Below are 144179 nucleotides of genomic sequence, written 5' to 3' on the forward strand. Positions count from 1 at the left end.
ACATTTCATAAAACTCTCCAGTTGGTCTCCATGTGTGGTGAAAGTTTAGGACAACAGATGGTTTACAGATTATTATAACATATGTGTTTTCACTGAAACCCATGCAACACTACCTTAAAGACTTTGTCTTTTTTGTATTTTTACTATTTAGTGGTGTGTTATAATTATACATAAATGTGAGATTCATTTATTATATTTGTACATAAACATAATTATTTTGGTTGATTTTATTCCCTAGTACCACTCTTTTCCCTGTTTTTGTTGTATTTATTGATGGGTAATTAGTCGTAAGGAGTTATGTTGATCTGGTTGACGATTTGATGACAATTTATTTGAAGAGAGGATTTTAGCTCAGGAGAACTCAGAGAAAAATTACCATAAAGTCAGACACAATATAAACTATCACTGAAAAATCTGATGTGACCTTTATTTATGCCTTTCTTTATATGATACTTTGGCCTTAGACTAGGAAATTGTCCAAATGCACAAAGTCCTGTCTTATTATAACTTGTTGTGGTAAATAAAACTACACATTAAAACTGTAAAAATGTTCATTTTTCATATTTTGTCTACAGCCTTTGATAATCTTCAGGTGTTTATGATGTAGATCTATAATCTTTCAAAGGAATAACTATAATACAGACACACTAACAAATGCTCATTGATGAACATACAAATTGGAATTATGGCTGGAGTAAAACTTTCCCCAAAGATGCAATCATTCAGTCTTCAAATGTACTTAAAAACCTTCACTGCAGTTAATCTATTTGAGTATTTTCTGCTGATTTGGAAGACAAATTCCTTCAGCTTCTGTTTATCATGGAAGATTTTTATTTCCCCGTCTAATTTGAGAGATAGTTTTTCTGGGTAGGAAATTTGGGGCTGGGAAAGAATTATTTGCTAGGAAATAAATAGGGGTTCTCATTTGGGGCAAAATAATAATATCTACATATAAGCACTAAGTATCAGACAATAAAAATAATAATTATATTAATATGATAGGTTAGGGGATAAAATATGCTATATTAAAGAGAAAAAGTAGAGAGGAACAGTATGGGCAACTAACCTAAAAGAGAAAGAGGGGCTTAAAAATGTGGTCAGAACAGGCCACATCAAAGATAGAACATTTAATCAAAACCTTAGAGTAGTCATTTTGTCTACTGCATTTCCACTTGAGAGTATTTTTTTAATTTCCTCAGCTAGCCATCATTGAAATGATCAAATAAGGTATGTGTGTGTGCGCGCGTGTGCACGTGTGCGTGCTACGAGGAATTGAACCCAGGGGAATGTTACCTCTGAGCTATACTCCCAGCCCTTTTTTGTTTGTTTGTTTGCTTGCTTGTTCTGAAACAGGGTTTCACTGAGTCCTGAGGTCCTATGATGCTGAAGCTGGTTTTGAACCTGCCATCCTCCTTTCTCAACTTTCCAAGTACTGGGATTACAGCAGTGTGCCATCACACGCAGCTCAGATAAGATCTTAATTATTATACATTTAATTTCTAAAATTGAATACCCAAAGTCATCCTCCTCAGAGGCTTTTTTTTTAATAAAAAAGCATCTAGAATAAAGATTTAAAAAAGAAAGTTTAATGAAGACAGCACCCATCAATAAACAGTTTTGATTATTGAGACATTTTTTAATCCCATTTTTCCTTCAACAATATGTCATACAGATTTTCCGTTAATTTAAAATCATTGAATATCAATCTATCATGTATATGTATCCTAATGTACTTAACTAATCTACTTCTGCTAGACATGCAAGTTCTTTTTCTTAAACAATATTATCAACAGTGGCCTTCATAGACTCACGTACTAATGGAATCTGATTTGGGAATAGGATTCTTAAACTATAGTCTTCATCTTTAACAGCTTTCAAAATATTTTCATTCTCTTTTAAATTCCACGGATGCAAATGAGAATTTTAATGCCTACATAATTTTGTAACTTTATTAAAAGTGAAATTGTTATTACTTATAAAATTTTATATGATTTTAAATTACATATCTTAAAATAGGCCTATAGGACATGTATACATGCATGCCTATTTTTTTAAAAATTGTAACTCAGTATTTTAAATATAAACAATTCAAATCTTATTAAAGCTCAGAATTTAAAAAATACTCTGATGCTTCTTCATTGTTTAATTTTAAAACTGCTTGCATTTTATTTCCATATTTGGTCACTTCTATATGTCTTTATGTTTTCTTTTCTGGTTTCTATTTATTTGTATTGTTTTCTCTATGTTATGAAATACATTCTCTATTAAAATATAAAAACATCAAGCTGGGCATAGTGGTGCATACCTGTAATTCCAGTACTTTAGAGGGTGCGACATTAGCTTTCGGCCAACCACAGGCTCAAGGCCGAACACAGGTTCCAGGACAACCTCAGTAACTTAGTGAGAACTTCAGCAACTTAGTAAGTCCATGGACTAGATAAAAACTAAAGCAGGGCTCAAGGTATAGCTTAGAAGTAGAATACCCTTGGATTCAATCCACAGTAACACACACACACACACACACACACACACACACACACACTCAAACATTTTAATTTCTAGAAACTCTTTTATGCCCTCTAAGGTGTGTGTGTGTGTGTGTGTGTGTGTGTGTGTGTATTTTATATATGAAGTAAATATATATGCTATATATATATGCACACATATTTTTTCTTTCTTTAGCCTTCAAGTCCTTTCTTTAAACAACCACATATCCTTAAATGGCTTGATATTTTTCTTTGCCTCAGGTATACAATCCCTGTAACTTGGCTATAGATTGGATGTTGGGAATGAGAGTAAAGGAGTAATTGATAAGTCTTCTTTTGGACCAGGTGGATAGTGAGATTTTTATCAAGGCATAAAATATAGTAGGGAGCCTAGGGTACCTTTATTTGAAGATGAAATGGCCTCCCCTCCTCTTACAGTCTTATAGCCTATGTTTATGGGGGAAAACTCTTGGAGAACTGACAAAAGTGCACATACACTTAAAATTTTGACATATATGTCCTCATCGCTCTCCTTAAAAGTTATTGTATTTTGGTTTGTTGATTTTATATATGAAAAATGAAGTCTCAGTCCATTGGATTTCTATTTTTCTTTTAGAAATAAGGATCTTACACGCATATTTAAGAAAATGTCTATTAATAACTTTGTTCAGTCTTTCATTTATTGTTGTTTTTCTTATTGATGTTTTAGCTCCTTAAATAGTACAAGATTAGGCCTATTTGTCCAATTCATTACAAATATTCTTACCATTTAAATGCTTAACACGTTATATATAGAAATTTTAATTCATGTTTAATCAAATTGGCCAATATTTTCTTTTATGATTTCTGAGTTTTTGTATTGCTTAGAAAAGCTTTTCCTGTTACATAATTATATTAATATTTTCTCATTCCTTTATCTAATATTTTTATAATTACACTTTTAAGTGGAAACATTTAATTTAAATGGAATTGATTTTGAAGGAAGAAGATAAGGCTCCATGGATACATAGTCCCAATATAATTCATTGAGCTTTAGATTTAATTCCTTTTGATTTTCCACATTTACAAGCATCTCAGTCGCTAATCATTTTGCTTCCCATTTTTATGAAAATATTTTTTCTTTCTCTTATCTAATTGCATAGTCCAGTAACTCCAGAACAGCATCAAACAATGATCGGTGGCAGTGTCCATCCTTGTTTTGTTTTCCCTGTTTTTACTGGAAATGCGTCAACTATTTAATAAATACAAACATTTTATCAGCTGCCAGCAGAGACACCCTAGACACCTAGATAGTCCAATTCTGTACTATCAATTCTCCTGAGCTTCCTTCACTGTGATTCTTTTTTGTCCAATTAGCTTCAACCCTGAAAATTCTCTCCATTTGTTTAAAGATTAAAAAAAAAAAAAAAAAAAAAAGCAACGCTTGTCATCCATTGCTCAGAAAGGGGGGGAAAATTGCAGCCAAGGAGAATGGGGCAAAAGGGCGCGGATTACACCCCATAGCCACAGCCAAGGTAGAGAGAGGGCCAGGGAAAAGTTCCTGGAGGGCAAAGCTCCGTCCCGGCCACTCTGTGGAAGGAGGTGCATCCTCGTGGGGAGGAGTCGCGCCACCCCGCCCCCTGCCCCGGGTGCCACCGGCGGAGATGAAATGTGAGCCTGGGTGGCCGAGGACCCGGAGCTGCCGCCTCCGCGTGCCCGAGCGCGGCGAGGACAGACAAAGGGGCCGGCGCTCCGCTGTACCCGACTCCGCCGAGCCCCGCCGGCACCGCGGGCACCTGGGCCATGGCCAGGTCCCCGGCTCCCGAGAGCGCCGCCCGCTCCCTCTGACCGCCCGCCATCCTCCCCATCCCTCCGCGCCGCGCCCGCTCTGCCTTCGCTCCAGCTCTGCCCAGTCTGTCCGTCTGTCCTGGCGTGCAAGCTTGGGCCACCCGCGTGGATGGATGCGCCTAGGCTACCCCGGCGCCCAGGGGTCTTGCTTCCGAAGTTGGTCCTGCTCTTTGTCTACACAGGTCAGTGACAGGGCGGCGGGAGAGGGGCAGGGGGCTTGGGGCTGCATTCGGGTCACTGTCTGGGCCAGCGCGGGCTGGGCTGGGCAGGACAGAATAAGAGGGCAGAGATTGTGCGGTCCCCGGAGGCAGAGTTTGAACCCTCATCTCATCCTCTGGGGCATTTTATTTTGTTCTTTCCTTCAACTTTTCCTGTTTGTTCCCCCCACCCAATTTTCTTTTACTTTGCAAAGCAACTTGGAAAACCCAGCTCTGCATTTTAGGGCATTTTATTCTAGGTAGCAGAACTGAGCAGAACTCAGGAGGAACTTAGGGGCTGAAAGCAGGCACTCCGGGTAGCAGGAAAGCACTTTTAAAAAGCCGGGCATGGTGGCACAGGCTTGTAATCCCAGCATTCAGTAGACTGAGACAGGAGGGTCGCAGTTCGCGGACAGCCTCAGCTACTTAGTAAGGCCCTCTGCAACTTAGTGAGACCCTGTTTCAAAATAAAGAATACAAAATAGGGCAGGGGGTGTAGCTTGGAGGTCAAATGCTTCTGGGTTCCATCTCCAGACCCAGAAAAAAGAAAAGAAAAAAGCACCTGAAGCCTAGAGGTACTGCAGAAGGTTTAAAATAAAAATAAAAATATGGTGAATTTTCCGCTTTGCTACAGTATGGATACTCATATCCTCACACCCACCTCCCACTTTCTGAATATTCCAGATTTCCTTCCCCTTTTAGAAACAAAAAGCCACAGGTCTTTGCTTTAGTTCCTGAAAGGATTCACAAGTACGGAGGGTGGTCATTTGGATAGACTGAGTTAAAAGGTTTCCAGAGGCACAAATTCAACCTGAGTGTAGTCTATTTATTTATTTATTTATTTATTTATTTTATTTATTTTATGTAGTTCAACACTTGTTTGTGAAGGGCCTCTCTTCTCCCTCCTTCCAATTAGTCTTAGTGAGAATTACTAATATTAAGGAAGTGACATGGGTTTTTTTGTCTGGCGATTGATAAAGAGCCCTAAGTGGTCCTCCACTGGCCATTCAGGGGGTCATTGCATCTAGCCACAGAACTGTGCCAGCTAAAAGCCGAGTTCTTTGGGAAAGTTTTCATGTCTCTAATTTCCTATCACCCTGCCAGGCTAAGTGTATGAATAGCATTGTGATTTGCCTTTTGATACAAAGATACCTCAACTGAAATGAAGATGGGCTTCTACTCTGTTTCCTGGGCATGAAGAGAACTGAATTTCTCATCCATCCTTGCCAGTAAGGAGTCAGCCTAACTGCTAAGAGAAAAGTTTGTTCTATTTAAATATAATATATAACATATAATACTAATTATATATTATATTATTAGATATTATACATTATATAAACTTAAATATAATACTAATATAAATTAGTAGTTATCTAAAAGCTATCATTTTAAAGATATTTTATTGTTGGGAAAGAGCTACATTTCTAATACAGAAATTCATAAAATCAGGGAAAGTACCTCCTATTTAATGGGGAGAATCTATATTTTATTCTCACGCAACATTTCTTTCACTTTCATCATGTAAGGTTTTCCACATTTGTGAAACTAAGTATCAATTGCATTAATGTTAGAAGATTTATATGAAAAGCTTTCTAGTAGTTCTTTTGAAACAATGGTGACCCTGCTTCCTCTACTTCTCAAAAGAAAATAAAAATAAAACAAGAGAAAAATGAAACGCTTAATATCCTCGCTTGCCCTTACCCAAGCACTCTACTACACTACCATTTTTCTTGTTCTTGTATCTATTTTATTCCCTGTAAATTCGACCTTGTTTCCCTGTCCTTCTTCCTGTTCTCTCAGTGCTGGGGACATAAACCCCCAGGACTCAGGAAACCGGCACAGCTAGGCAGCAGGAAAGTTGGTTCCTATGGATGGCTTCCACTTCGTCTGATTCTCTCCAAATCCCTACCTAGTAAACTACCAAGTCACTGCAAGCCAGTATCTGAATGACTTGGTGTCTTTCATAAAGGTTTAGCAAGTAAGTCCTTCAGTGGTAATTCCTGAGCCTTTTATTTCCAAGGCCTTTTTAAGCTGTCCATATTCACTAGAGAATAAGCAGAGACCATGCTCTGAGTTTTCTCTGAGAGATAAGGTGTGCCTATAAATAACTTTAATGTGTAAAATGTTGTGTCCTAGGAGAGATATTATCATGGCCTGCAGGTTTTCAAAGAAGGGAACCTTATTGCTAACTTGTCAGTTTCTTGAAGACAGTGTCTGTTGATCCACAAAATAGCCTCAGAGAGCCGGGTGTTGTGTGTTGTGATCCCAGCGTTTGGAAAGCTGAGACAGGAGAATCTCGGTTCGCAGACAGCCTCAGCTACTAAGTGAAGTGCTTTGCAACTCAGTGAGAACCTGTTTAAAAATAAAGAATAAAAAATAAGACTGGGGGTATAGCTCAGAGGTAGAATGTTCCTGGGTTCCATCGCCAGTACAGAAAACAAAAAAAACAAACAAACAAAAAAAAAAAAAACTCAGAGATGAGTAAAATTTCTGTCCCAGAAAGGAGATCAGTAAACATTTGCTCAGGAAAATTGAATTGAAGAGCACTTGGGGGAACAAGATCTTTGAAGAGTAGGGAAGTCCTGGACAAACAGAGATAGGGTATGGTAGGATGTAGTATGAACAAAAATCATCATGAGATGAGTATATGCAATGATGGATAATTCAGTTTGCTTGGAACTAAGAAATTTAATTGGAAGAGTCAGTTGGGGTTAATGCCAGAACATTACAGAAATAAAATAGTTCAGACATTCTGGTAAGTGGGATGAGAGTCCTATGGTACACAAACCTAAGTAGATGTACTGTCCTTAAATATGAATTATTATTTCCCAAATCCTACGTATCAAATTCACATTCCAGACTTTACATAATAGAGGAGAAACCCCAATAGAGCCAGGGAGGTAGCCTCGGGGAGGAGAATTAACAAGGGAGGCATCTCCATGGACATTGTCTACCTTTTGGGAATACCATGAATGGGCAAGGAGTGGTGTGGGAGCCGTGGGGAGCGCCCTAAGTACTGTGTTCATGAATGTCACAATCACGCTGAACCACATTATGAGGTGAGACTACAATGCACCAATAAAAATATTTTAAAAATTCACACTCCATTTGCTCTAGCCAATAAGAGTAAGGTCTCTCCACCTGGAGTGTCATGCTTTATTGTGGACTCAATATTGGAAAGAGACCCAATATAGTGTTTATATTATGGTTCCTCTCCAACTGCAGGCTACAAAGACAGGATTTGGCCAAGGTTTTGCCTTCCGGGCCTCAGCTAGTGCCTTCTGTCCCCTCCCTTTCCTTCCTTTCTTATCCTTAGCTATAGTTTGCAAAAGTCATTTACAAGCAAGTGCTGTAAGCCAGATCTGCTTTTCCTGCATAACACATTCCTTAAAGTAGAATGTGGCTCTGCATTGGGGAAACTTTTTCCATGTCATGACATGAATTAAAAACCTATTGAAGAAAATTAGAGCTGGCTTCTGTTCAGGAATATTAAGTCAGATATTAAAAAATAATATTATTTATCTTCCAACGGGTAATTGGAATGTTCCACTATTTCACAAGCAAGAAAATGACCCTGCACAATCTACACTTTGGTCTTCATAAATTATTCTCCAATAAGCCAGAAAAAGCAACATAATAGCAAAATATATTTTGGGGTATAATTGAAACCTCCGTTTGGAAAGGTCATGATTGTGAGTGTATACTATTAAATTTGCCCTTTTCTGGTAGTTCAATTCTGAGAAGTAGAGAAAAGTACTGGAAAATGCAAAAAAAAAAAAAAAAAATCATGGACAGTGTGTGACATGAACTAGATGTTTACCGCAGGTAGAATCCAGTTTCTTGGCTACGCAATTCTGGGCTTGGTTTCCTGTAATGCTGGCTCAAAATATTTTCATAACACCATGTTCTTATGATAGTAGTAATTGGAGTGCATTAGTAGTAAGTGAATCTTTGATATTCATGGAAAGTTTAATAGGCTGTTCTGGACATCATTCAAAAAGCACCTGTGAAAGTACTTACACATCGATTGTCTTACTCTGATAGAATAATGGGCCAGTAGGTCTCAAGATCTTATTAGCTTTTAAGAACATGAAGCTACACATCCCTGGTTAGTGCTATAGATAATTTAGCAGTGTAAATATCTGAATAAATTGAACAACACTAAAACTGAAAGCTGTAGAGAACTCATTGAAAAAACCATAAATTAAGAATCTTTTAAAATGTGACATTCTTTGAACAAAGCACTTAACTCTCAAGCATTAGCTTCCCACCTGGATTATAATTTGATTGTATTTCTTCAAAACTTCAGAGTGGATTTAAGTAGCTACCAAAATTCTTAAACTTCACATTTATTCACCTAAAATGTAGAAATAAAAGTAAGAGGAAGAAAATATGAACTTTATCACTCATTCTACAAGTCATGCATTACTGATAAGGCAGATGAACCTTGCTCCTTTTTGAAAAATATATTTTTATTGGTGCATTGTAATGATGTTTCACATTAATGCTTAGTTTACTACCTTTTAAATATATCCCTTTATAAAGAATCACGTCAGCCAAGAGGAGATTTAAAAACACACTAAATTTTATTTTCTTGGTAAATCAATACACAGACATGTTTATACAAATATAATGTTGTGTACTCTTAGTATTGTAACTTTGATAGGAAAACAAAAGCCTTATATAATTTAGATAATAGTCACTATTTCCTTAAGGGATTGAGTTGAAAATAAGTTATTTCTGTAGTTCTTAAACCTATAGCTTAAATTATCAGGTTCTACTTAATATTTTCCTTATCATTACCCCAAACTCACAAAGCCATCATAACTTCTACTACTGATTATGACTCAGTGATTACCTGAGCTTGTTAAACACAAATTATTTAGGTGGAATAAAAAAATTTTAAATGCTAGAGTAAGTTTTTATTCAACATTTTTGGTATAGGTTTTTTTTTGTTGTTAAACCTATCAAATTTTATTTTAACAGAAAAATTTTATTTTTGTTGACTTCAATATATTTTCATAATCAGAAAATACCCTTTCCCCTTCACTCTGTAGTATTTAATAGCTTTTTGATTTTTCAATATGACATTAATGAAAACATTAATTGTTCACACCTTAATTAGATAAGTGCATTTTTCCATAACCAACTCAATGATCTTCCAAGTTTACCATACTGACAGCAAGATCATTTGTGTTGCCATATGTATACAAACTGTAATTATGAAGGCAAAAAATGATGTAAAATGAAAAGCATATAACGTATTGTCATGGCAAATATGCATTAGCTTTAATTCGTCACTGGTATTACCCATTTCCTAATGGTTTTCATTAATTGAGGTTAATTGAGAATATAACACCCTAACATCAGACAGCTTCATCATTTCCAAACTATTATAAGAACCCTATTGACAGATTGGAAGGTGAATTGGTTGACTCATTCATTCTTTCTTCCCTTAATTGTCTCATGCAGCCAGTGATAACCACCAATTACTGTGCTTCATGCAGGAGACTCAAGAATGGCCTTTCCCCTTTGCCAGCCTAGAGTGTAACTGGGAAGAAAGGCTAGTTTAGACCCTTACAGATATTTTCTAATTTTTTTTTTTTTTTTTTTTTTTTGGTGATACTGGTGGTGGAACCTAGGGCCTCTAGGCTACACTTCCAGCCCTACTTTACATTTTATTTGGAAACAGGGTCTCACTAAGTTGCTGAGAGCCCCACTAAGAAGCTGAGGCTGGCTTCAAACCTGTGCGATCCTCCTGTCTCAGCCTCCCAAGAGCAGGGATTACAAGTGTGTGCCACGATGCTCGGCTAGATGTTTTCTAATTCTGACTATGAAAATGAAGATCTAAATGTACTAAAGAATGGTTATTGACCTGTCAGGATATGAATAGAATGTTTTTTCCTGAAGTTTGGTTTCACGACTGTTAACTGCTTCCACGGATTTTATTTTGTAGATGATTGCCTGGCTCAGTGTGGCAAAGACTGCAGATCCTACTGCTGTGATGGGACCACGCCCTACTGTTGCTCCTACTATGCCTACATTGGAAATATTCTCTCGTGAGTCTTGGTCAAATTTGGCAATATTGATGTTTTCCAGTTATGTTTCCAAGAAATACTAAGTTGCAGATATGGGCAAGAGAAGCTAAGATTTCTTACTAAAACAAAATCTTTACTGGAAATATTATACTCGTATCATTGTATTATTTGACAAAATGTACAAGTTAATGTAAATTAGCTTTATTAGGAAAGAGTTGAAAGTATTGTCTTATTGCTTAGTTCTGTGTACCCCAGTAGTATTATAAGTAGACATAACACTGTCGATATTTTTCTAATATTGTCAATGATATGTTTTGTCTGCTGTGATGGGTTTGTTGGTTAATGTTTATTATTTAATTATGGCCTGTTGATTTTTCCATGTACACATGAGTTTGTCTAACTCTTCCATTAGAAATCAGGAGGAAAGAGACATTATGAATAAAAGTGGTTGCAATACAAAATATCAGTTCTTTACATAATACACATAAAGCAACTTCAGGAAAGAAGTTTACAAGCCAATGAAAGATAGGAATAAAATGTAAAATAATAAACTACTCATACATAGTATGGAAATAGTTTATGTCAAGTGAACTAAGAACTTTCCCAAAACAAATTAAGAACTTTTTAGAACTGCTTTTGAGCAAAGGGGATTCTGCCTTTAGAACTGAATGTCTAGTAAAGTGTGCAGCTGTCAATTGCTGAATATATATTCAGTTGAGAAATAAAAAGCAAAGAAGTAGGAATTTAAAAGTTTCCTGAGTCAAAATTCCTCCATGGTTTTCAGATAGCAGCAGTCTAGCCTCTATAATATTCTGATTTTGTTTTTCCAGTGACGATTAGGATTATCTGGGAGCTATCTTGCTATGATAGTCTTCCCAAAAAGTTTTGTTTAACTTGTACCTTCTGAAGCACCAAGTGGAAACAGGAAATGTTATTTGATAAGTCATTGTCCAGCTATTTTAGGAATGAATCAATTGAAACAGCTTGTAACATATCCTCCATTTCCCAGGAATAGAAAACTTGGCATCACAGAAACCTAGAATCAGCACTGGAGCTGCTACTGGAAATCATGTAATTCTGAATATGGCCCCTCAAATATCATATTTTGGCATACTATTGAAGACTATCATAGCTATTAAAGAAATATCAGGCTGAAATTTAAAATGCTACATGGAATATAAGCGATCTTTAAAATGCAAATAAAATCCAAGTTAAGCATTTGAATGTTCTCTCATGGAAGGTTTGGTAGAAAGGAGAGTAAGTCCACTTCTCATACTCAAGAACTATCAGCTGATATGTAAATATATAATGATGATGTTTACAATTGTGAATCATCACAATGTTTGAAATAATTTAAAAACTTTATTAATAAACTGGAAATGTATCTCTAAATGATTTCCACATGTTAGATGGTACTGTTCCAGGTAAATGTGTGGGTGCAATCAGCAGGCGATACACATTGGGGAACATGGGAGTCAGAGTGAATCTGAGACAATTTGATCCTCTCTATCCTGACCCATTTCTCTGTCCACTAACTACATTGTGGTGTGCATTGTGCCCCTATTTTCCACCTTGCTGTTCTTTCCACTCTAGCAAATAGGGAAAGAGCAAATAATTACTTATTAACCAGAATATTTTTAAAAATTAAACTTACAAATGTGCTTTTTCAATTTCATTTACAATCAAATTCACACTTTTATGACACATGTTCTAGATCGCTGATTTCACAATTTAATTAAAGTAAATCATTAGTTGCATTGGTATATGTATATATATATGTCAATGAATTATTTATATGATATTTATCAATGTAACTGATATACATATATCATTAGTTATATATATGTTATATGTAGATGTCATGTTATATGTATTTATATATCTATATTTATAAGATAATATATATGGCTTATTAGAACCATGTACTTTTTATGTTTGGGGGAAAATAATTACATTTTGGGGAGGAAAAGAAACACAGATGTCATTATATTTTAGGCAGCCAAAACCACACTTTCTGTTCAAAATAGAAACCATTGACTGAATCTCCTACTAAACAATTCTTAGCCAAGAGAGAAAAAAAAAGACTTTAAAGTGTTTTCCCGATGGATAAAGAAGAATGCATATTCAGGATTTCCAGTTATTGTTGAGCATTTGAAAGAGTTCTTAACTCCACCCAAAGCCTGTGTGTGTGTGTGTGTGTGTGTGTGTGTGTGTGTGTGTGTGTGTGTGTTTTAAGTTGTAGAGGGTGGGTGAGGTACAGTTGGTAGAAAATAATTCATCCTAAGAATGCTTACAAGTGTTATTTTATGCACATGTTTTCAAATATTCCTGTTTTGGAACCCATAAAGTATTCTCCTCTTGCAGACATCTGGGCACATTCTTGGTAAAATAATTTTCATAATCTTAAAACAGAAAGTTAAATTTCTATGGTTATCTGAAGACTAATAAAGTAAAAAGCAATAACTAAAATAAAATGTTATGTATTTTAAATGATTACTTTTATATTTTGGGTTATATTATGGTTTTTCTTCAAAGTAAAAATAACATTGGCTCAGTGAAAAATGAGCTAAAAAGGAGTAGAGAATATAATTTGGGGCGTTCTGAGCTGTTCCTAAGTTGTAAAATTAGGTCCACGTGATCTAGCCCTTAACTTTATTTCAACTGCCCTTCCTCTTTTGCAAGTAAATCATTAAGTTTCATTTTTAGAGGAATCACAGGAACTGCCTTTCCATTCTTCTTTAGTTCAGAATCTCGTTTTACGCAGCTTTCCCATTCCTTTCAGATATTTTTTTTCTACTAAGTATGAGTTATTTTTGGCAAATAAATGCATTCTTATTTCAGCTACGAATTTTAAGAGTTGCTTGTGTCTATCGAAAAATTTCTGAAATTAAATATAAAAATAGTATATATACTTTTCATCATTATGGTTGCAGGTTCTGACTTCCATGTAGAAGAATCCCATTATCATCCAGAATTGAAGAATAATTTTTACACTGACATCTATAATTCAATCAATTAGTTATTTATAAATGTGCATAGATGCCCACTGTGCTGGAGCTGGGCCAGGTCCTGGGATTCAAAGATGAATCAACAATATGTCCCAATTTCTAAGGCCTCAAAATCTAATAAGAGAAGAGAGTGCAGGCATATAATTCTAATTTGATGAGGTAGTCTATGACTTGTTAAATGGAGAAAGATAATTGTGTGTGTGTGTGTGTGTGTGTGTGTGTGTGTGTGTTGAATTAGGTATTTACAAAAAGCTTCACAAAGAGCATTGAAACAGAATTTTGAAGGAAGCATAGATATTTACATAAATGCACAGTAAAAAAAAAAAAGGAAGTGTATTCCAGACAGAGAGACTCCTGCATACAAAGGCAGAGATATAAGAAAGGAAATGATCAGTTTAGAAATACCCCTGTTCAGTGTAGCTAGAAGGGGAAGAATAAACTATGATTTTAGCATAGGGATAACTGAGTCAGATAAAAGACTCTTACCAACACACTTTCTTTGGCCATGCCTACCAAAACTAAAGTAAAAATAATTCAGTAGTTTTCTGGTAAAAACTAAACTATTGGTTTTATATAAATAGGACAAATTCTTAGACATTCTAAGACAACAGGCAAAGGTGAGAAGACCTTTGCCAACGAAGATTGTTTTTATTTATTCCATACGTGAGAGAATCAGAGTACATACCTAAAGATATTACATTATTGGGGACATTTTATGATAGAATATGTGCTATGTCATTATTTCTCCATTTAAGACATTTTTTACTATGAGGGAAACTAGCTGAACAGTAGAAGCCTCAATATGCTTAAAAGTGAGAATTTGGGCTAATCTGAGAGAAAATAAAAACAATTTGCCACCAGATTGCTCGTAAGACATTTCATTCAGTAGCTCTTCTTCCCCGAAGATGAAATACTCCGTGATGAATATGGAAAGAGATATTTACATATTTGCCGCTGCTGAAATTGAATTGACATTCCCTAGAGAGTGGGCCCAATGTAATGATGTAGTTTCTAGAGCACTCTTGAAAATTGGTAGAATGCGAGGGAATACGGGTGAAATTGAGTGGCTAATTACTGTTATCCAGTGGAACAAAATCAAAACAGGACTTCAACTGGAAATGAAGAATGCCACGACGCTCAGAGAATAGCTGTACGGTATGAGATATGGGCTAAATATTGACTGTTCGGAGACAGCTAGACGAAGAGATAGAAGATTTCATTCCATAACTGGAAAAGAGATTTTCGCCTTTCCAGTTTGCCACTGTAAAATGCTGATCTGTCTAAGGACTCTTCGGAGCACCATCTGGCCAACATAAAAGTCCCCACAGGGGAAAAAATCAAGAGGAAGAACTAATAATAGAGATCCTGGTGGGATGAAGTTTCTTTTCTTCTCAATGAAATGTGAAAGATGTATTACCCGCGGTTTTGCAAAGACAGCTAATAAATATCACAACTGTGATTTTTAGAGCCACGCTATGCATGAAAGCAACACTGAGTTAAAAGATAAAGACTTCATATTTTGAAATGGCACTTGAGGTCCTCTGATCATTAAGTAGTTGAATGCACTCAGGCACATGAGAGCATTCAAACACTGTCAGAAACAAGGCAGTGGAAAGGCCTCTGAGTACTGATTAAAGACATCATTTAAGAAATATTGAGGGAGAAAATGAGATATGTGAATTCACTCCTGAAAAATGAAAATAAAGGAGCGCTTGACTTTAAAAAAAATAAATCAATTGAAATAATTTTAGTCCTGGACAATGGAAAAATACTCTGAAAATTACTTACTGAGTAAATTATAAAATTTCTGGGAGTCTAATTTTTGTTTTACTAATGACACAAATAAATATAGCTAATAAGCCAGGCCTGGTGGCACATACCTGTAATTCCAGTTCATGGGAGGCTGAGACAGGAAGATTATGGGTTCTAGACCAGCCATATCAACTTAAAGAGATACCTCAGCAATTTAAAGAGAATGAGTTTCAAAACAAAAAATAAAAAGGGCTGGTATGTAGCCCAAAGGTAGAATGCTCCTGGATTCAATCTCCAGGACCAAACACACACAAGAAAAGGAAGGAAGGAAGGAAGGCAGGCAGGCAGGCTGGCTAATATAATGTTAAAAATGTGAGCTTGATTTAAAATGTAACAATAATATTTGATATAAGAAGGTCTGGTTCTCAGAAGACATAGAATTACATCTTATAAATTATTTTACTAAATATAAATATGTATATTTCTGAAACTTTCCTCAGTCAAACACACACACACATACACACACACACACACACACACACACACACACACACATATATATATATATATATATATATACACTTTTTTTTTCTTGGTGGTACTGGGGACGGACCCCTTCTACCTCCGGGCTACACTCCCAGACCTATTTTATATTTTATTTGGAAACAGGGTCTCTTAAACCAGCGAGGCTGGCTTCAAACCTGCATAATCCTCATGTCTCTGCCTCCCAAGCATGGGGATTACAAGCGTGCGCCACCATGCCCGGCCAGTCAAATTTATATTTTATCCTAATGACCTTTGTAATTTAGCTTAACTATCAGAAATATTATGTATTTTAAAAAGGAATAAATGTGGTTTCTAGAACATCTTTTCAAGAATTTTTTTCTGCAAATATACACAGAGATGTTCAGTGCTCTATACCAGCTACTGAGAAATATAGTCATGATTCAAACCTGTCATTGTGTTTCTTAAAATCTACTTGGAAGTGCACACTTGTAAACCTAGTACTTGGGAGGCAGAGACAAGAGGATCATAGTTTTGAAGCAAGCCTCAGAAATTTAGTGAGGCTCTCTGTGCTTAGTGAGACATGGTTTGAACATAAAAAATAAAATAGTGCTGGGGGTGTAGCTCAAAGGTAGAATCCTAGATCCAATCCCCAGCACCAAAAGAAAAAGAAAAAACATTTAGTGCTTTTAAGATTAAAATAAAAGAAGAGAAGCAGGACATGGTGGCACATGCTTGTAATCCCAGCGCTTGGGAGGCGGAGACAAGAGGATCGCGTAGGTTTGAAGCCAGCCGTGCTGGCTTAAGAGACCCTGTTTCCAAATAAAAATAAAAAAATAGGTCTGGGAGTGTAGCCTGGAGGTAGAAGGGCTTCCAGGAACTCCAGTACCACCAAAAAACATTTTTTTAAATTAAAAGAAAGAAGAGATGTACTAAAATCACTTGGCTTTACACTTTAAAGTGGTGAGTTTTAAGCTTCATAAATTGTATCTCCATTTTTCACACAATGTTAAGTATACAGGACAACAGAATTCCTAGATAAAAGCGTAAGGAAAATCTACCACTTGGAGAAGATACTTGTGTTCATAAGATTCACAAACAATATTAGCATTCCTCAATAGGAAAATGGAAAATTTATGTGCACCAAACAGGTAATAGGGCAAAAACCCAAAAGGCCATAAAATATGGAAAGGGTCCGCCCGGCAGCTCAACCAGGAAAAGCAATTTAACACAATGAAATACTTCTCACATCTCTTAGTCTGGCAGCACTCCAAGTCTGATGGTAACAAGCAATATGGACATAAAGAAGGGTTCCCACCTTGCCAGCAGGAGAGAGAAATTCTTCAAACCACTCAGAGAGCAATTTGACCCCATCTTGTACAGCTAAAGATGGGCATACTTTAGGACTTAACAGTGCATCTTCAAGATATATTCTCTAGAAAATTCCCAAACATACACAAGGAGACATTTGTGATATTGACTGATTATTTAAAATAACAAAATATCGCTGGGTTTGGTGGTATACACTTGTAATACCAATGCATGGGAGGCTGAGACAGGAGAATCACAGGTTTGTGGCCAGCTTCAGCTACTTAGTGAAGCCCTCCACAACTTAGTGAGATCCTGTTTCAAAATAAAGAATAAAAATCGAGCTAGGGTGTAGCTCAAGGGTAAAATGCCCCTGGGTTAAATCTCTAGTAACACACACACACACACACACACACACACACACAGACACACACACACACACACACAATATTGACAGCAACCTATATAGCTATCAGAAGACTGTAGGTAAATAAATTAGAGTTTAGTTTTTTCCACAGAATAAAGTTCAGAAATTAAAATAACTCAGTGCTCATTATGTGTATCGTTATAGTAAATCTCAAAACCCTGTAATGCCGAGTGAAAGTAAGTTAACGGAATGAGAATAGGCAATATGTATTTTATGTAAAGGTAAGTATGTAAAATAATTATGTAATATTTATGAAATCGTGCACATGGCAAATGTATAAATACATGAGAGAGAGACAGGTACAGATGAGTTTTAAACTGCTCAGGGCTGAGAGGGTTCCAGGGGTGCAGGACTTTTAGAGCTGTGATAGGGTCAGTCTCAGGTAAACTAAAACAAGTTGATCACCATCAGAAGAAGCAGAAGACAGCAGCAGCCTTCAACTCTTACAATGTATTATTACTTAAAAATTAAACATTCGAAGAAAATATTATGTTATTAATAAATCTGGGTGGGGGTTAGATGAGTATTTATACGATCCCTCACTTACAAACTTCTACTGACAATTTTTTGACTTTACAATAGTGTGAATGCAATATGCATTCAGCAGAGATAGTACTTTATGCCAGGTATGGTGATACACAACTATTATCCCATGTCTCAGGAGACTGAGGCAGGAGGATTGCGAGTTGGTGGCAGCCTGGGTAACTTACGGAGATCCTACCTCAAAATCAAAAGGGCTGGGATGTAGCTTAGTGGTAGAATGACCCCGGGTTCAATCCCCAGTAACACACATACAAACACACAAGCATACACACAAGCATACACACACACACACACACACACACACACACACACTTGCACATGCACATGTTGTAGTACTTCAAATTTTTATCTTTTTGCAAGCTGATGATATGTGATACAGATATGTGATACAAAACTTTCCCAGGAAGCAAGCAGAAACTACAGATACCCGCAGAGTACCATATTACCAGCGCGCTTCGATATTTTATTTTGTCTTCTCACCTCCTGTCATGTCTACAAAACTCCCATCTGTGTGTGTACATGAGATATTCAGCACTTTATTATAAAATACATTTGGAGTTAGATGAGGTTTGTCCAACTCCAAGCTAATGGAAATGTTTTGAGCATGTGTAAGGCAGGCTTCTTTAAGCTTTCATGTTCTGAAGGTTAGGTGCATAAAAGGTATTTTCACTTTATACTATTTCCACTTTCCTATGGGTCTAACAGGACATTTTTACCCTATTGTTAGTGGTGGAGCATCTATGTTTGCAATTTTATATGTTCAAAAATCTTTGTAATTAAAAAGGGAAGAAAGAAAGGGGAAAACTTGATGGTGATTGCAATGGAGTCACCTGGGCACCTGTTTAGCAGACAGATTGGGGTGGGATCTAAAATTTTATGTGGCTCCTCTTGGTGGTATTTGACAATGTCTCATGCTACAGGATGAAATGCTAGATGAGATTAGGACTTGTATACACAGGAAATATGGGGCTAGGGTTGGGGATAAATAAGAAGAGCAAATTCACACAATTTCTGTATTTTTCTTTTTCTTTTTTTTTTTTTTTTTGTGGTACTGGGGATGGAGCCCAGAGACCTCCGGGCTATACTCCCAGACCTATATTATATTTTATTTGGAAACAGGGTCTCACTAAGTTGCTGAGAGCCTAAGTAGCTGAGGTTGGCTTCAAACCTATGCGATCCTCCTGTTTCAGCCTCCCAAGCACAGGGATTACAAGTGTGCGTCACCACGCCCAGCTAAATTCACACAATTTCTGAAGTTTCTGTTTTGAGTGGGTGATATGCTGGGAACTAATGGCGATTATTCAGGAAAGTTCAAAGAAAGGAATGCATATTTATTTATTTATTTATTTATTTATTTATTTATTTATTTTTGCGGGTCTGGGGATGGAACCCAGGGGCATTCAACCTCCGAGCTACACCCCCTGCCCTATTTTTTATTCTTTATTTTGAAACCGGGTCTCACTGAGTTGCAGAGGGCCTCACTAAGTAGCTGAGGCTGTCCACAAACCACGATCCTCTGGTCTCAGCCTCTCAAATGCTGGTATTATAAGCATGTGCCACCACGCCGGGCTCAAGGGAATGCATTTTGTTTTAAATATATTGAATGAGAGGATGTTGATAGGCTATAAACCAAATTCTGTGAGTCTTCCTTGGTGGACTGTATCAATCTGAAGCTAAGTGGAGAACACAGAGTATCATATTCACACTTGGAAGAAAAAAACCTAGGCTGCTGGTAGGAAAAGTGTGAGGCAATGAATGAAATGCTCTGAAGAGAAATATAAGAAACAAAACAGCCCAGCGGACATTCAGGAATACCTTGTGATTTTTCCTGTTTGATGTCTGGATGCCATTCCACCCTCTGATTTGTTCTTCACTGTTCACCCGAATACATTTCCCATGGAGGTGGGAATGAATGTTTTTATTTTCTTTTTGTGTTTTACATTACATAAAATGTAGATTTCAGTTCATCCTGAATTGCATATGGCATCATAGCAAAGCAATTATGTAATGACCTATCTTTATTTACTCTGTGCCCAATGCAGATCAACTTATATCTGGCCATGTATTCCAGCTCTCAGGAGCTACCTTAATTAGACTCAAGTCACATTTTATTATAAGAGAACATGTGTTTGGTGATGGCAGGGATTATTAGAGTGGAGGGAGCTACTATTTTTTTAATGTTTTCTCCATCCCAGATGCTTACGATATATTAGTTTATTCTTCAAAATAGCACTTATGGCCCAAGTATTATCATTTCTATCTGTCTAGATGGGGATGTTGAGACTCTGAGTTAAGCAAGTTACTGAATTTCACAAAGCAACTGTGTAATTAGCTGGCATTTAAAACCAGATGTGCTTGACTTCTTTTAGCTACTGCCCACTGGCTTCTGAAGATGAGAAGAGTCCAATATGGAATATGAGATGAATGGGGACAATTCATTGCTATCCTTTGAAAGACCTCAACACCACATTTCGAAAAGCCTTTTCTTGCTCTCAATCTCTATAAATGCCCCTCTGTGTGCTGCCATAACATTATTCCTTTATTGCCCTGTTATTATTCATCAGTTGAAGTCCCTAAGTTATCTATCTGCCCAATCTCCAGATGGGAGAGGACAAGATTCCATTCTGCCTACTCACCATTGAAGCCACAGTACCTATGGGTCCATTCACAGGTCATTTAAATGCAGGGTAATCCTCTGTTTCAACATGAGCCACCTGCGATTAAGTGGGTTGTAAATTAATATCCACCATCTGGATGAATATTTGCCTAGAAAAATTAGGCCATAATTTGATTATTTTATTGTTTCAGAGACTATGGTTTCATGGACTACAGATCGGGTAAAAGGTATAAGTAAAAGGTGAGATAGTCTGTTGTCCTGTCCCTATCCCACTGTTAAGGATAACTGATAATCAGTTGAGAGGGACTAGAAGTGTAACAGGATTCCACCCAAAAGGACCACAGGGGAAAGCCTCAGCTATTTAACCCACAGTATCTCACCGTGAATCCAAGGCAAGCAGAATTTCTAGTGTCTGGATCATTGTCATGGAAAAAGAAGAAACAAGACCTCACAGGTAATGAGAAGAATTTAATTTGTTTACACCTTAGCACAAATCAGATGAAAGGAGAAATAAAAACATAAATTACTTCAAGATATTTCTGTATGAATTCACACTGACAAAAAGATGTGCAAATCTATCTATCTATCTATATCTATCTATCTATCTATCTATCTATCATATATCTTTTTCTGCTGCACTTTGCAGAAAATGAGTGCTTCCTGTGGTTGCAAATAACCAATCTATGGTGTTAATACACTTTTTCTCTACAAACACCAGGACTAATAAAAGATCAGGCTCCAAAATATTACACATAGAAACATATTATAATTGAAAGTTTTTTAATTTTATTTTTTACTAACATGTACTAGCTGTACACAGTAACAGTGTTCAGTGTGACTTCTCAGGGTCAAATATAACCTCTCTTTATCTATACCCCTACTACTTCCCAACCTCTAGTAAACACAATTCTACATTCAGGTCAAATTTGTTTAACTTCCGTATTTGAAAGAGAATGTATAGTACTTGTTTTCTTGAATCTGGCTTATTTTACTTAACATATGTCCTCTGGTTCCACTCATTTTGCTACAGATAACAGGATTTCATTCTTCTTTATGGATGAATAATATTCCGTGTATATATACTGCATTTTCCTTATCCATACATTCATTGATGGGCATTTAAGTGAATTCCATGTATTAGCTATCGAGAATAGTTTGAATATAAGTTTTTCAAATAAATGCTGAACACTGTTTTGAGGTTACAGTTTCAGGTAGTACCTATCCGTATGTGAAGTAGATAGACCTGACCCTTTGCCAGGTGGAACTGAACAGGAAATAAATCTTTGCAATCCTATTATTAATAGTAATTCTAGCAACAAGAGGTTGTAAAAGTAAGACCACCATGGTTTGGGTTCAGAAAAATTGAATCTGGGTTTCTCTTCTCTAATTCTGTGCAAGTGGAGTGTTTCTTTAATCACTTGGTTTATTAATGGGTAAAGAGGGAGTCATAGGGATAGCTTGCTCCAATCCATAATCGGACTGAAGAATAGATTTGTACATAAAAGCACCTGGCAGGGATTCGCAGATTTTTCCAGTCATTAGTGAAAACATTGGGCTTTGAGCATACCTGGGTTTGGGGAAAAAAGGAAACATATGAGGACCGAAGTGATTTCTTTGAGGTCATTTGGGAAGTGTGTGACTGTGCAGAGGGCCACCTCTGTAAGAGGCTCTATTTCTGGCTTCTAAGCTTTACTAACAAAAGAGTGCTATCTGCTGAAATCTGGACATCTCACCAGAGAGCAATTGGCCATGAGTGAATCGAATGGCCCTCTTAATCAAACATGATTGCAGTCTGATAACTGCAAAGGCAGCCAATTAAGAACTGCTGCCCAGCAGTCACATAAAAATATGAAAACAGCCCAAGAAATCATGTGCATTATTATACACATCTGCAGTGCTATCCTCACTGACCTGTGAGTTAGACACAGAAACCATCTCAGAAACAGGAGCAAGTCTAAATAAAAGTATATCAACTCATATGGAAAAAAAATCACAATGCAATGCAAAAATAAGTGTTATGATTTGCTTTACAAAGAGATTCATTATGAAATCCCATTAATTCATTATTAATTCCCTTTTCAAACCTTATTCATGACTTTCCAGAAATGAATATTTTGCATATGCCCAGCTCATCTCCCCAGTGAATATGTGACTCATTGATGCCCACCACAGTGTTCTAACTGCTGGCCATTTGAGCAGAGTGATCATGGTGCTCTGTAAACATGAGTGTGCCTTTGCATGTATGAGTTTGGAACTGCCCATTAGGCTCTTAATAAACTCTGTTAATCAGCAGTTCTCTCGATAGCAGTCAGTGCTTAAAAAACTTACAGGATTAAAAGAGCAACGGTATGCCTCTCGTCATATCATACATAAGCTATATCCGCAACCACCTCCAGATTGTTCAATGGTAGCAAATAAATGCCAGATGGCATGCCAAATAAGAGGTCCTTGATCATAGCAGAAATTAATGGGGATCTATGAGTTCTAAAATGAGGGTTTTAAAAAACTTTATTTACCTTGAGCCGAGTGTGGTGGCTCACAGTTGTAATCCCAGCATTTGGGAGGCAGAGAAAAATAGGGCTGGGGGTGTAGCTCGGAAGTAGAATATCCTTGGGTTCCATCCCCAGTATCACAAAAAAAAATTATTTAGCTTGTTATCTTATAGCCAGCATTTTATACATGTTTTGCATTTTGCTTGGTGTTTATGATAGTTTTTTTTTTTAACTATACTCAAAGCTCTAGTAATTTATTCAGGAATATCAAGACTGCACTGGCAGTGATGCACATGAAATAAGTTTCCTCATGAAGCTTATTTTGCATTCTGACTCACTTTCTAAGGAGTTTCTTATAGGGCTGATGCTACTGTTTGCCTTCTCATAGCAGATTATAAGAGATGTTCATGCTTAAAAATGCTATAAAATGTAGAACGTGTTTTGAATTAAGAAATGTTTTATTTGCTTTTCCTTTTTTTTTTTTCATCCCACAACATCAATATAGTTGTAGTTTGGGTCTCATTACTTTTAACCGGAAGGGTTGGTTCCAGCTCTGAATAAATGGACAGAATACCCTTCACCCTGTGCCTTCACTAAATGGAGCTGTGGAACCTCAGCAAGATGCATGGGAAAGCTCTTTCAGGACTATGCAAAGTAAATAGAAGGTAGATTTGGAAGCAAAATTCAGAGTACCTCCTAACCAGCTATGACTACCACAAATTTTCTCCTTGGTTTACCCCACTCTAGACTAAACATAACACAAAATGCATAAGTAGGCCTCAGGGCCAAAGGGAGCAGTGAGTGGCGCTCTCTAACTGTGGCTAAGTAAGCAAGGTCCTTAGTTGCTCAAAGACACTGGGAGACGTTCTCTGATATTTTTCTTTTCTCTGTTCTTTTGTGCCCAATTCTCAAGTGATCTTTTGTTTGTTGTAATAGCAGGAGCAATGATAGCAACAGGACCCACGGCACCCTAAAATTCTGTAAATGGGGAAACTTTCTTTCTGATTAGAATAATGTAGTACTAGGAAATAAGTGAATCCTCCATTACTTTTTATCTCCCTCTTTCTCTGTCCTCCAACCACTTGACTCTGGATGTGAGCTCATTTCTGGACATATGCAAAGAATGGGGTAAATGAGCTCATCTTTATGACCAGAGAGAGAATCAAAGACGGTTTCCAGGGACCAGCAAGTGCTGGAGAGATCTTAAAGATGGAGAAACTCATAGGGAACCTTGATAGTTGTTCATGAATTCCTGGATTCTTGGATTCACCTCAAGATACACACACATTGATCTGACCCTGAGCAGCCTGTCATTGACCTTGAAGACTGAACATCAGAGAGACAACCACACGGGCTCACACTGGCTATTGAGAAATGTACTCATAGGATCAGTCTGAACATGGAGCCTTTGAGATGGGGTATACAATGAAACCAGAAGTCCGGTTGGAATGTATGTCTCAACTGAATCTAATTGATTGCTTTCTAAAACAAAAATGTAAAAATTATTAATAAGCTTAAACAAAGCCCAACTCTTGAGTTCCTTATAATTCATTTGACTGCTGAATACATAACTGTAACACTGTATTATAGTACTTTCGATGAATATAGATGCAATAATTAATACAGCTACAGCAAAAAGGGTGAAGGGTTAAAAGTTATATAAAGTATCTATATTCCCAAAAAGGTGATGTAAAATCGGTTCTAAATGATGATACATTAAGCTATATGATATGATATATCCCATAACTATTCAATCAACTACTAAAAACAATTAAAAACCTACAAATAATATAGTCAAAATCACAATAGATAAATTAAAATATAATATTAATATATGTTCATGCTGCCAAAACAAAGGCAGGAAAGAGAAATCAAAGGAATGTAAAAACATAACAAACAGAAAGCAAATAACAAAGTAAGTGGTAGGCTTTTTTTTTTTTTTTTTTTTTTTGGTGGTACTGGGGTTCCTGCAAACCCTTTTACCTCCGGGCTACACTCCCAGACCTATTTTTATACTTTTTTATTTGGAAACAGGGTCTCTTAAGCCAGCGCGGCTGGCTTCGAACCTGCACGATCCTCCTGTCTCCGCCTCCCAAGTGCAGGGATCATAAGCATGCGCCACCACGCCCGACAAAGTGGTAGGCTTCAATCCAAATGTATCAATAATTATGATAATGGTCTGAACACACCAAATAAAGAACAAAGAGTATAGCCTTTGAAAATTGACCCAAATATATGCTACATTGGTGAAAGTCACTAACCTGCCATGATGTAGGTGAATTCAAAGTCAAAGGACTGAAAGACATATGCCATGTAGTCATGAGTTGAAAGAAGGCTAGAGTGGTTACATGAATACATGGTAATAGAAAATTTGGAGCAAAGAATGTTACCAGAGGTAATGAATGATACTGCATAGTGATACAGGATCAATTCATCAAGAAGAAATTTCAGTTCTGAATGTGTATACACCCAACATTAATGTGTGAACAATAATAAAGCAGAAACTGGGAAACTTGAAAAGAATAATAAGTAAGCCCATAATTATAGTAGATGTCTCTCTAGAAAGATATTCAGCCAAGATCTAGAAGCCCTAAGCAATCCCATCAATTTAATGCATCTAGTTGAAATGTTTAGGACACTCACCATAGGCAGAAGGTCTGATTTTTCAAATACCTTCATGGAACATTCATTAAGATAGTTTGAAGATATTTTTGTTATTATTTAAAATATTTTAAGATGTTTAAAGTTTGTTTTGGGTCACAAAACAACCTTAAAACTTGAAAGTAATGGACCATGTTTTTTTGACAATAATGGAATTATGCTAGAAATCAGTAATAGAAAGATAAGAGGAAAATTCACAAACACTTGAAAATTAAACAATACATAAAAATAACCCACGGGTTAAGAGGAAACCACAAGGCACTCTTTATTTTAGGCTGAAATAAAGTGAAAATAAAACATAAGAAATAAGGAATAAAGAAAATTAGTGACTGAAGAGAAATTTATAGCATTAAATGCTTATATTAGGGGAAAAGTTTTAAATAAGTAATCTGTTTCCATTTTTAGACACTAGAAAAGAAAATCAAAATAAACTCAAAGCATAGATCAATAAAACTGGAAACAGACAAAAAAAGAACAGTAGAAAAAAATGAAACCAAAAGCTTATTCTTTGTAAATATCAATAAAATTGACAAAACTCTAGTAAGACTGACAAAGAGATAAAACGAGAGAGAGAGAAGACATAAATTACCAGTGTTAGGAATGACTAAACTAACGTATCTTTTATAATATGCTATCACTACAGTATGGCACATAGATAGTCATAAAATACAGGGCAATACAAAGTAGCATATCAATTCTTAGAGTTAGGAAAGTATATATAAATCTCTTCTTACTAATCCATTTTTGCCTATCCAAACAGTAAATAATCGCTTACTTCCTTTTTCTAGTTTCCTATAGCAACTTATTCTTACAATTCTTGCAGTATTTTTTCTTTGTTTGTGTATTTGTCATCTCCCTGTGTACATTCCTGTGGGAAAACGCATGTTGTGTTCATTTTTAATAGCTCTCTCCTTCCCTGTATGATAGCTAATCCCATGAAAGTTCAGTCTGATAAACAGTGCATGTAGCAGACACTTACAAACTGTTAAGTAAACAAGCAGTCGGTTATATAATCCAGAAAGAAAAAGATATGGAGAGCAGAGATCCCGGGTTTCCTCCCATCTTTATATCTAATGAACCTGGAAAATAAAAATAAAGTCTAAATAAAAGCAGTGCCTAAGTTTACATCTGTATTAGAGCATATGCCTAGAATTATTGAATATTTTAACCCAAGCTGCTTTTATCTTGTTAAACAGCATAGAAATACATCTTTGAAAAGTGGTGGCCAAATCCTTGTTACCAGGGTGTATAAAGATGACCCACTAGGGTGTCATCTGGAAATGATAAAATTAACATTTATCCTTATCTCATTTTAAAATCTACCACGGCTCTGTATTGTAATGCATATGCATATCATAGTAATGCAGAATTGTGTGCATATAATGTATAAATAAATATACATATTTTGAAGTTGTCTACAAGGATATTTTCAAGGTGTAGTGAACGATCATGAAAGTCTGCAGACATGAAAAGAAGGGAAAAAATAGTTCATTTAGTGTACTTTGGGTAAGACAAGATGTATCTGCTTCATCTGAAATCAGAACCATAAAATATTTAATCAGGTCACCATGGACTAAAGAAAATCAAAAAAATCTGGTTCTCAACCAGCAGTGATTTATGTCTTGAGATGTAGGTGAGGGTGGAGTGCTCCTGGCAACTAGTGGGTAGAGGACTCAGGTGCTGCTAAACATCCTATAATGCACAGGACAGTCCTCAATGACAAAAAAATCATCTGCTTTCAAATGTCAGAGGTGACAAGGTTGAGAGGCCCTGACTTAGAAAATCAAGTAGTGGAGGTTCAAACTAGCTCTGCTAAGGCATTTGAGAGAAATCCTTTAAATTCTTCTATAGACATTTTAACCTATGTAAAAGAATATTTAACAACAGTCTCTTGCTCTTGGAAAAAACTGTCACTCTCAGGTGGCACTGAAATACTTATCCTATGGATGGTCTCTTAAAATATAAAGTGCATAGCGTCCTGTGTTAGTATATGAGGACAAATAGGTGGCACTAGAACAACTGTCAAGGAGGAAAAAAAAACTATGTTTTGATACATTAAAACAAAAGAGATAGAACACCTGCTGTATTGGCACACATCTGTAATCCCAACTCTTGGATGACTGAGACGGGAGACTCACAGGTTCAAGGCCAGCCTGTACAACTCAAAACAAGAGCAAAGTTATGGCTGAGCTGACCATTGCTCATAGAGGAAGCCAAATCTCTCTCTATGCATTATTATGGGAAAATGTCCAGTGATAAAATCATGACTAACTTATTCAGTCAAAGAACAAATCAGAAGGAGAAAGTCAGAGTCTTGACATATGATTTTATAGACAATAAATAAATAAACTTATTTATCAAAACTCACTTTCCATGGGGGGGGGACCCAGTATGGGTATGTTGACTTAAATATAGATCTAAATTAAATAATTTGCACTTCTTTTTTCTTCTTTAACTTTAGTTGTAAGTCATACAAGTGGATTGCAAATTATACCATGAAAGCTTAGACTTACTTTCTTCTAATTGTCAACCAGTATAAAAGTTAACAATCCCTGACATTTTGCGTATGTGTGGACACCTCATTGAGATCTTTAATAAGACAGCCTACTCTTCAATACTTGCCATAGTATACCAAAACCCAACGCAGTAATGGTAGAAATATTAATTTTGCATACTATACAGTGAGCAATTCCCATAGAAGACACTGAATAAAGACACAGAAAAAAAATTAAGGATGTCTATAATTAAATTTGGTCATGAAAATGACTAAAATATTTCATCTCAACTTGGGTTTATTAAGAGAAAAATATTGTTTCATGAAATTTATAAGAAATTTTGGAAAGGAAAGGAAGGTAATATTAAAACCAAGTCTTCTTAATCACTGGCAGGCTTCCCCAACTATGTTCATACATTTTTAAAAATTCATTAAACTTTTTAAAAGAATGATCCTGGCTTTTTTTCTTCTAATCTAAATATTTATGAGAAGGGAGAGCTCACACAGAACTGCAGAAACCCAAAAATTCATTTCTTTCAGTGTGCAGGAAGAAAGCAGTTCAAAGGGAAAGGAGCTTATCCTAAAATGATTTATCCAACGCCAGAAAAATCTGTTCTGCTTTTCAGATTATGCTATTAGGAAGACCAACACCCCCCCCCCAATGGTGTTCCAATTAATCAATGGTCTGATTTAAAGATCTGAAAAACCTTGCAGGTTATTTTTTATTCTTGTACTGTATCTATTTGTTTCAAAAAACATTTTTAAACTTGTATATTCATGCAAGAAACAAAAACACATTTATCATATTTATTTATTAAACCACATTCAAGCTTTTAAATGTCTCCCTACATTTGTAAAGATCAAGCCTTAATTATGTCTATTCCGCAGAAAGTGGGGAGACTTCACAGCATTTAAATGAGCTTACAGGTTCCCAAATGTTACTATGCATGAGAATCACCTACAAGTGCTTACTAAAAATACACGTTTCCCAGGATTTTATCTCAAAATTCAGATTTAGTAGGTACAAAATTAGAACAGAAAACCTCTTTCCACCCCCTATTAGAGAATTCTTGAACAAATAGTCCTTTTCCCACACCAGGCTAAAGAAACCAGGCCAGAAAGCATTTCATTTTGGATTCCTATTATCCTATTTAGTTATAAAATTATATATAGTTATATATACTGAAAAAAAATATATATATATTCCTATGTACATATAGCAGTACTGGAAATGGGAATGAAACCCAGGGGCATTCTACCTCAAGCTACAACCCAGCCCTACTTTTTTTTTTTTTTTATGGTCTGGGAATGAAACCCAGAGACATTCGACCTCTGAGCTACAACCCCTGCTCTATTTTTATTCTTTATTTTTTAAACAGAGTCTCACTAAATTACAGAGTGCCTCACTAAGTAGCTGGGGCTGTCCACGAACCAGGATCCTCTGGTCTCAACTTCTGGAATACTGGGATTACAAGCGTGTACCACCACGCCTGCCTCCTATTTTTTTAATCTTTAGTTTGAAACAAGGTCTCACTAAGTTGCAGAGGGCCTCGCTAAATAGCTGAGACTGGCCACGAATCTGGAATCCTCCTATTTCAGCCTCCCAAATGCTGGGATTGTAAGTGTTTGCCACCATGCCAGGCTTCAAATTAAGATATATAGTCATTTTATGAATTATGATTTTTTTCATTGTTATGGATTTGATATAGAATTTTCCTTGAAAGAGTTCGTGTACTGACAATTCAAAATATTCTGAGGTGATATAATTGAGGGTTCTAATTTCATCAGAGATAAACCCATGGAGAGATTAATGAATTTATTGGGTGGTAAAGTGGGCAGTTAGGGTGTAGCTGAAGAAGGTAGTTCACTGGAGTTGTGGCCTTGGAGATTATACATGGCCCTTGTTCCTCCTCCTCCTCCTCCTCCTCCTCCTCCTCCTCCTCCTCCTCCTCCTCCCCTCCTCCTCCTTCTCCTCCTCCTCTTCCTCCTCCTCCTCCTTCTCTTCTTCTTCTTCTCCTTCTCCTCCTCCTTCTCCTTCTCCTTCTCCTTCTCCTTCTTCTTCTCCTCCTCCTCCTCCTCCTCCTCCTCCTCCTCCTTCTTCTTCTTCTTCTTTTCTCTCTCTCTCTCTTTCTCTCTCTCTCTCTCTCTCTCTCTCTCTCTCTCTCTCTCTCTCTCTCTCTCTCTCTCTCTCCTTTCTATCACCATCTATCACCATGCAGACATGGCCAGGCCAAACACGGGCTGAAATCCCTGAGACTTCCAGAACTGTAAACAAATAAACTTTTCTTCCTTTAAGTTGTAGATGTCAGGTACTTTGGGTCACAACAGAGAAACTGACTAAAACATTCACCCTTATATAGTCCTACAAAAAGGGTTATTTTAAATTACTTTGGTAAATATTTTCAGAAGTATTGAAAATAAAACACTAACAAGATTCACTTAAATGTTTGGTCAAAATAATTGAATAAAGAGAGGAAACCAATGGGCTCAGTAAGTCTACAAACAGTAAAATTTACAATTTTTAAAAACAAATTGTAAAATAAAGTTGTAAATTAAAAAAATGCAATTGTTTTTTCTACTAATAGGATTATAAAATCATGATAACATTAAGATATCTCCCACCAAATGCTACAAAGATTAAATGAATAAATGCCAATGAACTATTTAGAATAACACCTGTTGCTCAGTAGATTACCTAACATTTATTCTTCTCCAAAGTTTGTTTACATTATAACAATTAATTCATATATGATGATTAAGCCAATAATGGATATCAGTATAAAAGATAAATTATGTTTGTTTAAACATGATTTTTTTTCTTAATAAAAAATTATACATTGTTTTATAATATAAATGTATATATTTGTATATTAATTTAAAATATAAATAGATTACTTTATATTAATATATAAACATAAATTTATGTATTTTATACATATTCCCATATGTATATGGAACTATAACTTCAAACTTCTGTACAAAAGAATAAAAACCTTTCATCTGGATGTTCTAGAGACTAGTCCCTAATTATTTTGTCTTTAACTGGGGATTGAATCCAGGGGCACCCTATCACTGAGCTACATCCCCAGCCCTTTTTATTTTTCATTTGGAGACAGGGTCTTGCTAACTCACAGTGGATGGCCTTGAACTTGCAATCCCCCTGCCTCAGTCTCCAGAGTCATTGGTGATCCCAAATTTGATAACACTTACAATGAGTGCTGGTCCCAGGGCTTCCTGACCAGAAAAATACACCTCATCTGTGCTCAACTCTTGACTTCTAGCCATTGTACTCCCCCTAATGCGCCAGGGCCACTTCCATCTTCAAATTGCATTAGATTGTTTTCATGCCTTTTTAAAGTCCTCTGAGACAGGCTTCCTACCTGAGCCCAGAATATCCTTTTCCAAGTTATCCATCATGGTTGCTGTGGCAATCCAAGCAGGGTAGAATCTACTGTGACACTGATGAAGCTTTCTCTTTGGATCTCCCATCTGCCGTCATAGGCCCTGTGTGTTTCTGCAACAAAATCCTACCTAATCCAGTCTGTGAGTCCTAACTCATTCCCAGTGAGAGAAGCATTAATCTAATCTCTTAAAAACCTAATCATCATCTTTTAAAGACCCCATCACCTCAATATGGTCATGTTGGGAACCAAGCTTCTAGGACTTAAGGCTTTGGGGAACAAACCAAAGGGAGACTGTAGCAGGCTCCTTTTCTTGGATCTAAGTGAGTGTATTTCCGTGGTCATACATTTTTACAGCACTTGAGAAACTCAGACATTTTAACTTTCTCTTTCAAGACCAGTGTCTCTTTCCACTCTAATTTCCTCTTCCTAAAAGGTCTTGTAATGGCTGTACCAGTTTGGGGGTGCATCTGAGGGAAGGGAATTGTGGATGCATTTAGTGTGAGTTTCGTCCAGGATGTATGTATGTGGATCATAGTCATTGCCATGGATACTTAGTGTTTGGCCACTCCAGTATAGGACAAGCTCCCAAGGATAATTAAACAGCTCGTTGCACTGATTCATCCAGCATTCTGATGAAAAGGGAAACTTGACTATGTGGTTGAAATGTGTCCTGCAGAATATAAGTTTATGGATAGCGATGAAGAAACACAGTTTAGGGTCTATGGAAGAGTCTTCCAAACACAGTATTGCCAGTTTATATGAAAGAAACCCAATAAAACTTTCCTCAAATTTGATAACAGTCTTAATATTTATACTTTGCCACTAAGAAGCTGTGAGGCAAAAAAAAAAAAAATCTTTAAGCCAGTCATAGTCAACAGCAAGCAACAATCCATCATCTGGGAAAATACTGTATTTGTTTTCTTTTCCCAGTTTGGAGAAAAGATGCAAAGTCGATGGCGTGTGAAGAGTCGCTCAAAAATTCAGCAGCCAAGAAATGTAATAAAACATTCAGAAATTTGTGCTGTGTTGTGTCAGACAGTTGATCTAATGTATTATTTCTCTTAAAAAGAGTCCCCACATTTCATAAACTTCATACTTGAGGAAATAGATGTATAGCTGGCTTTCGTTAGCAAGTTTCATAGATTGTAGCTGTTCTGCCTTAAATATGTTTTTTCTATGAGTCCTTTTTTATGTTTTATGTTGTACAACTTGAGTTTTTTGTTATGTTAATTTTTTAGGAATGCATATACCATATTAAAACAGAATCACCTTTTCTTATTGATACTAAAAATATTGGATATTTGTCTGAATAATTAGGGATATAAACACACACGCACACACACACACACACACACACACACACACACATGCACATGCATTATATAACAAAATTAGTTTAATAATAGAAGGAATTTTTAAAAAGTATTACCATGCTTATTTCATTTTCTAAACACTGAATTTTAGGAATTACCAGTATAATTAAAGTTCACAGAAATATTACCCCAACTCTCTGAAAATTAAAAACTAAACAGATCACTGATTTCCTGAAACATTTATTGAAATTATATCTTATTTTTCCCTTTTCTTCACTTTACTTTCTTTTATTTTTACTGGTGCATTGTAATTACACATCATCGTAAGTTTCAAAGTGATAAACCATTTTATGTTTTTTTTTTTTGTCTTGTGTTTCAGGAATCTCTGGTAAGTAGCTTGGATAGTAAAATCCATATCGTACGCAAGAAAACATCTAGTTGATGTGCTCATCTAAATTAGGCTATTTGTTTAAACTTTTATTATTGAGAAAGAATAATATAAACCAACTTTAGTTATTAGGAATAGATTTATTAACTAGAAGATAAAATCCGTTCCACACTGCATCTGTTTCACTGTACAGTCACTCATCAAATGTTGTATCTTGGAATTAAATTTTCACACTGTTTATTAGCATCTTTCTCTGAAGAAAAAAGAAGACAGAGAGGTAGAAAAGTAGGAAGGAGGGCAGGAAAGGAAAGGAGAAGAAGAAAGGAAGATCAAAATATAGAGAATTGTAATGTGTACTTTATAATAAATAGTCAGGACTGAAAACATAAGAGGTGAACTAAACACAAGGTGAGGTTTGAGCACAGAACGGAATGCAGTGAGGGAGTCAGCCATGTGAATCTTTTGAACACCATTTTACCAGGTAGGAAGCCAATCCAGAGTCTCTAAACCACATGAGAAATGAGAAAACAGAATCTGAAAAATAAAGTGGCTCAAAATAGTTTAAATGCTTTATAATAAAATATGTTTAATATAAAATTAAGTATATTTGCCAATTTAGGAAGAAAACAGTTTAGGAACAAAAATTAGAATATACAAGTAGAGATGTTTTATCTCTTAATACCTTCTAAAACATTTAACCTGCTCTAAAATGTCTTTGGTTAGTTAGCTCATTATGTATATGTCATTTCATGCTCAAATAGTAATTCATTTTAATATTTAAATATTTAAGCCCATATCTCCATAATGTAAATATATAGATATTACTTTTGTTATAAATTATCCTTTAAAATTTATACAAGTAATACCAAATAATGTGAACAAGATGATCTTTTATTAATATGAAGTCATGTATCCCAACAGTCACAAGGATGCACCACAATATATATCCATCAAAGCTGGCATTAGAGATGAATACTGACTCCCAATAGTTTATAAAATTTAGTTTTTTAGGCCCAAATAAATATTTATAAACATGATTTTTTTTTTTTGGTGGTGGTACTGGGGGTGGAACTCAAGGGCTTTTCTACCTCCGGGCTATACTCCCAGACCTATTTTATATTTTATTTGGAAACAGGGACTCACCAAGTTGCTGAGAGCCTCACTAAGTAGCTGAGGCTGGTTCTGAACCTACGTGATCCTTCTGTCTCGGCCTCCCAAGTGCTGGGATTACTTGCGTGCACCACCACGCCTGGCTTAATTGTAATATTCTTATTATAGATATTCAACCAATAAATCCTAAATATGTTTTAATTTATATATCATTTTGTTGGCCTTGAGATTCAAGTGACTGAAATCTATTATTTGGGCATAAATCTTGTTCTGTGATTTCTGTTTCAATGTGTGATTCACAAATTCTGGTCACTGTTAAGTTTTTAGTTTCTGAGTTGTTCTGCATTTAGCAGTGAGCTTCATAAGTTTATATTTGAGAATCTTGATCAAGAGAAATGATTATTTGCCTGTAATTCCATTTAAAAAAAAGCAGCCAAGTAGAACTCTTTCTCTATTCTAGTGGGTGGGTTAGTAGCAGTGATCTTTAAACTCATAAATGACTTCAAGGAGTTGTAGCTTTAAGAAGTGAAAAATATTGCAATTAAAATTCTTTCTGACTGCAAATGACAGACAGTGAGAGCTGGTATTGATTATTTGTCTTATACTGTCCAATATTCTTTATTAAAAATTATAATTTAATAGGCTCTAAAGGCTTCCAAGGATGAGCACTCTACTTCCCAGTTTTTGTTGTAGGTCTGTGTGACTGTTTGACTAACTTTCGGCCAGTGGTGTGTGAGCAAAGATGATTATGTATACATCAGTATATATTCTTGCTGGAGTTCAAAATTAGCTCAGGTTCAAGTGCAGAAAGGAAGGAGCATAATTACCTGATCCCTGGTGGAATCATGCCTGGACGAGAGCACGAGAAAGAAAATTTCTGATTTCCTAACACCAATTATAATCTCTTTTATAGCAAATAAACATTCCTCCAGATATGTCAGATATGCTGCTACTCATTTCGAATACAAAAGTAAAAGTACTTGCTTTTGTTAATTTATCCTAAATAGTACTTTTGTTCTTTGGTAACACTGTATGTATGTATGTATGTATGTATGTATGTATGTATGTATGTATGTGTTTGGTTATTTATTTGTCTATTTTTAAGGTACTAGGGATTGAACTGAGGGACATTCTACCTCTGAGCTTCACCCCCATTCCTATTTTTTATTCTTTATTTTGAATCAGGGTCTCACTAAGTTGCAGAAGGCCTTAATAAGTAGCTGAAGCTGACTATGAATCTGCAATCCTCCTGTCTTAGCCTCCCAAGTACTGGGATTACAAGTATGCACCACCATGCCTATCTAAACTTTATTTATTCTAATTAAAATTAAATTTTAATGAACAAGCAAAAGGATAAAATTTGCCTATTAATGGATGCAGTTGTTTCCTAATACACTAAAAACAGAGAATTTTTAAATTTTTTTTCTAATCACTTGCTGCTGGAGTATAAAAATACATTTGGTGTTCATTTATTGATTATGTATACAGGAACCTTGTTAACTGTACTTAGTACTTCTAGTAACTATTTATACACTGCCTAGGATCATCTACATATATATCTGAAAATAGAGTTTTATTTCTTTCTGATATATCTTTTTATTTACTTAACTTACTTCCCTAGAAATATTGAATAGAAGTTCTTAGATAAGACACCTTTGCTTTGTTATAGAACTTAGGGGTGAATGCTTGATTAAGTAAAATATTAACTGTAATTTTTTTCCACTAGTGCTTTTATCAGATTGGGGAAATTACCTTCTGTTCTTAATTTGTTCAAAATTTCATAAAAATGGAGGTTGAATTTTACCAGATATTTCTCACATCTGTTGAAATGATCACATGCGTATTTCCCTTAAAAAGTGATTCAAGAGATTAATTTTTTAATTTTAAATCATCCTTACATTCCTGGAAAAATACCACACACACACACACACACACACACACACACACACACACACACACATACACACACACACTTATGCCAATTTTACTGCAGGACGTAATAATAAATCTTTCCAGTATTTGATTCTCTGGATTCAAAGTGTATGTGCCTGAATTTTTGTATTCAAAGTACCTCTCATTTGGACAGCAAATAATTTGTGCTTTTAAAGTCTTTCTGACAATCACTGCCTCTTAATTAAAGTACTTAATTTCCGATCAATGCAATTATTGACGTGCTTGGGTTTAAGTCTGTTTCCTCTCTGTTAATCTTATCCGTTTGATGTTCCCTTGTTACTTCTCTCCTACCACTTCAGAGTTCACTGAAATTGCTTTTAGAGTACCATTTTTATTTATCTATTGAGGTTTTCTTTTGCTTACCTCTTTGTATTATTATTCCAGTGGCTCTCTACTGATTACAATATGTACCTTTGATTTTTGAAGATTTTGAAAGTTAATGTAACATTTCTCATAAAACTTTATAATCAGTGATAACTTCCCTATCCTCTGGGTCTTTTATCTCCTGTAATTTATGTTATGGTTTTCGTGTTTATTACATACACATACATTTATCACACTTAGTTTAGATTCATACTGTCATTTTTATTTCAAACAGCCATAAGTATTTTAAAGAGAGGGAAGATCTAAACGTTTATCTGACATCATTTCCCTTCTGCCTGAAAAACTTTTAGCTTTGCTTTTAGAGACGGTCTACTAGAGAAGAATTATCTTAGTCCTTACTTTACCTTTACTTCTGAATTTTTTTTTCCATATGAAATTCTAGGTTAGTGTTTTGTTACTTTCATTAAACACTTTAGAGATATCATCCCACTATATTCTGGCCTCTGTTGTTTCTGCTGAAATTTAGTGGTAATTTATATTTTTGGTATTATATATTTTTTTTTTTTGCAGTGCTGGGGATTGAATTCAGGGTCATTCTACTTCCAAGCTACATGCCCAAAGTTCTTTTATTCTTTATTTTGAAACACCATCTCTGCAGGGGGCCTCACTAAGTAAGTGAGGTTGGGCATGAACCCATGATTCTCCTGTCTCAGCCTCCCAAGTACTGGGATTACAAGCATGCACCACCACGCCCAGCTTTCCACGTTTTTTTTTTTTTGTTGTTGTTTTTTTTATCATTTGTTTTCACCAAGTTAACTATAACATTTTCCAAGTTATTTTTTTCTTCAATACTACATAGAATACCTGAGATTTAGGGGTCCACAAAAATGTAGAAATATATTTTTTCTAATTCTTTTCTTTAAATGTTTTATTTCCTCTTGACCATTATATTCTGGACATTGTAGAACACACACACACACACACACACACACACACACACACACACACACGCAGAGATTGGATATTTTTTATTTCTCTGAGTTTTTTGTTTGTGTGTATTACCAGATAATTAGCTTGACAGGACTCAACTCATTTATGTCACTACTACAGTAAAATCGAAAATCTCTGCTCAGCCCTCTTATCCTCAGATGGGCTGCTGGGAGTTTGCCCTTGCAAGCACAGTTCTGAGATCATCCTGATATTCTCCTCAGAATTTATAAGCAAAATCTGTCACCTCACCTGTTGTATTTTTCTCTCATTTCTCTTCACTATGCATCGATTTCATTAGCCCTAAACTTTGTCCTCTGGTCCTTAAAATCACTACACTGTGGGGGGTTTTATCCAAGATAGAGCAAACTTGTTTTTCGGAGCATACCCTTGGGTAAAATGTCTCATCAATAGGAAACTCACTTAATTTCATTTACTTTTTCACAGTTTTGACTCACTTCCATTTTGTGCCTGATTTGTTTACCTCTCCAGCGACTTCAAGGAGTTGTTTATATACTTTTTCAAGAATATGTAGCTGTTATCTGTGGTAGAGTGAGACCATGTCCACCATTTTAGCAGAAAAAGATACTGCCACATTCTTGATTGTTGCATTTGAAGGACTCAGTTTAATGTCCTACACAGAGATGCTAAAAGCATCTAGAAAGAGGCTGAGGAAAGTTCTTTTAAGAAATGATTTTTTAATACAAAAGACATGCCTTCCTCGAAGTGACATTATATATCGACCTTGTTATTCCACTTGTTTTTATATTAAATCATAGAAAAAGAGACATACCACTATGAGGGGGTATAGAAGATGTGAATCTCAGACATATTAAAATGATACTTTTGAATGCACAAGCACTTCTGTTTAAGTGGTGTAGATTAAAATCAAATGCCTACCTGTAATTCCTCCTGAATCTTCACAAAGCAATGACAAAAAAAAAAAAAAAAAAAGCTCACAAGGACAAATAAAAAAAGACAGACAAAAATGATATAATTTTGAAATCTGGAAAATAATTTAAGCACTGTTAACTGCTGTAGTCTGGAGAATGTAGAAATCTAAATACACTAAGGCAGAAAGCCAAAAAGCAAGTCATTTCCACACAAAACTACAGAAATCCTTCGTGATTGGAGACAACTGGTTCCTAAAGGCAGGTGTGCAAAAAAAAAAAAAAAAAAAAAAAGAGAGAGACTGAAAATTGGAGTATGGTTGGAACATTTTTAAAAGAGAAGTTAGACTGTCCACGTTCCTTGTCCAACTCAGCAGGATCAAGAGAAACTCTGAAATCTATTATTGGAGATGTTTCATCACACAGACCCTTAATTTGGAGACAGCAAGTATATTTGAGATGGGAAAGCGAGTTACTGTGCTGAGATCCAAGAGCTATGGGGAAATCATCTTAGTGAAGAAAGATGTGTCCTCTGAATGTCTTTAAAAAGGCTGGCAGCTAGGTTTCCAAACCCAAGGTTGAAAATTGGTGAATTGCTCTCAAGAAAGATTAATCCACCCAAAAGTAAAGGCGTGCAGCAGTAATTTTTAACTCCAGAGGGTCTGCGAGCTTGAATGAGAATAATTCATCTCTATTTTCACTAACCACTCAAAGTTAACATTTCTGTCAATTCTGAATGTGGGCGCAAACCCTTATGGTATACTCATATCTGGGACTCTGTGACCAGTAGGAATCACAGTTATTTTCTTATCGCATGACTCATTGCAAAGATCTCAAAATAGCATTTACACTCATCATTATTTCAGAATTTCAGCAACCTGAAGACATAAGTTTGAAACAGATTCTAGAATTTAAGAGCCTCTGAACTATGGACACAGGAATTTGGAGTTTCCCCAACAAAACCACAATAGCACAATGGGACCACTCTCATAGCCTCACACTCCAAAGGTTATCTCAGTTTCTCCACCAGTCTTAAGCCTAGAGTGAACTGTGAGGCTTCCACAGAAGGAGGTTCACAGCATCCCTACCAAAAGGGATCAGTGAGTTTGTACGCCTCCTTTGTCACAGTGAGGTTCACATTGGCAAGCCATACTAAGACTCCCAAAATCAAGGGTTTTTTCAGTCTTACTTTAAAATATAATTTGAAATTGAAGGAAGCCCTGACATTTGAGGAAAGCCTCAATTTATTTGTTTGTTTGTTTGTTTGTTTGTTTTTGTGGTACTGGTGATAGAACCCAGGAGCATTCTTCCTCTTCACCTTATACTGATTTCTTCAATCCTTAACTGCAACTTTCTTTCTTTCTTTCTTTCTTTCTTTCTTTCTTTCTTTCTTTCTTTCTTTCTTTCCTTCCTTCCTCTCTCTCTCTCTTTCTTTCTTTCTTTCTTTCTTTCTTTCTTTCTTTCTTTCTTTCTTTCTTTTATTCGGTACTGGTGATAGAACCCAGGGGCATTCTACCTTCTAGCTAAACCACCAGCCCTATTTTTTATTCTTTTTATTTTTGAAGTAGGATTCACTGAGTTACAAAGGGCCTCACTAAGTAGCTGAGGCTGGCTGTGAACTTTGACCCTCCTGTCTCAGCCTCCCGAATGCTCGGATTACAAGCTATATTTATTTATTTATTTGCTTACTTATTTATGTATGTATTTATTGGTACCAGGGATTGAACCCAGGGACATACCGCCTGCTATTACCCTCAGCACTTTTTAATTTTGAAATAAAGCATCCCTAAATTGCAAAGGCCGTCCTTGAATCTGCAATCTTCCTGTCTCAGGATACCAAGTACTGGGAACACAGGCATTCCCCACTGCCTGGCAGACTGAAGCTTTATAAGTTTATTTTATTAAACTCTTCAGTTTCTATACTGAGCGTGTGTATTTGATGGCACTAGCTAGGTACCCAAACAGTGGTTCAAACAGGTTTATAGAATGAGTTTTATTCTGTGCACCTGCAAGGCAAAGATGGCACTTCTCATTTTCCAGAATGACTGTGCGTCCTCACCTAGAATGCATACTTTATTTTACTCTGTTTATTTATTTATTTATTTATTTATTTATTTATTTAAATCATGCATTTTTTTTGTTTCCCATGTTATTGGAAATTTGTCTTCCTCAACTGCTAGAGCAGGGCAGTAAAGGGCAGCCTGGCCCGACGTGAGTGCATCTGCTAGATCAAAGAACGAGTGAGATGAAGAGGGCTCTTTGTTGAATGGGGGGAGAAAGGGAGGAGGGGGTTATCACAGGAGAAATGAAAGAACTTGGATCAGAATAGTTTTGATGTAATAAAGAACTGTAGTACTGATGGGTACAATGGCATATGCTCATCATCCCCATACTTGGAGATTTAGACAGGAATATTGCAGGTTAGAGGCTAGCCTAGGCAATTTAGCAAGACCCACGGCAACCTAGGAAGACGTTGTTTCAAAATTTAAAAAAATAAAGAAAAAAGAGGTGGGGTGTGGCTCAGAGGTGGACTGCCCCTGGGTTCCATCTCTAGCAACACAAAAAGTAAAACAACAAACAAAAAAGCTGTACTACTGAAGTTTTGTTCATTCTGTTTATTTGGATGGAGGAATGAAGGCTTGGGACAGATGTTTACTAGTGCCTGGCCCAGGAACTATGGAGTGGGCAGCATGATTTCTAAGACAAGTTGTACTCCAGCACCCTTGAAAACCCAGGGGATTCTCATTTCATTTGCTGTCTCCTCAGTGTCACCATTCTGAGGTCTTTTCTCTGCCTGTGCTACCAGAGCACATAGGTGGCTGCTCTCAGAGCCCCACAGTCCAAGGGCTATCTCGGTTTCTCCACCAGTCTCAAGCCTGGAGTGAACTGTGAGGCCTCCAGAGGAGGAGATTCCTAGCATCCCTACCCAAAAAGGATCAGTGAATTTATAAGCCTCCTTTGTCACTTAAGCATTAAGTCACCAGAGAAACATTAAAAAAGAGGGCAGCCAGCTGTAACGCATTGCAGAAAGCCAGATGCAGGTGCTAAGCTCTGCCTCTCCCCATGAGATGCCTTATTATGCTTTTAACAAATGGGTATATGTATAGTCTGTGAATGCATATTATCAAAGGCAGGCAATGTCAAATGATAATGTTTCAAAGGCAGATATGGCGGCAACTTAAGAATTTTTTTTTAGAAGGTGTAAGTCAGTCACTTCAGTCCATTTTAAACACCATTTCCTCCAAACTTCAGAGGTTTTCCTGTTACAAAAGCGTGGCGGGAGTCACTCTAATGTGATTATAAAGGGCCTGAAGCTTTGCTTTTAAGATTCAATACTTAGGTAGAAGGAAAATGATAACGCTTTCCTTTTGATTTATTTTTATAACACGAGCTGCCCTGAGACACCAGAATAAAAATATATATGCTTCGTGAGGTTGGGCACCACTCCATCACAGTCCTCCAAGTGGGTCTGCTTTCATCCATGCCTTGATCAGTATTCTGCCGTCTCCCCTAACTACGTCATTTCTGTATTCGCTGACGTATTCTCAGCATTCTCGATGCTCTTTTTCTTTTCATTCATTCCGTAAATTATCATTGAGCACCTACCGTGTGCCAGCCCAGACAGTGGTTCTGCACTCAAAAAAAGATTTCAGTCAAGCAAAAGAGACAAGAATGTGTTACTGTAAACCCTGATGAGTTTGAAGGAAAAGGATACTGTAGGGACCTAACGCAAGGATGCTGCCCTAGTGTGCAAGTGCAGGGGGGCTCCCCATGGAAATGATGCGGGAGGAGAGTTGTGACTGATGAATATAAGTCAATTAACTAGTGGAAGGGGACATGAGAGGCTGAAGGAACAGTTTGTCAGAGAAAGGATGATGTCTGCAGGGACTTAGAGACTGTGTGATGCTGCAGTTGGGTATGGATATATGCAGTATTTGACTTAAAAAAAAACACTGGATTTCAACTAACACATGAATCTGGTTAAGTCTCAGGCATTAAGAGATTTCAATTGTCTTTCTCTGGCCTATTCTTTTGTGTAGCAAATAGCTTTGGTTCATGCCATAGTCTACCGTTGTTGCTATAACAAAATACCTAAAGCCATGGAATTTATAAAAGTTAGAGAGTTTATTTTGCCCATTGTCCTGGAAGCTTGGAAATTTAAGATGGCACTGGCACCTGCTTCTCATCTGATGCACGCATTATAACTTAACAAGGACTTCACATGTTGAGATCGAACAAGCAGGGAGAAGAGAATTCAGTTCTCTTATTTTTCAAAAGCCACTAATGTCATTATGGAAGCCCCACCCTTTGACCTCATATAATCCTAATTATCTCCAAAAGACCATCTCTAAAAACCACTAACATATGAATTTGGGGATTAAGTTTCCAACACATGAACTTTTGGGGGACTCATTCAAACCATAGCAGTTCATAGTTTAGAATACATAAAGAGCAGATCCAGAGATTCTTGTGTTAACACAAACAACCTCAAGCTGTTGCAGAAAGGATGCCCTTTTCCTTTACTGGTATTCAGTAATTCGGGCTGGTAAAGGCTTTGGCATGACAGAGAAGAGCATGTGTCAGATTGTGAGCCGGGTCTAAAGGCTTCTCTCTAGCCTTTATATTTTTCTGGCCAAAGCGATTCCTGGTGAACACTACAGCTGGGTGGAGCAATCGTACCATGAGGCTGGCAAGTGGAAAGCTAGAAATACTTGGTGAATCTACAGCTTAAGTCTGTATGTTGAATCTTAGTCCCTGGTGTGATGATGTTAGAAGGTAAGGTCTTTTAAAAGGTAATTATATCTTGAGAGATGAACCTTAAAGAATGTGACTGGTAGCCAGGTGCAGTGACACATGCCTGTAATCTCAGTACTTGGGAGGCTGAGACAGGAGGATCATAGGTTCTAGGACAGCCTCAGCAATTTAGTGAGGCCCTGAACAATTTAGTGAAACTCTGTTTCAAATATTCACAACAAGTAGGGCTGAAGGTATAGCTCAGAGGTAGAACATCCCTGGGTTCAATCCCCAGCACCATACACACACACACACACACACACACACACACACACACACAACACACACGCACATGTGATTGGTGCCCAGTTAAAGAGACCTTAGAGAGCTTCCTTGCTTCTCTCACAATGTAAGAACAGAGCAAAAAGTTATCAGCAATGAGAAAGCAAGCACTTTCTCCATACTGAATCTGCCAGTGACTTAAGAATGGCTTTTCAAGCTTTCAGAACTGTGAGAAATACAATTCCATTGCTTATAAGCTACACAATCTACAGTATGTGTGTGTGTGTGTGCGCGAGCGCGCGCGTGCGTGCGTGCACACCCAGTTTTGGTAATGGAACCCAGGGCATTCTACTTCCAAGCGACACCCCCAGCCCTATTTTTTATTCATTATTTTGAAACAGGGTCTCATTGAGTTGCAAAGGGCCTCACTAAGTAGCTGAGGCTGGCTGCAAACTGCGAACCTCCTATCTAAGCCTCCCAAATGCTGGGATGACAAGCGTGGGCCACCATGCCTGGATCCTATGGTCTTTTTTATAGCAGCTTATATAGACCAATGAGCAACAGTGATGACCACCACAGAGAAGGGCCTTCTTTATCAGATATTTTCAGTCTATGCACCAAGAAAATTACTGGTGTCCTACCGGCAACAAATCCAGTTTTGAATCTTCCCTTGTTTTCAATGATCTTTTTCTGACTGTAGATGAGCAGGAGTGAGTAGGTGCATTGTGGAGTGGTGGTGTGCAAAAGTGGAAGTCAGAATTTGATTACTAAGATTCACAATATTTTGTAAGTGGGAAATAAGTGTAATGGATAAAATACCGCTTCCATCTCTAAGTTTTTCCTTTATTTTCTAGAAGGTCAAGAACAATTTTCTCTTGAATATTATTTTCCTATTGTCTATTTATTTTTATTTTTATTTTCTTGGTACTGGGAATTGAGTCTATGGACATTCTACTTCTGAGCAATAACACCAAGCATTTTTATTTTTGATCTTGAAACAGAGTCTCACTAAGTTGCTAAGGGGGCTCTAATCTGCTATTCTATCTCAACCTCCCTGGTACTTTACAGTTGTGCATCACCAATACCCAGCTTGTCTCCTGATTTTTTTTTTTGTTTCATTAAAAATTTTTTTTTTATTGAACATAAATGGTATAAATTTAAACTATACTTGGTGCCCTCCCCTCACCCTTTTTTTCCCTTCCCCCCTCCCACCAATGAATGTCCAGGGTAATCATGCCATATTCATAATTTTACACATATTCGGATGTAGACCCTCATTAAACAAGTTCAGCCTTCCTCCTCCCCTATCTTTCCATTCAAGCTTTGCTGGTATTTCTCCTCCATTATCTGGAGTCCTACTGGTATCCTTTGTGTTTCCTAGTTTGGGCATATTAGAGGAAACATATGTACCTTCTCCTTCTGTGCTTGGCTGTCCTGATTTTTTTTTAACTGAAACTATCTATCTTTTTAATTTCCATAGGCTCGTCTAGCTCTTTGTTCTTTTGTTTGTATTCTACTGGTCTTGTTTTATGGATGCACTGCTGTCTTTTATTTCTCTTAGAATATGACTCATAATCTTTCTTTCACATTTTTACTTTTCCACTTCGTTTATCTCCCCTCTTTGTTCTTTATCTTTTTCTGTCTCTACTTTTCATGGAGACCTGAGTGAGCAGCTACCCCTTCATTAATCCACGCACTTAACCTTCATGCTGTATTAAGCCCTTATTATGTAAAGAAACCACCAGTTCCTAGCAGACTTTAACATCATTTCTGTCCTCAAAGTGTTGTAATGGAGAAATTAGACGGGTAAATAGGCCAATGAGAAATACAGTGTAGTCATTTTAGTGAAATATCAACAAAGTGATTCTGCAATTCTGGTTTTAAGATCCTGGTTGAAAAATTCCTTAAATCAATTTGAAATAAAGACTGACACCATAGTATGGTGGTGAGGGGCACATAGGGGCATGCCACAGGCCTGGAGCTCCCTCTCTGTGCTGCGGCTAGATGTGATACTGAATTTTAGATCGTTTGAACCAGTCTTATCAATATCTGAATTCCAAAACTTTTTTGCTTTAAAATATTTTATTTGATGAGACTATAATGCATCAATAAAAGCACAAAATATTTTGTTCTAATCTTTTTAATAAAAGCAGGTATTTATATAAAACAAAGAAATAGAATCATAATATAAACAGTCTCTATATATACATACATACATACATACACACATATACACATACACATACACACACATATATATATATATATATATATATATATATATATATATATATATATATATATATAGTGGTACTGTGGTTCCTGGAATCCCTTCTCCCTCCGGGCTACACTCCCAGACCTTTTTTTATTTATTTGGAAACAGCGTCTCTTAAGCCAGCTAGGCTGACTACGAAACTGCGCGATCCTCCTGTCTCCGCCTCCCAAGTGCTGGGATTACAAGCGTGCGCCACCATGCCCGGCAGTCTCTACTTCATATTTAAGTGTCCCAAAGTTTCTAGCCAGCTTTATGCCTATTAAGTTGACAACTATTCTTACAGTTTAACACAGAAAAGATACAATTTCTTAGGATCTACCCAACATCAAATAGAGTATTCCTTTGTGTCAGCAAAATCCAGAGCCACCAGGGAGAAATGACTCGATTTCCCTCTTGTCACAGTTTGAAGGTGAATTAGCAGGAACCCCTAGGCCTCGGCATCCCAGCAGTCTCTGAGGAGTGGATTCCAAACTTTGGGCATACAGTGCACAGGTTAGTGCAGAATCTCAGTGAAGGGGCACTGCTCCTGCCTGGACTTCCAGAGCTCCCAAGCTTTATTTATGGCTAACCCACTGATGCATATCATTGTCGCATCCCTAGGGCTCCGGCCCGCAGAGCCCCAGGAAAGAAGACACAAATGCCGAGTCTGTTGACGATCTTCCCTTTAATGCTTCCCCGGCGTTCCCCTGCATTCCCCTGTGTTCCCCCTCAATGCGCACAGCAGGCAAATATATCAGTCTCATAACCCCTCCCTCATCACTCCACCAAGCCTCCTCGCTTCCCCGCTAGGGCATGCGCATTTTCAACCTTCTCCTGGGCGGGCAGGTGGTAGCACGAGGCGCTGCGTCACTAATCATCCGTAAGACACCTGATAGGGCTCACTGCGCAGGCTCAGGGCACCGCCAGCATCGTGAGCCTCATGATTTGGCAACATGCCTAGGCGCCATCTTGAGTCCACGCTGGCAACAAGCCTGGGTGTCATCTCGGTCCAGCCGAGTGGGCCCCGACATATCTCCCTTTTTGTTTTATTAAAATAAGGCTCGGGATCGTGCCTGTCTTAGGTTGTCGACCCTCAAGGACCATTCTTACCCGTCATTGGGAGAACAATAGCATGATTGTTTCCCTGTCTTAGGTTGATATGGTCCCGGGGACGATCTTACCCGTCACTGACTACCGATCCAGCATACTGAGCCATACGTGGGGAGATGAGCCAGCTTCAAGGGCTGCCAGAGCTTGCACCAATATGCGCTGTTGTTGCAGTGTGCATTGTCGAGTTTGCCTGATATATCCAACCATGAAACATCATGCTACCACCAGCAAGAATGCCCAGAATGCCATGCAACCCCAGTCTTTTAAAAAACCCAATGTTCCATGTATCAAGTCCATCCATTGTTGTACTGCAGCGACCTCTACACGGGTAGAGCGATGGATGCTCGAAGCTCAATCATGGTGTGTTCAAATTCAGGGCTCCAAGTCCCCAGAAGCATCTTGCTTAGTTGACAAGACAAATTGCCTGCATGGGAGAAATTTACTGCACATACGTTATATATAGTCCAGATAATTGAGCTTGCTGAGCCATGGCAGCAGCCACATGTGAGGATAGGGCATTCATAGTGGCTGCAGTATTTATAGATGTCGCCAAAGCGGCAGCAGCTGTAACTGCCACGGCCACAGAGGCCACAATTACAGCAATAAGAGCAGAAATTCCAAAGTCTCCAAGGGTGCATAGAAGCATTCTAGCAGAAAGTCAGAAAACAGGTATCAATAAAACAACCTAGACTATAAAAATCTCTACTGCCTGTGCTGATGAATGGGGAAAAAGAAAAGTTTGTGGATCTGAGCCTTCTTTGAATATCACCCCCATACCTCCTTTGGATCCATCTGTAAAAATATTTGGCGCTCCAGCAATCGGTGCAGATCGAGTGATTTTAGGAAAAATAATAGGATGAGCCAAAACAAACCTGAGCCATGGATGTTGTGGATCTTTCCGCCCACGGACTAACCTCAGGTGTCTTCCATCTAAATCTGCGCCAAGATTCTAACAGAGCTTCTTCCTTCTTATCTCTTTCTGGTAAAACAGGCCATATCTCCTCCTCAGGGGAGTTAGAGGAGTCGTTTTCAAAGGACTCCTCATCCCTCTGAGAGACTGCCTGTTGACCATTCCCTGAAATCTCCTCTTTCGCTTTCAAATTTACCCCATGATAAGTTTTACTTTGTTACAAACTCCTACACCCCTATCGTCGCAACACCTGCGAGCCTATAGTCGCAACTACCTGCGAACCTACACAGCGCTGTCCCTCGCTTATCCGCGAGCCCTATCTTATTTTGTTGCTCCTACAAACCTATCGTCGCAAATTCCTGCGAACCTATCAGTCTCAAATTCCTGCGAACCTTCACAGCGCTGTCCCTCCCTCGCTTATCCGCGAGCCTTATCTTATTTTGTCGCTTACCTGCGAATTTTTGCTACGTTGTTTTTCCTGGCATCTCGGCGCCACTTATCCCTATGTCGCTTACCTGCGAACCTTTTTCCACAGCGTTCCCGGGTTTCGGCACCACTTGTTGTGTCCCTAGGGCTCCGGCCCGCAGAGCCCCAGGAAAGAAGACACAAACGCCGAGTCTGTTGACAATCTTCCCTTTAATGCTTCCCCAGCGTTCCCCTGCGTTCCCCCTCAATGCGCACAGCAGGCAAATATATCAGTCTCATAACCCCTCCCTCATCACTCTACCAAGCCTCCTCGCTTCCCCGCTAGGGCATGCGCATTTTCAACATTCTCCTGGGTGGGCAGGTGGTAGCACGAGGCGCTGCGTCACTAATCATCCGTAAGACACCTGATAGGGCTCACTGCGCAGGATCAGGGCACCGCCAGCCTCGTGAGCCTCGTGACTTGGCAACATGCCTAGGCACCATCTTGAGTCCACGCTGGCAACAAGCCTGGGTGCCATCTCAGTCCAGCTGAGTGGGCCCCGACATATCATAAAACCCCTAACTGGAGAAATGTGACACAAAAGTAAAAGATTAGTGAGGGTTCCCAGTCACCAAATTCCCTGAGCCCAGGGTCTAAGGACTGCACAGGAGGGGCCATCAGCCCACTGAAAGGATGTTGTCAATGAGATACTCCTCAAGGTTAGACACTTAGAGTTCCCTGGAGTCATCATGGCCCTGAATTCTAATTTTTTTTTTTTTTTTTTTATGGTACTGGGGTTCCTGGAAACCCTTCTACTTCCAGGCTTCACTCCCAGACTTTCTTTTTTTTAATTTGGAATCAGGGTCTCTTAAGCAATCCTCCTGTCTCTGCCTCCCAAGAGCGGGGATTACATACATGTGCCACCACGCCCGGCTGAATTCTAAATTTTTAACTAAAGCTTCTAGGGTTTTCACCATGAAATAATAAGTGGGTGTAGTTGTTTCTTCTGTTAACTATTGTTTTTGTCATTCGCTTTTTAGTCTTCTCACTCTCAAAACCAGGATCAAGTACTCAACACATGTCCACAGATACTAACAACAAAAATAGCAATCGTAAAAACCTAGGTGATGGTTATTATTATTTTTTTTTTGCATGAACTTGATGAGACTAAGGGATACTCAGATATCCTGATTTAAAAAAAAAAAACTATGTCTGAGTGTGTTGAAGAGGTGGTTTCTGAAAGAGATTAGTATTTGAATCCTTATGCTGAATAAAGATCCCTCTCACCACCTTGGGTGGGGCATACAATCCATTTAGGGTTCATTATAACAAAAAGGCAGAGGAAAGGAAAATTCATTCTCTACTTGAGTTTGTTCATTCCTCTTCTGCCTCTACTGTGGGACTTTGGGATTCCTTGTTCTCAGGATTTCAGACTCAGGAAGTTACACCCACCTTCAGAACCCCCATCCATAGCTGCCTGGCCCCACCTCTGGTCCTCAGACCTTCTGAGTCAGACTGAATTACACTGCTGGCTTCCCTCATACTCTACTTTGCAGATGGAAGATTATAGAACATCTTGAACTCCATAATTCTGTGGGACAGTTTTTATAATTTATGTTCTATTGTACTAAAATGTACCTCGCCAGAGGTTATGTTCCTCTGGAGAACTCTGACTAATGCATGAGTGGATGTTCTTTTCATGAACAGTTTTTGAATGTGTGCCTGTAAGTACGGCCAAAATAACAGGATACTCAACTTCTGGATACCAGTAAAATTTCCCCCATTAATTTTTTTATTGTTATTATGGGAAAAAACAGCCATGTAGGCTACTTGTGAGCAGCTTGAATTCCATAAGCAGTTTCTCGGCTCCAGAGGTTTTCATAATACACAAATACAAGCAAATAGACTGACAAACCAGAGCTTCACATTATCATATAATTTGGTTTTGTTATGGTCTGCAATGTAAGAATGGTTTGTTTATTTATGATTGTCATTGAGATGCTTACCAACAAATAATGTATGTCAACATATGTCACTAACCCGGTGGATGTATCTTAGCATTTCAACATGCTTCATCATTGTCACCAAAAAAAAGGCAATGGGTATAACACTGTTAAGAAAGGATCTTTTGGCCGGGCGTGGTGGCGCACGCTTGTAATCCCCGTGCTTGGGAGGCGGAGACAGGAGGATCGCGCAGGTTCGAAGCCAGCCGCGCGCGCTGGCTTAGGAGAGCCTGTTTCTAAATAAAAAATATAAAATAGGTCTGGGAGTGTAGCCCGGAGGTAGAAGGGCTTCCAGGAACCCCAGTACCACCAAAAAAAAAAAAAAAGAAAGGATCTTTTGAAGACCAACCATTTATTATTACCAAAGGTCTAAGGGCTAACTCCTTAAACTCTGAGTATATCACTGCTCCTCGATCACTCTCGCAAACAACTAAGTGCTTAATAAGATGAACTCCAATAGCAGTAAAACACACTGATTTCTGTCAAACACAACACTACCTGCAGCTCTTTTTTAAATAAAATGAAGTGGGGACTGATGACATTATCCTTGGCTGTTCCAAGCGTGCTTTTCTGTGTATCATGATCCATTTGTATGAGCTGTGCCACTGGCTCAGCCAGCTTCCAATCTGCAATAGGGCACTTCTTCCTAAACCATGCTAGTGGCTGCTGCTAGATCCAGCCAAAACTCTGCTTTATAGAGATTTAATCCACTTTAGGCAAAATCAAGAATGTTCATTTATATCTAAAAGTTAAGTCAAAATTGTGGATATTTGTTTTCTTGATAAACTGAAAACAATGGAATTACTAAGTTTCTAATATATGTTAATGTGGGATTCAATTTTCAAAAAAGTTATATCTACTTTATCATTAGCTCAATTATTTCATAATACTCTGCGTACCTTTCTAAAAATTGCAAAGGGAACATATGTAAGAAAGTCTTGTGTGATAGACATAAAATGGACTTTGAACTAGTTGTATTGGCAAGATTGAAAATGCCTTATAGGAATTTCAAGGAATAAATCACAGCAATGCTATAAATAAAAAGAGACATACTACTATTGAACTAGACATACTACTCTTCAAATTGCTACCTCTCCCACTTACTAACTAGGTAACCTTAGGCAAGTTATTAAGTCCCTCTGAGTTTTACGTCATTCTAAGTTAGATGGCTATTGTTACAATGCAAAATTGCATTGTTGTGAGAAACAAGGACTGTATATAAAGTCCCAGTGTAAGAGCTGTGGAGAGGCACTTATAATTATTGAGAAGAAAGATTCAAAATTATTATAAAGCCTTTAAAAATAAAATAGTTTAATCTTACGTGTGACCCTTTGCTTGTTGCTAATAATGGACTATATTTTTGTGAAATAGATGCTAAACCAAGAAAACATCATAGTGTTAGCCCTAAAGAAAAAAAAAACTGTGTTAAAAAGGCTTATAGAAGATTTATCTGAATGTTTCGCTTTCTCTCGTGGATTTTATTTTTAATGGCCATATAAAATCAGTAGCCAATCTTTTCTGTAAAAGTAGGTCAAACTGTTTTCTGATCAGGAAATTGCTTTTCTCTGAGTATAAATAATGGTACTATCCCACTAGATTGAGCAGAATCTTAGGTTTTATTTTCACTTTTTTCTCTACTTTCAACTCTTTCCAAAGTACAAGCTTCTGGGAAATATTTTAAGCAGAAATTTCTAAAAGAAGCCAAAAGGTCTTAAATGCAAACCTTTGAACTAAAAGAAGAAACTTAATTGCAAAAATAATATACATATAATATCCTGGCATAAAATAAATAATTCTATTTATATCCTGTTAAAATGTGCTTTTTGTAATATTATTTGGTTCTTTTGGATTGATAGTTGACCAGATTTCTACCAAAAGATTCCTGGATTTGTATTCATTTTAAGTCTTCTAGAATTTTTGTATTTACTTTATAGAATTGCTATGGTTTATTTCTTAAAATTTCTAATTGATATTTCTATAAAACAGCTAATTACTTTGCCTAAGATTTAAATAAAAGGTAATCATGATGCTGTAACCTTCATTATCTCTGGCTTTGTAAAATGTTATATTTCCAAGACCGAACAAGTGAAAATATATACTGATTACTGAGCTGTTGTATTTGAACAGAATATTCTCCTGGATAAGATTCGGATAGCTCAAACCTGCACTTAACTTTACATTTGGCAGCAGTACTATTATAAAATAGCATGCTTCTGGGGGAGCTGAGCTTTCTTTTGTGTGATTCATCTGGTCATTTTCATGCAAAATAAAAGAGATGTTAAAAGCCACAATAAAATGGAACACGTTCTTGCCAACATAGGCCATTTTTACTCGATGATAATAAACAGATCTATTCAACAATCAGTAATTAGCTATATAATGACAGATATTCAAATTCAGAGACAAAATATAAAGCTACCTCTTGGACATTCTTTTCTGGTTGGCTTTCTAACCTTTGGGGTTTCTAAGACATTACTTGAGTAAAAATAAAATATGGTCTGACTTTATTTGGTGGTGTAGATTGCATTATTTTACATAATTCATCCAACCTCATGCCTGCCAAAAGGGAAAGGGGTGGGGGGTGCGGGGAAATCATGATACTTTAGAAATTGTGCTTGGTTAGTTCTGAATTCCAAGCGCTTGTTTATTGACAAAACAACCAATTTCCATAATATTTTGGCCTTTGAAGGAAAAAGAGGGAAACTGGTGATGCTTTTAGTTTTGCTCTGGTTCCAATTTGCTCCAAATGACTTTTTATGCATGTTTACTGTGCAGAGTTACATTAATGTAGCCACTCCCTGATCACTCATGCTACCAGTGCATTAGTATATTTAGAGTTCTGGTCACCTTTGGGGTCAACTTATTTTATTTTCTAATTCATTACAAGTGATTGACATAAACTCTTGGCTTCTTTTATTATGCAGGAAGAGAAATGTCTTTTCTCAGGCAGAAAGTGAGAATTAACAAGGCCAGTAGATCTTAGAGGACACGTGATGTATTCCTAAGCGGGGTTTCTGAATTTTAAAATGCTTTTAACTTTCTTATTTCCTTTGATACCGAGGGCCCTGAAGCAAGGACAGGAATTATTATACAACTTTAAAGATGAAATAAAAAGTAAGCTAAGAATTAAAATGGTGAGGAGGCACATACAGCACTAGTCAATAGTTGATCTGAGATTGAAATTTGGATTTTCTGACTTTTCCAAGGTGGAAAAATGTGTTTCTGGAATTCTTTAGTTTGCATAAGAATTACTATTTTTTTACTTGAAACACTTAAAAATTATTTTAAGTGCAATTGAAACTATAATGTTAATCAGGTAATTCAAAAGACTGTCATGATTGTAACATGGAAACAGCCTCTAATTTATAAGAAGTTTAATATGTAAGTTTTATAAAACAATTCATTCATAAACAAGTAATTGCCTACAAGGAGGCTAAAATGAAAAAGGAGAACTCTTTAATCATTTGGAATGACCTACAGAGTTAACAGAGTAGAATGATTTATACATAAGCAATCATTATAGTGGTTCTGAAGGTCAGATGGCCTAACATAATTCTAATAAATTAATCCCTTCAGAAAACAGATAAGCTTCCACTTAACATAGCGCTATAAATTCACTCATTGAGAATCCCAAATATGCATAAGAATAACATCTTTTTAAATTAAAAATGTGTAGGTAAGGGTTAAATGAGCAATGTGTGCATGCATACCTCTACTACCTTGTACTCCATTAAGATGCATGACCACAAGGCACCAATAAAAAATTTAAAAAATAATTTTTAAAAATTAGGGTATTTGCAACTCCTCAAAGGTTGAGGCTATCTAACAAATAAAAAAATGCATAGGGCTCAATAATAACATAAATAATTCTATGAACCAAAAAATAAAAAAGAGAAAGGGAGGAGAGAATGGAAACACATAAGTCAGTGCCTAGGCTTCTGGGAAAAGAGCTTTGCAGGGCAGCCCACTGTGAGAATCTGTGAGCTCTTGAGGGGCTGAGATCAGCTCACCCACTGTCAGAGATGTCAAAATTGCTGTGATGAATTAATATGATAGAATTTTCCATGATAAGTTCAAAGAAAATATTTTTAATATTCTTAAAGACATAAAGGAAAAAGACCACTAAAAAGATGTGAAAGTACAATGAAGAAAAATGAAAAGCTAACAGAAATGGTAGATTAATAAAAATTAGCAGGATGAGGATAATGAAATTAGAAATCCTGAAAGTAAAAAAAAAATGTGGCATTAATATTTTTTGTTTAATTGCAATAGAATAAGATTTGTAGAGATTTAGTGAACTGGAAGATGGTACGGGGAAAATTATATAGGGCGTTGGAAAAGGGATAACAGAATGTTCTAAAGTTTCCAGGCCAGTTACTTACCTCCGAGCTCCAAATTGACCCATCCATATATGCTCTGTGAGAATAGACAGAATTTATAAAGTGAGCATGCTGTTACATATTCTTGGTTGAGGGTGCTAGTAGTACCTGGGGCAGGGAGAGGCATCCAGGGGAGCGCTGGTCTAGCCAACAGCCCAGCAGTTAAGATTCTTCCTCAGCCTTGCAGCTTTAGCCTGATATCTTTTTACTGGCCCTGTAATCATGGAAACCAAATCCCCAAAGGCTTCCTGACCACACTCGCACCTAGACTCTGCTATATGCCTTGCCACTGGTTGTTGGTATCTGCTCCAGCCTGGTCTCCAAAGAGCTGCTTCCTGCTTGCCTAGTGACTGCAGACCACCTCAGCCAAACCTGGAAGCCTCCTGTAATCTCCAGTAGCTGAACCATACATGTAGCCTTCCTTAGCAGTCTTTCCATGGATATTCTCCTCCTGCCCAAGGCATAAACCTCATGATGGCAGCATGGCACAGTGGAGACAAGATGCTCAACCCATGGCAGCTGGAAGCAGAGAGAAGGGAGGAGGGGACGAAGGACACAGGTTGCCCCAAGGTCACACCCCTTGACGGACCTCTTCCAGCCATGCACTGGGGACTATGCTTTCAACACATGAACTTTCAGGGAGGCACTCTAAACCTAAGCCAAAATAGATTCCATATAGAATTTAATTTCTTCATATCTTATCTTATTCTTTTATCAAATTTAGCAATTTTTAAGTGCTTTATACAATTTCCCTGTTTAAGCCACTATGTGGTTTCTATCTCCTGATACAATCTCTGCATTATTTGGAATGTGGATGGAGACACAAATGACTGTAGACTTCTTGTGCAATCTCCACATGGTGAAAAGTTAAAAACGGAATGCATTAGTTCTAAAGACACACCACAGAAAAGAAAATGTATTTATTAATTTAACAACCTAGTGGAAAGATGGGGGAACAAGCAAGTGGAAAGCAGTTTAAAATACACACACACACACACACACACACATACACACACACACACACACACACACATGCAGAGTCTAAAATTAGCATAATTATAATGATAATGTCCCCAAATAACAATGGGAGACTTTTAACACTTCTCTCAGAAACTAAAAGACATTTTAGGCAAATAATTCATAAGAATCTACTGGATTAGAATATAGGTAAGAATGTCAGTCAAAACTTTGCACCAAAAAGCAGAAAATTTGCATTTATTTTAAGAACACATGAGATATTTAATAAGTATTACTGCAATAAAATTAAACAGATACCAAGAAGTAGTGTCATACAGATCACCTAATCATAATTAAGTTAAGCATCAAACACATAAAGGTGGTTTAAATACAATAACCTAAATTTAGAAACTAAAAAGAAAAGAAAAAGAAGAAAAAAGCATTCCTAAGCAAATTGTGAATTAAAGGGATAATCTTAGTAGGAATTACAAAGTGACTTGAACTCAGCTATCTTTTATATAACATTAAAGTGCTATGCCGGGCGTGGTGGCGCACGCTTGTAATCCCTGCGCTTGGGAAGCAGAGACAGGAGGATCACACAGGTTTGAAGCCAGCCGCGCTGGCTTAAGAGACCCTGTCTCCAAAAATAAAAAATATAAAATAGGTCTGGGAGTCTAGCCCGAAGGTAGAAGGGCTTCTAGGAACCCCAGTACCACCAAAAACAAAAACAAACAAACAAACAAATAAATAAATAAAGTACTATATAAAGTTTTTTTAAAAAAAAATACAAAGTAAACTACTTAGAGGAAAATCCATAGCCTTAAAAAACTTTTAAAAATCAAGTTAAGCATTTATCTCAGGAGGCCTGAACACAGAAATTGAATTCCAAGAAAAGTAGAAGGAAGAAAATTATAAAACATCATTTTTGCATATATTACAAATAGGAATGCAAATTAGTGGAATTTTTGAGACATAGTGAAGAAGGCATATTCAAAGATATTTTTTGAGTGTTGTTATTATAAGCAGGAAAATATATAAATCCAAAATACTCCTCAAGGAGGAAAGCATAAATTAGTTGTAGATTATTGGGCAGTGAAATAGAGCATATTGACTAAGAAGAAAGTGGTACTGAGTAAAATAGAAATTTGTGGGAATAGATACATATTTTGATACAAATTTTGGTAACAAAATTCTATGCTATTTATAAATAAATTTTCTTTAGAAGAATATAAAATATGGCCCAACTAGAGTCCATGTTCATAACAAGCGTTATTTTGGGAGAAACATAGAAGGTAATAGGACCATAGGGGATATGGTAGACATCTTCCTTATCTGTAATAATTTGAAAAAAAGAAAACATCTGAGGCAAAGTGACAAAGTACTCATGATAGTTTATTCTGGTTGATGAGTACATGATTGTTTGCTAAGTGAGCCTTTGTTTTATGATGCAAAGTATTAAATTGTGAAATTTTAAGAATTTCAGGCCAGGCAAGGTGGTACATGCTTGTAATCTCAGCTACTCAGAAGGTTGAGGTACGACGATCACAAATTTGAGGTTAGCCTGAGCAATTTGAGATATCCAGTCTCAAAATAAAAACCTAAACAGGCTGGGTTTGTGGCTCAGTGGTAGAGCACCCCTGGGTTCAATCTCCAATACTGAAAGAGAGAGTGAAAGAGAGAGAGGGAGAGAGAATATGATGAGGGAGGGAGGGAAAGAGGCAGAGAGAGAGAGAGAGAGAGAGAGAGAGAGAGAGAGAGAGAGAGAGAGAGAGAGAGAGAGAGAGAGAGGGAGAGAGAAGGGAGAGAATGAGAATATGATGAGAGAGAGGGGCGTGGGAGAGAGAACAAGAGGAGAGGGAGAGGGGAGGATAGAGAAGAGAGCTATGACATCAAGTTGAGGACTCAGTATTCCCTCTTTATTGGCATCAGAATCCGCCAGAACTGGCCAAGTTAGGTTAAGCCTTTATTTCTCCACTACAAAGGGGAAATAGGTATTATTTTAGAATGTCCCATAGAGTTAGTTGCTGAGGAAAGGGGATTAGGATTTCATATGTACTGACAAAAAATATTTCCATGCTTTCTACATCTATTTTGATTGAAATAGCCAAAACATTCAGGTTAAGCTGAAATCACTGAGTTAAATTCAGGAGTATCAAATTTGGATACTTTAGTGGATTCAAGTTGAAAGCAAGCACTTTTTATATATAGAAAATTATGTTTAATGTCAGAGTAAGAATTTTAAGAAATAAAATGCTTGAAAATAAGAATTACAAATGGCATATGCACATGAACATACATTGTTTGAACTCTAATACCCCAAACACAAAACAATCCAGCATATGAAATGTTTAACAAAATGATAACAGAATTGATAACAAATTTAACAATAGAATGTTCATAATTTTATGGTTTAATTAATTAGCTTTTGTGAGATAGCTGGCATCCTAATGACTAGGAATTATATAATATCATTAGACAATATGTTCTAAGGTCTATATTTGACACTAAGACAAATACATGTATTTCTTTTGTAAGTTAAGGAATGTTTATTATACCTATATACATATATACATAAATATATGTTATAAACATATGTAATCAAATATATGTTTTGGTATTGAGTATTGAACGCAGGGTCATTCTACATTTGGGCTATACCCCCAGCCATGTTTTATTTTTTATTTTGAAACATAAGTTACTGAGTGCCGGTCTCCAAAATGCCATCCTCCTATCTCAGTCTCCAAAGTCCTGGGATTACAGGCATGTGCCACCATGCCAAACTGTTTATGTTTTTCTATATTTAAACATTCCCTATCAGAACAAGTAACTCCTAATTTTTATGCAGAGTAAGAACCAAAATCCTTAAGTGGTCTACAAGTTATTCAGTGGTTTGAACCCTTAACCTCTCTCCTCATCTCCTGCCATTATTCCCTTTATGGACTTTGCTTGGGCCACACTTTCCTCCTTGATTAAATATCAGACAGTCCACATGCCCAGGTCTAACAATGCCATCCGCCTTGAATGCTCTGGAACAAGTCTTCATGGCCAACCACATCACCACCTGCGTGTCTGTTTTTCAACTCATCTCCTTCTCCTGCCCACTTATTTTTATTGCTCATAGAATTTAATACCTTTTGACAATATTTATACTTTCAATATTTATACTTTATTTGTTTCATGACTGTTTTCCTACCTGCTTCAGAATGTAATCTCTTCAAGGACAGATATTGTCCTCAATAATACATTTCAAACATCCAAAATAGTATGTGGCTCATTGCAGGCTCTCAGTAAATAAATGAATCAGGTGAATGGATTGGCTGTATAGCACAAGGGTTTTATCAATTCGTCTGAGGATAAAAAATTTAAAAGGATTTGATCTTGTCTTCCAAAACCTAACTGGTTATACCTCTAACTTTATGCAAACAAACCTGAATGAAGGAGCTAGGATGATTTACAAAAGCTGTTAGACTCTGTGAGAAAAGACGTTTTTTGCAAGGGTTTCAGTGGCACTCAAAAAATGTATATTACTGCCTACTTTTTGAACTCAGAGTGACACTGTGATCCTGGACCATCTTCCTTTCTTAAGATATGCAATTGGAGAGGAGAAGACTTAGGAGCAAAATTAATTGAATGTTTTGTGGGTGTTTCAGAAAGTTTAACTGCAGAACAATAAAAATCTGGGAGTATCATAAATTATGAGGAATTATGGAGCTATCAAGAACAAAGTGGCATAATTTCTACATTTCCCAAATGAGAGATTAAAGCAGCAGGTTGGAGAAGATGGTGTCCTGGACAAGCATGTCAGGGGTTTGTTTATGTTTGGAATTTCAGATTATCAAAAATGAGTAGCCTGTGATTTCTGCTCCCATACCCCAGTCAAATTTGCTGTGTTGCTTTCCCCAAGGCTGAGGGATGGCCCTGTCCACATCGGAAATAAATTTTCTCCCTTTATGAATATCCATCATCTTCACTGTGGCTGAGTCCAGTTATCAGACACAAAGTTTCATTGATGTTATAGGTAACTAGGCAGAGCCCTGACAGAGAAACACTAATGTACCTTCAGGTCACAAGCAAATACTGGGATAGCCCCCAAAATCCTCTTTGTGCCTAGTAGCAATTTTTCTGCAGTCTCTTAGAGGTTTAATGAAGATATGTCTGCGTATTTCAAATTCTTGTATTTCCTTCCCTCCTCCAAGAAGGTTTAATACATCTGATTCCCTACTTGAGTCTTTTCATTTGAGATAAGAGAATATATTGGGGAAAATCTATACAAATTAAGTACATGTAGATGGCTGAATAAGTTTTTTGTTCTATATTTATTTAAGTTTAAAGCCACTTCTGGGAAATAATTAGGATACTTAAAAGATTAGAAGTAATACCATATCAAAATATATATATATATATATATATATATATATATATATATATATATATTAACAAGAAAAGTAAAAAGAGATCCTAGAAGGAACAGGCTTGGGTATTCTGATTAGTATAAGCCATTTCGATTTTTTCCACATCAATTCAATAGTTGTACTTGGATAGATTGTCCTAGTGAATTCCTAAATCCTGGCTAAACATTATTCTATGATTCTCTAGAATCCTTTCATTCCTTACTAACATGTATATAAATTTTAGCATTAAATTAAAGAATTTTGAAGCATATATTTCTAAAATTACATAGCACATCCTAGAGGGAAATATCAGTGACTTTAAGTTTGACCGTTATCATGCATAATATATTGTTGCTACTGCCTAGTTAATCAGATAATTAAAAATTGATTATATTTTGGGAGGCTTCTGTAAATCTATCAAAACTAGGGGAACTTATTAGCAGAATCTTCTAGTTTGATATTCTGCCATCAACGTTTTTAGGTGCAATTTCCAGAAGAATGTATTTAAATTTTTAACTTTAATGGAGGTAAATATTCTTGTAATCACTGAAAACTGCATAATTTAGTACCCATTGGTCACCCACTAATAAAGGCATTAATATTTATGAAATGAGAAAGGAAGCCTCTTTTAATATTCTTTAAAGTGTCCTAAATATGTTTTGCCCTCCAGTTCAGATTGGCTTTTAAGAGACCCTCGTAAACTCTCAGACTGTCACAACAATGTAAATTACGTAGTAAAAGAAGTTATGCAGTGATTTGAATGGAACCTCTTAGAAAAATGCATGAGCCTTGAATGCAAATCAGTGTAGTATTTCATTAAACACTTTGAAAATAAGGTTCTATGCCAACAACCCAACACATGCTATTGGTAATAAAAATGCTTTTTGACTCAATCTTTGAATTAGCTTTGCAAGTGATATATGGATAAGAGCCATGGACTGCCTTAATTGTTCCAGTTTCTTCTGTGTCTTATGACTGCTTTATTCTAAATTATCCTTGTGACCAGAAAGACTTAGATTATTTAGAAAGAAACAAGTCAGGGAAAATAAAGAAGTGAGTGTATAAGTAAACTTTTAAGAAGAAAAATTATATTTTCCATTTAAAGGAATCTAAGGACTTGAAATTTCATTTTTATATTATTCTGTAGTACTTATCACATATTTTTAAACACTGCTGTGTTACCTTTTTTTTCACTATGACCATAATACCTGACAAGATCAATTTAAGAGCAGGAAAAGTTTACTTTGGCTCAAAGTTTCAGAGGTTCACTTCCTGGTGAGCTGGCTCTAAAGCAGAAATGTTATGGTTGCACAGCATGGAAGAAGAAATCCCTAACTCATGCAGCCAGTAAACAGAAGGAGGGAGAGGAAGAGTTCAAGAATACGTATAGTCCCCAAAGACACACCCCTAGTGATCTTCTACCCCAGCCACAACCACCTGAACACAGTTGCCACCCAATAAATCCAAATCATTAGCTCATCAAATGAGTTTATCCATTGAGGAGGTTACAGCCCTCATAATCCAGTCAGTTCATCTCTGATCATTTCTGCATTGTCAACACATGAGCTTTGGGGGGCCACTCTAGACCTAAACCATAGCAACCACTTTTGTGTAAATGACACTGTAAGGCATCTGGAGAAATAATGAGATGAGTACATTCTCCTAGACATTTCTAGTATAGTTTTTGAAGTTTATAGTACATGCACAAGTATTATTTCAGACCATGTATAAACCCATATAAATTCTATAAAGAAAAAATTGTATAAAAATAGGAAAAGAAGAAGATAATATTTGAATGCAGGATTAGGGAGGATTGTATAGAAGAGATAGCATTGAACATGAAATGGGCAATATATACAAGGTTCATTAGGAAAAGTAGCTCAAGGAAACTGAAAATAAAATAAAATAAAATAAATAAAAAAATTTTTCTGGACTCCTTTGTTGAGGGCTTTGATGGCCAGAGAACTAAAGCAATTCTCTCAAGTGAGCAAGTAGTGTGTTCTTTATTTACTTCATGTGCATTTTGACCCCCAGGACACAGAGTACATATGAGTTGTAAGTTCAACAGGCTGGTAATGGAAGAGACAGAGTTATCTAACTTACAAAAAAAACTAAAAAAAAAAAAGTTTTGCATTATCATGCATACCATTTTGAAGGGCAAAAAGCCTACTCATTTTATAATTTATCTTTGTTATTCATTTAATAACATTTATTGGAGAAACATGTATTGGTAGAGGACATGCAGGAAAAGTTGTTGGGGTCTTTTTGAGCTTAACATCAGATCTTAGTTCCCTCAATTACTTCTTCTCTCAAAGCCTCAATTTTCTGATCTGCAAAATAGGGATCATGTGGCTTCCTTGAAAAGCTATCTTGCATGTTAAGCCAGAAATGGCAACAGCCTTATCACATGTAGAAGAACTAAAGCTCAAGATGAATCAGTTCCCTCTTGCTCAGACCCTCTTCACACTCAGCTCCTCTCTTCCTCTGTGTCTTTTCTCTTCTCCTACATATAGGGGCACACTACATATAGGACACTATACTCTGCAGACCCTGAATTACAGGAAAGCCTAAACAGGACTAGTTTAAGGAGCCTCCACCTAGTATTTAGGACTCAGTTCAGATCACTCCTCTTTAGTAGTTCCTCCCTGATCTTGGGCAAATTACTCATCTTTGGAGTAAGCAGAACTGGGTATAAGATCTGGTTGAACAAATCACTTCCCTTGTTACTTTCAATAAATAAGGTGTCTGCTTTGGCACTGTGTTTGCAAACTCATAAAATGGGGGAACTAACACACATCCTGTCTAGATCAGAGCGGTCTGCAGGTCACAAATATAAAAGTCTTTAAACAGGATTTTGAAATGAAGGCAAGCATTCAAATGCAAGTATATGAATAATGCAGTATGATGCATTGAAAACTTGACCGGAAAAGATAAAATGAATTATGCTTCGATTTTACATCAAATTATTACTATTATTATTATTATTATTATTATTATGATTATTTTGCGGTACTGGGGCGGAACTCAGGGGCATTTTACCTCCAAGAGCTCCAGCACTATTTTTCATTTTTTATCCTGAAATAGAGTCTCACCGAGTTGCAAAGGGCCTCATTGAGTAGCTGAAGCTGGCCATGAACCCAGATCCTTTTTTCTCATTCTCCTAAATGCTAGGATTACAAGCACGTACCACCATGCCAGGCTATTTTACATCAATATTGATGTAGTTACACCATCATCAGAGTCAGGGAGAATGTTTGATTTTCAGACCTGCTGGCTTAAAAGCTGTGAGAAGTAAGCAGTGAAGTAAAGAGCTGATCTTGAGTCCAGCTCTTGTGCCCAGGTACCTCCTTCCATCCCCAGCCACTCCATTCTCCTCACCAAACTCCACTGCCCCAGCTTTGTTCTCTTTTGTGTTGGCTTTGTTGCCCTGGACACTGGTCTGGTTAATGAGATCTTAAACCTCACTGATATTCAAGGCCCAACTAGTCTATTTCTGGATTGGGTCCTGGAATTGTGACTTCCAAAACTCTTGTTTGTTTTTTATGGAACTGAGCCCTGCCACAGCAGCTTTATTAGGGCACTAACTTGGGTCTTTTGCCACACCTCTGGAATTTCCTCTGGACTCTGCAACTAAGTTTGGGATTGTGTGTGTATGTACACTGAGGGTTGGTGTGGCTTCCTGTCCTGGTCTCACTCCATCTAAAGGGATTTGTACCAGGCCTGCCCATAGCTGCAGTATTCTTAAAGGTTCAGAGATTACTAGGACCAGCCTTAAGGTTAGTAGAACCTATTAGGGGATATGAAATGAGTGCATGACTAAGGACAGTCAGTGTAAGGCTGGATATGAAAATATGTCAAAGAAGTATAAAGCACTGTGTGAATTTGTAGAAGCAAGACATCACACTAGCTTGATACATTTATGAGCTGCCATGTTGAAAGTGACATATGAGCCTGGATTTCAATGTTAGATGAGATCTCAGCAGACAAAGAAAGCAGAGCTGGGTCAGGGAAGCTACCTGAACAAGAGACGCAGGGGTGGCTAGGTGGAAGAGGAAGGAAAGAGCAAGTGGCACTTTCACCAAGGGAAGTATAAGTAGTAGGTAGGAGGATGTTAAGAATTGAGTCTGGGTCCTGATCACAGAAAGTATTGACTGTGTGGGAGGAGGAAAGCACTCAATATGATAGACTGAGTAAGTGGGAAGGCTGTGGTTTAGAGCCACACGGCTTGTACACAGCCAGCTCCAGAGGGAATTCCATTCATGTACACTGGGGGCTGGCAAACTTTTTGTATTTGCCAAATAGTAAAGACCTTTGGATTTGGAGGTCATGTGATAGATGTCGCAACTACTCAACTCTTTGTGGCTCAAAATAAATTATAGACAAAATGTGAACAAATGAATTTGTAGCCTCGAAGCATAAAAACAAATGTTCTTAGCTAACAGGGTATTCAAAAGCAGATAATAGGCCAGATTTGACCTTCAGGTTCTATTTTGTTGGCCTCCAATACAGACACATTGTAGATGATAGATCTGGAGTTGTAAGACACTAGTGCTTTGTGGACAGTCATTGATGGTGCTCATTAAAGGTAAACATAATACTGTTTAATCTGGACATAAAATAGACCAGTGTATTCATCAGCATTTTCTTAGCTATAATCTAAAGACTTGATCATGTATCTTAGAGAAGGAAGATTAGCTCATGGTTTTCCTTGGAGATATTGGAGTTCAGTCTATGTGCAGCCAGGAACCCTGGATCTTAGGACCTAGAAGGAGAAAGAAACAGAAAGACAGAGAAAACATGGATTGTGCTTCTCACACAATGTAGGCCAGAAGCAAGAGACTGATGAGGGAAAGAGGGACCAAGACTCGTTCCCAGGGACCTGCCTTCTCCATCCAGACCTAACCAGCCTAGACCTTCTCTGTAATGGGTTTACAAAATCCACTGCTGGGATTACAACTTTTCATGACTCCGTTACTTCAACTCCAAATACCAATTTATGAGTTCTTCAAGGTGTTGTTTTGTATATAAATGTCACAACTAGCCAAAAAAAGAGACATGAGAAAATTCTAAGGCCATTACTCTAGTTCAAGCAGTGTGTGTGTGTGTGTGTGTGTGTGTGTGTGTGTGTGTATGATATTTTGATACATTTTTGAACTGTCATATAGAAAGTGACACTTGAGATGATCTTTCTGTTTTTATTCAGCTATTTTTCTGTACTTTTTTGCTCCAGATTGCCTATTAAATATACTTTCACCTTGGCACTATGACCAGCTCTCTGAGTATCATCCATAAAAGAGAACAGTACAAGTGTCTAAAGAGAATAAAAGGAGAAAAGCATTCATTCTCAAGGTTATGATCTGTGGGGGGAAGAGTAACTCAAATTATTGTGTGAAGGGAGAAGTATAAGTTGTCAGCAAAATGTAACACGAAGCAGTCGCTTTGCAAAAACCTGGTCCTAATTTATCATAACATCAAATAAAACATAAAATCACTGTGCTCTGTTTTACCCTCCATTTTAAAAGTCCAGTACTTGAGCATGTTTGAGAATGCTGGTTCAGTGAACTCCTGAGGTAAGAAGCTTTGTCTCATAGGTAAGCTGTCTGCCTTCTAGCATGTGGCTGTGGGTGTCTATTTGTGTCTGGACTGGCTAGACCCATTTTCTTTTGTCCAATACAGTAGAGCTATGTAGGCCAACAAAAAGGTAGAAAAAATTCACAGAGTGCAACTAGAATAGTCACACCTGGATTCTCATGTGTTGGCTACTCTAATACTAACTGACCAATGGTCTCTAATACCTTAATCTTAATCTGAGACTTTCAACTTGCTGTAAAATGTCCCCAGTGCTTTGTATATGTGTAGATAAGATAGTCACCAGCAGCAAGAAACATCTTCTGTTCCAGCATTGGGTAGAATTTCTACAAATGGAAACAGTTGCTTATACTTTCTATTAGGTCTAAACACACACAAATGCAACGAACTTTCTCCTAGTTAATAAATGACATACAATTATAAATTGATGAAAAATTCTTTATAGGGATAATTTGTTCATTTTATCGGTAATTGGAATAGATAACTTGAGCTTCTTCTACCCTGTTATTATAAAACAGCACTCAGTTTTCAAGATTAAAGTAATATTTAAAGATTAATTTATAGTAATTGAGTATATGGCATTAAACATATTTTCAAATTAGGTTTTCTACTTATAAGACCTTTTCAAATAGGGAAAACTGATAAAAATGTATCAATATTATAATTGTTATTAACAGTTTAGCATCATAATCAACCTTGAGATGATTAATAAAATGATGACATATTCAATATCTTTTTTGAGGTTTGACAAGAAATGTACTCAATTATCTAAATCAGCAAAAACTAATGTTATTAAAAGATTTTGATGTATCCTTAAATACATTCTAGCAAGAATTTTTAAATAGTGATATTTCATCAATAGCACACCTTGTGCTAAGCATACACAAGTCCTTGGAACAATGGTCCTACACAATAATCAATCCAGGAGAATCTTCCAAACCACAGAGCACAAGATTCCCCTCAAGTTGGCAATAGCAAATTCATGGGCTTTATAATGAAACAGTGAGAAAACTGTCCTCATAGTCTTTAAACATGTGTTTTTAGTACAAAATCTTCAATTTCTGTTATATATCTGAATTTTTTTGGCATTTTCTTCATGCTCCATACATAGAAAATAAGCTGATACTGATAGATAAGCAGGTTTTTATTTTACTGCTTAGGTATCACAGCTGTTATGCCAGCAGCTGCAAAAATGGTACATTCTTATCAATATTGATGTAAAAATAGGAGAATAATTCATTTTATCTCACCTTATCTTTTCCATAAATAATATTGCATTATTCATTTACTAGCATTTGCACGGCTGCCTACATTTGGAAAAGAAAACTGTTGATAGACTTTTATATCTGTGGCTTGCAATCCTCTCTGATGTAAGTGGGATATGTGTTGCTTCCCTTCTCTTGTGAGTTTTGAAAAAAGAGTCTCAGAACAAATACCTGACTTTCTAAGCTCCAAACTGGTAGTGATTGGCACAACCAGATCTTATGGCTGGTCCTGTTATATCCTACCTCTGCACCCTCTTCATTGCATCACATTACAGCTTAAGATCATCCCAGTACAAATCTAAGGTGCAATGGCACATAATCTCATCCCAGTTAGAATGGCTGCTGTTGAAAAGGTAACAAACAAACATGACAAGGATATAAAGAACTCTCATGCACTTTGGGTGAAAATGTAAATTTTTAAAGCCACTGTGGAAAACAGTATGAAGGTTCCTTAAACAACTGAAAATAAAACTTTTATATGATTCAGAGATCCTACTACTGGATATACATCAAAAGGAAATGAAGTCAGAATGTCAGTGAGATACCTGAATTCTCATGTTTATTGTAGCTTTAGTCACAACAGCCAAGAAATAAAATCAATCTAGGTATCTATCAATGCAAAAATGGTTAAAGAAAATAATGCTCAATACTAGTGAGAATTATTCATCTGTAAAAAGAAGGAAATTCTATAATATGTAGCAAAATATATGGAACCAGAAGACAATACATTAAGTAAGATAAATCAGCTACAGAAAGGCAAATACTAGAACCAGGCATGGTGGTGCATGCTTGTAATCCCAGTACTTGGAAGGCTGAGACAGGAGAATCACAGTTAGCAGCCAACTTCAGCATCAATTAGGTGAGATGCTGTTTCAAAATAAAGAATAAAAAAATTGGGCTTGGGGTGTACATCAGAGGTAGGCTGCTCCTGGGGTTTCATCCCCAATACCAAAAAAAAAAAGAAAAAGAAAGAAATACTACATATTCTCACTTATATGAGGAGGCAAAAACGAATCACAGACATAGCATAGAGTGCAGAATAGTGGTTACTAGAGATTAGGAAGTGCATGGGGAGAGATGATGAGCAGAGGAGAGTTGATGGGTAAATAGGAGAAATAATTCTAATACTATATAACATGATAGGATAACAATTAATTGAATGTTTCAAAATAGCTAGTAGAAAGGCTTTTGAATGTTCACAATACAGAGAAATAATAAACATATCAGATGGATAGGCCAATTACCCTGATCTGATCACTTATATATTGTTGTGTATACATATTTAATGTTAAATATGTGTGCATATTTAATATGTCACACAGTCAAGCATAGACAAGGGGGATCGTGGCTCATGGACAGCCTGAGCTACTTAGTGAGGCCCTTTGCAACTCAGTGAGACCCTGTTTCAAAATGAAAAAATAGGGCTGGGGTGTAGTTCAGGTTTCATCCCCCATACCGGTAAAAAACCCATACTCTCTAGCTTTCACATATTAAGGAGAGCATTCAATTTCCCATTTTTTTGTGACTGACCAATCTCACTTAGCATAACATTCTCCAGTTCCATCCATTTCCCTGTCAATTATGTTCTTCTTTATGGCTGAGTAAAATTCCATTGTGTACGTATCCCATAGTTTTGTAGTCCATTCATCTGCTGATGGACATCTTGGCTGGTTCCATACTTTTTGCAATTGTGAATTGTGCTACAGCTACTTCCTGTATACTATTATTATTTCTCAGTGTACTATTATGTCAGGTTAGAGTATTTAAAGAAAGTATAGAAACTGGTCTTTGATGCGATGGAGAAAATAAAGCAGAAGAAAATAACAGGGAGTAGATATAGTTTATGTCACACAATTTTAAACCAGGAGGACAGGAAGAAATTACTTAAAAGGCAATGTTTGGTCAATGATTTAAAGCTATGCAGACATCTGCAAGAAGTGTATTCTAGGCAAAAAGGAACTGTTGAGCATCCGATGCTTTAGAAGCAGCAAAGAGGCCGTGAGTCTGGAATACTTGTGATTGAGAGGGAGGAGAGTAAAGATAACCGAGGTCAGAAAAACAAGGAGAATGGGACCTACCATGGATGACCTCTTGAGCTATCTAACAACTTTGCTCTTTTCCTGAGAAAATTTGGAACCCATTGAAATTTATGTTGAGATGTAGTGACATGAATTGTAGCTTTTATATGGTTTTAAAGGGTTGTTTTCTGAGAGCATACATATGGCCCTGAAAATTATTTGCAATGGATAGTGTTGTTGCAACATAATTCTAGCTTTGATCGTGTGTCGTTTCGATCTGAGTAATTTTCAGCAAATCAGTGCTGGTGTTAGTTCACAGTGCACATTATATTGATTCTAAGTTCCTAAGGTCCTTAATACCCTAGGTTGCAATTCCATAGTTTGAAACTTGCCATAAAGCTTTCAAAGATATATTTGCAAGAGTTTTTATTCTCAGAAACCACCACCGTAAATCAAAAAGAGTTGTATGTAATTTCATGGCATATGAAACTATCACTTGGAGTGTCCTAGGCAACAGATGGAGTGAATTCATTGATCTCATAAATGGTTTACTTTGTCATTTCCACCAAAATACCCAAAAGACACCTTTGGCTCTGAATCTTCAAAACATAAAATCATTTTCACCCCTATTTACTCACTCCAGAATTTGTGCCCATTATAATTATACTCCTTTTTCAGTTCAGAAAATACCTCTTATCATAACAGCTAAAGTCAGATGGTCCATAAACTTATAAAAGTTTTCTCTTATATATCTCTCAAATCCACCTTTTCTCCAACCCAACACATCAACTTCAGTGCTAATTTCCTCCCCTGGTATTAAAGGGAAAGCCTCTCAGAAGCTTCTCTGGCCTCATATTCTCTCATTGCTCAGTGCTAGAGAAATCATCTTTCTAAAACTCAAATCTGATGTGACGCCCTTCCCCCCTTGTTGGGCTTAAAGCTTCTGTCATAATCAAGTTCCTGGCTGCATTTTTAGGCCTATCTCTTGCAACCTCTAAATTACCACTGTTGCTGCAACCTAACAAAGCCACTTGCTGTTTTCTAACCATCACGAGCTGCTTGACTTTGCAAAGGCCAGGCCCTCCACTGGGATATTTTCTTCACCTCTTCTAACTGACAAATTCATTTTGCTTTCAGCCTCTGTTTCTGTGTCATTTATGAAGTGTTCACTGACCTCACCTTCAAGGCCCCTCATAGATAGCTTTGCTTCACAAGTTCAGTAAGAAAAGACAACTCTCTGAATGCCAAACTCCTGAAACAAAGGAAGATATACAGAGGTATTCAAGGCATATGGAACTCTGAACGCCTTTCTGGCTCCATTGCTTGGGGTTAAATTAGGAGGACTCTGTAACCATATCTCAACAACCAATCTGTGATGTTGAGTGAGTTGAAAAGGTATTGTATTATCATCTCTTTCGAGAAGGAATATGTAAGCCAGGCATAGTGGCACATGCTTGTAATCCCAGTACCCGGGAGGCTAAAACAGGAGGATCTCAGGTTCGAAGCCAGCCTCACCTACTTAGTGAGCCTCCCCACAACTTAGTGAGATCCTGTTTCAAAATAAAGAATAAAAATTAGGGCTGAGGGTGTAACTTGGAGGTAGAATATCCCTGGTTTAAATCCCCCGTACCACAAAAAAGAATGAATATGTAATTATATCTTTCATCAATTTTCTTAATAAATTGAAAATAAACAAGATTTTAATTTCAAACTTGATCTTACTCAAGGTGGGTTTTTTGTTTTGTTTTTTCAAGGTGGGGTTTTCAATTATTTATTTGTCTTGGCATTTTATTGCTCAAGGCTGGGATATCTTTGTAGTTCATCTTTAGCTTCCAGACATCATTCTGAGGGCTCACTTCATTTCCTTGTGTATTGGATGCTTGGCTACAAAGAAGAAACTGGTTCATAAAAACCAGGCCCAGTTTTCTTGGTTTATCTGGATATTCTATTCCTAAAATTTGTGGAAATCTATATTTTACTTAAGAGATGTAGCTGGTCTGAAGTTAATGATCAAAATGAGAAACACAAAGATACCCACTTTAAATTTTTTTTTTTTATTGGTGCATTGTAGTCATACATCTTAATGGAGTGCAAGATGGTACAGAAATACATGAACATATCACTCATTTAGCCCTTCCACAATTTCCACTCCATTTCTCCCTTCTTTCCTCATTCTCATGTTTGGCTTAGTTATTGATTTTGATATGTTTGTGAATGTATATCATGTACATTAGGAAATTTCTCTCTTCTCCTCCCATCCACCTCAGTTAGGCTGCCTATTTGCTCATATATGGTTTTTTTCTTCCTCATCTAGAGCTCCTCCTATGACCTTTTTTCTCCCTAGCTTCTACATATTAAGAAGAGAATCTGTTTTTTTTTTTACTTTTTTTGGCTGAGTAATCTCACTTAGCATAATGTTCCTCATTTCTATCCATTTTCCTATAAATGACATAATTATGTTCTTTATGGCTGAGTAAAATTCTATTGTGTACATACCCCGTATTTTTGTAATCCATTCATCTGTTAATGGTTGATGAATGTCTTGGCTGGTTTCATAGTTTGGCAATTGTTAATTGTGCAGCTTTGAACATAGATACACATGCATTACTTTGGTATTTTGGTTTCCTTTCTTTTGAAATGGTATTGTTGGTTCATATAGTAGGTTCATTCCCATTCTTCTGAGGATCCTCCATACTGTTTTTCACAGTGGTTGCATTAATTTGCAATCCCATCAACCATTTATTAGAAATTAATTTCACCAATATAACATTCTTGAGTTTTGTTTTGTTTTGTTTTACTCTTTTCTTCTTATTACACTATTGCATATGTTCTGAGATGGGGCACTGCTCTTTTTGCCTCATGGATTTCAAACCTCTCTGTAGTCAGCACAAGGCATGTTTGGTTGAATACTGTAATAATATGCCCTTATAATTGGTGACTGAGTCATCTGTTTTCACAGGATTGTAACTAAGGATCTGAGATGCATGTCTCATATGTTAAAATTGAGTGTGAATTTTAAAGTTGAAAGTAAAATGAATCCTTGTATATACTCCAGTGGACATCTAAGCAACGTATGGGTTTTCATAGTTATTATTTGGTTTTTTTCCTAAGTTGCATTATTATACTTTTTGTATTCTCATGCAGTCAGTGGAAAACATCTAAGCCAAAAACTTACTAGTACTGTTAAAAGAAGGGTGATATAAGCTGGGCATGGTGGCTTACAAGTGCTTCTAATCCAAATACTTGGGAGGCTGAGACAGGAGGATCGCACATGTTTAAAGCTAGCCTCACCTACTTAGTGAGGCTCTCAACAACCTAGTGAGACTCTGTTTCCAAATAAAACTATAAAAATAGGTTTGGGAGTGTAGCCTGGAGGTAGAAAGCTCCTAGGGTCCATGCCCAGTACCACAAAAAAAGGATGATATATGAAATAATTTTAGTTTCTCTATGATAATCTATAACCGTGAGCCTCTAGTCACTAGGGGTTTCTTTTGCTTGTAGAACTACCAGTGGTCAAATAGCAGTGGTGGGGGAGGACAGGATCATTTTAGCAAGTGGACACCCACCTAGATTTGGTAGGAACCCTAGCAATCCCTGCACCTTTTAAGTCTGTTTCTTTTTCCTAAAATGGAAAGATTCAGAGCATGGGCACATGGATCAGGAATCCAGGGTAAGATCATACCAAGAACACCAAGCTCATTCTGCTCTTGAATCACGAATTCAACTCTGAAACTGGGACCAGAAAACTGTCTTCAGAAAAATTGAGTCTGAGAGTTGTAGCTGCCCCTGCAGTTCACATCCATATTTTTTTTAATGCCCATTTTTCTCTATCTCCTTTCTTACACTTGGACCAAGATGCTTTGGAAAACATATTTATAGGGCCTGTGAACCAGAAAACAAAATGTAGTGAAACCTCAGTAATATAATAGTTGAGAGACAGCCCCCTAGATGTCAGAAGAATTCCAATGCAGGTAAATTAGGATAGGGGCCTGTGGGTGACAGGACAATCATAGACTAGAACCAAGTTGACCTAGAAAGCAAGTAAACTCAAATTAATGGGTGAGAATCCAAGTCAAGCTAAGGGACAGAATGGGGGCTTCATATTTGTCAGGGTCCTTTTTCCTAATTAGGAAGGAAATCTGAAGCCTCCTATAATCAACTAAAAAGTGGTTGCCTTTGGGAGTGGGTGGAGGATTGATTGGAAATCACTAAGGGGCCTATGGAGTGATGGTTTTTATTTGTTGCTTTGGTTGTAGTTCTATGGGTACATACATAAAATCATAAAATTCATCAAGCAGCAACTTTAGTATTTAATTTACTGGTATAAATTATGCCTCAATAAAGGATTAAGCAAGCTGGGTGTGATGGAGCAGACTTGTAATCACAGTACTTAGGAGGTTGAGACAGGAGGAGCACATGTTCATGGCCAGACTCATCTAATTAGTGAAACCTTGTTAAAAATAAAAATAAAAAATAGGGCTTGGAGTGTAGTTCAGAGGAGGAATGACCCTGGGTTTAATGCCCAGTATGAGAAAAGAGAGAGAGAGAGAGAGAGAGAGAGAGAGAGAGAGAGAGAGAGAGAGAGAGAGAGAGAGAGAGAGAGGGGGAAAGAAAAAAGAAAGAAAGAAAGAAAGAAAGAAAGAAAGAAAGAAAGAAAGAAAGAAAGAAAGAAAGAAAGAAGGAGAAGCAAAACAGATAGTGTATAATTGGGGCAGGACCTTGATTAAATAATCTCTCAAAAATGAACAGTTCCTTGATGGAGTCTTGTATCAACTTCTTCTCTCAAGCATACAAAAATTATTAAAACCCTTTCTCGCTTTTTTTTCTCATATTAACCTAGTTTCAACGGAAAGTTCTCTTTGTATGGTGTTATGTAGACAACAGCTTCCTTTTATTTTCTTAACAGCATTTTATGATTAGCTATGTGGCTCTGAGACTGCCCTCATAAACTCTCTCAGAACTTTATGATCATACTGGCTTAATTTAACTTCATAATAATGATAATGATCATAGCTAATGTGTATTAAGTACTTGCAATGTTCACTCTGGTTATATCCATACCCGCATATAATTTTGAAAACAAACTTGTAAGTACAGTACATTAATTATATACATTATTTTCTCACTAGAAAAAGTTGCAGCTGGTTGAGGTTGAACAGCTAATGTGTGGTCACATTGTGAATCATGGAAAAAATTTAGGTTATCAAAGCTTAATGTTAAGCTCTCTGGAATGTAGCATCTTCACACAGCATCCACATTCTCATGTAACCTGTTCACCTGTAACTTGAGCTTTTAATTGTTCTTTAATTTCTTGGGAATGAATATTAATTGCAATACTTTACCTTGGTGACAATGAGATATCATAAGAAAAGCAAAGTAATAATGTCAAAACTATGAAAGTTTGACAAAGAAGGGCCATGATTTTGTTCTATTCTCGGAACTATGTTTTAGTCCACATCAATTTTCCAAATTACAGATTTTCTTTGAGCATAAACACTTTTAAAACACTTTACTGTTTTTCAATCCAAAATCTAGCTTGACAATAAACCATACCTTCAACCATTTATTCGCTTGATCTTGATGTCTTTTCTTGATTATTTTATTTTGTTATAATATAGTTAATCAAATATAGTCAAGATGGGCTGGACTCTTGAACCCTACTCAGAATACCCCAAAATCTAGCTGGAATTTTTATAACTTTATTTTATTTTCATTATCATTGACATTTTCATTTTGCTACTTTAAATTTATTTGGGGCTAAAGAGAACAATAATTGACAAATAGTAGAAATATATAAAATACATAAAAATGCAGAAAATGCAGCTTTGTAGAATACTTTAAAGAAATTAGAACAAAGCTGGGTGTGGTGGAGCATGCTTGTAATCCCAGCATTTGGGAGGCTGAACTAGGAGGATCACAACTTGCAGCCAGCCTCAGCCACTTAGTGAAGCCCTTTGTTTGCAATTCAGTGAGATTTTGTTTCAAAATAAAAAATAAAATATACTGCTGGGGGTGTTGCTCAGAGGTAGAAAGCCCATGGGTTGCATCCCCAGTATCCCCAGTACTGCAAATAATAATAATAATAATAATAATAATAATAATAATAATAATAAATAACAACAACAACAACAACACATAAGTAACTTGGAAATATCAGAAATGTTTCCCTATAAATTCAATACAAATTTTATTTTTGGTCCCATCTCTTTTTTATGGATTTATGCAGTTTAGATTTTTCCAAAGTAATTTTTTCTTTGCCTTCTATATTTTATTGTTATGATTACTAAAGTAGTTTATATCCAGATAAGTATTTTTACTGTGACTTTTAAAAAAAACTACTACTTGCTCAGGAGCCAATTGATGATGTCTGTCAGATCCTCATTAGATGTATTAAATCTCTAAGAGGCCACAGCAGTAGATGTTCTTAAAGAGTGGTCTCCTGGCAACCAGGTTTCCAGGAAGTTACTGCTGAGGACAAAATGTGAACAGAAATAAAATGAAAGAAGGTAAATTTGGAAAAAAGAAATATATATATATATATATATGAATAAAAAGAAATATATATATATATATATATATATATATATATATATATATATAGTGTGGTATATGTGTGTGTTAGAAAAAAGAATTAAAAGGAAAAATTTCAATCCATAATTAAATGTTTAAATTAGGCTGTAAAATTTTAGCTATCACTTAATAATATGTTAACTTTACCAATAAAATTTAATATTCAATAACATACTTTTCAAATAGAATTTTTATTTACAAATTGAGCATATATCTCAAATTATTCTTTTCTTTTTAAAGAATGAAACAAAATTAAGGAATGCAGGATTTAAATATTAAAAGTAGGTCCTTGTTCAAGAACAAATTCCAAATCCAAATCCCCTTCCTAATATCCTAGATAAGTATAGTCCGCATGTAGTCTCTTCTTTGTAATAATGTTTCCAAGTATTTTAATAAGGATGAAAATACTCTACTGAAGTTGGAATTATTTTCATAATTACTTATTTTTCTGTGGACTTTGTTATAGCTCTGAAATTAAGCCTTATGAGAAAAAGAAAAAATAATAATATCAAGCCTACTCCAAGTTCCACCAGCTTCTATTTTGTCTTGCCTCGCCTACCCTCAGAATCAAGAATAAAAGAGGTACTTTGAAATACTGGAAATAAACTTAACCATGTCTGTAAAGGCCAGAATAGAAATGTCTTGGCAAAAATAAACTACCATATGTGAATAAGGAATACAAAGGAAAAATCATCATCAAAAATATTAATCTATAGGGACAGAAAACCACCTGTTTCACGTATGGCATTAAGGATAAGAGGATTTAAGTATTTTTCTTTAACATTAGCTGTAGCTCTCGGGTGTATTATAACATAGAAACAATCAATATGAAATATAAAACACGTTTAAAGTTCAGTGTATAGCTAAACATGGACACCTGATTTATGTGTGCCAGGAATTGGAGTTCTCTAAAAGAAGATAGTGTCCATCTTGCCCTTGTGTGTGCAAAGACCAAGAGAAATCCTAAGAGCCCAAATAATTTATTATCTAATTTCTGGAGATCTTATACCCTGGAATAATTAGTGCATCAGAAAGATGCAGTGACTTTAACTTACTTTAAAATTATTTAAGTTCATAAAAAACTTATATTATTTCTCTACAAATGTAACTAACCTGTCGACTGTGCTTTTCCTTTGCTCCTTGACTCTCCTTTAAGACATATTCATATCTTCCTTTCATCTGCTTTTACAAGACCAAAAATAGTCATATTAAGTTGATACATAGCAAATAAATTCTGCCCATAGTGCATATTGAATTGGGAGCAGAGTACTTTAGGTATCTGTGTCTTCATTCTATTTCCAAAAATCTCTATCTTCAGTCCTTTGCCTTCATGTATAAATGATTCTAAATGTTCAAGATATATTTCTTGAGTTCATTAAAGCTTGGGTGCACAAGTCAGAATTTATTTTAAAATTTAGGCTGAAATTTAAAAGATACAAGAAACAATTTACTATTTTTTATAGTACCAGGATAAAACCCAGGGGCATTCTACCTCGGAGCAACACCCCCAGCTCTATTTTTTATTCTTTATTTTGAAACAGGGTCTCACTGAGTTGCAAAGGACCTCACTAAGTAGCTGAGGCTCTTTGCAAACCGTGATCCTCCTGTCTCAGCCTCCCCAATGCTGGGATTACAGCGTGTACCACCACTACCTGCTCAATAATTCACTATTGATGTCTTAGACAGTCAGCATTTTGTTATTGTTTTTCCATATATGTATATATGCATACCATATATACACATACATATACATTTATTCCTTCATTGTTACCTGCGGCATTAGGGAATTAGGGTAATCAAGCCAAGATCCCTTGCTCTTAGTTTTTCCAAATTCATTAAAATATACTTATCCTTTTATTCTTTACTAATACTCAGAAGTCACAGTCTCTATATATTTATTGCTATCTCTCTTTTATCTTTAGTACACTTTTCAGGCTCTCATTAATTCTTAAACCATTTCAAAGAGGTAGATAAGTGGGTATTACTGGTCAAATTTTTATTCAGCCTGTGAGAATCTCTCTATTGAGAGAACAGAGAGGATCATTATCTCCAGTGTACAGATGACCTAAAGATACAGTAATGAGCCATTGGGAGAGAGAGTCCATGTGAACAGAGTAGGAAAGATGTTTCAATTTCAGCTTTTCTTCCTGGGTGTTTTGTATGTAACTTGGTACAGACCTCTCCCATAGTAAGGGAAAACAAATTATGATACTAGAAGTTTCTGTATAAAATAGTCTTCAAGAATAAGAATTGATAAAATTAACCAGATGCATTGCACACCATGGTTTGTGCATCCTAAATTTAGCACTAAGAAATTTGGGGGAGCATCCATTTAGAATGAGCCTTTACCATCTTACTGATGTTGTGCCAAGGAAGATGCCGCTCACTCGGATTTCTTAGAGGAAATGTTCATCATTTCTGCCAATATCTAAGCATATATGTACTAGAGTGATGTTTCATGGAAAGCAAAACTCATATCTATTCTACTACCTGTTTATAGGAAGCTTTCACCCACTTATGGCTGAATACATAGTAGATCTATGGTTTTCTGTTCACTGTAAGTCCTAGAGTCTTCTAAGTCCCCAAACACTTTTATTTGAAACTTGCAAATTTCTCATTTTAGGTGTCAGTAAACATTTCAGACTTTTTTCTATCTTATTTTATGTTTCCTTTACTTTATTTTTTATTTTATTTTTAATTGGTGCATTGTAATAATATATCATATTGGAATATAAGACTTGAGAGTATATACAAGCACACATCATCCAGTTAGCCCTCATCCAGCCCCCATTCCATTTCCTCCCCCTCCCTCCATCCCATGCTTTTTTGGTGATTAACTTTGATACATTTGTTTATGTACCTCCTGCATTTTAAATAGGCTCCATCCTCCCCTATTCCATACCCTCTGATTGGTCACCTTAGTTGCTTCACTATAGGGCTCTTTCTATAGCTCGTCCTCTTACTGTTGGCCCTTTCCTCCTAGTTTTTGCTGATTAGGGGAAGCCAGTGCTGGGGCCAGCGGCCGGCATTGGAGCCTTCCGTGAGGCAAGGCCGCTACTGAGGCCTCCGAGGCCGGGATCAGAGCCTGCTGAATGGTTAGACCGGTGCTGGGGCCAGCGAGACTGTCATCAGAGCCTGCCGTGAGGCAAGGCCGGTGCTGGGGCCTCCAAGGCCGGGATCGGAGCCTGCCGAAGGGTTAGGCTGATGCCGGGGCCAGCGAGGCTGGGATTGGAGCCTGCCGTGAGGCTAGGCCAGTGATGGGGCCTCTGAGGCCAGGATCGGAGCCTGCTGAGGTGTTAGGCCGGTGCCGGGGCCAATGGCTGGCATCGGAGCCTGCTGTGAGGCAAGGCCGCTACTGGGGCCTCTGAGGCCGGGATCAGAGCCAGCTGAGGGGTTGGGCTGGTGTCGGGGCCTGCAAGACCAGAATTGGGGCCTCCTATGAGGCAAGGCCGCTGCTTGAGCCAGCGAGGTCTGGATCAGTCCATCGGGTAGCCAGGCCACTACTGGGGCCATCAAGAGTGGGATTGGTACTTGCAACACGGCATGCACAGAGAAGTATAGCAAAAAATAAAAATCAGATGCTCCCCCTAATCAGCAAAAACATTTCAGACTTTATTCCCTATCTACTTGCTGAGGATAGCAGCTGGTGGGTCACCTGCCTTTGGAGACATGGGCATAAACAAGTGCTCTCTATTTACACCCAGTAGTTTCCTTCCTCTCAGTGTTAGTCTACCACTGAGAGATATGGGAGGGAAAAGAGAAGAGGGCAGAGGTAAGTTCTTGCTCAGCTCTTGGTAGGCACTTTTGTAAACTGCTGGGCTGCTTGTAGAGCAGCATATACCAGAGAAGGCCTCTCCTCTGCTGGCCTGGTGACCATTCCAAAGGTCCATTGTGTCTTCCTTCCTACTCTGCCTTCTGGCTTCCCATCACCGCTCCATACAGACAGACTCCCTAATCCAGCCTTGTTGCCCTCCCGGGGGGATCACTCAGGACTTAGAACAGCTCCAGCCTGGCTCTTCCACTTGCCCCACACCTCACGTATGCTTACTCAAATTCCTTGTCTGTTATGACTGTTTGTGTCAAAAGTGCATATGTTAAAGCCTTAATCCCCACCCCTCACCAAAGCAATGGTACAAGGATGGTGGAGGCTTTGAGAGGTAATCAAGTTTGAAGTCAAGAAGATGGAACTCACTGATGAGATTAGTGTTCCGTATTGAAAGAGGAAGAGATATCAGAGCTTCCTCTCTTACACATGAGGGTATAGTGAGCAGGAGGAATCTGCATACCAGAATGCAGGTCTTCACAAGAACCCAAACTCCTGACACTGTTAAGCTATACGTGTGATCTTGGACTTCCTCACCTCCAGAACTGTAAGAAATAAAAGTCAAATCTTCAAGCCACCAAGTCTGTGTTACTTATTATAGTAACTCATGCTGACAAAGGCTTTGCTCTATTTTAGTCATTGAAAAAATCAGATATTCTCCGTAATATGCAGAAGCTAGAGAGAAAAGGGATCATAGGAGAAACTCTAGATGAAGGAGAAACCATACATGAGCAAGAGGATGGAAGGAGGGAAGAGAGAAACTCCCTAATATACACGATGTACATTCACAAACATATCAAAGTCAATCACTAAGCCCAACATGAGAAGGAGGGAGGAAGAGAAAATAGGGTAGGAACTGGGAGAGTGCTAAATGAGAGATATGTGCATGTGTGACACTACCACCTTTGACCACATTAAGATGTATGACTACAATACACTAATAAAAATAAATACACAAATAATACATAAGTAAATATGGATGAAATATATATCTCAGTCTGAGACTCCCATTTTGACTTCTTAATCCAAATAAAAAGCATAAAATCTACTTTGACACCTAGTTCTCCAGATGGAAGATATTCACTTTCTTTTTTTAATACTTTTATTGGTACATGGCAATTGTAAATGGTAGTGGGAATCAGGTGATAGGCTCATACATATGCATATACCATTATTTGGTCTATTTCCTTCTCCACAACTCTCCTCTCCTCTCTTCCCTCCCTTCCTCCCCATGATTTTTCTTTTAGTATAGAAAATGATGTGCATTCTTCTGATATTTTAAAATATAACAGGGGCCTTGATTATAATTTTATTGGTCTCCCCAAAATCCATGGTTTTACACTATCACAGTATTTTTGGAGGAGATGGCATGTATGGGTTCTTCTCAGGTTGGCCAGATGGACATAAGCCACACTTCACTGAAGTTTATGACATTTTAATAACTTGAATTTTAAATGATAAAAAGCTAATGTGTAATTTTTTCTAGCTCTGTAGGGTCTAGAACCTTCCCCCTGGAACATGTAAGAAGCACTCTCTCTGTTACTAGCATAAAGGAAAAACAAAAGATCAAGACTTATATAAGTCGGAATGAAAGTCTCTAGGGCTGTTTTTCTCTGTAGGTGTGCTTCTGATAACATTTTTGCTAATTAATTTGCTTTTAACAAATGATTTGTCTTTTTTGTGGAATAAAAATACAAATCCTCATTAGAGTGTTTATGTTCTATTACTTTAGTGATACAACATTGATGAAACAGTGTTTGAAATCATGAACTGGTGAATTGATTTGAATTGACTGACATAATCTAGAATGACTTTATAAAATAATTTATTAGTGATGTTCCCTGGAATTTTTGTGATATAAATTTTTTGCTAAGGTACATTGATAAGAAAGGGCCTCTTTACAAATTAAATCTGTGATAATATTTAAAGAGCCAGCTAAAATTATTTAGAATTTTTACTTCAATTTCAAGTAAAAAAAAATAGGAAAACATTGGCATCATTGCAACTAAGCCATGTGCTCAGTGGTAACCAAACAATCACTATATTGCTCTCCAATCAATACTTTTCATTACCAAAAGATATTTTCAAATTTTTCATTCCATTAGATGTCAGTGGTCCAAGAAACAGGGAAATTTATGAGTAACAGTTATAAACAACTGGTGGAAATGAATATATACCTTTCTATTAGGATTCATTCATGTCTAGTGAGAAATTGATCTTTGCCAATTGTGGTTTAGGTTAGCAATAAAATTAATAAATTGAATAAACCAAGAGTTTAAACCAATCTGGTTAATTTTCAGGTTGCTAATCTAATTATTTTCCGGAGCCAGGAAACAATGATCTGCCAGTTTTCATATGATCAAATGTATATTTTTATATATGCTTTAATTGATGCATTATAGTCTCATATCATAAGGTAAATCATCTTAACGTTGACATACATGCACACAGCACTTGGTGCTCACCCTGCCTCCCCATCTCCTTCCTTCCCAATACAGAGTAATGATATTGGCATTGGTATTTTCACAAATGTACAGAGAGTCCATGGTAGTAATTCTATTAATGAGCCTCACTCTTTCCCCTCCCCTTACCTTAGGCCACCTCCCTGTCTTTACTGAGGCTCCTCCTTTATTATCTGGAGTTCATCTGTTATCCACATTACTCCCTAGCTTCTGAGTATCAGAGAACACATATGACCCTTCACTTTCTGCAACTGGTTAATCTCACTTAACATAATATTCTCCAGGTCCTTCTATTTTCTTGCAGATGACAAAATTTTGCTCTTCTTTAATGCTGAGTAGAATTTCATTGTGTGGATAGTCCATAATTTTATTATAATCCATACATCAGTTGATAGGCATCTATGTTGGTTCCATTATTTGACTATTGTGAATTGTGCTGCTATGAACATAGGTATGCATTTATTACTGTAGTTCTCTGATTTTGGCCTCTTTGGAAGGATATCCAGGTGTCGAATACCTGAATGATATGGTGGATCCATTTTCAGTTGTTTTTTGTTTTGGTTTTTTTTTGTTTTGTTTTGTTTTGCAGATCTGGGGATGGAACCCAGGGGCATTCAACCTCCGAGCTACACCCCCTGCCCTATTTTTTATTCTTTATTTTGAAACCAGGTCTCACTGAGTTGCAGATGGCCTTACTAAGTAGCTGAGGCTGTCCGCGAACTACGATTATCTTGTCTCAGCCTCCCGAATGCTGGGATTACAAGCATGTGCCACCAGGCCCGGCTCTCATTTTCAGTTTTTTGAGGAATTTTCTTATTGATCTCCATAGCATCTGAACTAGTTTGCAATCCCACCAACAATGTAGAAGAGTTCCAATTTCTCCATATCTTCACCAAAATTTATTTTTTTTTTGACTTCTTGATGATTGCTATTCTAACTGGGGTTAAATGGAATCTCAGTGTAGTTTTTATTCATATCTCCCTGATTGCTAAAGATGTTGAATATTTTTTCATGTATTTTGTGGCCATTTGTATCTCTTCTTTTGTGAAGTGTTTATAAATTCAGTTGCCCATTTCTTGATTGAGTTACTTATTTTTTCTTAGTGTAAAGTCTTTTAAGTTCTTTGTATAGTCTAGATATTAGTTCTCTATCAGATGGCTGGCAAATATCTTCTCACATTCTTTAGGCTTTCTTTAGACTCTTAACGGTTCTTTTTTATTCAAGTTTGTATTTTAAGTCAGACATGGTGGTACATGCTTGTAATCCCAGCATTCAGGAGGCTGAAACTGGAGCATCATGTTTCATGGACAGCCTCAGCTACGTAGGCCCTTTGCAACACAGTGAAACACCCTGTCTCAAAATAAAGAATAAAAAAAAAAAAAAATAGGGCTGGAGGTGTAGCTCAGAGGTTGAATGCCCCTGGGTTCTACCCTTAATACTGCAAAAAAACAAAAAAATATTAAAAAATGTGTATTTTCATGGTTGTCTATGAACAGAAAGAACTTCCAGCAATTGTTCAATGTCTCTGTTATTTCTGTAACATTTTGCTTATGCCTTAATAGTTTTATACATTTATCCATCTTTTTTTGTTTGTTTGTTTGTTTGGTACTGGGAATGGAACCCAGGGACATTGCACCTCTGAGCTACACCTGCAGTCCTATATTTTAGTCTTTTTTGTATTTGAAACAGAGCCTCACTGAGTTGTAAAGGGTCTCACTAATAGCTGAGGCTGTCCGCAAACTATAATCCTCTGATCTCCACCTTCCAAATGCTGGGATTACAAGCATTCACCACCATGCCCAGACCATATTTATCCATCTTAAAATTTTTTGTTGGTGGTGGTAAGGGGTTTGGTAGTATAGCTCAGTAAGAGAGTGTGCACCTAAGATGTGTGAGGTCCTGGGTTCAATTCCCATAAAATCCCCAAAACAAAAGTTTTCTAGGTTGAATATTTCTCTTACACACTTGTAATTTCTTCCCATATTTTACATGCATCTGGTAGAAACTGAGGATATGAAATAAAATAAGGATTAGAAAGAAAATAATAGTAATATTTTTATGGTTTTTCTTCTACAGAATCTGCCAAAAAAATGGTTTTGACTTAAATAACTATATTTTTGTTGAGAAATTGCTACTAAAATCACTTTTTCTTCAATCCTACATCTCTGAATACAACAGAAGTTTCCTTCCTTTGACTCTAAGCCAATTTCTACAGAGATAGAAAACTCTTAAGCAGCTTTAGATATCTTGGTGGAAATCTTATCCTCTAGTTGTTCCAACCCAGTTATTTCTAGCACCAGTTATATATTAGCACTATCAAGGTAGCTGTAAAAATATCATAATTCCTGGATCCATTGCCCAGAGATTCCAATTTAATTGATTTGGACTGGGGCCCAGGCATCAGCCTCTTTAGTGATTTAATTTAAATCTAACTTGGAGCTGGCCTTGAGGATCACAGACTTCACTGACACAAAATGGAATCAGCTCCCATATTCTTTACCAAGTCAGGTGCCCTGTGTAGTCCCGTTCAGTTACATAACTGGGCCCTCCTCACAGCTACACCTGAGTCTTGGAAGCTTCATCTGCTCTGAAATGTATTTTGAGGGTTCTCCACTGCACTTCCACCTGTTTACTGAGTTGAAACCTCTTACAGAGTTCTATCCTGACAACAAGATTCTTACCCCATAAACTGGAGCTCAGACGGGTCAAGCCACAGAGCTTATTAGTGGGGGAAACTGCTTTTAAACACAGGATGTACTATGCTGAATTCACATCCTGCTCTCTTAATTGTGACGCCAAAGCTGCAGAAACAAATAACCCCTGGAATCTCAGTGGCTTAATCCCACCACAAAAGAATCTCATTCTTGATCCCAGCACCATCACAGCTGCGTGGCTCCCCCTCAAGCCCTGACTCTGACTCACCTCCTTCCACATTGTGAATGTGTTTGCCATCCCAGAACCCTTTACCTTCAGGTACACAGGCAGGCTGGGGAGTACATACTATTGAAGAAGACGCATTGATGCTAACTGATGTTGACAGGAAGTCATGCATCACTTCTGTTAATATTCAGTTGGGGAACATTGGTTACATGGCCCCTCCAAGAGAGAGGAAAAGTGGAGTTGCAGAGCACCACTGGGAAATTTGGTGAGCCTTAACTCTTTCTGCCTGAAACCTGCTGCCAGCACTTCCCTTACTAAGATAGACCCCTAAAACTAGAGATTATTACTCTGTATTCCCTGCTGTGGAGTTTTCCCTTGCTGGACCTACTCCTCTCTGCTTAATCTGCATTAATTAAACAGAAGAGTGTTGAATAAGTAGAGATAGCTCTGACTGTGGTATACTTTATTATGTCTGCAAAATAAGTTTTTTGAATAGCTATTGTTCATACTGCTGTACATTGACTCCCAGTCTACACAGCTTATATTGACTAATTTCCTTTTCTCCTGGTAGGAAAATTGTCATTTCTGAGGCTTCTTCACATCTTTATCATCTGTGCTAACACATGGAGAGGATGAAGTACACTTGCTTTGGGGACACAGAAAGATACAAAATATGGCATAAGAACTATCACTCTGATGGTTCAAAAGCCAATTAAATCTCTTCTTGTAAGTTGTGTGATTGTAAGAGTGAGAAGCCCCCTGGCCTATGGGAATTTCAAGGAATACAGTGAAACATTCAGCTACTAAAAAGGCATAGAATCCATTCTATTTTTAAAACATTTTATTATTTTCTAATTGAAAATAATAAATCTACATAGTATGGAATAAGATATGATGTCACAATATTTGTACATTTTGTAAAACGAGTAAAGCAGGCCAATAAACATAGCCTGAATTTTTTATTCTCTAAGAAAGAAGTCACATAACTTTATATGCTTTCACACCAACTACTATGTCATGTGTCTTTTGCCACTATATTTGAGACAAAATTATGCATTTCCAAATTTAAAATCATTTAGAGCTGCCTAGATAATATGAATTGGAACATACAGTTATAATGATGTATATAAAATATTTATTACTACCTTCATGATTATTACATCTTCACAGAGGGGACTTTCACTTGTAGTGACAATAAATGAAATAAGAATTATTGAAAAGAAGATATTCTCTTCCCCTTTCAGAATTCAATATGATATTGGAGGAGATAACTGTGTGAATAAATATAGCTTAAATTAAAGCTAGTCAATATTCATATAGAACTTTGTTCTTATTGGACTATTATTAATTATCACACTGAAACTTAACTTGCTTCTAATCTTTTTTCTGCATTCATTAGGCTGAGTTCCACTCCAGCTTTGCTTCTTTTGTTGACCTGCAGCAACTGTACTATTAAGACAGAATTTCTGCTAATTAGTTGTGATGCTGGGGAGCTGCAAGTAACCTCAAGCATCATCTAATCCAATTAGATTCTAACTCTACAAAGACCTGGATGGGAGATAACACTGCATGAAGCAATCTAAGAATAGCTCAAGGACTATCATCTTTAATTCATGCCTTAAAAAGGTTTAAGTACATCAGTTTCTGAGAAGGACAATTAAAAGTTCATTGATTAAATAAATAAAGCAAACCTCCCATTTATACATGTTCATTACCTTAAAAGTTTATGGGATACAGTATTAAAATATGCCTTTTATAAACATATTTGTTTTGGAAAACACACTTTATTAAAATTCAGACCAGTGGGTAACAAAGGTAAACAAAGTTTATGTCTTACCTTCTTTATGATACCTTTCTGGGTCTAATCCTTCCATTTTTTTCCTATCAGGCATCAGATAATTCCCCTTCAGAGTGGTCTCTTTTGTAGGCGAGATGAGAGATCTAATAGATTAAATTCATCCTAAAATTTCACACACATACAATATCCCACTATTTCATAATGGAATAGGTGGCATCCAGACTTAGTGCCTTCTAAATTTTGAGATTATCCCAAAGCTTTGGGTGACTGAGGATAGCACAAAATTCCAATAGTTCTTCAAGAGTTTGAATTTGATGACTTTAAGACATCAATAAATTCACTTTCTATGTTGTGCTTGAATTCCCTTCTCCCTCCTTTCTTCCCTGTTTCACTTCTATTGTCAGTAGAGTCTTTTGCCATCTTTCTCCCAGATAATTACAATGACATTGTAATAAGGCTCCCTGAGTACAGTCTGGCACCATCAGATCCACTCCCCACATTACTCTTAGACTGATCTGTGCCTAGGGCTTTTCACTAGTCTCCCATCAATTCTGATAAAAACCCTAAGTGCCTTGCATTGTCACCAAAGACCTTGCTACTTTGTCCATCACACACTTATTTGTTCTCTGGCCTCATATAAGCTCTTTCCCATTCCAGCAACTCTTGACTTTTTTCTTATTCGTGCATTGTAGTCATATATCTTACTGGGGTACAAGATGGTAGAGGCATACATATACACATCACTCATTTAGCTCTTACTCAGTTCCCTCCCTCTCCCTCCTTTTCATTTTTCACTTACTGATGGACTTTAGATGTTTGTAAATTTTTATCATGTACATTAAGGAATTTCCCTCTTCCCTTTCCTATCCCTTTCAGTTAGGTCACCTTATATGCTTATGTATGGTTTATATTTCTTTGACTAGAGTTCTTCCTATGATCGTTTTTCTCCTTGGACTTTTCATGGTATTTGACACAACATGAAAAATTACATGCCTATAGCATTTCTATATTGGTCTTTTGATCTGAAATGTGCTTCTGCTGTAATCTCCTCAATTTTCTCTGGGTAATCCCTAATCTTCATTTAATATTAAGAAAGGGTTGCCTCCTTCAGCAATACATCTTCAAGCACCACAAATCCACACATAACATCTTTTACTCACACACAGACAATGTCTCCTCACGCGCACACTAAGGCATGCCCTCACACACACCAATGCATTTGGATTAGGTCTCTGCTCTCATAGAACCTAGGTCATGTTTCTCCAATTGCACTTCATGTCTTACTTTATAATGGTATGCACATAGGTGTGTGTGTTTCTGGACCAGTCTCTATCATCTTTAAGTCTCCAACACTGTATCTCTGCCAGAGGAGATATTAAAAAAAAAAATTGTGTTGATTCAATCTCAAAAGTTAAGGTGACTAGCTCAGTGGGGAGTTTCAGAAAAGTTTACTTCAAACGGGTGCACTGTAACAATGCAATATAAATGACGGTATTATATTAGAAGTAATTAAGAATGGCTTAGGTTTGGAAGGTGGAAGAAACGTGTGTGCAATGGCTGCATCTAATTAAATCGGGTCTGTGAATGCCTGTCTTATCTTTTCATCTCAGCACAGTTTTATGGACTGTCATGCGACAGGGGACTGTCACCTTGCATCTCACACTCCCCCTTCAATCAGTCACCAGGTCTCAGGGCTCAAATTTCCAAACATTCCAGGAATCCTTTCTCTCCTCTTCTTCTCAGCTTCCCAATTAGACTCTCTTTCATCTTTACTTCCTGACACTTGATGGAGTATCTGGCATGAAGAAGAGACTCCATAAATATTTGAAATGCCGAGTGCAGGGTGCCCACTGCCACCTGGATGGATCTGCAGTGGAAATTAAGCCTGCTAAGCTCTGTTCGTAATCATACCATGGCACTAGGTAGAAGATCTTTGGTAAATACTTTATTTTAGATTTTACATATTTGGTTTTAACACCTGGAAAACACGTGGCTTGGATTCAATTTCACAAAACACCCTCTGGGTCAAAAACTTCTACAAAGAAGTATTAAGAATTCATTACTGCTATTTTCGTTTTTATTTTATTTCCTTTTTTGTTATATTTAAAAGGACAGCTCTCTTTTTCTGAGTATCATCAAATTCTTTCATTATTTTCTAGTCTTAGTCTTCTCGCCTGGAATTGACTGTCTTAGTTTACTGTGTGGTATGTGCCTCTACATTTATTGAAGGCAAATATTATGTATTACTCAACTGTAGCCCTGTACCCAGAACGGTTCTAGTATATGGTAAACCCTTAATATGTACATAATTGTATGAAGCAGTGACTGTTGCTGTCAGGTGGCAGCCATTTGGAGTTGAAGGTGTATTGACTTAAAAAAACAAGTGAAACTCCCTGAGGACAAAACTGGAAAATTCAACCTATTTAAGATGAATTGATACTACTTTTCCAAATATTGCTGGTAAATAAACAGTTAAATGAATCACTTTTGTGTAGAATATATAACATGAAAAGTTTCTAGAAACTTTTCATAATATAAATCACTGCATTTAGATTTTGGCAATTTTCTTACATTTGTTTTCTTACATTATCTCAAAGCTATACTGACGTCTAATGACATGTGGTATCCACATAGTATACAGAATCTCTCAAAAACATATTAGAGGATAAATGTGTGTATATCCATTAGAAGAATAAATTTAATATAATATTTTAATACTTGGATTTTAATATTTGGGTTTTATTTTAGAAAATAAGCATCTGAATAAAGATTCTCTGAAATATATGTCTATTTTCTCTCCTGACTCTTTCTCAGTGTGTATATGTGTATATATATATATATATATATATATATATATATCCATGCAGCAAGCTAGAAAACAATGTTTAATTGGTATTTTAAATGTTACTCATATTTTAGCATATGCACTTAATCTTCACTGACTTTGTATCAGAACAAAATCATGAAGGAATTGAGCACTTTTTCAGAAAATCTGATCAGTGAAATTAGGTGCAGGCCAACCAGTCCTCAAGGATACTTTTTGGCTTGGATTATTTTTGCCTTCTTCATCAATCATAGCATTTACCACTGAACCCTTGTGATAAAGTATTATTGTACAGTTCACCCTACAATTCACAACGCAGTCAAGACCAGTTTCTATTCTCATTTTGTATACCTCCTCAATGTATAAGCAATGTAGAGATTTCTTGAAGGTCTTCTTGAAGAGTCGTAACTCTAAGTCTACTTAAAATGTAAGATGACTGATCCCAATTTAATTGGACTCGAATGCGATCTCTTGCTTTTTTGCTAGTGGTATGATTTTTTTTAATCTTTCTACAGATTTCCAAAGTATCTTTGTGTTCCATAAAACTGCAGTTTGCACATTAAATATATTTCTGTTTACAATAGCTAAGATTGTATGATAATCTTGGCAAAGGAGTTATATTCAATAAAATTAGGTCAAGAAGCATACCGAACATGTACACTTTAATAACAGGTTTTAATGAATTTTTTAACTAGGTGTTCAATCTCTCATTTAAAGAAAGATAGTTAGCATCATATTACATCGTATTATTTGTAATGCTCCCAAGGATTTTTGCAAGTAATATGGGAGCTGATATAGCATCTCCATGTAGCTACTGGGTATAAACTCCATCTAGATCAGATCTCCATACCTAGGATATGACCCTTGTACTCCTGGTCCAAAATGGAGTCTGTGGTTTAGTCTCTGTACTCATATTTCAGAATGTAGAGTAGAGGATGAGATGAAAAGATGGGACCAAAAAAAAAATCCCATTTTAGTCATCTCTTGAAGAGGTCTCCTAAGAAATGACATGAAATACCTTATCTATAAATTCTTTTCCAGAATATCATCACATTCAAAAAATAGCTTTAAGGGTGTTTAGAAGATCTTGTACTTATTTCAGGTAGTGATGGACCTAGTTAGAATTCAAGAGTTCTTTTATTAAGGACATTATAGAGGATGTATATTCAAGTAGACAACTGGTTAGCACAGGGCTTGATTTAGCAAACCATATAAATTTACCCATTCAATGTCATTAATTTCTAACTTTATTATTCTGAAGATAAATGAAATAAGTTACATAAAACTATCCCCCCCAAAGGAGTTAATTATTGAATGAAATCATTAAAGGGAGACACTAGAGTAAGAAAATAAATATATTTGGCATATTCCAATTTCATGGAGGTTTTTGGTAAGTAATATACACTTACAGACACGATCATATAGATTTGAGCTTCTATCCTATATAAACATCTTGACATAAGATAGTAATAATATTTAGTAATAACTTCACCATTTGCAGTTATAGTTATCTTTGATTTATATAGATGTACATGTAGATTGAAAGATAGTGGTAAAGATAATTCTGAGGACTTATGATCATTACTGAATTTGTAGACATAAGTACTCTTAATATTGAAAACTACACTGAAGTTTGCTTATTCCTATTCTTACCATTCATTAATGATTTTTTAAAGCACCAGAGAAGAAATGTGTTATTTTACTATTAAGAAACTCAATTTTTTACTAAATTGCATGCCTTATAAATTGCCAGTTATAATAAAACATTAGTTTTGAAGGGTGTTACAGTATTGTAATGTGGTGGTAAAAATAAAACAGATTATTAAGTAAATGGAATAGTTCAATGGGGATTTTTCCAAGTTTTATTCTTCTCATGTGTATGTTGTTGTAATAAGATTTTTTTATTGCTTTAATTCATCACATGTTAATTATAGTAACTACCCAATACTCCCTTCTTTAATGGATTAAAATTTTTGCTTTAAAATGGGAAAAAATATTTTAAGTTTATTCTTTAGAAACTGTGATCATTTTTTTCAGAAACTTTCTTCTAAAAAATTGCCTTTGCTATGTAAATTCTGTGTGTGTGTGTGTGTGTGTGTGTGTGTGTGTGTGTGTGTGTGTGTACATGCATGCATGTCACTGCAGATTGAACTCAAGGGTGTTATACCTCTGAGCTACACACCCCAGCCCAGCCCTTTATTACTTTTTTAAACAAATTCTCACTAAATTACCACACACCGGCCTTGATCCTGCAATCCTCCTGTCTCAGCCTCCCAAGTACTGGCATTGCAGGCACATGCCACTGCACCTGGCCCTGTGCACTTCTTAAAAACTCTTAGGTCTATATGAAAGGTTTCTCATAAGAAAAATCTACGAGTTGTCCACTTTTTCTATGGACATCAAATTATTCTATGACTCTTTTTATTTTCCTACTATATTATCTGTGTTGTTATTAAATTATTAAATAGAATAATCTTAAATTCTAGTTATTATGAGATCATATAAAATTCATTTGTAAATTGAGACATGTCAAAGAATAGAGACATCACACTGGTATTTTTTCTCATACTTATTATTTTACATAAATGTTATCTAATAGTAAAACAATATCGAGGTATCTGTGTTAAGATGCTGAGCCTTAAAGTTTGTTCCAGGTTATTATAACACTGCAACATTAACAGAAAAAATAGAGAGAGATAAAAAGATGTAATTTAGGATATACATACATATAGTAAATTATATGGTATATATCCTTATATATAGTTTAGATATATAAAAACCATATATATATATATATATATATATATATATATATATATAGTTTTCACATATATATGCGACATATATATGAACATATATATGAAAAGCAATTTATGGAATGACATACATTATTTTCTAAGCCTTGTTGTAAAAGGAAGTTTCATATTATCACTAGCTACTACAAATTACTACAAATACATTTAAGTCTTGATTACAAAATCTCACATTGCTATAAATTTTTAACCCATAATTTTGTTCCAGTTTTTTTTTTTTTTATTATCAGCACGTAGTCAATATTCACTTGTGGAGATAAAAATACAGGCTCTTGGTACTTACATCTACAGAGATTTTTGTAAAAAGGAAGCAGGAAGTGTGTGTGTGTGTGTGTGTGTGTGTGTGTGTGTGTGTGTGTTTTGTTCCTAACATCAACCAATTCTGTTACCAGTGAGGTGTCTGTCCTACAATTCAATTCAATTTAACTACTTAGAATTAGCCACCAACTCCTCAGGCTCAGACTCAGGATGCCTCACTTCAGACACCAGATGCAAGTTCCAGGTCTCCAGGCTACCCACACTTCCATGCACATTGGCTGCAAACTCAAACCTAATCCCACACCTCTTCCTTCAAATATGATCACAACTGACAGGGCCCAGAAAAACTTTATTTGCTCTTGTTGGCTTGTTATAAGGAGTACAAATCAGAAACAGGCAAATGAAAGAAGGCTTGGGGGAGGGGAGCTTGACACTTTCAGAGCTTCTGTGGCCTTTCCGTGCACACCAAGGTCCCCTTACCTCAATGTGCTCACCCACCTATCTGCAAGTTCTCTGAACTTTATTGGTTAGGGGTTTCTATGGCAGTGTTTTTTTTGGTTTTTTTTTTTTTTTTTTAGGTAAGCACATTCGAGTTTTTAAAAATCACCATTGGTGATAACCACTAGTCTTCCTCTCCTTGGAGGTCAGCCAGTTGAGCTGAAAGTTCCAACCCAATCATTGCTGAGTTTTGCTAGTGACCAGTTCCAGCCGTGAAACTGTTTAGTGGTCCTGTCGCCAGTCATATAATCAACATAAGAAAGTCACTCATCACTCCAGAGTTTCCAAAGGTTTTAGAGGTTGTATGCCAGGAACAGAAGACGAATACCTAACATTTATTTATTTTTTTTATTATTCCATGAAGCATGAGTGATTTTTTTGCCATTGTATCAGGAAAGTACTATAGTAAAGGATATTAATAGGATTAATTGGACAGGATTTTCAAACACTGTAACTCTTAGGAGTTTCTAATTAGAGGAATTAGAAGAGAACCCAAGTACTATAGAGGGTTAAATCCTCAGTAGAAATTGCCCTATTTAGGTCACCACTCCCTTTGGGTATAGTATTATTAGTGGCCTAACTAAATGGATGACTAAAGTCATCCTAGAAAAAGACAAGATTAATTTACTGGCATGAATTAAGTCAGGGATCGGTGCACTTTTTCTGGGAAGGGATAGATAGTAAATATTTACGGTCTGTTGTGACATGGTCTCTGTCACAACCACTCAATTTTGACATTGTACCAGCAAAGCAATCAGACAGCATGAAAGTAAAGGTTGTGGCTTTGCTCTAATAAACTATTATTTACAAAAGCAACTGGTAGACCTCATTTGACTCATGGCTTTAGTTTGTCTACTGGACTAAATCAGATACAAGCACATTCATTACAAAGAATAACTAAAATGAATGATGAAAAAGAATAATTTGTTGATATCATCCTGGGTTTTGCCTGTTGATTGCTGACAAGTAAGAAATTTTTTTAGTACTAAGTCCACAAAATTATTAAAATTGTTAGAAATTCTATATGAAACTTGTAGAATTCATGAAGTTATTAAAGCTGTATCCTAAAAATGGAATATTCCCTTTTCATATATATTTACCCAAATTATGCCTTATGGTAAAGAAAATCAACAACTAAAATAAAAATAATAAACAAAATAAGATAGAAGTTGCACTTCTTCCTTTGCCCAAGAAAATATGTCATTTTGGGTTGATTTGTCAAAGATGCAGAATGAACAACTTTGACCAATAGAATCTAGTCAACATTTATAAAATACCTTATACAACAATAGCAAAATATATTGAACCTAGAAATAGTCATTCATGAGCTATCCCTATGTATTTATTAAAGTAGTTAAAACAAGGTGGTTATGGTAGCACTCATCCATAATCTCGGTCTTTGGGAGGCTAAGACAGGTTTAAGGCCAGTGCACAGTATTTTAATGAAGCCTGGTTCCAAAATGAAAAGGGCTGGAGATATAAATTGACTCTGGTTTCAATTTCTCACACAGTTAAAGCAAAAACTATAGCAAAACCAAATAATGGCAAGGATGCAGAAAAACTCAGTCTCTTACACACTGCCGGTGTGAATGTAAAATGGTGCACCAATCTGGAAAATAATTTGTCAGATCCTTTGAAAATCAAACATAGTTAACACATGTCTTTGTAATCACGTTACTGGCCTTTTATTGCAGAGACATGGATATTTACGTCCACACAGAAACCTGCATACTATTATAAAAGCAGCTAACTCAAAACTTGAAATAACCAAAAGATCCCAACGTAAATAGTAATTAAACAAACGTATATACATACCATGGGATACTAATCATCTAAGAATGAACTGTAATACATACAACATTAGGATGGATTCCAAGATCACTATACTGAGTGCAAAAATGCTCCCTCGACGATCACATGGTACATGATTCCATATGTACAGCATTCTTGAAATTGCAGAATTACAGAAATGGGAGGAAGATCGGTGGTGCCAGAAGATATTGAGGATGAGAAGAAAGAGGAACAGATATGACCATAAAGTAATAGCACACGGGATATATTTTTCAGTGATGGAATAGTGTTGCACCTCGGCAGCAGTGGTTACACAAATCTATGCATATGTTCACATGACATAGAACTATATCCACACTTTATACCAATGTCAGTTTTCTCATTTTGATGTTTCACTCTGCTTACCTAAGACGTAACCATCAGAGGAAATTGGGTGAATGGCACACCAGACTTTTCTGTACTATTTTTCTTACATCCAGTGAATTTATAATTTTTCCAAAATCAAAGTTTAAGAAGGGATGAACTCTGGAAAGCAATCTTTTAAGAAAATATTTATATTCCATAAATTACTAAGGTTTTCATTAAGATGCCATGTTTCTCTATTGAGTTAATAGCTTCTTTGCAACAGTTGACTAACCCAAATTATTTATATACAGGAAGATTACCATTTGCTCATTGTTTCTTTTAATTAAATAACACAGTAAATATGCTATAAATGTTATACTTGCCATGTCTTAAATACTGATTTATAACTGCTAATGGGTACCAAATGATTAAGTACATGAAAGTCATTATTTAATAAAATTTAATACATTAGTTGCAACTTCATTATTGACCTTAAGAGCAAGCACTTTTGCTGGAGCTGTCAGCAAGGAAACAAAATGTGACTAATTTTCTACTTCCTTCTATTTAAAAACGGGATTAATGAATGTAAATATGCCCCAACTGGATATCTTAAAAGCTTCAAGAACACATACTTTGAAAAACCTATGTCTAAATTATTGGACCATTGCTTATTCTAGAATAGAAATTAAGCCCTTCAATGTATATTATTTAGACTTAAAAATTACTATTAAAAGGCGCTTCCCAGATAAATTTTTGTTTTTATACTTTAAATTATCTCCTTTGATAAATCTTTTTTCTTGAGAATACTTATTAAGCTACTAGTCTTTGCCATTCTTTAATTATTAATAGCTGTATATTCAAGCATGTCTCATATTCTGCCTTCATAATTCAATAACAAAATGAAAATGCCCACAAAAACATGATAAAGAGCTTAAATACTCAATAATATTTTAATTTTTAAGTGAATGGGGGAAACATTCTAGAGGAGAAATATCTTCTAGAAAGTAAAAATACAGGTTTGTAATCTCTTGTCTATACTTTTTCTTTACAGAGTTTTTAAAATATTCATAATTACAAATAAGGCCAGTATGTGGCAAGATCTGAACCAATGTATAGCTTTATACTAGTGTCGATATAATCCAGGACTGCTCACATCCCCACCTTTACTGTAGCCTTATAATCATGTACTGTATAATGATGTGCTGTATCCATTTTCAAAACCTGAAATTTCTGACATGATGCAGGTCTGGTCCCAATGGTTTGGAGTGAGATTAGAGGCCTGCCCTAGCAAAGTGTAGGCTACCTATTTATCTGGCACAAAAGTCCATGAGCACAAGACGCAGGACGAGCAATTTGACAGATAATCACTAAGCTGGCTGTTATTTTATGAGTGAGAAGACTGAGGTAAAGAGAGGCTGGACCCCAACTGCAGTTGGAACACAGATGGGCTGTGTTTAGAGATTATGCTTTTAAGACTGAAAGATAGCAGTGATGGGAGGAAGACTAGGTTTCTGGGATGGAAGCACCGGGATTTTGTGAAAATTCACATCCATCCCAGCAAAAGTCTAAAGTTTAGGAAATTGGCAGGCTCTTGTTCCACAATGACAATATTAGAGAATCTTTTTTTCGACAGAGAGAGAGAGAGAGAGGAGAGAGAGAAAGAGAAGGGGGGGATTGGGAGAGAGAGAGAGGGATTGGGAGAGAGAATATTTCTATTTTAAAAAAACACACAGGAAAACTGACCTCAGGCAGGCCTCTCTTTTATGAAGATCACATGTCAAATTCTACCCTTTTACCCTAACTTCCAAGCAACTATTTAAAGTTATTTATTTATTTATTTATTTATTTATTTATTTATTTATTTATTGTGGTACTGGGGGTGGAACCCAGAGGCTTTCTACCTCCAGGCTATACTCCCAGACCTATTTTTTATATTTTATTTGGAAACAAGGTCTCACTAAGTTGCTGACAGCCTCACTAAGGGCTTCGAACCTGTGCGATCCTCCTGTCTCAGCCTCCCCAGCGTGGGGATAACAAACGTGCGCCATCACGCCCGGCTCTAAAGCCTTATTTTTTAAAAGGAGGATGTAACAGTCTGCATCCCATTAATCAAATGAAATACCTGCAGCTGGGTTACCAATTTTAAAAAATCTAAATCATGATTTAAATTTTTTAATTTTAATTTTTTAGCTTAGTTCACACTTTTGGAATGTGAGAGTCAAAATAAGATTGGCCCCACCTCTGGCAAAGACATCACTGGCTATGTGATTATTTGGCAGATGGCATTATGAGAGGAACACGAGTGAGGAGGAGCAATAGCCTGATGAGACTGGAAGCCAAGAAGCAACTGAGGTGTCAGGAGGATCATATTAATCTTTTCCAGTGGCGAGCCTCCAGTAACCTCGCAACCTTCTACTAGACCCCACTCTTTTTTTTTTTTTTTTTTGGTGGTACTGGGGTTCCTGGATGCTCTTCTACCTCCGGGCTACACTCCCAGACCTATTTTTGCATTTTTATTTGGAAACAGGGTCTCCTAAGCCAGCGTGCGCGGCTAGCTTCGAACCTGCGCGATCCTCCTGTTTCTGCCTCCCAAGCGCGGGGATTACAAGCGTGCGCCACCACACCCGGCTAGACCCCACTCTTAAAGGTCCCACCAGCTCTTAACATCATCATGCTCAGGACCAGGCTTTCACCACATGAACGTGGATCACCAAACATCTGAGGAAAACATCAGCCATGAAAGAGAGCAAAATAAATCATCAATGAAAAGGAACATAGACAAGGCAGAGGAAATGCAAGAGAAGAGATTGCATCCATGAAAGCAAAACAGGACACTTTTTTTTAAATGAGAGGACTACAGTATAGGATAAGGTAAAACAGATGAAAATGAATCATATGGCAGCTGAAAGTTGCAAGTTCAACAAAACTTTGAAAGACTTAAGTCAATGAAATTCCCAAGAATGTAGTTCAAAAAACAAAAAGAAAAAATTAGAGAAGCAATTAAGAGATAAGCTTAGAGGTTATTATAGAGTAGGCTTCTAGGAAGAGAAGCACAGTAAATGATGGAGAAGAAATAATCAATTTATGAAAAAGTTTTAAGAAATTGAAATCCCTGAGTCTCTAAACGAAGAAACCTAAGGGCCTGACAAAATGAATTTAAAAAGAAGACCAAGGCACATTATAAAATTATGAAACAGCAAGGGTAAAAAAGAAAATTTAAGAACTTCTAGAAAGAAAGAAAAAAATTGATAACAAAGGGAAATAATTAGAATGTCCTGGGGTTTTAACTAAGGCAGCACCAGATTCTAGAAGATAATGAATAATACCTTTGTATTTCTAAGAAATAATATCTTTAATCTTAGAACTTCATAGGAAGTTCCTATGGTGTGGACAAGGGTCACCCAAAGGCCCATATGTTAAATCCTTTGCCTCCAGGGTGGTGCTATTGAGAGATGATGGAAACTTGAAGAAATGGGGCATAGCGGAAGGAAGTTAGGTCATTGGTGGCATGTCCTTGTAGGGGATATTGGGACTCTAGCCCCTTCTTATTCTTTTTTGCCCCCTGGCTGTCATTATGTGAGTAGATTCTTCTACTATGCAATCCCGCTATGACATAATGTCTTACTCAGGCCCTAAGATAACAGGATCAAGCAGTAAGGGACTAAGACCTCTGAAACTGTGAACCAAAGCAAATCTTTCCTTTTTATAAAGTTTAATTATCACAGATATTTGTTACAGTAACAGAATGCCAGCTAACATAGCACCCTGATTAGAAATCAAGTGAGAGTATAGTATAAAGTCATTTAGAGGCATACTAAGATATGACAAACTACTTCTGCTTGCATGAATCTTTAAGATGTGCTTCCACAAATTTGGCAGTTCACCAAAAGAGAGTGAGAATGAGGTCCAGAAACTTGATCTGAGAACCACGAATCCAGGTGTAGAGGGGCACTGTTCTAGATTCGGATTGATCTGAGAACCACTAATCCAGGTGTAGAGGGGCACTGTTCTAGATTCGGATTGATCTGAGAACCACTAATCCAAGTATAGAGGGGCACTGTTCCAGATTCAAAGAAACCAATGAAACTGGTAGGCTATAAGATGAAAACCTTCCTGGGGACAAGAGACTAACAAGATTTTTTTTTTACTGTGCTTGAATATGAAAGCTTACTGATAGCTGTGTGAAGTATTTCTAGGAATTTTGCAGGGAATTGAAATTAGTGTATGAAAAAATTAAACTCATGGAGATTCCTTTAGAAATAAATGTATGAGAAATGAAATATAACCATGAAACTTTCCTTGGACCAGCAATAATCAATGTCATAGTGATGTAAATACTGATAACTGATTTAATGAAGTATAAAGACTAAGAGATGTACATCCCAAATACTGTAAAAGGAGTCAATAGATAATTACATAAAATAAAAATTTTAAGTAAGGAAATTAGTGAAAATATTGATAAAAACCCAAAATTTACTAGAAATACAGATAAAAGTGTTTAAAATTATTACTTTTAGGGAATACATGAATTTGAAAGTTAAATATTTTTATCTTTCATATATTTATGATAATCGCTATATACTTTAAAAATTTTGATATATAAAAGACATTTTCACTCCATTGCAATTATTCTATAAAATATTAGTATTATCTTATTAATACTTGCTTTCTTATCCATAATACTAAGTAAGCCATGTATCATGAACGTTTCTCCTGAGTCATCCTCATTCCATTGCTTCTGCACACATGTGCTATATTTCTTTAGGAAGAATTGCTACAATTGATATGCTTGGTCAAAAAAATTATTTAAGGTTTTGTTGCATGAGCTAAAACTTTCTGGAGGAAACCATTAAAATGAGTAGAGACAGAGGTTTGGTTTACAATGTTCTTTAATTTAATGAAAATACTTGCTCATTGGCGGTGTCCTGAATATTAAAAACTATGCTGTTTGGTATTATTTGCTTTGTTAAGAAAATAATTCTTATTCCATTAAGTGATTTAATCAAGAATAAATGTTAAATCATATTTAATATTCTGTCATTTATCAAGTTGCCTTCATTAAAAATATACTCCATGCTCCACAGATAAATTCTTTGCTATTTAGGTACATTGCAGAATGATTTGTAAAATACCATTTTAGATGACATATCTGGAGCATTGTGTTGTGTATTAATACATGAATTTTTTGAAACCAGAATTGAAATGGTAGATTGGTCAACTGTGCTGGAAGCAAATTCACTAAAGGTTTATAATTTGTTCTAACGTTTTGAAATATAGATAATATGGATGACTGACTCAAGGAATTCTTTGTTCCCTAGTATTTTATGTTTTATACCTTTATTGGTACACTGGAATTATGCATTACAGTGAGATTCAAAGTGACACAAACATACATGCACACATTTTTTGGTATATTTCCCTCCACATACCCCTATGCTCCTCTCACCTTCCTCCTCATTTTTGATAGTGAGGTTGGTAGTGATACCTCCACACAGGGACATAACATTGTTTGAACTGTTTCCTTTCTTGAACTGCCTTTGCCTCCTCCAAAATTATCCTTAAGATCATTTTATTTATTTATTTATTTATTTATTTATTTATTTATTTATTGGTGGTACTGGGGTTCCTGGAAGCCCTTCTACCTCCGGGCTACACCCCCAAGCCTGTTTTATATATTTTTTTTTTATTTGGAAACAGGGTCTCTTAAACCAGAGAGGCTGGCTCAGAACCAGTGCGATCCTCCTGTCTCCGCCTCCCAAGCGCAGGGATTACAAGCGTGCGCCACCACGCCCAGCTCTTAAGAGCATTTTAAAGAAGCCCTTGTTAGGCGAATGTGATAACCACTACACTACAGAAACCAACTGGCAAGTACAGTGTGAATATATGCCATTGTCAACATGATCTACATTATGATGTGATACTATGGTGCACCAATAAAATAGGAAGAAAGAAAGGAAGGAAGGAAGGAAGGAAGGAAGGAAGGAAGGAAGGAAGGAAGGAAGGAAGGAAGGAAGGAAGGAAGGAGAAAGAAAAAAGAAAAAAATAAAGAGGGAAGAAAGAAAGAAAGAAAGAAAGAAAGAAAGAAAGAAAGAAAGAGGCACTTGTTATATAGTTGTAGATCTGTATTTGCAAAACTGAAGAACTCATATAGCCCTCTGTAATCCATGTGCTGTTATTTTTCCTTGAAGGGGCACTGCAATTGCCGGCATTGTGTTTGGAATTGTGTTCATCATGGGAGTCATTGCTGGAATCGCCATATGCATCTGTATGTGCATGAAAAACAATCGTGGGACCCGGGTGGGCGTTGTCAGAACCGCTCACATCAATGCCATCTCCTCTTATCCTGGTAAGAAAGCTGCTTGCTCTGGAAGGAAGAGTTCGGTTTCTTAGTTATTCCCTGTTCCTTAGAGACAGAAGGAAACATTAAAGGCTCTCACTGAAATAATCTCAGATTTTCTAAGGTATTTCTAAGTAAATGGAGATGGAATCTCTAACTTTGAACAGAGATTACTTAGATAATAAGTAAGTGAGTAAGAGAATCCATTCTGTATTTGACAATATTTATATTTCCAATGGTCGTCTCATTGACTACCATTGCCAGTTAGCCAGAATTAAGATAAATACACAATTCACACCCACTGTGTCTACCTGCCAGGGAGTCCTGACAAGTCATTATAGAAAAAAGTATATTATATGTTTCAATAAACTGGTGTCTGATTCAATAGTAGATATGTCTTAAGGAAAAGTATCAAAGAAGATTTTTATATGTTCTCATTATGATAAAAGAATTCTCAAAAGAGAGCAAAGGCAATATATTAATAACTTGACAAGTATTACAAGTATTTGTTGAGAATCTGCTAGAAGTTCCCCATACAAATATATTGAGTATATGTGATTCCAAAGAAAATATGTTGACATTTTGCATTAGAAATTCCAATAAAGCTTTCTTGGCCCATCTGCACATGTACAATTTAATGCACAAAAGGCATTCCCTAACTTTTAATTTAATATACAAAGGAGTGTCCTAACTTCAACATACCTATAGAAAATAATTTTCCATCCACACTGATGTTCTCTCTCAGTTTTAATAAAAAAAATAAAAGAAGGGCATATTTTCTATATAATCTTCTCCATGTATTGATTTTATATTTCTTTCTTCCTTTTTTAATCTTTTCTCATCAGCTTCAGTTTGAGGGAGCAAATTCAGATGCATGTGGGAATGACAATTTCTCCAGTTTCTTTTTTCTTTTTTCTTTTTTGCGGTACAGAGGATGGAACCCAGGGGCATTGTACCTCCGAGCCAAGCCTCCCAGCCCTATTTTTTAATCTCTTTCTTTTTGAAACAGGGTCTCACTGAGTAGTAAGTAGCTGAGGCTGAGGCTGAGGCTAAGTAAGGAGTTAAGTAGCTGAGGCTGGCCATGAACCGTGATCCTCTGATCTCTGCCTCCTGAATGTTGGGATTACAAGCCTGCACCACTACGCCTGGCTCCAGTTCCTATTTTGTCCATTCTTCTTCTCCTCTAAAATTCTCATGTTGCAGTGCTAGGGCTCAGTCTTAAGTCTTCATCCATACCATACTGACATTTTATTTAATTACATCATTTGGCTTCACAGTAATATGTAATATTAATATGATAATGCTTTCCAAAGTGGTATAATATTTTAATTCTAAGGCTCTTTTCTGAATTTCAGATTTATTTTATCACAGTGCATGTTGGACATCTCCTCCGGGATGCCTAGTATATATACCAAATGTGACAGTTAAACCTGTATTTCTGATCTCACAAAATCCTCTTTTTCATAAGCTTCTTGGTTTCAACTGTCCAATTGTTCAGACCAAAAATCTTAGAGTCATAATTGATTTTTCTTTTTCTACATGCAGTCTACCAAGAAAGCTTCTCAGTTGTACCTGCAAAATATATTCAGTTTCGGACTGCTTCTCACAGTGCAAAGAGTAGAACTACTGTTACTTCCCTGGTGAGAGTAACACTGCCAGCTCTCACCTCCATTACTGCATTAAGGTTCTGACTGATCTCCCAGCATCTGGAGTCTATTGTCAACAAAGCAGCCAGAGAAGCATGCCATTTTAAATAGATGTGATATCCTGTCCATCACACTTGGTCTCTTGCTGTTCCTTGAACACACAAGGGGCCTCCCCATCTCAGAGTTTTGCCTAGATGCCTGACTCCTTTTGATCAAAAGTCACCTCCTAAATGAAGCCTGCCTTAATCCTCTTTTAAAATTGTAATATGCCCCACCCCATAGCACTCAAATTTCTTATCTATTCTACTTTCTTTCCAGGGTGCCTTTAATTTCCTAAGATATGTATGTTTTACCTAACCTAGTTGTTTATTGTTGAACATTCAACACCTCTGTATAGAACACTAGCTCCACGAAGCAGGGATCTTGGTCTATTTCATGCATCTCTCTCTCCCAAGCATGTAAGTCCAGACTGAGCACATAGTGTGCATTCAAAAATCACAGCTTAATGGACAAAAAAGCTCACAGTAAGACTCATAGCTAGAGAATTGGCCCTAGGTTCCATGTTGGAACAGACAGCATTTACTCATTATGAGAATGTGCTAGTTAGCTTTTCATTACTATGTTGAATTCAAGAGAAAAACAACTTAGAAGAGGAAAGGTTGATTTGGGCTCCTGGTTTCAGTGGTTTCCATCTATGGCCAGTTGGCTCCATTGCTCTGGGCCTGATATGAGGTGGAACATCATGGCAGAAGGACATGTGGTTGGGAAGCAGAAAGAAAAAGAGGAAGGAGTGAGAAATAGTCTCTGTATGCACCCAGTGACCTACTTCCGCCAATTACGCCCCACCTGTCTACCAATTCCATCATCTCCCAGCATTTCATTCAGCTACCAATGGATTAATAAATTAATAAGGTCAGAGCTTCCAGGATCTAATCACTTCCCCAAATCATCACCTCTGAACATTGCTGCATGGAAGACCAAACTTGCAATACATGAGACTTCAGAGGGGGAGACACCTTATATCTATACCATAACATAGAGCAATGTGCACTTCCAAATATTACCAACTTGTCAAGAACATTGTTAGAATCAATGTAAAATGTAGGGACTAAGATACTAGAAAAAGAACATCTGGAAGTATGTATTTTTTAGTCTTTATATCTCCCTATTCCATCCCCACCCCCGTATTAGCTCATAACCCAAGAGAAGGACAGAGGAAAGTCAAGCAGAGACATTAATTGAAGAGCAGGCAGGTAGAAGTGCTCCACAGATACCATTCTAGATATACATTTGTGCCGGGCATGCTGGCGCATGCTTGTAATCCAAACATTTGGGAGGCTGAGACCAGAGGATGGTGGTTCGCGGACAGCCTCAGCTAATTATTGAGGCCCTCTGCAACTCAGTGAGACCCTGTTTCAAGATAAAGAATAAAAAATTGGGCAGGGGGTATAGCTCAGAGGTCAAATGCCTCTGGGTTCCATCTCCACACCCGCAAAAAAAAAAAAAAAAAAAAAAAAAAACGATATACATTTGCTTGGTCAAAGACTATAATTAAAATTAATTTTAAGATATTCTAAAATGTTTTAAAATATTTTCCATTTTGTTTAACTTTTCTGTAAGTTCTATACTTGAATAAAATTAGTATATAAAAATACCACTTTTAAGTGAAGGTCGTGTGTTTTATTAGGACTGAAGGCTCTATTTCGTGCCTAGAAACATGTTTTCAAATTTTATAGTACCATCGATTATACTAGTAGATCACAGCCTCATGTTGTGTTTTCAGTAAATGCATTGTTCTGGAAAGTGAATAATGGAAGAAACATAATGAACCTTATGCTGGAAGCATCTTACTGCAAAAAGAGTAGATTCTGAAAACATAATGTGCTTGATTACTTCTCATTTCCTTCTCAAATTCACTAATTAAGCTTTCACTTAAAGGCTCAGGAAACACCACATAATAGTATTGACTGCTTTTTAAAATCTTTCATGTGTGGAAATACAAAACACTTTTACCCATATTAATTAATTAACCTTGCAATAGTTTGGATAACAACCCAACTTATTGTGTTGTATAGCCTAGAAGCCAGAAACATTAAGAGAACATAATTTGGCTAGGGTCGTCTTACCCCATGCTGATAGTAGACACTATTGCTCTGCACTAGAGGAGATGTCATTCTGCTGTCACATCTAACCCTTTGTTGGATAATGACCTTCCAAAAGTAAGCTTTTCATTTCTGCCACTTTGAACATACTAAAGAGATTGACCTCTTTCTTTAATTGCAATTATTTTTAAAGTGGTCAGTGTGAAAATAAGAACTGTGTGTCAAGTTGTGCGTTGACCCTTTTTTCCAGAACTTCAATGTAAACAAAGCAAAGTGATCATGTTAACCTTGTTTTTAAAAAGTAAGTTTATCTGATGCTTATATATCTAAAAGAAGATAGCATTGTAAAACCAAAACAAAAGGCTTGACAAGGATATAAAGATTAAATGTCAACAAAAGGAAAGCAAGGTATTTCAATGCCATCGTGACAATTGAGATGTGAAGAACAGTACTGAGTCTCCTGAAGAAAAAAAGAAAAAGACACTAAATAGATAAATGATGGACAAGGGGCAGGGGCTTTTCCTAACAGAAAAATGCTAAATGAGAAATATAGGAGAATTTCTTGACCAGGTGATCTTTTTTTTTTTTTTTTTTTTTTGGTGGTACTGGGGGTAGAACCCAAAGTCTTTCTACCTCTGGGCTATACTCCCAGACCTATTTTCTATTTTATTTGAAAATAGGGTCTCACTAAGTTGCTGAGAGCCTCACTAAGTAGCTGAGGCTGGCTTCGAACTTGTGAGATTACAAGAGTGCGCCACCATGCCCGGCTCCAGGTGATCAAATTTAATAGCACTACCGAGAGACTCATAAACCCTTGATTATGTTACACAGAAAAAAAATAACTTCATGTATGGAATGTTCTGTCTGGAAGTTCACATTCTGAATATCAGCATGAGAAAATATCTACAAACTGGATTTGGCATTCTTTTATATACATAAAAGAATATATATACTTTATATATATCAATATATTATATAGTATGTAAATATTACATATAATTGTATTGGTGTATTAAAATCAGACATCTTAATAGGGTACAAGATGCTAGAGGCCTACATGTACACATCACTCATTTAGCCCTTCCTCAAAGCCCATCCCATTCCTTCCCCCTCCCTCCTCATGTTTGTTAACAAAACAAACAAACAAATAAAAAAGAATTGACCCAGAGGTTAAAAGAAATAACATTACCTTGAGACCAGAGAACCACAATTTGAGAATACTGAATCAGAGCAGCCCTGAGTAGTGTTCTGTAAGGCAAATTCAGAAGAGGTCTTGTGTTCTTTTGTTGTTGGTACTGAGGATTGAACTCAGGAGCATTCTGCCTCTGAGGTACATCAATAGTCCTTTATTTATGTATTGTTTGTTTGTTTGTTTTGAAACAGGGTCTCACTAACTTGCTAAGGATCTAAGTTGGCCTCTAACCTGAAATTCTCTTTTCTCAGCCTCTCGAGTACTGGAATTACAGGAACATACCACCTTGCCCACTCAGGAGAGGTTTGTTTATATAGAGGATTTCCATGGAAAGTTGTTTTCAGGGACAGTTCATTGGCCAGGTAGAAATCCTAAAATGCAAACCCATTTTTATTTATTAGTTAACTGGGGCACTCCCAGCCTACAGATGTTGAGGGCTGGGTATATTGACTTCAATTATTTATTCAGTCTATTGGAAGTTTTGTGGTTCGATCTTTAGCACATGAGTGCAATGGTCACACTCATATATCCTAATTCACCTTAGATAGGCTTAGCTTTATCGACTTCATTTTCTTTCACATACTATAAAGCAACCAGACTGTAATTTTTACCGTCTCTTGGAAATACTTCATTAAGAAATCAACACTCCATTTTCACCACTGAATTCATAAATGAAGGCAGCCTTATTAGTGTATGCTGTGAATGTGTGAAGACTTCTGAGTACTTGTGAAACCTTATTAAAGACCACAAACACATACTAAAGAAAACTTCATGTTTGTATTAAGTATGAAAAAACATTATGTTTAACTTCCCAAACTTCTCATGTGTAAACCCCAAAATGTGTAACTTCCTTTATAGATCAAATGTTAAACCTCTTCAGAGACCATAAATTCACACTAAAAAAATTCCTATGTTTGTAATAAATATGAAAGAAAACTTTTCATGTGTAACTTCCCTAAACTTCTCATGTATAAAAACCGAAATCCCATACGCAACTTCCTTATACATCAAAAATTCATTTAGGAGAAGTTCTCTGTAAAAATGTTATGACCAAGAACTTGGAGACACCACCCACACTGGAGGAAGCCAAGATGAGGTAATTAAGTTTTCACCCAGACAACGTGTTGCAGAGAATTTTAACAAACAATGAGAAGGCTTTCTTCCACATCATATTCATTATAATTTCAGAATTAATACTTCAGAAAACTTTCTGAATATTTGGCAAAGTAGTAGTAAATTTTTAAATGTTTTGCTATTCCATGGGCTGAGAAAACTAGACGGGCATGAAATCAAGGAATTTTTTTCTCTTGTGGAGCAATTCAGATCATGGTATCTTGTATTTCTCTAGCAAGTGCAATAAAGATAAAGATAAAAGAGGAAACTGATACATACACAGGTGGAAGGTGTCTTTGAAAATAAGTGAGCATCCTTGAGTATGAGGAAGAATAGGATCCAGTACTCAGGTCAGCTGCAAATGGGATCAGAGGTAGTTCATTAACTATAGCAGAAATAAGACAGTCATACAAACAGAGGCATCCAGTTGTAGATTTTGCGATCAGAATATAAGGATCTTCTCTCCTACTCAAGCTTATTTTCTCAGTGAAATAAGAAGCACATCTTCTGAAAGTAAAGAACATTAGGTGTTTGAGGTTAAGGAGAAAAAAGAAAGAATAAAATTAATCTCAGAAAGTGGGAAATGCTAGATAGATAGGTAGATAGATAGATGATACATATAGATATTTATGGTAATATACATATAGTTAGATATGTAAAGATATGTATCCATATTTATATATAATATATAAATGAAAAACTTAATATATGCATATATGTATGTGTATATGTGTTTCCAAGGAATGCAAAGGACCACCACACTCAAGAAAATGCTAATAAAATAGTGAGAACAGTCAGCATGATTGTATTCTTTTCTTGTAATCACATTAATCTGATGGATCAGATCCAGAATAGCCAAAATATTTTATTTAATCAGGGTTGAGGTTCTTACAGGCAGTAAGGAGAGAAAGAGATAAGAATGTTGCCCATAAATGCAAGGAAGGAATTTTAGTGACGGAACATAAATTTAAGCTAAAAAGAAGATATGAAGATATGAAAGAGGTAACATTAATTTAATTTTTTTAAATTGTCATCAGTAAATTGGAAATCCAGGTGAAGTCCAAGAAAGATGTGGTAGAATGGGTTTTCTAGAAAAATAGTGGTTGTCAGATTTATAAATTAAGATTTATAAAAATAGTTCCTTCACAAACATATCAAAGTTAGTCACTAAGCCAAACATGAGCAGGAGGGAGGGAGGAGGGATGGGGTGAGAATTGGGTAAGGGCTAAATGAGTGATGTGTGCATGTATTTCTCTACCATCTTGTACTTTATTAAGATGTATGACTACAATGCACCAAGAAAAATTTAAAAAATAAAAAATAGCACCATTATTTCTAATGACAGAAGTGAGCTATAGGATGTTTAAAATGTAACCAAATTCTTCCTTTCCAGCCCCAAATGATGCAGTTTCCTCCTCTTACTGGGTTCTTTGTCTGCAAAATTAAAGAATAAAGTTAACAGATTGTAGAAGGGCAAGTTGAGGATAGGGAAATAAAACCTTATTCTAATTCAAGGTAAGATAGAAAACACAAGCGCTCTCTCTCTCTCTCTCTCTCTCTCTCTCTCTCTCTCTCTCTCTCTCTCTCTCTCTCACACACACACACATACACACACACACACACACACACACACACACACACACACACACACGGAGAAGGGGACCCCAAAATAGAGTAGTCATTGAGATTCTTTGAGAGTGACCTTTTATCCCTTCTTAACTTGTATTGTTATCCCTGTATCTACGAACTTTCCCTAAATATGTCCTTTATTTAGGTTTCTTTTAACCCTTCCTGTTCCTAGGTACTTTGCCCTGCCTCAAAAAAAAAAAAAAAAAATGGTAGGAGATATCTGGATGGAGAGGAAGATGTGGACCAGATGCTAACTGTGTCTTGCAAATATGGATTTGAGGCAGAAATGGCTCTAAGTATCAATAATAATAAATAAAAAGTAGTATAATCTCATGGCATATGTGTTACAAATGAACTCAGGTTTGTAAAGGAGTAGGTTATGGTTTAAAAATCAGTTACAAAGATCACAAACACCCTGAGCAAATCCAGGCACTACAGACTATAGGATGTGAGAGAAAAATAGCTAAATAGCTGTTCTGGTTTTATAGTCTGCCAAGGAAGGCATCCTATCATGCAAATTCAGATTTTAATTAGAGTAAAATGGTCACATGAATGTTCACTTCCACTACCCAAGATAATTGTTTCACACATTCTTGTCCTTTCTTAAAACTCAAAACAACCCTGGATCTTTCTTCCTCTCCGCAGATGCCTTCTCAATAAATTTTATCTCTCTGAGAAATATCATAATCATAAAGCAACTTCCTTGTTTTCTGAGCTGGGGTTATGAAGTTAAGAAATACAAAGTAAGAGGAAACACAGGAACTTTTCTGGTGTCAGCCATTTTTTTCCACCAAGCACAATAAAAAGTGTGTATCTGTGTGTATGTCTGGGTTTGGGGTGTGGGAGGGGTTGGAAAATTAATCTGATTAGGTGAGCAAAGACTTCCTAGACTAAAGTCTACAATGATGGTTGTCCTCATTTTAACAGAGGGTGTAAAGCATGATAGGACTTGTCTTGATGTCATCTGAAAGGAAGGGGAACAATAGGTCCGAATATATCTTACATCTAAGGCCACTGGAGAGGAGAAACAGGCAGTACTATGTTTGTGTGACTGGATTGGGAGCAGTGGAGTTCTTGCCAGAAATTTGTGGGCTTTAAATACTTTTAAATACTCTGCTCTGGGCCAGGTTCAGGAGAATTATTAGTAGCAAAGTAAGGAGGAATGGAGAAGTTCCACTCCTTGAAAATATGAGGAATTGTTTTAAAAAATAAATCATCAGATTCACTAGTCTTACCAGATTTAAAGCCATTTAAAATCAGTGGTAATTAGCTGGGCGTGGTGGAGAATGCCTGTAATCCCAACGCTTGGAAGGTGGAGAAAGGAGGATCGCGCAGGTTCAAAGCCAGCCACACTGGCTTCTGAGACCCTGTTTAAAAAAAAAAAGTATAAAATAGGTCTGGGAGTGTAGCCCAGAAGTAGAAGGATTTCCAGGAACCCCAGTACCACCAAAAAATAAATAAATAAAAAATAAATAAAATCAGTGATAATTAAAATGAGCTATTTCTGGTATATTTGATATAAATATATCAAGATATATAACTGTTGAACAGAATAGTAGATTTGAATTTTACACACTTTAAAAGAAATGCAACAATATGAAAGGTAAGAATATTTGGTAGACATACTTAGATGATTTATCTTAACAGAAATTTAAAATTTAGAAGGTATGAGCTTTGATGCAAATATATAACAAATAAAATAACAAATGTAAAGCAGCATTAAATATATACTTTTAAATAGAGAAATTTAGAATGATTATGTATCAGCCATGTGAGAAAGAAAGCTAATATTTATCCTTACAAACAACACAGAAGAAATAATAAGGATGGGATGGACAATATGTTTTGTTATATACAAGTTTTAAACTTCAGAATGCTAGTAAAAAGTATATGATAAAATAAACCATTTTGACAATTACGTTAAGAAGAAAAGCATAATTTATGTGCTTGTTTATATCTTTGTACCTTAATTATCTCTCAATTATAATTAAGAGCCTAATTTATAACTTATTAGTCCATAACACAACAAATTCACCCAGTATGAATTTCTAACTTTAAACAAAATATTAAATAATGTAAACTCTAGCTATTTATCAAAGGAATGACAAAATAAAAGGAAGAGCAGTAGTTTTCTCTTATTAAATTAACATAATATTAAATTATTTTGTTCCGGTGTGCCTTATTGATACCCCAATAAGAGGAAACAGTTCTTTTTGAAAATAATTTTACAGTGGATTCTAAACAATGAAATTTACTAAAAAGTTTAACCTGGAAATAAATGGCAGTGGATTAATAGACAGCATTAACAATAAAGTCTGTGAAGAACATGTAAGAGAATGAAGAAGATGTTAATAATACAAAGTGCAAAACATAAATACACATCAGTTACTAGAAGATAATATATGAAGATTTTATTTGTTAAATTTTGATGACAATTATGGATGATTTTATTTCATTTCCAAATTTTCTAAAACAATGTTGAGTAGCTTTGATAACACCAGGCATCTTGGTATGAGTGGAATGAAATATTAATTTTTGTTAATTTTCTGTCCTTCAGTGTCTATTATTGTAAACAGCTATATCGGACATTGATTCTAAATGGCATATTTACCCTATTTATGTCAGAGAATTGATATTTGTCACGAAAGAGTCTCAAAGGCCTCATATCTCCACTGCATTCACACCTTGCAAAACTCATTTGACTATAAAAGAAGAACAAAATCTCAAGAAATCTTAATCTCTTGAGATTAATCAGGAATAGTAACATGTATAAATTTAAAAGCTTGCCTAGTACACCTTGTTATCAATTAGAAAAAAAGGTAACATAGTCCATCATTATAAAAGTATTATTTAACAATGTCTCCCAGTAACTAATAAAAAAGCTATACCATGTTCATATCATAATGAATTGTCCTTAAAATGCCACTATTAAACATTCTATTATCACTCTATCAAAATGCAAAGGCTGCTTTAATATACTTTTATTGCCGCACTGCAATTACCATAATAAAGTCCAGAATGATACAAACAGAGATGCACACACCACTTTGGTGTGTTTCCTCATGAGTGAAAAAACACTATTTCATACCTGAGATTTTTTCATTCACATTACAACAGCATATGCCACAAGGATTCCCACTGACATGTTCTCCAGCAGTTGCTATGTTGATGGCTGAGTGTGAACACTTTGTTACAGACACATAAACACACATCATGACCTCATGACAGAATGATGTTGAACCAATCTGTAGAATCAGTTTGTGTTTGTTTCTCAAATGAAAGGTGGGGATTGTATAAGGGTTAACTGAGTTTTGGGTGCATGTATGCCTCTACCGTCTTGTACTCCATTTAGATGTATGACTGCAATGCACCAATCCAAAGAAAAGAAAACAAAGAGAAAGGTGGGGGAAATACTCAGCATAAAAACAGTGGTGAGCTACAGTCTTACCAGAAAGAGTATGATGGGCGTCCTGCTGGAACTTCCTAGCTTACATGGAGGATGCAGTGTTTCCTTTCATGGTTTGGATAAAGTTTTTTGCAAATCTTTTTCTCAGTGCTCTGGGATCTAATGAAACCAAGTTTCAGAGGGAACCTGTAGAGACTCTACGAGAGTTGCTCCACTTTGCTGTAGAAAATAGAGCTTAGGATAGTGCAGGTCTGAAGGAGCACTCGAGCATCTGTAAGCATTCTTATTGTCCTATTTACAAAGCTGTGTCCTCTGCCAAAAATCCTCAGCCTGTTCAGTGCAATAAGGACTTTTCAGTAGAGTAATTCTCAGGGAATGTCCCACTCAGTTCTGCAGCTCCTTCATCCTATTTTCTTATGTGACTGAGTTCTGCTTCCTCATATTCTCCAACCATAGGGAGATTAGTAAACGCTTGCAGTCATTAAGCTCTTGGTAAAGAGAGGCAAGCCACAAGGACCCAGAATAAAACATAATTTGTGTTTGCATGAAGTTGCATGTTTGTATATCCCTGTTTATCAGAACACTATCAAACTCTTCTTATAAGGAAAGAGCATAATTTAGATGACACTTGGAAATAATTTTTTTAAAAGTAGCATTCTAATATTTAAAGCTGGGCCATTTATTTGCATCACCATGACACCAGTCTAGACCTTTAGGCTATATCCATGGTAACCAGGTAAGACATGCCAGTTCCCAGGTAAAACTGGATCCGAAGAATGATTCGGCCTCTGGCATGTCTTCAGATTGGCTGCTGCAGGGCTGCTCAGAAATTGTAGAATGTTTCAGTTCTTGAGGATATGGATGAAATTTAGTTCACCTGTCTTCCAATCTTGGAGACAGGATTGTGATCACTGCAAAATAGACATCTACACGAAGACATTTTAAATTGTATTAAATGCGATTGTAAAACACATTGACATATATTACAGGAAATAAGATAAATTATCAGAAAAGACTTAGAAAATTCTCTGAAGAGATTGTTACGCCTTCGGTTTACACTCCAAGACCTTCCTCAATGCCAGTGACCCTTAGGTTTGGTTTACTTGACTTTAAGATTCAGATAGGCCCCAATACAATAATACAGGGAGATTTTAACATACCATTAGATTGATCATCCAGACAAAGGTCAGCAAAGTCTCTTCAGACCTCAGGAATACTGTAAACCAAATAGACCTCACAGATGTGTATACAATATTCCATCCAACAAGAGATGAATTCACATTCTCAGCGGCTCTTGAAAACTTTTACAAATAGACCATATTTTAGGCCACAAAGGAAATTCAAAACATTGATATGATTCTTTGCATCATTTTAGATCATACTGGAGTGAAAATAGAAATCAACAACAGGAAAGGTCCAGATGAAATATATAAATATATGGTGGTTAAACAGTTACAAAAACTCCAGGGTCATGTGTTGTGTCTTATCCGTGAAAATTTGGGGAAAAATAGGAAATAAAAGGGACTTCAAATAAATGAGAAGAGAGATGAGAAGAATAGTAGAAGGGTTTCAGAAGAGAGAGGTAAGGAGAGGAAAAAGGAAAACTGATGAAAAAAATGATTCAAATAATGCTGTGTTCATACGTCAAGGTATCACCTCCAATCTCACGCATATGAGGAGGGGAGGGCGAAGTGGGGCGGGCTCCAGATGGAAACACAACACGCGTTGTGTGCATGTGTGTTTGTGTCACCATGGACTTCTCTATGATGTATATAATTATAATGCACCAATAAGAGTGTAAAAAAGACTTAGAAAATTAAATTCTTCATCATTCTCTAACCTGCTTGCCCTGTACATACAGTGGGTGTCCACTACCTTTACCTCCTCCACCCACATATCACTTTTCCCACACACTTAATCATGCCCTAAGCACACACCTGCTCAGGGCTCTTCTGAATGCTTTCCCCACACTGACTGAGCGCCTTATAATCCTCCATGGTGTTATTACATCCTCTCACTTTTTCCTCAGTCTACCCCTGTGCATACTGCTGAGCGAGTCATCTTCCCAAGTCATACACACAAACATATTCAGAAATACCTCTGACAACTTCATGTCATCCACCACAGTGATAATACAAACCAGGCTCCTTAGTTTATTTCTCTATCCTCTTCTCCAGGCATACTTTATTCAGACAAAAGTGGCCTCCTGCTGCTTCTGTGCTTTGGGTCAAACTTGAATTGCTCTTCAGCTTCTTCTACCTCTGCCCTTTTACCACAATATCCCGAGAAACTGTCCCTAAACCACCAATTCCAAACGCTTTGGTCCAAGCACCACATTTCAGAGTACATTCCCTTTTAAAACACATACGTGTCCTCCACCTGAAAAAAAATTAAGAATTTTGCACATATAAATTTTGCTCCCTTCCAAAGCATCTGATCCAATAGTTTAAATGCAGTAGATGTTCAAATACTTCTAAATGACTGATGCTCTTAACCTTTTCTTTTTCAGTGGCACCGCCCCCCTACAGTAATGACCATGAGATGGAATACCGTGCGGACCTGCCTCCTCCATATTCCCCGACCCCACAGACTTCAGCACAGCGCTCTCCACCCCCTCCCTATCCTGGAAATTCCAGGAAATGATTCTGCACCCAGAACAAAATGTGTGCTGATCAGTGACCTTGCCCAGAATAAAATGCCTCTACTACTGAGAAGCAGGCAGGAAAGCATGGCTCTAAGGAATACATTTTGAGTCAGATAATAATATTTCTGGTTGCTTGTCCATGATAAGAAAAACAGGGTTTCTACCCTTCTCAGAGCCGACCCCATGTGGAGTACTATGCTCGGGTGTATGAAGCCACACTTCGTGAGATCTACTGATCTACTTGAGTATATTCAGAGAAGAGGAATATGATTGACAGAATCTCTATCTGATAATCCTTGTTTAAGGACTAGATGAAGGAAGGAAGTATCAGTATTGATCCTGGAAAGGAGAAGACTGAATTAGGACAGGGAAATGGCCTGGCCTACCTAGGGAAAAGCATTATTCACGTGGTTTTGAAGGTCAGAATCAGAATTATTTACTCTGTCATTCACCAGTAAGTGTCTATTGTTTAAGAGCCTGACATGTTCCTAACAGTGTTTGAGGCACTGGATGGAAGTCACTGGAAGGGACCATTGGTTTTACAGGCATACCTCACTTTATTGCACTTTGCTTTGCTGCGCTTTGCAGATAATGCATCCCTTTAAACACACAGAAGTTTTTGTGGCAGCCCTGTGACCAGAATGTCTGTCTATCAGCACCATTTTTCCAATAGTGTTCTCATTTTATGTTTCTCTGTCACATTTCGGTCATTCTTGCAATATTTTCCGTTATTTTATTATCTGTTATAGTGATCAGTGACCAGTGGTTTTTAATGTCACTATGGTAGTTGTTTTGGAATGTCATGAACTGTGCACATTAGGTAGTGAGCTTAGACAGACAAATACTTCGTATGTTCCAATTTCTCCACTGACTGACCCCCATATCTTTCCTCTCCTTGGGCCTCCCTACTCCCTAGAACACAACAATATTGAAAATTAGGCCAATTATTAACCCTAAAATGGCCTCTAAGAGTTCAAGTGAAAAGAAAAGTCACAGATCTCTCCTGTGAAATCAAACACTAGAAATGACTAAGCATGATGAGAAAGGAAGTCATGGATGAAGCTGAGACAGGTTAAAGACTAGGCCCTGTCACCCCAGCTAGCCACATTATTAATGCAAAGGGAAAGTTCTGAAAGGAAATTGGATACACTACTCCACTGAACACATGACTGGTGAGAGAGAGAGAAACAGACTGATTGCTGATATAGAGAAAGTTTTAATTAACTGGAGAGAAGATCAACCCAGCCACATTTCTTTAGAACAAAGCTTAATCCTGTGCAAGGGCCTAAATCTCTTCCATCCAACGAAGGTTGAGAAGAGGTAGAAAGCTGCAGAAGAATGTTTGGAGCTGACAGAGGTTGATGCATGAGGTTTATGGAAAGAAGCCACAATCTATATCACAAACTGCAAGTAAAACAGCAAGGGCTTATGGAGAAACCACAGAAAGTTATCCAGAAGATCAAGCTAGGGTTATTGGTGAGCGTGGATACACTAAACAACAGATTTTCAATGTAAGTGAAATAGCCTTACATTGGGAGACAATACTATTTAGGACTTTTATAGCCATGGAGAAATCAGTCTGGCTTCAAAGCTTTAAAAGACAAGATGAATGTTATTGTGGCTCAGGTAGCTGGTGACTTTAAGTTGTAGCCAGTGCTCATTTTTCATTCTCTAGATCCTAAAACCTTTAAGAAATATTATAAGTCTACTCTTCCTATGCTCTATTACTAAATCAAGAAAGCCTGTTTACAACATGGTTTGCTGAATATTTTAAGCCCATTGCTGAGACCTACTGCTCCAGGGGAAAAAAAAGAATCCTTTCAAAACTTACTGCTCATTGGAAATTCATCTGGTCACCCAAGAACTCCAATAGAGATGTACAACAAGATTAAGGTTGTTTTCATGCCTATTAACACAAAATCCATTCTGCAATTCCATGGATCAAAGACTAATTTCTACTTTTTGGTCTTATTATTTAAGAAATACATTTTATAGGCTATAGCTGCCATAAAAAGCAATTCCTCTGATGGATCAGGGTAAAGTAAATTGAAAACCTCCTGGAAAAAAATTCACTGCTCCAGATGCCATTAAGATCATTCATGATTCACAGGAGGAGGTCAAAATATCAACATTAGCAGGAGTTTGGAAAAAGTTGAATTTTTTCAACTCTCCTTGATAAATTTGAAGGTTTCAAGACTTCAGTAAAAGAAGTAACTGCAGATGTTGTAAAAATGGCAAAAGAACTAGAAATCCAGACAAAGTGACTAAATTGCTGTTACTTCATGATAAAGTCTAACAGGTGAGGAATTGTTTCATATGAATGGGCAAAGAAAGTGGTTTCTTGATGTGGGATTTACTCCTGGTAAAGATGATGTTATCATTGTTAAAATGACAAAAGCATTTGGAATATTACAGGACCTTAGCGGATAAATTGGCAGCAGGGTTTGAGAGGATTTACTCCAATTTTGAAGCAGTTCTATTGTGGATAAAATGCTATCAAACAGCATCATATGCTACAGAGAAATCTTTCATGAACAGAAAAGTTAATCCATTAGGGAAACTCCACTGTCTTCTTTGAAGAATTTGTGACAGCCTCTCCCACATTCAGGAACCACCACCCTGACCAGTCAGCAACCACCAGCTTCGAGTTATGACCTTCAACTAGCAAAAGATTACAACCTGTCAAAGGATCAGGTGATAGATAATATTTTTTAGCACTAAAGTGTTTTTGAGATGATGCTATCACACAGTTGATAGACTTTGTACAGTGTAAACTTAACTTCAGTATGTACTGGGGAACAAAAAGAAAATTGTGTGACTGCCTTTACTTGTTGTATTTGCTTTATTGTGGTGACCTGCATCTGAGCCCACAGTATCTTCAAGTTGTGCCTGTATAAAAAAGAACTAGAGCTTTTTAATCATTAAATTGCTTTGTGAAGCTCCCTGTTACTAAGACTTTGAACAGAATCTGGCTGGCTATCTAGTAAAATAAAAATACCTAGAAAAAAAAATATTAAAATAAAATGATAGTGGGTCTTTTGGGCCCCACAAGTTCTGTTCATGAGTTTTTCTGTAGGTTTGAAGTGAATTTATATATCTCCAGGAGTAAAAGCAATAGTTGGATCTTATGTGAGAGTTAAAACGGGATCAAAGGTACTCAACAATTGCTAGAAGTGAAGAGCTTTTCTATGCTAGCTACTGCTTCCTGAAGATCATCTGACTTTGGTCAAGGAATTATGACAAATTTTTTCTAAGTGTAAGGAAGAATTGTATTGTGTTCTATAGGCAAAAAAAAATGCCTGACTTTAGAGTAAAGATGAGAAACCAAAAATTTCCAAGGATTTTATAACAGGTAGCAAAATCTTAGAACTTGGCCATGAAGATATATAGCAGCCTTACAAAAAGGAAAAAGAAAAAAATTTAGATTTCTGTCTATGGAATTTCACTCAAATGTAACTAAGACAAACTTTTATTCCTCTTTTGTAAAATTTTGATAATCTACTCTCTTGGATAAAGTTATACGGTTAATGTAAAAGAATAAGATATTGATATGACATTACTGCATTTAACCAAAATGTAAATTTTATAAAAAGTGCCTACCTTTAACTGTAAGAGCACTTAATAAATAATTTAAATGTGCTATATTTTGCTGTAGCTTTTATACTTATATTTTTATGTAGATCTTTTCATGTACTTAAAAATTTTATATTGAATATCATGGATAGGTTATTTGACTTTTGTGTAGCTGTATAATTAGATCTAAAATATTTAATCCAGTATCATTATCAAAACTCAGTGAAATTCCAAAATGTTGCTAAGAATTTTTCTAAAGAAAACAATCAGCCCTAAGAATATATACTTTATATCCTAAGGTATAAATTATAACATCTATACATTTAGGCAACTTAATTAGAAATACTTTGAGCTGATGGAATGTAGTCTAACTGCCAGTGAGATCTAAAAGCTGGATTTCTTTTGAATTACTTGCTTGATTTCTAAGCACTCTTGATTTTGTTCCATACTATTCTGTAAAGGGGTTCCTTTATTCACGTGAAGTATTTAGCACAATGCTGATAGCACATATGGTTTAATTAATTTTTCTTCAAGTGTGATCTGACCCAATTACACTGCAGCTATGATACTCCATGTGCCAGGGTCTCTGTAATTTTGAGAATTTTGCTGCAAATAGACTGTTCCTTAAGCAAAATGGGGAGGGAATACCATTCAAAGTTGAATTCTCATTATTTTTGCCATCAATAGATATTATTATATACAACCTCTGTCCTCTAGCTATTATTTACATAGGAGCCATTTCAGTCCATACCATTTCTCTTTGAGTCATAAATGCCCTCTCTTAATGGTTATCAAATATGCCTACAATAGATTAGTATTTTTACTATTTGAATTTGGTGTTACAAATGTGCACATTATTGACTTTGAAGTTCACTGTTTTTGTAGATGATGCATTTGGAGAAATAGTGTATGATGTGAAAGCTTTGAGTTATGGTTATTTAAAAACTAACATAATTGCTGTGGCCAAATTGTTTACAATGAGCAATAAAATGAAATAACCCATTGTAACAAGGGTTATATTTTAATTGTCTGGAGTCTATTTTTTTTTTTCCCCAGAGATGGACGGAATTCATCTTGAATCCTATCTTCTGCCCATGTGATTTGAGAGAGGCAGTCTACTTCTTCATATCTCTGAGATTCAACTTTCTGCTCTGGAAGATATACATAATATAATAGGTCCTGTGAACATATGGAAAATGAATGAACATATGCAAAATTCTAAGTATAGTGCCTGGCTTTTGGAAAAATTTTGGCTCTAAGAAAAGGAGCCAAAAATAATTTAACAGAAGAAAAATAAATTAACAAAAGAACAATGCAACAAGAAAGCCTCTAAGACTGTGCTATGCAACACAGTAGTCGCCAGCTACATACGATTGTTTAATTAAAATTATTTACGTAAAGATTTTTACTTACACCATTTCAAGTGATACATGTGGTGTTCCTACTATATTCCATAGGACAGCCATATAAAAACCTTCGAAGCAAAACACAATGAGGTAGGGATGGTGTATGGCTCAGTAGTATGGCATTTGCCTAGCATACGTAAAGCCCTGGGTTCAATCCCATAAAAAACAATGTTAGTAGCAGGAAGTTGAAACGACTCCAGTTACCATCCTTCAGGAGAATCTGGGGATGGTGTCAGCTAATTATGATGTCCCGAAGAACCCAACGCTAAAAAAGCAAGGCTGAGATCTGCAAAGCTGACAGGGCTGATGGTAGACATCGGTTGGACCTGGTGATGAAGCTGGTCACACAGACCCTTAGAGTCTAATCAATTCTGTAGCTACCTTTTCAGTTCTGGGAGCCCCTACAGGAGCATCCAGGACTGCCCTCATCTCCCTAAGGTGCAGCATTGAGGTGCTCTTTTCCTGTTTTGTTTTGTTTTTTTTTTCATCTCATTTTTACCACTGGATGAAAGCAGCATTCACTACACAACCATTCTATTCCCATCTTGCCCTTGTTTGGCCAAACCCATTTTGCCAACTCTTGGCTGTAGGTGAGGTAGAGTCTAGCACCCATCAGACAATATATTGAACCCATCAAACAGTGGAGTTCTGGGAGCTGTTGCTTCAGTTTTAACATCATCAAACAACCTAACACCAGAATGCCAAGGTCACATGATCTCTGGGCTCAGTAGATTTTTTATGGACAACCAAATTCTTAATCAGAACCTGCTTAGAACATGCAATGTTACTTTCTGGTTACCAGCCCTGGCTGCAAAGGGTAAGGCTGAGCCTGTGCAAGTTCAGTTTTTATCTGGTACAACCTCACTGCATGCTATGTTTTCAGTTATGCAAGACCTCCAGAGAAGGAATGTGACTTTGGTAACTTTAAAAAAGGTCCACATTCTATTCAAATTCTTCCCCTCTTCCACCCTATCCCCTCCTCTTATCTTTAATGCAGAGGAAAGAACGGGGCTTTTCAGAGTAGGAGACACTGATTTTTCTCTTTCATTTCTACCATCTTCTATCCATAGGTTCTGAGCCAAGTAACTGAATTTCAATAATATCAACTTCTTCCAAGAAATATGAATAACACCATCCTTGCGAGATTGTTGCAATGATGATAAACAGTGTATGTGGAACATCTGTCACAAGGATTCTATCTGGCTCAATGACTCAGACAGCCACAAACATATATATGTGCTCTCTTTCCAGTATTCGTGCAACATTCCCAAAGCTTACTTTTTCTATAATCAGATTATTAAATACCCATGGCTCTGTAGCAAATTACCTCAGAACTCAGTGGCTTAAACAACACTGATAGACTCAGTCTGTCGAAGGAGGACTCTAAAAATGACTTCATGGGCCTCTCCCAGGCTGCAGACATCTCATTGTGCCACTGTGGAAGGGTCTACTTCCAAGTTCACTCACATGCAGCGTCATAGACAGGAGTCATTTTCCTGAAAGCGTTGGAATAGAGTTCATTTCTTCACTGGTTATCGGCCTGAGGCTGCCTTCAGTTGCTTGCCATATGGGCCTCTCCATGGAATAACTCAAAACATGACAACTTGCTTCCCAAGAGCAAGCAAACAAGGGTAAGAAAGAATCCTCCTCGTAAATGAGTACTAGCAAACAGGAGTTACAGAAGTTTGAAACCTCTTAGAAGTGATAGGCTGCTGTGATGGTGGTGTGAGGTTTTAATCCAGGTACTTAGGAGACAGAGAAAGGATAATTACAAGTTTGGGGACAGTGTTTCAAACTAAAAAATAAAAGAGAGCTGGGGGTGTAGTTCAGAGGTAGAATATCCCTAGATTCAATTCCCAATACTACAGAAATAAACAAATAAAGGTGAGGTACCATCACTTTTGCTGTATTTCTTCCTTAAAGCCAGGTAAGTAGGTTCAGGCAACACAAAATAAAAGAATTACACAAGGGCACAGAAACGAAGAGGGGGAAGTGCTTCCGGAACTTAGTAGTCAGCAGAGCAGAGCACAGATATTTCATCTCATTCTTCTAAATCTATTATTTGTAGTTTAGGCAATTAAAAAATAATAACTTCCCTCTAAGGAAAATATTCCCACTCAACAGCTCAAAGGATTCCAGGGCTATGCCTGACTGTAATGGAATTGCTTTTATTGAACTGACAGGTGTCAGATGGAGCCGGCAACATTCAAAGGCCACGCTCACCAGATAAGCACAGCGTTGCTAAGGAATATGGAAACGAGGCACGCAAGATTCATGGTCCTCATAAACCTCAGTTAAAAGCTGCACATCACATTGGCAGGGAAGGAACCAGATACCACATATCTTTAGTGGGCAAGTCTTAACATAATCCCAGTTCTAACCTTAGTTTCAGCTGTGTTCCAAGTTATTTAATCTTCATCAAGAAAAGAATTAAGAAACACGTGTTCAGATGAGTGTTCAATGGCCACCAAAACTGATCACTGAGTGTCTTCACTGAAAAAACGGAGAAAAGATAAATACAAATAAATGTTTGGAATTACAGAAATATGTTCTAGAAATGTTCACATCCACAGGATGGATGAAAAAGTGTTTGAAAAATTAAAACAAAAAATAAAGAATAAAAAATAGGGCTGAGGGTGTAGCTTGGAGGTAAGATGACCCTGGATTCCTTCCCCAGTATGGCAAATAAATAATAACTAAAAAGATGTTCAGACTCCGATTTCTTTCATTGCTCTCTTACTCTTTCTCATCCAGTCATGAGGAGCTCTTGAGTGCCTGCCACCTGCTATTTCCAAGTGTGAGGGGGGAAGCAAAGGCATCATTCTCTGAGCCGTTCAGCAGCAAGTAATAAATGCGTTAAGAGATCTAGCATTGTCTCCATGGCCAATGTCTTTCCCTGAAAGTCGGATAATTTAATTTTTTTTTCTGACTAAAATTCAAAGACAGCCAAGCGGATGTGATTCCTGGTTTCTGCATCTCTTTATGATTTAATATGTTGGTTCTTATGAAGCATGTGTATCATCTTCTCTGTGGACTAGAAAGCAATTTAATAGCTGTTCAGAAGGATTATGTATCCAGAGTTCAGCTCCTGCTTTGCATGTGAAAATGCACTGAGAAACCCACCCCATTGCACCCCGCACCACCACTCAAACACACAGCACTAGGTCTCTTACCTGCTTGCTTGGGTATAGTTAAATATTTTGCTTATTTAATGAAAACCCTCACTTTTCCAGACCTACCTAAAAAGCTTCTACCCCTAAAAGAGGACTTTAATGATTTCTTCAGTCAGAATCTATTGTTTCCCACCTCTGTGGGTTTTCTTTTTGTTTTTCTTTGTTGTTTTTGTTTTGTCTTGTTGGTACTGGGGATTGAAACCAGGGGGCATTCTATCTCCCAGCAATATCCCCAGATCTTTTTATTTTTTATTTTGAAACAGGGTCTCATTAAATTTTTGAGAGTCTTACTATGTCACTGAGACTAGCCTAAAACCTTGCAGCCTCCTGTCTGAGCCTTCCAAGTAATGATATTACAGAAGTGTGCCACTGCAACTGGCTGACCTCTGCCTTTTTGTTATACCAAACCTGTAACCCTCATATCCTTGTCACAGATTTGTTTAAACATCTTTCTCCCTCTTAACACTATAAGCTCTTTGGCAGCCAGAACTATCTCTTGGGCATTTATAGTCTCCTGAGAAATGGTTGAATATATTAAGTCAGCAGATAATATTTGACATTAAAAAAATGTGCAGAGTTATGTGGAATCCAGATTCCAAGGTGTGGCTCAAAGAACTGCACAAAGGCTAGATTTTTGTGGTTATTAATTGGTGTTTTCTGCCGATCCGGATGCTGGTGAATTTTGGTGTTAAGCGCAGCGTTAGCACTTATCTGTTAACGTAAACGAACATGTTCTTTCACACTGACTCATTAAGTGGGAATGAAATCACGTGCCCATTTGGGAGAGGCACTTTTATAATTCTTCAAATTGAAGTTGAGTTTCTCATTTTTTATTTAAAAGGAATTGTATCATTAATCACATTTCCATGACTTCTAGTGCGATTTAGACTTTAGAATCAATGTCCTAAAGAGTCACTACATGCATTTTTACCAAAAAAAAGAAGGCATAGTATTTTAGTGCCATTTCTACTGAATCATCTTTTTTTTTCGATACTAGGGATGAAACTTAGGGGTATTCTCTCCCTGAAATTTACCCTCCAACCCTATTTCTTATTTTTTATTTTGAAACAGGGTCTCACTGAGTTGCAAAGGGCCTCACTAATAGTAGCTGAGGCTGTCCATGAACCATGACCTTCCTGTCTCAGCCTCTCAAATGCTGGGATTAAAGCGTGTACCACCATGCCTGACTTCTATAGAATCTTTTGAAAAGAAACAAAACAACTAAGGCTGGATGAAAATGGATAAGAAATGGTAACTACATCTTGTGATATCATTATTATACATGCATTTTTACCAAAAAAAAGAAGGCATAGTATTTTAGTGCCATTTCTACTGAATCATTTTTTTTTTCGATACTGGGGATGAAACTTAGGGGTATTCTCTCCCTGAAATTTACCCTCCAACCCTATTTCTTATTTTTTATTTTGAAACAGGGTCTCACTGAGTTGCAAAGGGCCTCACTAATAGTAGCTGAGGCTGTCCATGAACCATGACCTTCCTGTCTCAGCCTCTCAAATGCTGGGATTAAAGCGTGTACCACCATGCCTGGCTTCTATAGAATCTTTTGAAAAGAAACAAAACAACTAAGGCTGGATGAAAATGGATAAGAAATGGTAACTACATCTTGTGATATCATTATTAAATATTACTGGAAAATAATGGTGTATTTATCCAAGTTCTGAAAAGTAGCAATAAGTCTTTAAATGATTCTCAATGTATTCATCTCTAGAAATATGATACCTTAAACAATAATAACAATATTACTGTGTGTGGGTGTGTGCATTCATGTATGCATGCACACCAAACACCATTCTAGACAATTTTACATTTGATCAACTCCTACCTCTATGTAGTAAATACTATATTTTTACCAATTTTGCAGAATTAGAAACTATATATGTGTTGCTTCATTGTTCCAAAACATTTTTTTCTTTCACTTGATAAGAATAAACTCTTAATGCTACAAAGAAATATAACCAGATTTATTCTTTACTTAAAATTTAAAATTTACTCCTATATAAAAATAAGAATTACTCTTTATTTAGAAAATGTGGTATATACTCATAGTAGAATTCTACTCAGGCATAAAGAAGAAAATTATGTCCCTTGAAGAAAAATAGAAACAGAAAATATTATGCTAAGCAAGATGAGCCAGCCTCAGAAAGTCAAAGCTTGTATGTTTTCTTCATATGTGGAAGGTAGAGAGAAAACAGAAGGAAAAAAAAAAAAAGGACCAGATAAATGAGGAGATAGACCCGTAGAACAGTAGGAGAGGATTCAGAAAAGCAGACATGAAGGGAAATAATGATCCCTGAGGAGGAAATAGTTCAAATAATTTTATATCTATTTATGAAGGCATCACTACCAGTATCACTAACATGTACAAGGAGGGAAAAGGGAAAGAACAGTGAGATATGGAGACAAATAAACCAAGGGCTGCATGCATGTATGATTGTGTCACTTTGAATCTATATTCCATAGCTACAATGCACCAATAAAAGTGCACCTCCCCACACACACACACACATATGGGTATATATGTACATGTACCCATGACAACCTTTGGGCTAATTATAGAGACTGCCTTTCCCTGGCCTGGTTCCAGGAGATGATGACACATTTGAACAGTCTTAATGATGTACATCCTTCACCTTGTCCTTCCATTGAGATTCTTCATTTCGCCTCCACACGTTCCAGTTTCGTTGTACACCATGGGAGAGACAGAGTGAAAGGACTCTTTTACCTCCAGAACAGGTCCTGGTCCCAGCAGATCCTGTAAGTAGATGATCTCTCGGGGCTGCCATTCATCTGCACTATGAATTTTCCATAGAGGTGCTACATTTCCTTTTGATGAAGGAAGGTCCCATTTATGGAAATGAGATAATGGAAGGAGGCGTCTGCAAAGTGATGTGAACTTTTACCCAATTTTGCAAGGATAATCATGATTGTCGTTAAATAGGACTGGGAACAACAAAAACTGGTTCAGGAGTACAGCCACAGTAGTTTGTCTGCAGCTTTGCTCTCCATGGTCTCAGTTTATCTGCAGTCAAACATGGTTCAAAAATACTAAATGAAAAATTCCAGAAATAAACAATCCAAATCATTCTAAGAGATATGATGAAAACTCCCTTTCCTGCTCCATCTCACGAGGGTCATGAGCCATCGCTTTGTCCAGCTTATCCAAGGTGGCAATGCTACCCATCTGCTGGTCACTTAGTAGTCTTTTTAATAGACCCGCTGTTGACTGTCATAGCCTCTCAGTGCTTGTGCTCACATAATGCTTATTTTATTTAATAATGAATCCAAAAACATGAGAATAGTGATGTTAGCAATTGGGACAGGCCAAAAAGAATCAGTGAAATGCTTCTTTGAAATGAAAAGTTGAAAGTACAATAAACTATGTGAGAGAGAGAGAGAGAGAGAGAGAGAGAGAGAGAGAGAGAGAGAGGTGTCACATTCACATAACTTTTTAAAAAATGTTTTATTGGTACATTATATTTACACATCATATTGGGGGAAAAACTTGTGTGTACATACATGATTTAACCCCTACCCAATTCCCACCCCATTCCCTCCCCGTCCCTCCTTCTCTTTCTTGGCTTAGCGGTTGACTTCGATATGTTTAAGTACATTGTGTGTTTTAGAGATTTTCCTCTTCCCCCCTCCTTCCTCCTCCTTTAGGTTGTCTTGTTTGCTCCTCTATAGGATTTCCTTTTTCATCTAGAGTTCCTCCTATGAACCATTTCGCCCTAGCACTCACATATTAGGGAAAACATCTGATTTCTTATTTTTTGTGACTGAATAATTTCACTTAGCATAATGTCCTCTAGTTCCATCCATTTCCCTGAAAATTCACATAACTTTTGATACAGTAGATTGCTATAATTGCTCTGTGTGTGTGTGTGTGTGTGTGTGTGTGTGTGTGTGTGTTATTGGTGATAGAATACAGATATAATCTATTTCTGAGCTATACTCCAAGCACTATTTTATTTTCTTTTATTTTATTGTTTTGAACCAGAGACTGGCTAAGTTGTTGAAGCTGTCCTCAAACCTACAATCCTTCTGGTTCAGCCTCCACATACTTGATTATAGGCGTGCAGCATGGTGCCCAGCTTCTATTTTATTATCAGCTACTGTTGAGGTTGAGCAGTGGGACTTTTTCACATTTGATGTTGTCCATAGCACCCTATGCAAGTTCTCTACAAAACTATCGATCCAAGTTGTTATTGTCACACTCTTTCCAAACTCAGGCTCTTCTCATATGCTGATTCCTGCCTGGAACATGGTTGGCTCTATCTCCTTTCTCAGGTCTCTCTCTAGATACCAAACTGCAAAGCAGGGTTTCCCTGACATTCTCACCCACACAGGTCCTCAACCTCCCCTGTTTATCACTCCGCACCAAGACTTCCTTATGTGTCCACCTCATAGCACTTATCTCAAGTTGTACTTAAGTATGTAATTTTTTTGCTTGTTTTTGTTTTGTCCCTTTACTTTACTAGACTGTAAACTCCCAAGAAGCAGGAGTATGTACGCTCAATTAAAAATTCTAACCCGGCATCTAGTAGAGTCACTCAATAAGGAACATGTACTGAATGGGTTACTGAAAGTGTTTACAGACTGACAAGTTGCACAAATGCTCTCATAAGAGCAAAGTTCAATTTAGGTCCAAAGTTCTTTAGTCAAGCTATCATCATAAAATGCTACATCCCTCCCCTTCCACTCCTCCTTATGCTGCCTTCCTAGTGGGCATGATTCATGTTGAGGGATGCTACCACCACCATCCCAGCATCTGGGAATGACCAGTGGTCAGCAGAGAAGTAATACTAGAATAAAATTAGGAGTGCTTCAAGAAAGAGAGTTACAGTTCCCTGAAAAGTTTTTTTTTTTAACTTCAAAATATCTCCTAATAGCTGGGTGCATAAGTGCACACCTGTAATCCCAGCATTTGGGAGGGTGAGACAGGAAGAGCACAGGTTCAAGGCCAGAGTGTGGTAACTTAGCAATACCATGCTTCAAAATAAAAAATAAAAAATAAATAGGGCTTGGCCTGTAACTCAGAGGTATAATTCCCCTGGGTACACACATGCACATACATGCACACACACACACACACACACACACACACACACACACAATATATATATATATATATATATATATATATATATATATATATATATTACATTATATATAGTATATATTAAGGTGACACAGCCCTATTAATACTGAAAAAGCCCTAACAAGCCCTTCTTGACCATTCATGTGGCTATTTCCATAAGAAACTTAACCAAAAATAAAATTCACAGCATAAGGTTAGGTCGCAAAACTTTACCTTTATTTATAAAAATTCTTTAGGCAGAGATGTGGCTGTAGCTCCACGACAGAGCACTCATCTCGCATGCAGAGGTAGGTACTAGGTTTCATTCCCAAAACTAAAAACACGTTTCTTAGGTCTTAACTGAAAATTTCTGCCGGCTTGTTTGTTGTTTCCTGGAGCAGAGTATCAGTTTTTTTTTTTTTTTAATGTGGTTCCGTCTATGCTTCTGGATGTTTACGATCTGTGTAATACTACACCAAAACACACAGCTGATTTCATTCATTTTATGGATGGTGGATGGGGACCAGAAAGTTTGTATCAGATAACATAAAAGTGAGGACTGACGAGTCCTTGGTTCTCGTGAATGTTCTTACAAAATCTATTACCAGTTTCCTGTTGGATGTAATATGGCCCTTTTATTTCCTAAAGGTGTTGTGAATTGTGTGATATTTAATATATTTTGTGCATACCTTTGGGTAGATATAAAGAAAAATGGAAAATATCTTTTTACTGTGTGAGGCAGGCTCATGTGCACTGGTTACCTACTGACCCTCTGAGTCCAGTAAGGCAGAAAACACTCATAGGTAACAAGTTACAGGAAGCAGTTTTATTTCTTACAGACACAAGGGACAACAAGCCTAGGCCTTATTAAGCTCCAGTGCCTCAAAGTCAGGGAAGTGGCCACCGGCAGATGGAGTCCAAACTATACTACATGTGCACTGTGGCTAAGGAGTCCTAAAAAGCAGCCCACCTGGGTTTTGTACCCCAAGGTTCTGTGACTCACTGGGATAACACATCCTGTTTTTTTGTAGGATGGTACAAAACAACTTGGAATGTTTTGGGCAGTCTCTCCTTTATCCCAGGATGCTACATTGCCAACACATTGTATAATTATTGTTAAAACTATCACAATTGAGGCCCCAGGCTCCCTACCCTGGGTGGGTGGGCAGGAGCTGGAGGGGCTCCCCTAGGCGACCCCCTTCTCCTCCACCCGGAAGGACCCCGTTGTCCGGAACCCTGGGCCCCCGAGCCTGGGCAGGTGGGCAGGCGCTGGCGGGGCACCCCTAGGGGAATCCCCTCTCCACCTTGAAGGACCCTGTAAGAAAGGAAAAGAAAAAGAAAAAAAGGAAAATATCGGAGAGGGGTCAAGGAGGTGGCGGATGCCAGGATACTGGAGATGCAGACAAAACTTACCCAAATGAACTGGAATTATTGGAAAAATTCCCCGCTAAGGAGGAATGCTTCTTCTCTACATTGTTAAGAATCTTGGACATCACCTTTAAGGAGAGAGACTTTAGCGGAGACCAAGGACAAAAGGCGGTGCTGAAAGTGGCCTCCGGGTTGGCGGTAGAGAATTGTATTCAGGAGAAGCAGAAATCGGAGCCTACCACCCTTATATATTTATATTTTTTTTGGAGAAATTACACCAAAAGTTGAATGCTACCATCGCGCATGCTTAGGAAGACTGGACAACTTTCAGAGTGGAAAAAGAGCTTGGGAAAGATTTGAAATGGTGGAGACAGTGGCAATGACAGTGGCCAGTACTCAGGGGAGGCAGAGATCTGATACATTACACCTGGAACTTTTGAAGTAATGACCCCAGAGGCAGAATGCTACCACCACCATGCACCCTCGAGAACATGCGACAAATAGTTGGGCAAAGAGGGTGCTTGGATTAGAGCCTGCTGAGGGGTTAGGCCGGCGAAGGACACAGCAAAGCTGAGATCGGAGCCTGCCGTGAGGCAAGGCCGGTGCTGGGGCCTCCGAGGCCGGGATCGGAACCTGCTGAGGGGTTAGGCCGGTGCCGGGGCCAATGGCCGTCATCGGAACCTTCCATGAGGCAAGGCCATTATTGAGGCCTCCAAGGCCGGGATCGGAGCCTGCCGAGGGGTTAGGCCAGTGCTGGGGCCAGCGAGGCCGGGATTGGAGCCTGCATGAGGCAAGGCCAATGCCGGGGCCTCCGAAGCCAGGATCAGAGCCTGCTGAGGGGTTAGGCCGGTGCCGGGGCCACTGGCCGGCATCGGAGCCTTCCGTGAGGCAAGGCCGCTACTGAGGCCTCCGAGGCCTGGATCAGAGCCTGCCGAGGGGTTAGGCCGATGCCGGGGCCATCGGCTATCATTGGAGCCTGCCGTGAGGAAGGCCAGTGCTGGGGCCTCCGAGGCTGGGATCGGAGCCAGTTGAGGAATTAGGCCAGTGTCAGGGCCAGTGAGGCCAGAACCAGGGCCTTCCGTGAGGCAAGGCCGCTGCTTGAGCCAGCGAGGTCTGGATCAGTCCACCGGGTAGCCAGGCCACAACTGGGGCCATCAAGAATGGGATTGGTATTTGTAACGCAGCATGCACAGAGAAATATCGCAGAAAATTAAAACCAGATTCTTCCCCTAATCAGCAATAACTAGGAGGAAAGGGGCAACAGGAAGAGGTTGAGCTATAGAAGGGGCCCTATAGTGAAGCAATTAAGGTGACCAATCAGAGGGTATGGAATAGGGGAGGATGGAGCCTCTTTAAAAAGCAGGAGGTACATAAACACATGTATCAAAGTTAATCACCAAACAAGCATGGGATTGAGGGAGGGGGAAGGAATGGGATGGAGACTGGATGAGAGCTAATTGGATGATATGTGCTTGTATATCCTCTCAAGTCTTATATTCTAATGTGATGTATGATTACAATGCACCAATAAAAAAATTTTAAAAAATAAAATAAAATAAAGAAAGAAAACCATTTAGGACAACAGTTTTTTAATTTTTTTCAAATCTAAAACAATTATACATGTAATAAAGAATATATTACAAGCTTAAAAAAAACTATCACAATTGAACTGAATAAACACTCCTCAAAAGAAAAAGGACATATAACCAATGGATGTACAAAGAAATGTTCAACTTCACTAGCAATCAGGGAAAAGCAGATTGAAATGACACAGAGATCCATCTAATTCAGGTTACAATGTCTGTCATTAAGAGGGCTGAGTGAGGGATGTGTGGAATGTATGTCTCTACCATTTTTTTTTTTTTTTGGTGGTACTGGGGTTCCTGGAAGCCCTTCTACCTCCGGGCTACACTCCCAGACCTATTTTTTACATTTTAATTTTGGAAACAGGGTCTCCTAACCCAGCACGCGCAGCTGGCTTCGAACCTGCGCGATCCTCCTGTCTCTGCCTCCCAAGCGCGGGGATTACAAGCGTGCGCCACCACACCCGGCAATCTACCATTTTTTAAACCATTAAGATGTATGACTACAATGGACCAATAAATTTTTTTTTAAAAAAGAATACAAACAGTAACAAATGCTGGAGAAGATGTGAGGAAATAAGAACACTTATACACTGTTGGTGAGACTGAAAATTAGTATAGCCATTATGGAGATCAGTATGAAGTTTCCTCAAAAGACCAGGAATATATTTGCCATATGACACCCCTCCCATACCACTCCTTGGTATCTTTATAAAAGAATTAGAGTCAGAATACGTTAGCAATACGTGCATAGCCATAATTGCAGTATAATTAACACTAGCTAAATTATAGAACCAACCTATACGTCCATAAACATATGAGTATATAAAGAAAATGTAATATATGAATACAATGGGATTTTACTCAGTCATAAAGAAGAAAATTATATCAGTTGCAGAAAAATAGAGATAACTAAAGAATATTCTGATAAGTTAAATAAGCCAGTCTCAGAAAACCATGGCCCATACATTTGCTTTAATATGTAAAAGCTAGAGAGAAATTAGGAAAAGCAACTTTAGATAAATGAATAGACAAGTAGAACAGCAGAGGATTTGGGAGAGAGAAGTGGAGAAGAGAAAAAGGAGGCTCGAAGAAAGAAACAGGTCAAATAACTCTATGTCCATACATGAAGGTATCATTGCCAATCTCACTAACATATTCAGAAAGGGAGGAGGGGCAAGTAGGGTAATATGCAATGGGAAATACACCAGTGATGTGTGCATACATGAATGTATGCATTTGGATATCATTATAATGAATAATTACAAGATACCAATAAAAGTATATAGAAAAGAACTACAAGTGAGAAAGTGGGGAGAACTGTGTTGGTCTAAGGCCACCCAGACAACAGCCCTGTGTGCTGTCCTTTCCCCTTAAAGTAAATTTAAGAAATTTCTATGCTTCCAAAAGTAAGAGTTTTTTAATCCATTACCATAAATATTCAATAGTCTCTACATTATCAGTGATGAATCAGTATCTGTGGTACATTTAAGAATCCCTAAGAGATGAGGTGGAAGTGATGTCAAAATCAAGCGAATCCATCCTACATTTATGAATATAAACATTGCTTATCCCCAAATTAGTTGATGGAAAAATAAAATTGACAAACCAATCAACTGTCTTCTATATGAGTAACTAGATTTTATATCTTATTCCATAAAATAATTAAAGGAGAACCTTGAATCTAAAAATATCTTCAGTGTCTTCATTATAAATAAGGTTAGCATTTTCCTGGAGTCAGTAGTTTATGATAGGGCTGGGATAGATATAATTCAGTGAAGATCATTTGCTTAGCACACATAAGGCCCTGGGCTCAGTCTCAGTACCAAAACAAAACAAAAAAGAAATAAAAAAGATAATTCATGGTATTTTCCAGCCATCTCTGAAAAATACCTCTGTCGCATCAAAGGAAATAAGATAAATGTAGACATTTACAAATCAAACTTTTTTCTGAAATAATAGTCTTCTAACACTGATCCACAACAGGATGAGTTACAGGTTGAATAATTATATTCTAATTAACTAATGTTATATTTTTATTTGTGAATTTTAAATTTCCTATATTTCTGAGTGCCACAAGGGAACATACAAGCTCTTTGATAAAATAAAATAAAAATTGAACACCATATTGAAATTACCAAACCACCCATTTTTTTTTAAATGTAGCCAATTTAAAAAAAAGAACAATCTAATTTCCTTGAAAAGAAAGAAAAGGAAGAGGTGGACATTTATAAAGTGCTTGAAAAAGACGTAGACCACTGCTTCCTAATATATATTTTGGAGTGCTTCAACAAAAAAAGTTAATAATTTAATGCTTAAATTCTGAACACAGATGATTCAGACTCCAATACAGGTCCCTGAACAATTGCACTTTTCCAAGAATAGTGTGGTACTTTTTAAAAATATGACCCAAGCAAAATTTGGAGGTATAGACTTGTCTGGAGAGCTGTGTCCCTTTCTGATTTGATTTGTCCACAGAGTGTGGCATGCCCTCACGTTTTATTTATTTTTTTATTTTTTATTTTTGTTTTTTGGTGGTACTGGGGTTCCTGGAAGCCCTTCTACCTCCGAGCTACACTCCCAGACCTATTTTATACTTTTTTATTTTTGGAAACAGGGTCTCTTAAGCCAGCGTGGGGGGCTTCGAACCTGCATAATCCTCCTGTCTCTGCCTCCCAATCGCAGGGAATTACAAGCGTGCGCCACCACGCCCGGCTGCCTTCACGTTTTAGATACCAGAGAAAGACAGTCTGGGATACATTTAGTCTACTATTAATAAGTGTGTGTGTGTGTGTGTGTGTGTGTGTGTGTGTCCATATATCATCAAGAGTACATGTGTACCTCCTCCTCTTCCTCCTCCCCCTCCTCCCCCTCTTCCTCTTCCTCACACTCCTTTTCCCCCAGGCAGTGGAGAGTGTGAAAACCTACATGTGAACATGTAGAGTACATGTGTCTGAGTGTTCAGTGGACTTTGGAGTCAATCAGAGATAGATTTTAATCATGGTTTCATTTCTTACCAGCTTTAGAAGATTGCTTGAAGTTACATGATTTCTCTGCATCTCAGTTCCCTCATCTCTGAGCTGTAAGACACTCAGTGTAGGTTATTGCTCAGTCTAAATTTCCAACACCTATCTCTGATGTTTAAGTCTATGGTCAGCTTGATTAAATTGAGGAACCCGAAGTTTGGTCAAACACAGTTGTAGATGGTGTGAAGGTGTTTGTAGATGTGTTAGGTATTGACAATCAGTTGACTGTAAATAATTCATATCACCATTCATCTCACCAGCAGGTCTCATTGAATCAGTTGAAAATAATAAAGCAAAGACTGAATTATTGTTTTGACCTAAGGAAGAAGCAATTCTACCTTAAGACTACAACACCTGAATTTTCAGCCTCCTGAACCACATTACAGATATAGATTTTGGACTTAACCCACAATCACACAAGACAGTTCCTTAGATCACACACATACACACACACACGTTTGTGCGCGCGCGCACACACACACACACACACACACACACACACTTGATTCAATTTTTGGGGAGAACTCAAATTAATATACTATTTCATGTCTTCATGTGGATAAAAGAAGAAATTTCATAGATCAAAGAATACCATAAGTGTTCAATCTTATCTCCTTGTTCATTCCCTAAAAATAATGTTGTGCAGAGTCCATGCATGAGGCCAGCTCTTAAAAGCAAGTTGGCTTTGTCTTTGGGTTTTTCAGGAGAGTTAAGAAAGAGTATAGAAGGTGAGAAAGTCATAAGGAATAGAATTTCCCATGAGGAAATAGCTGTGTGTGTTAATCTGAATTTTGCCACAATTTACTTATAGCAGCTACCTATGACAGAAAAAAAAAATCCCAGTGTGTCATTAGCTATCATCTGGCCCACATCCAGCCCTAGGCAGGGTCTCACTCCTCCAAAGGAGAAGGCCATATGTCTGGATGCAGTCACTATATTGTATATGAAAGCTATTGGCCCAGTTTCTGGGAACCATCTCACATCAAACTCAGAACCAAACTGCGCTTCTCTTGGGCTCTGGCAGCTAAAAAGTAAGTGAATAGAAAGGATTCCAAAATAACTCCATCAGAAGAAACACGATGAAGCGAGGCTGAGCTTTTTCTTTGTCGCTGAATGTGATAAAAATAATACAGTACATTAAACACCAGCACCTCTCTTTATCGAGATTCCTAGAGAAGACGCAGAAAGCAGAGGTGGCTCAGGTAGAGAACTGATGCTGTTCTCAGAAGACAAATTAATACAGCATTAGTTTTTAATAACCAGAATTTAATTCACCTTTATCTTTTTCCACATTCTCTAGAAAGCTTTTATTATGGGTTAAACTGGGACCATTTCACCTGGGAAAACATTGAATTTTACAATCGTTGCAAAAGCAGACATAACTTAAAAATTCCATAGTCAAGATAAATTAATCAGGACTTCAAAATGTAGGCAATAATGTATTGAAAAATTATTTCAAAATATGTGTCTATTGAAGAAGTGGAAAGTAGGACACTCAGTATCTCGTAGGAGGAAAATCAGGCAGCTCCTTCTACAGAGGAAGTCTGAAAATATACAACTAAATACAAAATACAACATCTTTTAACTCCATGTTTTCACTCTGAGGAAATTATATCCATGAAATAACAGGTCAAATACGTAAAGATGTGTGCATGAGAATCATAATTGCAATGTTGACTATAACATAAAATAAAATTTTAAAAATCAACAAAATTATTTATTCATACAATGAAATACTCTACAGTTACAAGTGAATCCTAAAAAAACTATTTTGTGTGTGTGGTACTGGGGTTCCTGGGAGCCCTTCTACCTCCAGGCTACACTCCCAGACCTATTTTGTTTTATATTTTTATTTGGAAACAGGGTCTCTAAAGCCAGCGCGGTTGGGTTCGAACCTGTGCGATCCTCCTGTCTCCGCCTCCAAAGCACGGGGATTACAAGCGTGTGCCACCACGCCCGGCGTCTAAAAAACTATTTTCTATCCATATTATTGGAAGCATAAAGAAGAGGATTTGTGGTGTGCTCCCATTTCACTTTTAACAAAAATTCAATTTATAAAGCGCAAAAGAAATATACAAAAACTTTAAATGTTTATCTTTAGACTATTGGATAAAAGGGCTCATTATTTCTTTTTTAATTATAATTATGTAGATAAATTAGTCCATTGTTTTTTATAATAAGGAAACAATAGTTATCTTAAATTCTAGCTAGATAAGTTGTTATAAAATATATATTTTCAAGTATCTTAAGGGGAAATTGTGATTTTTGGAGTTTCATAAAATCGGTAAATAATTATCAATGAAAGTCATAAACAGGGAGGGGAATTTTAAGTTCAAACCAAACAGAATTCTTTGAAATCGAGTGAATCTGCATGAGAATATACAAATCCTTGTTAATCCTACAAGTAAGAATGTAGACTAGCTCTAGGAAACCAGAGTAGATTTATCAGTGCTTCTGAATCTGTGTCAGAGCATGAGCAGCTTGTCAATGAATCAGTTAAGTATCATGAGGACTGATTCCAAGCATTGTCTGTCACTGACTCTATTCTGTGCAATTTGACAAAGCTTTTGTTATCATCTCAGCCAGAGCTATTTTTACACTGTAAGTTTGCGTTGCAATTTCTCTCTGGATATTTCTTTATTGATTTTCAAAACAAGCCTTTCGAAAAACTAAATTCAGACCAAGCCCTTCTATAAACTAAACTCAAACCAGTATGCTGTCGCATGTGTTCAATGTCTAAAAGAGCTCAGTCATTTTAGAAGAAGGGTGGTCGGGGCTTGTTCAAACTAAATTGTTCATACTAAACAACTGAAGCTCACTCTAGCATTCAACTGAAAATAGATACAATGAATATTAATGTCTTCTAAATTGTATTAATGGCTGATTATAAAATACATATAAATAATTAAATTAATAAATAGCAAGATGATAAAATTCAAACAGATAAGGTAGGTCCAGAAGGCCTTTTGCCTAGTTTAAACTTAATCCTTGTGTTTCTGCACAATGAAGGCATGGAAATGTGTCCTGGAGAGGACCCAGGGTGAGTGAAAGAAAAATTTGTAAAGCTCAAAGTAGCAAATATTTAACAAATGATGTATAATTATTTTCATATTTTAACAATGGTAGAGCCCCTCATTCCCACCACACACTTCTGATTTCTTTAGCTAGTACTGAAAGTAGCTCTGGAAATACACCCCAAATCAATATTTTCCAGTGGTTCCTTTAAGCCAGTGGTTCTAAAAAAATGTGTGCGTTTTTCTTCCAAAGGACATTTGACAATGTCTATAGTATATTTTCAGCTCCTACTACTTAGGAAGGGGGTGATCAGCATCTAGTGAGTGAATGGAGAAATCCTGCAAATATCCTACAGCTCACACAATAAAGAATTATCTGGCCCAAAGTGTCAATAGTCCAAAGTTGAGAAACACTGACTTCTGCATTATATGTAAAAGTTACAATAAATTTTTTTGAAACTATTCTTTAAAATTAATCAATATTTCAATGGTCACAATAAAGACTCTAATCCAAAAAGACATAAAACAAATAATTTGGAAGCTATTTAATACCTATGTTCATTATAACCATATTTCTCTTGTTCTTTGATAAAAAATAGGAAAGCTCACACACTATAACATCCTCAAATTAGCTCAAACATGCTAAGGGTACTGAGAAATAATACTTATGTTCCATTTGCAAAGTTGAAAATGCCATGCACAGATTCAAGAACGGATTCATATTCATAAAACATAATACCAAGTATTTTCCCAGAGACCTCAGATTAGACTATAAACATAAATTGTAACAGAATAGATTTTTCTTATGAAAAATTCTAGAGACGAGGTGCTTTAGAAACTTGGACTAGTTGGGATAGAAAGAGTGCATATATATAAATGTGTGTGTGTGTGTGTGTGTGTGTGTGTGTGTGTGTGTGCATGCGTGCATGTATGTGTGTGTATACAACAATCACAGACTTGATGTGGCTGAAACATGAGTTTGCAACTGTGCAGTCTGGCACCATTAGAGACAAGCCTCCATCTATCCTAAAATAAAGAGAGCTCAAACACTTCTTGAGAGAAAAATGTTTTATATTCCTGGGATTTGGTATTATTGCATTTAGTCTTCATGACAATAAAAATAGATGATTATTGAAAACCATCCAGGTGTCTTTCCAAGGTATGTTTTAGAGAATTGTGAATTTAAGGGAGAAAAATGGTTTCTATATCAGCTAGTGCATAAACTTACTGAAAGGAAGAAAGATATATATACTTTTCTACGGACTGCATATCAAAAGACACATGTCTATTAATAGTCATTAATCTCCCGTTGATACAAACTGAAGGTGGTGTGGTACTTCATAAAGTCATCATCGGAGGCCAACTGCTCTGTGGATCAGCCCATCCTTCTTTATGCTTAAGAGAAACATCTTTCCACAATCTAGTCTCCCTCCATCCTCACCAGCAACAAAATAATGCACGTCCAGATAGCTCAAATTTTGACATTTCTCTTGCTTGCTTCACCAGCGCATATATAAAAGAACTGGAACAATGCAGAAAAGATTAGCATGGCAATGGATGCAACCCTGCAAAAGGATGACATGCAAATTCATAAAACATTTCATATTTTTTGGAAGACATCATGTTAAGGGAAATATAAATGAGACTCAGATGCATTCACTCTCTCATATATGGAAACTTAAATAAAGAATGGAAAGTAGAAGATGGAGTCTTAGGGTCTAGAAGGGTGGGATGGGGAGTACAGATAAGAATAATGAAGAGGGAATATACTTACAGCTTGATACATGCATGTATAGGAATGTCAGAGTAAAATCCACTAATTTATACAATTAATAAGTTAATAATTAAAATAATAGTTTAAAACGGCACTTCTTAAAACTAAGAAGCAAATAAAGATGCTCTTTAATTTACAGGTGATGTAATTATGTTCTGTTAAACTCATCTTAAGTTGAAAATGTCCTGAGTCAAAATACACTTAATATATCTCACATACCTTACAACAAGCTTAGCATCATAGCAAACTGCATAGCACTGGTCCCTCACATCCGAGAATGTGTGGTAACTAGGAATGCGGCTCGCTGACACTGTCCAGCATCATTAGCAAATGTCCAACTGCCTGTCACTAGCTTGACCAAAATTCAAAATTCTAAGTATTGTTTCTATGGAAATCACTTTCACATCATTGTAAAGTCAGAAATCGTTACATCAAATAATTGTAAATAGGGTACAGTTTAAATGGTCATTTTTTTAAATTATTTTTGCTCCTGGAAGTTTTCAACAATTTCAAATTTTTAGAATTTCAGACATAATACCATCATTCAGTGAGCTTTTTTTTTATGGCATGGGATCTTCAGAAGAAAAATGTACACAATTTTTTGGTCATACATCAGGATCACAGTTAAAAAATAAAGCATAAAATAGAAAATTTAATTGTAGAAAATTGTTGAACCATAATTTTCATCTATAAAAATCCAATTAGCTTCACAATGACTGAACTGTACACTCAACATTATTAAAATGACCAATTTTGTGTTAAGAACAACTATTAGGAGAACTATGTTTTCTACCCTCTTTAGCTTTGATGAGTTGTGCATACTCATACCAAATGGTCTACGTGATGGACGCTACATGTTTTCTCTTCTCCTGGTTCAACTTTATTCACTGCAGCTTCTGCTCCACAACCATCTCCTCACATATGTAGCCTCAACTGTACCACCTACCTGCATTTATGTTTTAGAGCTTTCCTGTGACTGTTGCCTGCTGTACTTGTGTAATCCCTCCATCATTCTGGTAGGAATATGTATACCTTTGGAAGTAGAGGGAAGTTAGTACCACATGGTAAAAGAGGCAATTCTGAGACTCTTTCTACGTAGCTCATAAGACAGTCCTCAGAAGATGATATGACTTTACGCAGTCATTTCTCAGTATCATCAGAGTATTTGTTCCAGGAACCCCCAAAGGTGTCAAAGTACAAAGATGCTCATGTCCCTTATATAAAATGTTACAATATTTGCATATAATCTATGTACATTACCTCATGTGTTTTAATCTTTTGATTACTTATAATATACAACACAATGTAAATGTTATATAAATAGTAGTACTACTTTTTTAATCATACATCACTTTGGAATACAAGACTTGAGAGGATATACAAGCACATATCATCCAATCCCCATCCCATTCCCTCCCCCTCCCTCGATCCCATGCTTAATTAGTGATTATTTTTGATATATTTGTTTATGCACCTCATGAGTTTTAAAGAGATTCCATCCTCCCCCATCCTCTTCCCTCTGATTGGTCACCTTAATTGCTTCTCAATAGGGCCCTTTCTACTACTCGACCCCTTTCTGTTACCCCTCTCCTCCTAGTTTTTGCTAATTAGGGGAAGCATCTGGATTTTATTTTCTGTGATAGTTCTCTGTGCATGCTGCATTTTAAGTTCCGATCCCACTCTTGACAGCCCCAGTAGTGGCCTGGCCACCCAAAGGACTCTGATCCCGACCTCACTGGCTCCAGCACCGGCCTTGCCTCATGGGAGGCCCCAATCCTGGCCTCGCTGGCCTCCGCACCAAACAAACCCCTCAGATGGCTCCACTCCAGCCTCAGAGGACCAAGAACCAGCCTAGCCTCACGACAGGCTCCGACCCTGGTCTCACTGACCCTGGCACCAGCCTAACCCCTTGGCAGGCTCCTATCCTGGTCTTGCAAGTCCCAGCTCTGTCCTTGCTCATGACAGTTTCCAATCCCGGCCTCGTTGGCCCCAGCACCAGCCTAACCCCTTGGCTGGTGCCAATCCCTGCCTCAGAGGCCTCAGTAGTGACCTTGCCTCATGGCAGGCTCCGATCTTGGCCTCGTTGGCCCTGGAACTGACCTCACACCTCGGAAGGCTCTGATCCTGGCCTCGGAGGCCCCAGCATCAGCCATACCTCAAGGCAGGCTCCAATACCGGCCTCGCTGACTCCGGCATCGGCTTAACCCCTCTGCAGGCTCCTATCCAGGCCTCGGAGGCCCCAGCACTGGCACTGCCTCACAGCAGGCTCTGATCCCAGCCTCGTTGGCCCCGGCATTGACCTAACCCCTCGGCAGGCTCCAATCCCGACCTCAGAGGCCCCAGCACTGGCCTTGCCTCATAGCTGGCTCCAATCCCAGTCTTGCTGACCCCAACACCGGCCTAACCCCTCGGCAGGCTCCAATTCCGGCCTCGGAGGCCCCAGCACAAGCCTTGCCTCACAGCAGGCTCTGATCCCAGTCTCATTGGCCCTAGTACTGGCCTAACCCTTTGGCAGGCTCCAATCCCAGCCTTGGAGGCCCCAGCACCGGCCTTGTCTCATGGCAGGTTCCAATCCCGGCCTCGCTGGCCCCAGCATTGGCCTAAACCCTCTGCAGGCTCTGATCCCAGCCTTGGAGGCCCCAGCACCAGCCTTGCCTCACGGCAGGCTCCGATCCTGGCCTTGCTGACCCTTGGACCGGCCTAACCCCTCAGCAGGCTCAAATCACAGCCACGGAGGCCTCAGTAGCAGCCTTGCCTCATGGCAGGCTCCTATCCTGGCCTCACTGGCCCCGGCACCAACCTAACCCCTCTGCAGGTTCCAATCCCGGCCTCGGAGGCTCCATCACCTACCTTGCCTCATGGCAGACTCCAATCCCGGCCTCACTGGCCCCGGCACTGTCCTCACCCATCAGCAGGCTCCGATCCAAACACCCTCTTCACCTAGCAGGTTGTCCCACGTTCCTGAGGGTAGGTGGTGGTAGTATTCTGCCTCTGAGGTAATTTCTTCAAAAGTTTCAGGTATATTACATCAGATCTCTGCCTCCCCTGAGTACTTGCCGCTGCCAATACAACTGCCTCCACAATTTCAAATCTTTCCCAAGCTCTTTTCCCATACCGCATAATGTCCAGTGTTCCTAAGCAAGCACGACAGTAGCATTCGACTTTTGGGCTAATTTCTTCAGAGTGGGTTGGATCAGATGTCTGCCTCTCCCAAATACAAGTCTCCACCACCATCATGGCCACCACTCCCACCACCGCCTTACTCCCAGGTCTCCGCTAGACTCTCTCCTTACAGGTGATGTCCAGGATTCTTAACGATGTAGTTAAGCAGCAGTCCTCCTTCGCGGGGAATTTTTCCAAAATTTCCAGTTCAGATGGATATGTTTTGTCTGCATCTCCAATATTCTAGCTGCTGCCGCAGCCATCTTAACCCCTCTCAAATCTTTTTCTTTTTTCTTTTCCCTTTTTTTTTTTTTTTTTTTTTTTAAATAAGAGAAGAGAGTATGTGTGGTTTGGGGAGGATGTAGGATCAGGCACTCGGTAGTGATGAAATTTTTCTTTTCTTTCCAGGTGGTAGGGGAGTCGCCTAAGGATGCCCCGCCCTGGGTCAGGGCCTTGCGGCCTGGACCTTCGGGCCCTTCCGGGTGGGGGGGGGGGGGCAGTAGTACTATTTTGTACAGGAGGAACAGAAAGGAAAAAGCTTGTAGATATTCAGAATAGAAAAAATTTTTACTCAACTATTTTTAATCCATGTTTATTTGAGTCCAAGGATGTGGCATTTATAAATATTGTAGGCTGACTCTATTTGTGTGTGTGTGTGTGTGTGTGTGTGAGAGAGAGAGAGAGAGAGAGAGAGAGAGAGAGAGAGAGAGAGATGGAATATAGGATATCATTGGAAAAAATGCTCAAAGAAAAAATGATATTGTTCTTTCCAGGAATAGCAGGAAGTAGCAGGGAGAATTTTCAGTTAATATTCATTTATTTACTTATTTTCTGGTGATGGAAATTCAACTCAGGGGTATTCTATCTCCAAGCTACACCCCCAGCCCTACTTTTATTTTTGAAACAGGCTCTCACTACGACCTGATACTCTCCTAGAATATGTGACCTCCTGTTTCAGCCTCCCATGTACCAGGATTACAGGTGAGCCACCACATCTGGCTTGCACTGCCTATTTAAAACATAAATAAGGGTCTCAGCAAATTAAATCGGGTAGAATAGAAAAAGAGCACTTTTTAGTTGCTTTGAGATTCAGAAATTAACCAGGAAGAAGACTGCTTCTTGGCAAAAGAAAAGAAGCAGTCAGAACTCAAGAGATGAAAACAGTCAAAATATGGTAGAACTGGACATAGCACAGAGAGCAGAGAACTGAAAAGAGCTCACTACATCTCATCTGGCAAGTTAGAGAGGGAAGGCAGGTACCAGTGTGATGAGCCTGTGCTGGTGCTGGTGACTGCTGGGATTCAGTGGCTCTAAAAGACCAACTCCAGCACAGAGGAAGAAGGACCTTGTCAAGCCATTGATTGCAGAAAATCATAATAAAAACAATCATATTCTTCTGTCCACACATGAATACTTCAAGACTGAGACTCCCCAGACGACCCAGCCAAATTGTTTAGTGAACTCCTGCTGCTTTGGCTGAACTTGGACTGAGAAATAACAGGACCTTCCTGCAGGGCCCCTATTGACTATAACCTGCTTCACCAAAACCACTGTGAATCTACACACCAACCATCCAAAATGCCTAGCAAACCCCTATGTCTGCAGTTGAACTTGTTCCTTCCTGCAGGAATCCCAGTAACACTTGTCAGGACTATTAGTTTGCAAAATGTCCCAGAGGGATCCTGTGAGTCTACAGGAACTTGCATGACAAAGAACAAACTTTCAAGGTCTGTGAATTTGCAAATCATCCCTATGGAGGTGGGACAAGGAATTACAGTCAGACGCAGATGAAACATGAGTTAGCAAGTAACCTCTAGGGACAGTCAGATGGATAAAACTTTGGGTCTAAA

General features: G+C 37.2%; 1 protein-coding gene across 1 annotated transcript; it reads left to right on the forward strand.

The window, feature by feature from the left end:
• Positions 1–4422: 4422 nt before the first annotated feature.
• Positions 4423–115151, forward strand: CYYR1 (cysteine and tyrosine rich 1; the record flags this gene model as incomplete). The annotated part of the gene is made up of 4 exons (XM_080696351.1): positions 4423–4495; positions 10467–10569; positions 101272–101429; positions 115018–115151. 4 exons carry the CDS (start codon positions 4423–4425, stop codon positions 115149–115151), a joined length of 468 nt encoding a protein of 155 aa, XP_080552477.1.
• Between the last annotated feature and the right edge of the window lie 29028 nt (positions 115152–144179).

This window comes from Muscardinus avellanarius (genome assembly GCF_963383645.1).
Source record: "Muscardinus avellanarius genome assembly, chromosome: 5".
NCBI classification, from domain to species: Eukaryota; Metazoa; Chordata; class Mammalia; order Rodentia; family Gliridae; genus Muscardinus; species Muscardinus avellanarius.